The 136,156-nt window shown below is 38.3% G+C and overlaps 4 protein-coding genes across 10 annotated transcripts; 2 read left to right on the forward strand and 2 right to left on the reverse strand.

Annotated features, from left to right (window-relative positions):
• Positions 1-435: 435 nt before the first annotated feature.
• Positions 436-18,599, reverse strand: mgrn1b (mahogunin, ring finger 1b). Of its 2 annotated transcripts, XM_077213480.1 has the most exons (17): positions 17,986-18,583; positions 17,612-17,730; positions 17,378-17,466; positions 17,084-17,230; positions 13,833-13,950; positions 13,556-13,622; positions 13,237-13,280; positions 13,098-13,145; positions 12,923-12,991; positions 12,651-12,810; positions 10,638-10,747; positions 10,335-10,549; positions 6,882-6,993; positions 6,744-6,789; positions 4,648-4,752; positions 4,370-4,413; positions 436-3,631 (listed from the first exon to the last, which is right to left on the reverse strand). In XM_077213480.1, exons 1-16 carry the CDS (start codon positions 18,071-18,073, stop codon positions 4,373-4,375), a joined length of 1,578 nt encoding a protein of 525 aa, XP_077069595.1. In that variant the 5' UTR covers positions 18,074-18,583; the 3' UTR covers positions 436-3,631; positions 4,370-4,372. The 2 variants fall into 2 exon arrangements, with proteins under 2 accessions (XP_077069595.1, XP_077069594.1); XM_077213479.1 differs by lacking the exon at positions 4,370-4,413 and having other exon boundaries at positions 17,986-18,599.
• ubald1b (UBA-like domain containing 1b) lies at positions 18,463-24,020 on the forward strand. The gene is made up of 3 exons (XM_077213511.1): positions 18,463-19,633; positions 19,946-19,999; positions 22,539-24,020. Exons 1-3 carry the CDS (start codon positions 19,520-19,522, stop codon positions 22,833-22,835), a joined length of 465 nt encoding a protein of 154 aa, XP_077069626.1. The 5' UTR covers positions 18,463-19,519; the 3' UTR covers positions 22,836-24,020.
• Positions 24,021-28,324: 4,304 nt separating this feature from the next.
• LOC143722199 (vascular cell adhesion protein 1-like) lies at positions 28,325-78,597 on the reverse strand. 6 transcript variants are annotated; one of them, XM_077213474.1, is made up of 7 exons: positions 78,374-78,507; positions 76,084-76,350; positions 75,663-75,983; positions 33,285-33,545; positions 32,855-33,184; positions 32,426-32,659; positions 28,325-31,173 (listed from the first exon to the last, which is right to left on the reverse strand). In XM_077213474.1, exons 1-7 carry the CDS (start codon positions 78,465-78,467, stop codon positions 31,055-31,057), a joined length of 1,626 nt encoding a protein of 541 aa, XP_077069589.1. In that variant the 5' UTR covers positions 78,468-78,507; the 3' UTR covers positions 28,325-31,054. The 6 variants fall into 6 exon arrangements, with proteins under 6 accessions (XP_077069589.1, XP_077069590.1, XP_077069591.1 ...); XM_077213473.1 differs by lacking the exons at positions 28,325-31,173; positions 32,426-32,659; positions 32,855-33,184; positions 33,285-33,545 and adding exons at positions 67,175-68,650; positions 69,454-69,696; positions 69,813-70,121; positions 74,758-75,000 and having other exon boundaries at positions 75,654-75,983; positions 78,374-78,597; XM_077213475.1 differs by lacking the exons at positions 75,663-75,983; positions 76,084-76,350 and having other exon boundaries at positions 33,285-33,551.
• Positions 78,598-107,912: 29,315 nt separating this feature from the next.
• On the forward strand, positions 107,913-135,779 carry s1pr2 (sphingosine-1-phosphate receptor 2). The gene is made up of 2 exons (XM_077213497.1): positions 107,913-108,536; positions 132,837-135,779. The coding sequence occupies exon 2, from the start codon at positions 132,988-132,990 to the stop codon at positions 134,053-134,055; it is 1,068 nt and encodes a 355-aa protein (XP_077069612.1). The 5' UTR covers positions 107,913-108,536; positions 132,837-132,987; the 3' UTR covers positions 134,056-135,779.
• The last annotated feature ends 377 nt before the right edge of the window (positions 135,780-136,156 follow it).

Below are 136,156 nucleotides of genomic sequence, written 5' to 3' on the forward strand. Positions count from 1 at the left end.
AGAATAGTTGATTGTATTTTAGCAGTAGCATGCTGCACCACACTAGTAAAGTAGCCTATGTGGACTATTATAGAAAACATTTCCAACGCAGTAGAATAATTGTAACTTAATATATATTGAAGTACATATATTTTTCAGTGCAACTAATAGGTTGCACAAAAGTATCAGAAGTACATGCAACGATGTTAAATGTTTACATTTACAATACAACAGTTCCATAATACATCAAGTACACACAATTGTGTATGAAATATGAAGTCTTAAGTAGGCTATATTACTTTCATAATGCTTTAAATGCACTTCTCACAAGTGAGGAACAAGAAGGCACAGTGGAATATTTCATTGAAATGGCACATTATCTGAGGAAATAAAATAATATGCATAATCCAGAGCAGTGATAAATCTTACATAAATATCATGCAGAGCTTAAAGAAATTAACACCATTATTAATCAGGTTTATTTTTTGTTTGTCTCTTAACATTTGTTTAAAATACATGTACAGAGCAGATTAATCAGTATTAACAGATAAAATATTGATCCTGATATAATGAAAAATCATGTAGGCCTATCCCAGAATTACAAAGTTTTATTTGTATTCATGTTCAATATAAGCAATATGTTACCTACTTAATATCAATTTAAAATCATCTTCTCTTCAAAATGGACTTTACAAATAAGTAGCCACACATGTAATACATAAATGTAAATCAAGGCTAAAGGTTACAGCTTTAAAGATGAACAGCACAGCTATGGGAAAAAGCTTTAGCAACACTTGCTTTGTTTTTTAAAGGCACATAAACCTCTATGCATAATGCTACAAGACACGGCATATCTGCATGTTTGAGGAGAACAATGAGATTTAATGCTTCTTGTGACTTGTTCATTTAGCTGTGCTTTCCTTTCTTAGAAATACAAGGTCCAGCTGTGAGGAAATAAGACCTGTCAAATATTCACAAAGCTGTAGGTGATTAAATAACATTTAAACAGGAATGCCTTCACATGTTGAAGTATTTAAAGATCATATTACAATATTTATAAACCAAATAAAGAGGTAAACAGAGTCCAGCATGGCTTTTTTTTAGTCCTTAAAGTTTTAAAGAGCATAAATAGCTAAACAAGCAAGCACATTTAAAGCACTGTTAGACCACACAATATTTTTGTCATTAAACTGACAAGTTGTCAACCCTTTTTAACATTATTCGATCACTATAAATATTACATTTGGAATCATGAATATATATATTCTGAGGTGCTTTTCTGACTGCTTGTCTTCAGTCAGCACACACAAAAATACGTTCAGGACATTTAAGTACTTACTAAAAACATTTCAACTGCACAGTTATATTTTCTGTATTATTTCCTAGCGAGTTTAATACGATCATTTACAGATATCCTGAAGTGAGTTTTACTGAAATGTGCTTTGTCTATTAACCATAGCAAGCTGCTGTATATGTCAATAGTGTTAAAATATTGTCCAGATCAAAGCTGTATATTAAGCACTGAGATGGCGTTCTTCTCCCTAAACCTCAACTACACTCTTAAATATAATGGTTCCAAAGGAGTGTTTGCAGCGAGGCAATAGAAGAAAGAACCATTTTTGTTTCCTCAAAGAATCTTTCAGTGATCAGTTCTTAAAATAACACTTTTTTTTCCTAACGTGAAGAACATTTTAAAAACCTAAAGAACCTTTTGTGCAATGGAAAGATTTCTGGATGTTAGGGTTTGTTCACACTTGCAGTTCAGTTCTCTTGGTTCGGACCAAAAAAACCATTTAGTCCTGGTCCGCTTAGCATTCACATTGGCATTTTAAAGCAACACCATGGAACTTTTCCTCTTCGGTCACCCTACTGGTTGGAAACGAAATTGTCCATTACCGCTGTCGTAAATAATTTAGCCTACCGTCGCACGAACGCTCGCTGTTTATCCAGCACCGGCTTTAGAATGAACGATGTCCACAGACAAGGTAGAGTATGTTACATGAGTTCATGAAAGGATGATTATTGCGACAACAGAAACGAAGAAAAACGAAATAATGACTATTGTAGCGCTTGACGTAAAGCAGTCGAATTTTGTAGTTATTTTTGTGGTCGGGTTACTACCCGCACCCCTAAGTTCTGTAGTGCCAGTAAAAGCGATACAGACCCCGTCAGGCTATGGCAGAAGTGCCTTTCACCCTGTTACGACTTGATGAACCACTGATAAGATTTTGGAAACATTATTTTAAGGTAAAAAATGTTACATAGTGTTGCTTTAACACCAAACATAAACACACTCGACCTAAAGGCATAGGGATACGTTCAAAACCTGATTGGTTGGCTTTTATTGCATTTATTTCGCGACGGAACTTACTGAATATCCAAACCAATGTGTGCTAGGCTAAATGCGTTTGTTGTATGTGTGTAGCGTACATATGATGGTATTTTGACCAGCTGAGAACTCGTGAAGAGCTTATTAAATGAGTAAAGGAGTCAGAACAGTGGCTGGAATCGCTCCGTCACACACACAAATGAACATCGGACACTTTCTGTTCCTGTACCGAACTGTGATGGGCAACATCGTGACTATGATGAGCAAAAAAACAGGTATGCTTGATCTGTCCTTTTTTATAATAAACGGACGAATAACGAATAATAAACGAAATAAAGGTTTTGGGTTCGTTTACATGTCTTTGATCCGCTCATTTAATTTAGATGCGGACCGAGACCCATCTTTTCAGGGGTCTCGGTCTACTTGTTTGGTGCGCACCTGGATTCAGTCAGCAGCGTTCACACTCATTCAAATGAATCGTACTAACAGAGCAATCGCACATGACTTTTTTATCGAACCAAACATGCCAAGTGTGAACATACCCTTGAAGGTTCTTAAATAGAACCTTAGATGCCAATAAAGAACACACATCAGCAGGAATTACACCTGTAACCAATATATATACCAAGGATAATTATCATCATTTATTCACCCTCATGTCATTCAGACCCAGTAGTATGTCTTTTGCCATGATAGGATGGATGGTGAAGCTCCAAAAGTTTGATTAGTAGTCCATGGAGGATTATTTTTTTAATTGAAGGGAATATTATTAGATTGTTTAGAGTTTGGTCTCTTTATCACACAAATCATATGGCTTCAGAAGACTTACATATAGCACAGAAGTCATATGGACTACTTGATATGACTAATGATATTTTATTTACCATTGTTTTTTGGAGCTTATCAAGTAGGCATCCCCTTTCAAATTATGGATAAAAGAAGATTGGACATTCTGCCCAACTTCTGGAAGAAAGTAAGGCATAATACATGCAATAACGTGAGGGCGATCACTTTGGGGTGAATTAAGAGCCCTAAAAATCAAGCACAATGAAAAATGACAGATCATCAGAGCAAAAGTCATCCGCCTCAGCCAGTTATATTCAAAAACAAAAGGGCTGAATCTCATTTAAAGTTGGATACTGGAATGGGACATTGAAGTGAAGTTAATGTCGGGCTGTACATAGACTGCAGAGGAGATGGACCTGCATGGTTAAAAATCCAGTTCTTCATCGTCCATGTGAAAATGGCTCGAGGGACCGAGGAGCGGCTGGCTGGAGCAGCAGGTACTCTGAGTGTTCAGACTTTCTGTTGAGCCAGACAATCCTACACAAACGACAGACACCGCAGTTTAAAAAAAACAAAAAGTACTCTACACCAGTGGTTCCCAACCCTGATCCTGGAATACTGAACACCAACACTGCACATTGTGGATGTCTCCCTTATCTGAAACCCATCTGAGGTCTTGCGAGTCTTTACTAATGAGAGATATGATTAGATAGACATGTAAAGGTACATTTACACGTCAAACTAAAAAGGGATCCACGAAAACGACTAAAAACGTTGTATTATGCTGCCAGGCCAGTAGTTGGCGATGTCACTTTGTAAAGAAACACAACACGCCTATAGACTGAACACGTAACACGCATGCACTTGATGTCAACGTTGTCACAAATTCGCGTTTTTGCAGTTTACACGGAGACAATAACAGTATCGTTTTCAAAAACGTGCACTTTTGCACTTTTTCAGGCCCCTAAAATGCCGCTGTCGTGTAAATGAGCGGCCAAAACACATAAGAAGTTTCCGATTTTAGTTGAAAATGCCCCTAAAATCTGCTGTGCTGGTGTACTCCGGGACCAGGGTTGGGAACCACTGTTCTTCACTAATATCTAAACATAAAATAACATTTAACATGTCGAAGTTTATTAAAAATGTAAATTGTAATGAGCAACAATCTGATGATCAATTAAACCAGTAAAACTGAGAAACTTTTTGTGCAGCATAGGTTTGCATGGCACTGAGAACAAGAAGAGAAGAGATTTAAGAACACAGAAGCCTACATACCAGTTACTCTTCCATACCAATAGAGCAGGAATCAGGACCTAGAGCTGCCCAGAGCAAGACCACGAGAGCAGACAGGAAGGCAGGGGAAGGAAGTCGAAGAAATAAATGGCACACAGGTTAGATAAGCTGAATGACTGAGAGCCAGAAACAGAGCGTTTGTCGATTCGCAAAAGAGTAAGAACAAACAGTGTTGTTTGATGAGAGCACGCAAACTCGAGGCTATAGCGTTTCTGTGAACCACACACTCAAAGCAGGCTCTTGTTTCCAGATGCACTCACCAGTGAGGGACAGGTCTCCAGGTGGGTCACTATCAGTTTTGGTAAAGCTGCTGTGCTCGCTGCTACAGTCATTCATGGCCTCTTCCTCCAAATTCAGTCCATCCTCTGCACAGATTCACAAAAAACAGAAACAAAAGCTGTAATTGCACAAAAGCTTCTTCCATTGTTAGTAAAAATGTCTGTCTTTGATATAAATGAATACATGTTCGCCCAGTTGTTTTCAAAATATATGTAATATATACGCAGCCCTTCACAAATTTGAGGTCAGTACGATTTTTTCCTAAAGACATTTTGTGGGAAAACACAATAAATTAATAAAAATGTCTTTACTGTCACTTCGCTGGAACAATCCGTTATCTGCAAAAATCCATATGGGATGCGTCCATTAGAGTCTGCTGATATTATACAGTATGAGAGCGGCCTCTAGAGGCGAAATAAAAACTAACACTGAAGTCTCCTGGTATTTGTTTTGACGCGCTACACTGAGAGGGACACTTCAAAAATGGATTTAAAAGTTTTAAACAGACAAAGAAATGGCAAGTATACAGTACATGTTTTCATCTTATTATAAAGTAATTCATTTGTTGACTAGATGCGGCATTAGTAAAGGCTGAGAGGACGCTAACATTAGTAGTACCTCATGTGGTTAAAACAATGTGTTATTTTATTTTGTTATTTTGATTAGATAATCATCAAATGTTCTAAAATACAAGCTAATAAAATGGGAGAATATACATACAATATACATATGTATGGCCTTTGTGTAGATATTTAAAGATGGCCATCTGTAAGCATGACTGTTTGGAATTACATGAAATGGTAACATTAACTAAGGTTAATAAAAGTAGTGTTTTGTTGTTACATTTGTTAACTTAAACATTTACTAATAATCTTTTTAATTTTAAAGTTGTATCTCTTAAAATTAGTTAATGGTCTATGAACTAACGTGAATGGTTGAGGTATAATTAATATATTAATATTTATTTTAAAAAGTACAGTACATTTTCATGGTTCAGTACTGTTTTTTTAATTAAAAGTTCAGCATGTTGTGTGTTATGTTTGTTTTCATTCTGTATTAATTTTAAAAGCTATCGGTTGATTAATCTGTTATTGGCCAGCGTGGGCCCAACCTAGTTATTTGTAAAATCCACTATCTGTCGACCTCTAATTTTTATGTTCTAAAAGATTTCTATTTTGAAGAATTGCTGTTTTTTTTATTTCTATTCTTCAAATAATCCTGAAAAATGTATTATGGTTTACACAAAAATATTTAGCAGCAAAACAGTTTTGATAATTTTAATGATAAGAAATGTTTCTTGAGCATCAAATCATCACATTAGAGTGATTTCTGAAGGATCATGTGACACTGAAGACTGGAGAAATGCTAAAAGTTCGAAAACAGTTATTTTAAATTGTAATAATATTTCACAATTTTTTGTCAAATAAATGCACCTTTGGTGATCATAAGACTCAATATTTTATTTATGTTTTTATCTTACTGACACAAACCTTTGAACAGTAGTGTAAGTGTATTTGGTATTGTTCCACTGACAGATTATACTTGTTTTAACCATAACCTTAAATCAAGACTAACCCTATTTGGAGATTCCTGGATTAAAGTATAAAAAGTAAAATAAAAAAAAGTTAGTCCTGGTAATGTTGCAAAATGTACAATAAAACAGCAAAATGTAATAACTTGATCTTCCTCTGACACTATCCTGCCTTTCATTTTCAGCTGATTTCAGTTTCAATCACCTGACATTAAATCTGCTGTAATGTTGAGGGGAAAATAATCAGACTGGATCTTTTTTAATCTTTCTTTTTTTCAAAATATGTAGCCACAGTGGCAAACAACATGACTGAACATGCCTCTATCATGAGTCCCAACAGGTTCAATACTTTGTGCTGTCAATAGATTTAAATCTATAAAAAATTGAATTATATGTTAAGCTCTCAAATAAATTCCAATTAATCACATTTTCATCAATATTTACTGACATTATTGTGATAAAAAGCCCTACATAATATGATAGACATGAGGCAATAAAGCATTTCTATGATTTCCAATCAGACAGTGATCTCCATCTGTTACTCACCATCTTCAGGAGACAATGAATCTGGGACGTCCTCCCCAGCCGTACCCTGAGAAAACAAAGACAGTGCAGAACATTAGAGTCTCATACCCATCATCAGGCAGGCCGTGTAGATGATGTCATACGGGCTGTGCTGCTGACCTCAGTGGGGGCGGGACTGCTGGACAGAAGCATGTGAGCTTGTGCATCAGACATCTCAGACAGTTTTTCTTCATCCTCCTCCTGAATCGGTGATGACGGAGAGCGTAGAGTGCTGCAAACACACAAACTGTCAAAACTACTGATGTGCACAGGTAACATGCCAACTACTATAAGTACAAATAATATTTGCTATTTTTACCTTGGCGTAGGGAACCATGAAACATCTTTCCCATTTCTCACCTAAACGCATTACTGAATGCACTGGGTGGCGCTGTGGATACGTGAAGCTGGTGTGTTTTAAGTACGGAAATGTTTATAACGTTATTGGTATATTTGGTTCTGGTTAGTCAAGTGTCACACATCCCACAGGATGAGTATCTGCTTTTATGGTGGAAAGTAGCAGCTCATGTTCTCAGAAAATGTGGACACTTACCAGAGCGGTGTCTGTGTCTCTGTAATCTCTGTGTCATCAGAGCACATTGCCTCCACCGCAGACTTATATATATATATATATATATATATATATATATCCACCGATAGCAAACCACAACCATCCAGAAAAGACTATTACAGATTCCGTTTCATGCCAACCTTGATATAATGCTGTAAATGGTGAATATTTAGTGGTAATATAGTGATTTTTCTGTCTATCAATATCAGCTCTCTCTGTTTAAATGAGAGCTGTCAGTTCATATTGCCCTACTAAGTTTATTTTGCACGTTAATTCTCACAATAAGTAAGAATTTTATTAGTTAAAAACATTTGATATCAACATTTGCATGATCACATGTTGTGATCGCAAACCAAAGAATGCCAAGAAGGGAAAACAAACAAATGCTGTTGTCAAGTAATCAAGGTTCTCAGTTTTATTTGTGTTAGAAGTCTCAACTAGGGCTGGGCGGTATATCGAGTTTGTACGATATATATTTTTTTTTTTAAATATGGAATAAGGCAGTACCGTTTATATCGATAAAGTAGTTTGATACGAGCACATCTGAAAAATAGCAGAGGATGCAGTGTGAGCTGCTGCAGTGAAAGTACAAAGTACAATTTCTCCTAAACATGACACAAGCTTATATTAAGCGCTTTAAAATAACTGGTAATATATAGTTAACAAGTTTAAAGCAGCTTTCCCAGTCAGATACTCTGACAGAGTTTAATGTGTTTGAGATGTGGTGCTTCTCTCAGTGCTTAACTTACATTTCACAGGAAAATAAATAGAGATTTTCTTTATCCAAATAGAAAAACGTAGAAAGTACCGAGATATATATCATATATCGCCATTTAACCCAAAAATATAGAGATGTTTTGGCCATATCGCCCAGTACTAGTCTCAACAAAATGATCTGAGAGCTGGAATGAGTCAACGCATGCATGCTTCCTGAGATACTAAGAATATTTTCCAAATTGCATTCACAGCAATGTCAACAGGATGTATAGAAAAGGGCAAATGGAGTCATTATTATGAAGTATGGAAAAGAGAAGCTCATGACCTCTCGCTGCGAGACATAGACCGGCCAAAACAGGAAGTTCCACTCTTGACTGGCCATTAGCCAGCCATTATTACACTGTCAGAAATTTAAAATGTCTCCGTGGCGAACAGGACGAGGTCGAGGGACGTGAGAGAACGGCACGAGGCCGGTGACGTGATTAATGATGAACGACACCCGTGAGACGCACCGGTCTCGTATCTCTCACGGAGGAGTAAAAGCGTAAAAGGAGGAGCGACGACTGTGAAGATCGAGAGAGGAACAGGCCTGAACCTGTGTTTTGTTTCTGTTTTGTGTGGCCAGCAGTCGCTGTGAGGGGCTGCTGGCTAATACTTTTATTTTGTCTTTATTTATTTTATTAAAAGTGTTGAATGTCCCCGGCTCCCACTTCCTTCTTCCCATAACATCTGAACCTCGTCCTGCTCGCCACAGTCTCACTTGAGATGAGCCAAAGGTATTATTTTATTCATTGTTAAAGATGCCATGAAATAGTTTGACAAGTGCTGTTTTCCTTCCTGTGTTAATGCGTTTCCTGTGTTAATGAGTTTCCTGTTTCTGAAAAAAACAGGACGTTTGGACATATAGACAGACTCAACAGCAAAGGGATATTCTCTTTCAAAGAAAGAAATCTTGATTAGGCTAAAATCTTTGAAAATGCAAATTTGTAAGTGTAGTGAAACTTGACTTGGATGTTCACATGACAATATGTTGTCAAATATACACTACTATTCAAGTTTTTTTTCTTTCTTTTTTTTAAAAAACGAATACCTTTATTCCGCAAGGGCACATTAAATTGATCAAGGCTTTTACATTAATTTTTTTATTTAAATTGTACATTCATTAAAACAATTTTGCATATTGCAACGGCTTGCAATAACGGGTCATGAACAAAAGACAATGAGAGAATCACTCACTGCTCTTGGCTGAATAACTTTTGTAGCTTTAATAAGAATCAGTATACATTTAATTCATACAGTAAAAACAAAGCAGTGTTTTATTTTTACATTTGATTATTCAGTTTTTATTGTTTAATAATCCTAATGTAGCATAGCCTGAACCTCTGAACCCAGTGGTTTACACTGATGTTAAAATAACAGTTCTTACGCTACAGTAAAACACTGATGATCTTTCAGAAGTTGTAGGGATGTTTTCTTGTCACAAAAAGAATGTGAAACACGTATGTAGGTTATATCATTTTAAATATATTTTAAAGATAATTTAAGTTTATTTTACACACTTTGAGCATTATTGTACCGCATATCGAATATCACATTATTTAATGAGTTATCGCATTTTTTTCAATATCGTGCAGCCCTAATATGTATGTATATATATATATATATATATATATATATACACACACACACATATACACATTTATATATATACACATATATTTGTTCTCTATATCTCTACTGCTGTATATATCGCATTATTTAAATTCTTTCTTCTTGTGTGCGTAAACATACTTGGCAAACAAAAGCTCATTCTGATACTTATTTCCATTTCAAACAAATGCTGTTCTTTTGAACTTTATATTCATTAAAGACTCATGGGAAAAGAATATGAAGAAGCACAACTGTTTTCAACATCGATAATAATAGAAAATGTTTCATGAACAGCAAATCATATTTGAAATGATTTATGAGGGAACATGTGACACTGAAGACTAGAGTAATGATGCTGAAAATTCAGCTTTGATCACAGGAAAAAATTACATTTTAACATATTAAAATAGAAAGTTATTTTAATTTGTAATAACATTTCACAATATTACTGTTTATAATGTATTTTTGAACAAATAAATGCCGCCTTGGTGAATCTTTTGAACTCTAGTGTACATATCCACACAAAGAGAAATAAATAGTATTTTAAGTTAAAGTCTAGCATGTTGTTAGATCCAATTGTTTGCATCCGAAAACAAAGCCTGATATAAACCACAGATGCAGCGGGTCGGATTTACCTGTCTGGTGACTTGCTGACTTTGCTCTTCTGTCCGCCACTATCTCCAGAGTGGTCAGGTGAACTGAGCTGCCGGCTCTCTCCACTCAGGCTCCCAGAGAAGTTGATCTCGTCATACAGAGGCGCAGATGGAATGCCGGGGGACACGCCACCAAGACCATTCAAAGCCTCCAGCAGGGAGATGGGCTCATAGCCAGGGGGAACGGAGTCTGAGCTCTGAGAGACCGGACAAAACAATGAGAATGAGAGAGAGTTACACCATGTTGTCTTGTAAAGAGACAATACAGATACATATGTGACATACCGAGTGCTCATCATGGTCCATGCTCTGCGCCAGCACTGGGCTGAAGGAAACAGGAGAAAGCGCTCCAGGCTTCTTTCTTACAGCTCGGATCTGAAGAAGAGCTCGAAACGCTGGAGAAAGACAAAAAGCTACTTCAGAATCTCAAAATATATGAAAATATATTTACATCTATACAGGTTTTCAGGGCTGTTACTCAAATGATACACAACTGCACTGTAGAAAATTATTTTTTGGTGTGACTTAAAGTAACCTGGTTGCCTTAAATTTTTGAGTTTATTGAAAAAATTGAGTTAATACAAAGAAAGATTTTCTTCTCTCTCTCTCTATTTCTTTGTATTAAAAGGGGACCTCACCGCTGGTAAAATGAGCTTTCACTAAAACACTAAAAATAAATGCAGATTTTTTTTTTTTATTCGTGCTGACTAGAGAAAACAGAGGGGAAAAAAGACTGCTGTGACGGGAAAAAAATGTAAAGAAACTGCCGTTATGACAGTTCCGGCCAATACCCCAAAGCAAAACGCTGTTGCCATAGTAGGGCTGGGCGATATGGCCAAAAAGTCATATCTCGATATTTTTTGGTTAAATGGCGATATACGATATATATCTCGGTACTTTCTACGTTCTTCTATTTGGATAAAGAAAATGTATTTATTTAAAAAAAAAAATGTTATTTCACATCCTGCTCAATGATATCCAAACAATGTTGATATTGAAGGATATGGAAACAAATAGGGAATGTATTGTAGGCTATGCAATATATTATGTGCAAAAAGGTGGTTAAAATCACATTACATTCTAACATTACAAACTAAAAACAAAATAATGCTTTTTTTTTTTTTTAAATGACTAAAGGCTAAACTAAAAATGAAAATAAAAACAAAAGCAGAAACTAATTATATTAGCCTGCATTTGATTACCCCATTATACTGGTCACTTTCATAAAAATATACTTGTAGGTTTGAAATTCCACATATGGCATATTTATTGTCTCCAACAACAACTATTTTAGTAATATGTATTTTAGTCAGAATTATTGGGCTACAATTCTACTATTCTATTGTGCTACATCTGTTTGGCGCGCATATGCGCGGCGGCGCTCATTCACGGAAGATTGAATTTTAGCGGAGATTCATTTGCAGAAGCTCGTCCTCTCCTGACAGTGAAATGGACATTTTTTTTTATTTGTTTGAACATTTACAGATGGAGAATATACCTGTGAAATGTAAGTTAAGCACTGAGGAAAGCACCACATCTCAAACGCATTAAACAGCGCATATATTTATCTGTCAGTCAGCAACTGGATCTGTCAGAGCATCTGACAGGGAAAGCTGCTTTAAACTTGTTAACTATCTTACCAGTTATTTTGAAGCGCTTAATAAGCTTGTGTCATGTTTAGGAAAAATTTTACTATGTACTTTTACTGCAGGAGCTCACACTGCGTACTCCACTATTTTTCAGATGTGTTTGTATCAAACTACTGTATCGATATAAACGGTATTGCCTCATTCCATATCGTGGGAAAAAAAAATATCGATATATTGTACAAACTCGATATACCGCCCAGCCCTATGCCATAGTGTTCCATTTTTACCATAATGCTGTTAAAAACAGTAGACAAAGTATGATAAAATTTTCAGTGATATTACAATACCCTTACAATAACCATTTTCTCTGTCGATCCGACTGTCTGTGGGTGGGGATACAAAAATGCGCAAGTATAATCTGTAGTTTTCACGAAAGCCCTGGCACTGTCAAAAGTCTGGCGGACATTTGCTGCCAAACAAACATGAATTTCTCAGTCCAGGTAACACGAAGAACAAGTAAACATTGAGCATTTATATCCTACCTACTTTGTATCAATACAAAGTGGGTTGAAAATCAGCCAAGTTACAACTTAACTCAAATTTTTAGTTTCAATGAACTAGAAATTTGAAAGCAACCAGATAACTACTTTAAGTTAAACCAACAAATTGATTTTTACAGTGTGTGGGACTGTTAACAGCAGTTACATACGTAGTCGGCAGATCGGGCAATTGTTGGCCTGGTAGCGTAGAGTATCAGCGCAGGAGTTACACAGACACAAGTGCCTACAGGGCAAAATCAGAGTGTCTCGCAAATCCGAAAGACACACCACACACTCATTGCTGTTGTCACTGTTTTCTTCATCAGATGGCTGGGGAGAAAATCATAATGAGATTTTTCAATAATAATAATAATAATAATAATAATACAGACTTATATAAATATATGGAAAATTTAATGAACAGCAACAACCATCTTTTCACCTTTGTCTCTTGATTGTTCTTGTTCTCAATTCCATAAATCTCCTGTAACAAGTAACTAACGCGATCCACCTATAGTGTAAAGGTAAGTATTTAGAAAAAAGCACTATGAACATTACTATCTATATTTTGTACTTAATGTTAAAAACAGGACAAAGTGTACATCTTTAGGACTCACTATTTGTTTCTGCTTCAAAGGTTTCACTGAGAAACTGCCATCAATATGCTGTAAATTAAAAACAAACATCAGAAATACACAACTACTACATATAACCTCTTCAGAGATTATGAATAATATGACATCAAATTCAGCTCACTCTTTCGAATGCTGCCAGCAGTACATGCGCATGTCCCAAACAATCTGAAATAGACAATTACCATTAAAAATGCACATTCGTGACAGCACTAAACAGACACACTGGTTGGTTTTTTTTTTTTTTTTAATATTTGGGGAACACCAAGCTCTATAAGCACAAGAGTAGAGTAATTAAATCACATATCTTCCATGTTCAACTTTTTTGGTCTCAACCAGTCACAAGTATCAGCAGTGTAGTGTCAAAGAGATTTTGATACTAAGAAAAAATCCTTGAATCTTTTACACTCTATACAAACTATATAGAAGTCATGACAACATACCATCTCCTTCATCAACCACAGCCTGAATCACCATGGGAAAAACACCTCTGTCCAAATCAAAGTTGAGCTAAAAAAGAAAAAAAGGAAGAGTAAAGTCAGGTCAAACACTTTACATTCAAGTCAGTCACTTTCATTTTATTGGATTTGCATGGTCGTGTTCTTCATTGCTTGTAAACTAATAATACAAAGAGTTCAAATCAATCTCTTAGAGGCCAGTATGGATTTGACTATCAGAGGAGATTGATTGACAGCACTAAACTAGACTGATGGTACTTACATCTTCTTCCTTCCATTCAGATAAATCAATCTTGAAGGCTGGCAGGGTAAACTGCTGGCTAACCCCTCTTTTGTAATATACAGTTTCAGAGACGAACGCAGGGGTTTTGGGGCTGTATCTTCAGAACAAATATATACTGTTAGTGCACAAATATACCAAAAAAATACTTTTTTCATATAACACCATTTCAGAGAGTTCAAATTCTAATAACTAAAACATTTATAGAAGTTTTTCACATTTTGGGTGTATTCACACCTGCCTTGTTTGGTTCGATTGAATCGAACTCTAGTTCGTTTACCCCCTTGGTGCGGACCTTTTGGGCAGGTGTGAATACAGCAATCGAACTCGGGTGCGGACCAAACAACCGAACCGAGACCCAGCTGAAGAGGTGGTCTCGGTACGGTTCCAAACGAACTCTGGTACGGTTCGTTTCCGGTGTGAACATGAACCGACCCAATTGCAAGAAAGCACTGCGCCTTTGAGTTGACAGGCTTCCGTAGTCGGAGTTGCGTTATGGGAAAGTGATCTGTTGTAGCCTACTACATTCCATTCTGGTGCGCTGTCTGGCCACACGTTACTGTTGCTCATCTTTCTGCGCGTCGTGTGTGCATCATTGGAATGGAATGAATTAATGAATGAGTGACAGGGCTCTAAAGTGTCACGCATTGAGCGTGACAGTCACTCATTTGGGTCTTTTGTCACGCTCTCCCGCCACACATTGTATTTCTCACGCTGAAAAACTATTAGTAATATATTTAATATGCCGCAGCGCCCAAAACTCTGGCCGCGCCGCTCTCACTGTGGAACCGGCAGGAATCAAGCGCGTCTCCTCTGGTGTTGTTAGCCAATCAGAAAATAGCACTATTGTATCTGGATAAGATTTAACGCAACAACCAATGACACCGCGTCGGCACGACACACGTGTGGTTTTGTTTACAAATTTTGGTTCACTTGCAAAAAGAGCAGTGTGAAAGCGAACCGTACCAAAAAAAATATATATAATAATAATTATTTGGTCCGGACCAAAGCAAGTGAACTATCGGACTTTCCTGGTGTGAATACACCCTTAAATGCATTTTCTCTGTAGCTCAATTGGCTCCAATGACTGATTGTTGACTGTAATTTCTTAGCTTTTGGATATACATAGCTTTGAAAAATGAACGTTCAAAATAAAACAAAGACAAGTGTACAAAGCCATAAAAAACAACCATTATTTAAAGGGTTAGTTCACCCAAAAAATGAAAATTCTGTCATCATTTACTCTCCCTCCAAACCAATAAGACTTTCATTCATCTTCAGACAACAAATGAAGATATTTTAATGAAATCTGAGAGATTTCTGTCCCCGAGAGAAATCTTCATAAAAAGATAATTTAAATCAAGCATGTAGAGTCAGGGCCAGCAAGGCCTTTTCTGGTGGCCTAAACACTATCATAATCACTGCCTTTCACTTTAATATATTTTTTCCATGAATGAGTATTAAATATTCCTAATAGTCCATTCTCTTAATTTCATAGCTTTTCTCTTTGTTGCGCTGCTTCCAGTAGTCTATATTTATTTTAGCGCTTTTATCCAATCATATTTCAGTCATCATGTGTTGCCAGGGTCAAAGAAATCTGCCTTGAGGCCTTCAGAATCGATAGTGCGGGCGCCTGTAGCTTAAAATGAATGGCAATGAAACCATGCTTTAAATGCTTAAACCAATCAGAGAATCAGTCAGATTTAATCAGCCAATCAGATTTCGATTTTCCACCCATCTAGCAGGCATTAATAATGGCCTTACTATCGCTGGTAGTCAGAGCTAGCAATCCGCATCTGTAGCGAACTGCATAAGCTAAAATATATTCCTGTAGATTTAAGAGTTTTTCAACCCACAAATGAATGTTTCTTTCCCTCCTCGAGCCCTTAGCAGGTCCAAACCTACTGGAAAAAAATCCCTTATTCAGCCTTATCCAGCTAACGCAGAGTCACTGAACACTGTTCGATCTGTCCGGGTAATAACAGAACTGACTGTAACGTATGCCATGATTGATTTTTTATAGGCAAAAGTCCCGCTGATCTCACTGATTTCATTGAAAAATCTGTGTGAGAGCATGGGGCAGCTGTACAGTCATGTTTTGTAGTGACTGTCCCTGTGTCCACTGCTTCTGTCAAGCAGACACCGAGTCTCAGCCCTAAAGTGAAATAAAACTTATGCCAGAAATACGACGGGGCTGACTCGACTTTCAGCATTTGCCTCGACAGAAATGACTTCTTGTTGGAACTGAAACGCACAGATAACCTGTAGAACAGAGTAATTGAAGTATTTTTCTCTCTACTCTGCTTTTTCTGAACTCACCGCATTAACCCAATAACTGCTGGTGCAAAATAAAAACAGCAATTACACAACAATTATGGAGAGTCTGTGCGCTGCTACACTATTAAAAGTTATCAATTCTGTTAGGAAACCACTGAAGGTCTAGGTGTGAAATGCACGGCCGCCACTGGTTTATATGTTAATAACAGCCTAAATTAAATCAGTTCATCATATAAAATGAAGGTGTCTCTTCAGAAGACTTGGATTAAACCGCTCAATTCATGTGGATTTATTTTATGATCTCTTTATGGACATTTTGAACAGTCACAGTTTTGGGTGAATAGACTTTCAATGGAGGGACAGAAATCTCTAAAGTTTCATTAAAAATATCTTCATTTGTGTTTCGAAGATGAACTTAAGTCTTATGGGTTTGGAATGGCATGAGGGTGAGTAATTAATGAACTGCCCATTTAACACAAATACGTATAAATAATATGAACTTCAATATTGTATAATTACTTGAACACTGATAATAAACTGTAATGGCATTTTTTTTTAGAAACTATATCAAAGAACGGTTGTGAATATACTGTTTACTTAATACGAGAACACTGATTTACATGGATAATGGGAATTCACCCTCTCTATTTTCTAAATGCATGTTATAGATCTTATTGTAAAACATACATCCATGCATTCGTGTCTTCTTTAATAAAAGATTTTGACCTTGTAATGTTTAATCAAACATTAATCTGTTGTTTCCGACTTCTCTCTGGTGATGTATGCAGGACTTCTCCAATCATTTAGTCCGATAAACTCTCGTTCATCTGCCTCCACTTTTGCAAGCAACAGCCAATCGGATATACAGTACGTCACAATACATAAGAAAAGATCTGTCACTACCTCCGTTTTATCGTGACTTTAAACATTTGTAACTGTACAACGGAAGTCCTTACATGGCCATCCCATTGGAAAACTCCTCAAAAGCCTGGCAGTAGATGGTGATGGCCACTCGTGCATCCGAGTCAAAGGTGAACTCCACTCCATATAAGGCCCTTGGTTTTACTCCTTCATCAGTAGGAGTATCAGTATCATCTTTATACCTATAATCACACAAATTCACACAATTACATAAATAATCAAGCACGTAAATCAATAACAGAATAAAAGTCACTACAAAGCAGCACTAACTGAGATCATTTGTTCTCAGGTGGTCAATGATTTGGTCATTCATATTCCTGAAACAGTACCTGACCAATCGTAATGAGTCTTTTCTGATGTTGACAAGACTTCTCAAAGTCTTGACTGGCTCATGGGGTGCTGGAGTAACATAGGGAAACTGTGGCAGGTACCAAAACAATACAGAAAGAAATCATTAATATTTTATTAATATATTTTATAAGATGCTACAGTTACAAAAGAGATCAGAAGCACTGCAAAACAAGACAATATTCAGCTAACAGATGGATGGCTTTTTTTTGTACCTGCACTGGGCGGTTACCAAGAAAGTTGAGATCCATGTTCTCCCCGAAAAGGTAACCCTCTGGATGAGGGGTGTCAAACTTCTCTCCTCCCATGAAAAAGTGGCTGGCAAAATAGTTTCCTTAGGAATGGAAAACAGCAATTAGCCAATCTGACACCTCTAACTAAACAGCATAACACCTTGGCATCATTTGTCATTTTGGAGAGTAGGCTACTTATTTGTCTCATATCATTACGATTTTTGACCTAGTCATTTAAATGGTTTGTCGACAGTAGATTTTATACAGAATATTTTAAGAAAATATGCTTATCAATCCATCAGAGATAAGTGCTTACAAAACATACGCAGATAAATGCCACCTTGTATCACCCTTACCTGATTTTGGAGGATATCTGTAGGCTGAATTAGCCTGGATGTCGATGTCCTCAACACCAGCGATTCTTCGACTAAGAATTGAACCCATTTCTCCAACACAGCCCGATCAGAACAAATAGGCAGTTGTTAAAGTGTAAGTTACACAACACTAGCACGACTGTTAAAGTCAGCTAACGTAACCAGCTAGCTAGCCGCGTAATAACAGCAACCGCTCCGAACCGACCGAAGTGTTTAAATGAACATGACACGAGTTTGATCGACACTTCTTTTCTTCTTTTCTTCTGAGTCGGATCAGACGCGTCTCCTACAGTCGTATTATGTGATGTTCAGTGCAGTCAGCTGGATCAGTTTTGACACTTGGCTAACTGACTAGCAAGACAGCGCCTAGCTAGTTAGTTCGCCTGTCACGAACGGATTCTCAATAAAACAAGGTCTGAACGGGTACATCGAAAAGTAAAGGTAAATTCTGATAGACAAGAAAAAAAGACCGTTTGGTGTTTCCTTGAAATAATAGCAGCTTCTTCGTGAAAATACAACACAAGGAAATCCGAGATCGTTGTTGCGAGGCGATCCCGCGAGGGTTGTAGCGTATCGCCACGTGATTGGCTGAACTCGTCACGAGAAATATATGCTCGTCCAATCCCAAGCTTCGCTGACCATGAGAAGTCTGTTTTCATCTAGTCGAGAGAACACACGCTTTGTTTGTGGATCTCACACTGGCATAGATGATCATATATTTTTGGTAATCGCAATATCTATACAAATCTACAAATATTTATATTATCTGAATTGTTCAGTGGTCAAAATATAATCGAATCTCACTTGTTATTATCTATTTATTAAAAAACGATATATTATTGTATCTTGTTTTATTGTGGGCTCGGTATATTTATTATCATACACTACCGGTCAAAAGTTGGGAAACATTAAGGTTTTTTAATGTTTTTAAAAGAAGTCTTTTAATCTTACTAAGGCTGCATTTATTTGATCAAAAATACATTACATTTTAAAATATATTACAACAGAAACCAGGTCATTTTAAATAATATTTCACACATTCACAGTATTACTTTCTGTACTGTATTGTTGATCAAATAAATGCAGTCTTGTGATTAAGAGGCTACATTCAAAACCATTTTCTTTTTAAAACTTAACGTTTCCAAACTTTTGACCAGTAGTATAATTAATAATTAGTATGATGTTCGCTGACCCTAATTGGTTGTAATACAATTAAGAAAGCTTAATGTAATGTGCGTTTGTAAGAATTTAAAATAAATTTCATATCCATGCTTGTCTTGTTATTATTTATATTGAGTCCATCGAGCTATCATTTGCATACTTGCCTACAAATCCCAGAGTTCATTTTATCTGAGAATCCTGCGCTCACTGCGGTTGTCCGACAGGGGGCGCTAAGTGCGACGCTTCAACTCACAACATTTTCTGTTTCTAGCCGACAAGTTGATGTTCGAGTGGAGCGTTTTTGAAAAACTGCAAGCTGTAACTTTAAACAGACGAAATAACACAGCTTTCTTAAATGGGTATGGACGAACTAAGGCATCAAGTTATGATAAATCAGTTTGTTCTTACAGCCGGATGTGCGGCAGATCAAGCAAAACAGCTTCTACAAGCTTCACACTGGCAGTTTGAGGTATGTTTGTTTGTTGGGGCAAATAACAGAAAATTGAATGTCATGTTGCACAGTAATATCTATACAAATCACTATAATTAACCCTTCATTTATTTGACGTAGTTTGAAACAATGCGAGACAAGCTCACTGCAACAGACAGCAAAACAAGCCAACAAATGGGACAATCAAATACTTTAGAAAGAATTTTAAACGGGATATTTCGCTGGCTTCAGCGAAATAAATAAATAAAATGTATGTTCAAAGCCCTACAATGCTTTGCTTGCTTTCTCACGTGTTTATGAATTACTGATAACTATTTTATCTTGTTGCAGACTGCACTCAGTACTTTTTTCCAAGAGGCTAATATTCCTTACAGCCATCAAATGGTGAGTGTGTGTGTATATATATATATATTTTTTGTTGCTTTTGTTATTGTGTCTGGATAGTTTTTAAAACCTGTTATGATGACTTCCGCCATGTTGAAACCACGAGTCAGACAAAAATAAACACAGGCTGGCATGTTTTCTCGCGAGGGCTACATTTATGTCGTTTAAAACTCACAATTTGATCTTTTTTTGAGCGCGTATAGTCTCTCGTAGGTGGTTAATTAAATATGTAAATATTTAAGATGATAAAATAATCTGGACTCATGGGAGTTGAGATTTTGTAAACGTGTCCAAATTTGTGGGGGAGGGCGTTTCCAGGAAACCGAGAGAGCACGCGCTTGACACGGAGCTGTTTACGCCGTTACTATAACAATACAAATTATAACGGTACGTTAGGAACGCGCGGTGTTCAAACCATCACGGGCTTAAAAACACGTTTTATAAATATTTAGCAGATATCGTAAATTAAAGGAATTTGTTTGGAATTACTCAGAAGTAGACTAGTACTACCGGTCACATGCAAAGCGAATCAAAGTCAGTTAACCCTTGGTAAGCACCTAATTTGCCTCTTACTTTCAAGTGCGCTTAAAATGTTTGCCCTTTAAAATGGTTTACTCTAACATTAGATACAATTAAATAGTATTATGATCCACAGCCACATGAGATGAAGACTTATCAGAAAAGGCTGTTTTATTCTACAGGGAGCGGGTCGCACCCTTATGGGCCCTGCCATGGTGCCGTCACCAGTCTCATACATGCATTTGACGGCCTTTATAATTGCTAACAGCAAAATAATAATGCATTTGCCTCACAAACAGCTCTCAATGTGCTTTACAATATGTAAATGTGAAAGTACATCTAAACAAACAAACCAAAGGATATGACAACAAGAGAAAAAAACCCCAATCAAATCAGATTCTGATTATAGTGAAAGGGAATGTTGTGCAATGTCAGTTTTGGGGGACATGTGCATGTTTCTGTTTGCTTAAAATGTTTTGGGTGCCCAAGGCTGCAAGCAGATAGATGAATTCTGAATGATCTGTGTGTGACAGGAAAGCCGAGATGATTTACATTTTCGGATGACGGTATTGTTTGAGTGAGCAATTCATAGAAATAGCCTTTACATGTATACAGGTTTCAGTTTAAAAGTCCTACTGTACTAGTTGTAATAGCTCAACTGTAAGGGTGTCCCAGTGTGAACAATCTTTGGTCCAGTTGATGGAACTGTCACTTGACTGCTGATATTCACCAGCTGATCTTTTTCACATTCTTTACAAAATGTTTGTCAGACATAGTAACTTTTGAATGACTTTCAATGGAGAAATGTGCTTTTTGACCATATACTGGTGTATATATGCACCATCCACCCACAAGTGCATAAACTAAAACCCAAACCATAGCGAATATTTGTATTTGAAACCCCTATTCTATTTTTTTTGCGTTAATGATCAACTGACTGTGTCATTCCACTACAAACCTACTTACCAAATAAATGCTATTAATTTGCATTGAAATTATGATGTTAGAATAAAGATATTGTGGTGTGATGTGAGAAACTAGCATTATTTAGAAAATCAGTTATACTTGGTTGGTAAAAAAAAAAATGTTATTTGAAAAGTCTCATACTCTCCCAGGCTTCATTTATTTGATTTAAAAAAAATAGTAATATTGTGAAATATTATTAACATTTAAAATAAATGATTTCTATTGTAATATATTTTAAAATGTAATGTATTTTTGTGATTTCAAAACTGAGTTTTTAGTATCATTTCTCCAGTCACATGATCCTTCAAAAATCACTCTAATATGATGATTTGATGCTCAAGAAACATTTATTATTATTATCAATGTTGAAAACAGTTGTGCTGCTTAATAATTTTGTGGAAGCTGTGATGCCTTTTTTTCAACTGTCTTTGATGAGAATAGAAAGTTTTAAAGAACAGCTTTTATTTAAAAAATACTGTCACTTTTGAATGGTAGTCTATAGGCCTAAAGTTTAACACTCATTACAAAACAATATTTGATTTTGAACCGTGTTGGGATTGACCAACCAGAGTAAGGTATTCCTGAGAGCCATATTATACACAGAAGTAATTTCAAAAGAATTTAAAACATAGAGAATATAGTTTGTATATTGTTAATAAAATATGCAAATGTGTCAGAAGCCCCAAAAAAGGCTTTAATTCTTTAAATTCTAGTGTGTTTTAAACAGCAGCACAACATGGAGCACTTCATAGGATATGTCTGGTGTTTATTTAGGCATGGTGGCCAATCATTATTAAATCAACTCCAAAGGTCTACAACCTCGGTCACTCACCACAACATTTCCGAGACTTCCTACTTCCTTAATTCTAAGAAAATGATTTCCATTCAGTGGACAAAGCTGTAAAAATGTACTTTATGTAACTGACTCTTGTGTGTCGAATGCTGCATTAACTCTACCAGTTTTAAAGTCAGCATGATATCAAAATGTACAATTCTTACAGAATGTTGCAGTGTTCATTATAAATGATTAAGTTGGTTCTGTCTTTGTTTCCAGATGTGCACTCCAGCCAACACACCAGCAACTCCCCCCAACTTCCCAGATGCCCTAGCTATGTTTTCTCATCTTAAAGCATCAGAGAGCTTCGGCAACAGCAGTCCCATCTCTCCTATGGCTACATCACCAGCTCCTCACACCAACTGGGCCATGAGCCCTCCGGCGACCCCTGGCCTGCAGGGCCGATGGACTCCGGGTCAGCTCGTGCCGCAGACGGTCTCTCCAGGCTGGCCCGTAGCTGTGACTCAGCAAGCCTCCGCTGAGCATAATATTATTGTCATGGAGGCCGAGAGATAGACTGCTTGAACTAGCCATCACATCTTACAGGAAGAGGAGGATGGACCTTCCTCTGGATGGTTTCAGCAGTTGTGGATGTAAAACTGAATTGAAGTGAACATTATGGGAGATCGGCGGTGGTGGAACAGCATATGTCCTCTCCTCTGATGTCACTGGAGATCTGGGACTCTTTTACAAAAGCTTTATTTTTTTTGCCAAAAAGATGGACAGAAAGAGCAATTATGTAGCATATTCACAGATAACCTCAGACAAATGAATGTGTTACTAAATATTGTTGATTTCATCAGTTCTCAAGTTATACTGAATACTCTGTTTTGCACTGTTTATTCAACCTGCAGTGGATCTATGGTTCAAGTTACTCACTGCCATGTCATTCCAAACCTGTATGACTTTGTTAAATTAGACACTATTGACTTGTTTTTTATGGACAAAAACAGTTTAAATGTTCTTCCAAATATCTTTTATGTTCTACAGATGAAAGTCATACGGGTTTAAGATAACTATAACAAAGATATAGTTTTAAAAATTCACACTATAACAGCACAGAGAAACAACGTCGTTGGAATCACTTTCAGAATGATTTTTCCAGTGGATGAATGATAAAAACAATGACAGCCAATCAGAGTCCAGATCTTGAGCATTTAAAGCAGCAGATAACAAAACTGCAGCGCACTCTTAGAATAAACAGAACAAAATCATTGGCTGGTGTGGATGCTAATATAGCTTATCTTTATAGTTATCGTTCTTAATGTAAACGAGCCTTTAGAATGAAAAGAGTTAATGATTACAGAATTCATTTTTGAGGGAACTGTCCCTTTAATTGACAGGTTTACTGAAGCAATCATATTATATTTTGGACTGGTCTGTAATTATTGACTGACTTATGACTCTTTGATGAATTGAATTGGTATTTTGTATTAAAAAAAATAATGCAATAGGAAGTGTTTCATACCCAGAATGTTAAATTCTCTGGTTCTACTCACCACTTACAGCACAATTGTCTTTTTTATCATGAACCCCTATTTTAATATATAAAACGAGATTATATTCCTCCTCTTTCTTTTGACAGATCTTCCCCCTGCAACTGTGTTCACACTGCCTCCACAATATTTGTGGACTGTGATGGTTGTCATGTCCTGTTTTTGTGTGTGTGTGTTTTAAATAAATATTGTATATATTGCAAAACACGTGGTGTTTATGTTAGCGTTGTAAAATATTTACGTCTGTTTTTCTGGTCTGTTTTCCTTATAGTGTAATTGGGGTCACTTCATGTATGACCTTTTATACCATGGTAAATTATTACACAGACCCAGAGGTAACTTTAATTCAGCAAACAATCAATCGGACTCAAGTTCCATATATCCATTTATAGGTTTTGAGGGCCAACAAAACCGCCAGCGTTTCTAGGCAGTTGATATGCAACCGTCCCTTTATACTCATCCAAGAGCCAGAGGCCGGTTTGCCCTCGCACAGAGCACTCCAACCTGTGTTGGAGGCATCTGTCATGACCACCATCCTTCTTGAGACTATCCCCAAGCTTACCCCTGACTCGAAGAGGCTGGGTTTTATCCAACTGGCCAGGGCCGTGGTGCAACCGTGGTCCACCCTGATATGAAGATGGCCTGAGTGCCATGCCTGGGGAGGAACCTGTGGTTTCAGCCAGTACTGCAGAGGGCGCATTTGAAGCATACCCAGTGGAAGTACTGATGACGCAGAGGCCATGAGGCCTAGCATCCTCTGAAAGGTTCTGATGGGGCGCTTGGTTCCCACAACTGAACGAGCTCGCGAGTCGCTGAATAGCCGAAATGCGCTCGTCTGACACCCACGCCCTCATTTGAGCCAGGTCTATAACTGCACCCAGGAAGGAGATCCTCTGACTGGGAAGTAGAGAGCTCTTGGCTGTTTATTCTGAGTCCCAGGCATTCTAAATGGCAGAGGAGCACAGATCTGTGAGAGTTCAGTTCCGTCTCTGACTGGGCCAGAATGAGCCAGTCTTCAAAGTAGTTCAAGATGCGCATTCCCTTCTGTCTCAAGGGAGAAAGTGTGTTGGGCCAGAGGCAGCCTGAATGGCAGTACTGTATACTGGTAAGCCACCCCTTCGAATGCGAATCTCAAAAACTGTCTGTGACCGGGGGTTATTTGGATATGAAAGTATGCATCTTTCAGATCCACTGAGAAGAACCAATCCCCAGGGCGAACTAGCGTGAGGATTTGTTTCAGGGTTAACATCTTGAAAGGCCGTTTCATAAGGGCTTTGTTCAGATGTCTGAGATCTAGGATGGGCCTGAGGCCACCATCCTTTTTGGGAACAAGGAAGTAGTGGCTGTAGAAGCCTGACTCGCTTTGGGCTGGAGGCACTGCCTCTATCGCCCCTTTTTCCAGTAAACTCATTACTTCGGTGCGGAAGTTGTGAGAGACGTTGCTCTTCACCGAAGTGTCGACTATGCCCGCGAAGCGTGGTGGATTGCGAGCGAATTGGAGCGAGTAGCCTTGTTCTACCGTGTTCATAATCCATCGTGACACACCAGGGATGGCTTTGTCGCTCAGTAAAACCATCCACAGCAGGGCCGAAGAGACAAGTGGAGGAAATAGATGAGTCAAGGAAGGTGGTTCTATCCGCGTCCTTGATCTCTGTCAAGTTCAACCACAAGTGGCGCTCCAGCACGACTAAACTGGCCATGGCCCTCTCAATGAGTTTGGTGTCCAGTCCAGCTCTGGAATCACTGTGTTGTGTAGACGGCAAGGGGGCGGGGTCTTCCACAGAGCCCAACAAATCCTCAGTGTCCGAAGTTGCCAATGACAGAGAGTCATCGTGAGGATCCTCCTCGGATCCGCCGAATGAGACAAGGCCGCTTGCATCATACGAGGGGCGCTGGTCCGAACGGGAGAACAGCACAGGTGAACTCTCTCCATGTGGAGACTGTGAGGCACGCGGGGTCAGAGCCGACGTGAGCTCACTAGTCTCCATATACTCACCCTTCTGACTACGCCGTTTTTTCCTTCGAGGCTCGAGAGGAAAATGAAATGGGAGAGCATGAGGAGCAAAGACGCGCTCTGAGACGAACGCCATCCGAGAGCAGAGAGATGAGAGCGGCCTATTCTTGCAGAGAGAGCAGCTCAGTCAGAGACTGTGTCTGTCCTTGTCATGCAGAGGGCCTCTGCATTTGTCTCAGCCGTGGTGCGACATTTGAAGCAACGCAGCTGCTCTTTTAGAAAAATACCACCTGAAATCAGCTCGCCGGAGAGCGCTGGTCAAAGCGCTGGATCTGGATACAGTCTGCTTGCTTGCTTGCTGTTCCGCTGCTTGGCCCTGCTCATCACGGCGAGGAAGGCGAAAGCTTGAAGTTGAGCAGTTCTGCGAGGTTCGTAGATTGTTGCCGAAGGAGAAAAATCTAAATCTATGGTGAAATCGAGCATCTTTTATAGGCAGATGCCCTGCCCATTCTGGCGAGCTCTGCGCTCAGTTCGGTGGGCTTTGCACCGATTGGTTCGCGCAGTTACGCCGCTCTGCCATAGGTTTGTGCAGTTACCACTGACCAGCTGATAGTGTGCAAGTAGTCCCTGCACTGTTATGGCTGTGCAGTAGCACTGCATTATTATAAAAAAGTCTTCAGTATTCGGAGAAAAAATAAGTTTTCCCCTATAGCGTATAGCTATGCAATACGACTGACCATTTGAAAGGGAACCGCTGGTGGTGAGGACGCTAAAATAGTTCTCTTTAGTTATTTTTTATTTATCTTGCTTGGTGTGAACCAGCCTTAAATGTAAAAAAATAAAGAAAAAGCCTAATTGAGGATTAGTTTATGAGGTAGGCTAATTTTAACTGTAACTAAAAGTTTGGACAGGTTTTAAAAAAATACAATGGGATTTAATAATGCAACTGGCATGAACGTGATTTGCTACTTGCCAGTCCTACAAAAACGAACTTCGTCAAGATTTCAGAGTCATTGAGTTCACGAGCATATTGGTGACCTCAGTTCATACACACGAACTAAAAGACACAAAACTTAAAGGGATAGATCACACAAAAATGGTAATTTACACATGATTTATTCACCCTCAAGCATCCTAGGCGTATATGAAATTCTTCTTTCAGACGAATACATTCGGAGTTATATTTAAAAATGTCCTGGCTCTTCCAAGCTTTATATAATGGCTGTTTCAGTTTTGAAGTCCATCAAAAGTGCATCCATCCATGATAAAACATGGCTGTACCAGTTTACAACATGGCTCTGGGGGGTTAATAAAGGCCTTCTGAATCGGAGCAATGCATTTGTGTAAGAAAAATATCCATAACTACCCTCCGGTAGACGGCCGTACGCATCGATTTACGGTGCAAGAGTGACCCTTGACCTGACGCATGACGTAATGATAAACGTGGAAGCGCAGAGGATAGAGCAAAACAAAACACCAGTTACTGTCCGTGTAATTTTATGTAAGTGTAATTTATCATACAATTAGCGATATATGAACATGACTCTTTTGGCTTCCAAACAATCGGCCCCCGGGTTTTGAGTTCAAATATTTCTGCAGCTTTGATTTTTGTTGACAAAAATTATGCCTCATTTGACAAATTTCTCCACGGTCAACACACTGCTCCTTTGGCTTAATGGGGTCGCTCACCGGACGAGAAGGTGTGCTGCGATTCGAGTCCGGTAGTCTCAGTACCTGCCCTTATAAAAAGCATGCTTTGAGAAAAAAGCATGCACTTTCTGTAAAGCTGCTTTGAGACAATGTGCATTGTGAAAAGCTCTATACAAATAAATTTGAATTGAATTGAATTGAATAAAACCAAATTTAATGTATTCAGCATTGTATTTACTCACACACTTCGAAGCTTTTACTTGCACAGGTTTGTCTCCCACATCTGCTTTTCTTTTCAGAAAACCATACATATTACAAATAACAGTGACGTAATGTTACTATATCTGATCGAACAAACGTTCAGTCTGACGTTGTGACGTGATTGGTGTTGCGATATTTAAACATGAATTCGCTTTTAGATAATGCATCTTGACTTGAGTGTCTGTGATCATATTCATAAGAATAATTAGAAAATAACAAGATTTGTCAAATAAAAAAATAAATAAAAATTAATTTGGGAGTAGTCTACCACTGCCTACATGGCCCACTATAGGCCCACCGGTTTAGAATCACTGCAGTAATCCGTTTCATTTTCGGAAGGTGCTATGATGGGAATATGCGTGTCATCATCATCAATGCATCCAACCACATTGGAAATCCTAAATAATGTAACTCCCTATGAATTAACACAGCCCCCTCATCTACAGAATCCTGTATAAAAGGACATGCCATTTTGTCACTTTAAAGTTGGCTACATGATGACAATATGAACAATGAATAAATGTACCGTTACTGCAAAAAATGCTTTTCTTACTCAGTATTTTTGTCTTGTTGTTTCCAGTCAAAATATCTAAAAAAAAATCTTAAATCAAGATTAATTTTCTACATAAGGAAATTACAAAGTATTTAGTCTTGTTACACAATTTTATTAACATCATACAAATACAGTTTTTACAGTCATACAGTAATTTATGCACATTTTAATTATCAGGTGTAGTCAGTTTGAAATAGTGAAATAAATTATGAAAGATATTTACACACCAGGAACACGTTTCCCATTATGGGAAGACCCAACAGTCTAAATCACAACATAAATATTAATACATGCTATCAAGGTCCAAGTACTACTAGAGTGGATAAAGTGCATTTTAATGACACTTGAAGTTAAATCAAATTTTACCTTCAGCACATTTCAGTGATACCTAAAATACAATAGAAGCCTGAGTTACAGGTACTTTGTCATTAAAAGTAATTTGAAGTATGTCTTCAGCATACTTTTCCAGCTCTATCCCACTCAAAGTGGTATTTCAAGTCAGTTCACTAGTGTAATAGCGTAAGCTTCTGTTGTTGTACGTCACACGCATCACACACATGACCAGCGTCGGCCAATAGTGAGCCTACGTGTGACGTATCTCTACGCAATCACACTAAGTTAACTGACTAGAGGCACACAGAGAAGGAAATGAATAGTTGTAAAACTCGTTGTTTTTGTTTGTTTTTGCGCACAAAAAGTATTCTCGTCGCTTGTTAAACTTAAGATTGAGCCACTGTAGTCACTTGGACTATTTTAACGATGTCTTTAATTACTTTTCGGGGCAGGCATGTTTCAATCCCTGAAGAAGCCTATGGAGGAGTGATCCAGCTCTCAGATTTCATCAAAAATATCTTAATTCGTGTTCAGAAGATGAACGAAGGTCTCACGAGGTTGGAACAACATGAGGGTGAGTAAATACTGACAGAATTTTCATTTTTGGGTGAACTAACGTTAACCCTTTAAGTCTAGTCCCAGACTAAAGTGCAAGTTTGAGCTGTTGAAAGACACTTGCACTAGAATATCTTAGTATATGTTAGTGCCATCGTTTTGTCTCAAAATGCACACCAGTAATGTTTTTTTATAGGGTATGTTTATAAAAGCTAATTAAATGCCCTAATTAAACTAAGGCCTGGTAGCTATTTCATATGCAAAGCCGTCAGCCAATCACAGCAGTAGGCATTTAAACTGAAGTTCCTAAACAGCCATGCGGGTGTACAAGTTTTAAACAAACAATCCTTTCAATGCACGTTAGGCAAGGCAAGGCAAGGCAAGTTTATTTATATAGCACATTTCATACACAACGGCAATTCAAAGTGCGTTACATAGAAGAAATTAAAATAATCAAAAGAAATCAGAATAATTAAAACCATTTAGAATAAAAGATAAAATACAGAAATAATCAAAAGAAATCAGAATAATTAAAACATAAAATACAGTACAATCAGTCGGACGAACAGTGGTACAGTGCTCATTCAGTAAATGCACAGCTAAACAGAAATGTTTTGAGTCTGGATTTGAATGTGACTACTGTAGGAGCACATCTGATCTCTTCTGGAAGCTAGTTCAGCTGCGGCTGGCATAGTAGCTAAAAGCGGACTCGCCATGCTTAGAGTGAACACTTGGTATTTCTAGCTGACGTGATCCTAATGATCTGAGTGATCTGTTGGGTTTATATTCAATGAGCATATCTGCAATGTATTGAGGACCTAGGCCATTGAATGATTTATATACCAGTAATAATACTTTGAAATCAATCCTATATGTAAATGGCAGCCAGTGTAAAGACCTGAGGACTGGTGTGATGTGTTCATATTTTCTGGTTCTGCTCAGAATCCTAGCAGCAGCGTTCTGTATGAGCTGCAACTATCCCAGAAAGCCCGACCCAGTTTTCCAGCCTGTCGAGAAGTATGTTGTGATCGACAGTGTCAAATGCAGCACTGAGGTCGAGTAGTTCCAGCACTGATAATTTGCTTGTATCAGTATTTAAGCGAATATCGTTTATTATGTTTATGAGCGCTGTCTCTGTGCTGTGGTCGGAAACCAGATTGAAAATTGTCAAAGTATCCATTTGAGCTTAAGAATTTGTTCAGCTGATTGAAGACAACTTTTTCAATGATCTTGCCTATGAAAGGAAGATTTGAGATCGGTCTATAGTTGTTTAATATGGTCTTATCCAGATTGCTCTTTTTCAGGAGGGGCTTGACAACTGCAGTTTTCAGGGAGTTCGGAAAACTCCCAGAGAGAAGTGAGGCATTTACCACTTCTAGGAGATCTGCTTCTAAGCTAAACACATTTTTGAAAAAAAGATGTGGGAAGTGCGTCAAGGGGGCAGGTTGATGTTTTAAGGTGCTGTACAGTTTCTTCCAAATTTTTGCCATCAATTGCTTCGAAATCAGACATGGTGACTACTTTCTCAGGCTGTTGTCTGATCTGTCTGACCCCAGCGCAACTCAAGGATGAGCTGATCACCTGTCTGATATTATTGATTTTCTCAGAGAAGAAAGAAGCAAACTCACTGCACTTTCTCACTGAGAGCATTTCACTGTGAATCTGGCTAGGGGGCTTTGTCAGTCTCTCTAGAGTAGCAAAAAGAGTGCGTGTGTTATTTATATTGCTGTTATATTACATTAGAGGATTAGCTATGCCTTTGTCATTGTTTTGATTTGGTATATTTATTTTTGTATAATTTTTAACGCGTTTGAATGTGTCTTTGTAATGTATGCACCACTGTGGAAAATAATTTCCTCTTTGAGGACAAATAAATAAATGATTATCTTATTAAAAGAATAATCCATAATAATCAAGTTTTTCACAATCTCCATCAAATGACAGCATTCGGGGAATCCCTGCGTTTGAATTTCGCATAAAAGACCAATGCCAATGCCACAGCCACAGCCACCCCCACGATGGATAAAATAATAGCCCAGAGTCTGGTTCTGTCTGTGGGAGAAATGACATGAATGATTTTAGATGAATCCATCAACAGTTTCAACAAAAGAAGCGTGACTCTGGTATTACAGCACACACACACCAGCAGCCGTCCTGGAGCGGCTCGGCAGGAACACAACACCAGTGTACGGGAGACTACAAGACACTATTGTTGCCCTATTCCTCATTTTGTGTTAGATAAAATAGCCTGATGAATGATTAAATGCAAAATGCAAATGCAAATAAAAACCCAAAAAGAATAAAGTTTGGGATAAATAAATACTGAGAATTTAATATAACCAACTTGCTAAAATGTCACAAACGCATTCTTGTTTCCTTCCTCATAGTAAGGGTTTTCCATTTCAAATGGAAAAGATTTTTAATAATATTGTAGTCTGTAAAACCAACAGAAAGCTGTTTAATTTTTTTTCTGGTTGCTCCTCCTCCTAAATAAAACGCTTATATAAATTACACTAGCAGAATTTTAACATACACATAAACCTAGGCTACTCTGTATCAGAAGATCTCATTGTTACTGTGATACACTTTTACAAGTGCCCCCCTCGTCCTCCCTACATGCTTTTTCATATATTTAGCTGTTTGTGAATTTAAAAGGTCTGCAAAGATCAAAGTGCAAGAAAATTATGTTAATGTAAATGAAAGAATCGATTTTGAACTGCCAAAACGAGTCGTCAGTAATTTCAGTCTCACTTCCTGCTCAAACCTATGTTTGTAACACATTTGCATAAATCCAGCCTATGGTCTTCATTTGCTGCCTGCAAACATCTACTTTGACCAACCCTCAAACACTGTAGTCTGGAAGGTTTTTGAAATGGGTTGTTGGTTAAATGTCTGAAATAAGGTCTACTTTTCATCAGAACTTCAATAATTTAGCTCAATATAATTTCAATAAAAAATAGAAGTTATAAACCCTTGTCATTTTTTTTAATCTTTTGCTTTTTTCGAAAAAATGCAGTTGCTAACAAGTGGTAAAACGGGACTACAGACGTTGTCATCGGGACATTAAACAATTACACCAAACTACTTAAACTCATCTACTCACTATAGTCTGCTTGTCATCCTACCTGTGTCACAAACAAAGATTTGTTGAAAGCTGTGACTGTGGTGTAGTTTATTTATAGCGTTTATGTTTAGCTTTTTACTTCTGGTGATTGTATTGAGGCTTCAAAATTCATAAAATTTTGTTTATTTGTGAAGATTTTCATGCTTCATGATTATTCATTAGTGTTTATTCAGAACTGACCTGTAGATTTGAGGATGAACACTTTGCTGTCTTTTCCCTGAGAGTTTGTGGCGGTGCACGTGTAGTTTCCTGAACTGAGCGTGGAGGACAGAAGCACTGGGGAGTCGATCGTCTCTTTCTGATGTTTTGAGCTCCATGAGTATGTAGGAGCCGGGTTTGCCTTCACTGTACAGTTTAGTGTGACCTCATTGGTTTTACTGATGGTCTCTGTTGAACTGGAGTGTTTTGGTTTATCTGAGGAGGACAGAGGAACATTTCTCAGCACAACAACACCATTATGAGCAGCTCTTATTAATAGATCAGTAAAATCCTTGTATCTATGTTAATTCACTTCATAATATAAAAATCCTTCACACTAGTAGGCCCTTCAGAAAATATTAACTTAATTAAACTAAATCAAATTACAAGCTTAGGAACACTTAAACCTACGGTAAACTTCAACATTGAGATGATCTGATGTGACATTAGGAGGAGGTCGAGGTCCTTCTTCTCCCAGTTCCAGCTTTGCTTCACACCAGTACTGAGCTCCATCATCAGCTCTGTCTGGACGGATCTGGAGTTTAGATGTTTTACTGACTGGAGTTATGATGGTGTCAGTGAAGAAGGTTTGATTCACCAGAGTCTGTCCTTTGTACCAGTTGACAGTGAGATTCTGAACAGGAGCCACTTTGAGAACGTCACACTGGAGCTCATACTGGTTTCCCTCCATCATCGGTCCGTTGTGATTCACAGTGCTGATGGACACACTGTCTGGAGTCTCTGTGGAGGAAGATTTACACACTGATATCTGCAGTCTTGAATGTATAGTAGACATTTCTGAGAATGAAAATATAAAAATATCAATAGCAGAGAAACTCACTGTAAATAGTCACTGGGAGAGTCACTGTACACTGTGTCTTATTATAGTTTAGGTAGCAGAATGGCTCCATATCCCATTCTGTCAGTTCTGACACTCTCCATGTGATCAGACCGTTTTTGCTCATGGGCATTGCTCCCTCACTGGCTTCCCATCCCATTCCTGTATGCAGAACAGAAGTGCTGCAGTTGACTGAGACAGGACCGCCGTACTTCACAATAACTCTCTGTGGGTTGAGCTGAACTGGACATTCATCATCAGCATGTGTACCTGTTTAAACACATTGAAGAATTCAGAATAATAGCATACATAATGGCAGGTATTATATACTTGACAGACTGAACATTGATAAGCAACTATCACATTTTGACTGGTTGATAAAATTACTGGTCTGGATTATTGGTCAGGATCTGGTATTTTATTGTGTTTATTGACCAACTATGCAAGACAAAGCTATTGTAGAAGACAATCAGTCTATAACTGTTTATGACTGTTTAAAAACAAAGAAGCAAATCAATTATTTTCATCTTGGCATTAAAGGCACAGTATGGAAATTTCGCCCCTAGAGGTCACTTATTCAAAACAATAACAGAGGTGTGGCTTGACGACACGCGTAAACACACGTGGAATCATGGGAGTGTCGTCTTCAACTCCATAGCTGATGGAAAGCAATACATGACTCAGGCAGAAATCGTGTTCATGGGTGAGCTAATGTATTCAAGTTTTTTTAACATTACTGTGGTATGAAGCAGGGTGAGGCCGAGAGCCTAGGACATTTTACGTCGTTGTTTTTATTATGCTGCACTCGGCCGCGCCTCCTTCATTTTGTAGTTTGTTTATTTTACAATAAACTTTATTTGACAAATTAAGATTGTGGGGTAACGCAGGACTATAAACAATCCTAATAAAAATACATTGAGTGTGTTAAAAGTTATGTTATAACATTACTCTGTGCGTTCACTCGGTGGCTGGTATTGGACACTTGTTGCACACTGCAGTAAACTGCAGTAAATATTAGAATATTAATAAAACTGGATGACTTGTGTTGCTAAATGCTATGTAATTAATTTTTATAATTGTAATTAATATTGTATGGTAGAGAAAATGCTGTATTACTGTTGCTACAAAAAAAAGCTCTTTCTGATAATGCTATGTTAGCCACTTTACAAAATAGTGTTGTCTCCATGAGGCATGGTACAAATATGTTACTTGTGGTAAATCAAGAACAAAAGACATTCAAATAATAAGCTATATGAGCTTATGTTGAGCTATATAACAATTAGTTTTCTGTTGTTAAAGGTGTCCAAACAGTTGCTCACCTGTCCAATAAAACACATATTATAATAAAGTGTCTTTGGTGTTTCCATGGTTTCTATGGAAGTAAAACCGGAAAACGAGGATAATTCAGATATGACGTCATTGACAGGTGTCCCAAAGACATGGGCCGTTACACTCCTATTGTTACACTGGTTAAAATTGCTGATTTCTCTGGATGTAAACATTTGGAATAATGTATGTACACAAGTCAAAAAATATAACACTGTGCTAGTGGTTTTGGGGTATTTTAATTTTATACTATGCCTTTAAACTAAGAAACTTCTTAAACTAAGAATCTTTTTTGACCTGTGGCCTACTCTATGGACGCAATAATATATATTTTTAAACTGTGTAGCCTACAATGGGATTACATTATTCTACTCATTCTTCAACCATTGAACCTTAAAAGTACATTTAAAAGTGTAAATGCATCAACAAGGTATGGCTAATTTCAACAGACTATGAATAACCCCAAAAGCGTGAATCTTTCCACAGCAAAATCGGACGGTTAAATATCACTGTGGTATAGTTTTGAATGAGGGATCTGAGGTTTTCAGACATAAATGAACGGTTCCAGATCGGATCTAGTCTGGATCCGCACTCCTTATCTGTTCCGGATCCGTTGCGCTGTGCAAGTGGACTCCGTTCCGGAACTTGATACCTCCGTGGCAGATCCGTTCTGGAGTCAGTTTGCTATCTTGGCTATTTATCTGGCGGATCAGCTTTATTTTGTAAGGCATCCTTATTGAAATGATTCGTTTCAGCAGAGAATGTCTAATAAGGAAATTCAAAGGTAATATTCTAAAGATGGCTGCGCGTTTGTTTCTCTGGTTAGCCTATCCAAATTTGCCAGATAATTCTCAAGCACAGGTCATACATCACGCTCACTGGTATAGCGTCTGTACAGTAATGTATCGGTAGAATAAAAAAGGGAGTCAATACAAACCTGTGAAAATCATAAACAATAAAACTGCAAAGAGATAAACAAGTCCAACGAAATATTGCAGCATATTAAAAGTGTTCAAGAAAAACGTCGACCGGACAAATGGCGCGCGGTTAAAAGGCCGCTGCATAAATAAAGAAAAAGCCTATCGCCCGACACTCTACTCAGATGAGTGACTGTCCAGTGGTTCCTCAAGCAAAACTCCACAAACCCCACCCAAATCACGGATATGTTTTTTTCACAGAAGCCATTCACGGTCACGCAGATCACACGGAAGGTTCCTCTCTCAGAACACAGTGGCTATCGCGAAAGAAGAATCTCATCATGCGCTGTTCTTTCTCGTGTAATGCCGTATGGGATTTGCCCCTAGGTTACTTTCGCTTTCGAACTCTTCTTCTTCACGTCTTTTTGGTGGTTCGCGCATTACTGCCACGTACGCCACCTACTGACTCGACCCAGAGACTCTAACCACTTCCCCACTTCCCATCTTCCCCCGCTCAATAAAAATCTATGCTTCAGCCAGCGCTGTGTGTTCAGCTCCTCTGGCTTGAAAAAAAACAACAACAATCTCCAATCCTATTAATTAAACCTGTGTTCTCCAAATATTTAAATAAAGCTTCTCTGTTATTACGTCTTTGTTCCGGGTTTAAAAAGAAGGCTACCTCAAATTAATATCAATCTCCTCTTCCTCTGAACCTCTTCTAATAACTTTTCTGTCATCTTTATACTTTTCCACAATACATGATGTCATGTTCTACCGTTTCGTTTTCTCCACACCATTCACATCGTCCTGTCGGATGCTTCCAGTTGGCATCCATAATGTTGCAATAATGCCACCTGCTGTTTCACTTAATTGTTTTCTCCTCCTGGCATTCATCATATAGTCCTGTCTGATGTTTTCCACATGAAGAGTTTTGTTTAGCTTGCAAGGTCCAATCCTCAGTCAATTTATTATGACTTGTTACTTCCTTTTATTTCCCTCTTCATGTACCATACCTGCTTTATTTTGGATCATATACAGATGTATCCCTTTAATTTCATAATCCCATTGCTGCTGTCATTTTTGCATTATCTTTTTCTCTTCTGCTTTTGGTTATTTAATTTGTTCGTCAACATGTTCTTTTGCCAGTCTACTTTATCATTCCCAGTATGCCCACACGCGCTGGTACCCACATGAATGTGATGTTTCTCCCTTGCTTATTCTTGAATTTCTAAATAAAATCTCATCAAGTAATTGATGGTTTCTATTTATATCAGACTTTATACTCATAAGGGCAGATACATAATCACTACATTAAAACTACATTAAAAAATTAGAACAAAATTATCCGCTGGTGTGGACGCTATATAGCTTATCTTTATAGTTATCATATAATGTAAACAAGCCATTAGAATGTAAAGAGTTAATGATGACAGAATTCATTTTTGAGTGAACTGTCCCTTTAATTGACAGGTTTGCTGCAGCAATCATATTATATTTTGCCCTGGTCTGTAATTATTGTATGATTGTGATGAATTGAATTGGTATTTTGTATAAAAAATAATGCAATAGGAAGTGTTTCATACCCCGAATGTATGTAATATATTCCTACTATTTCTTCTGATAGATAATCTGCCTCCACAATATTTGTGGAATGTTATTGTTATAATTTCCTAATTATTTTGTGTGTGTGTTTGTGTGTTTGTGTGTGTGTGTGTGTGTGTGTGTGTGTGTGTGTGTGTGTGTGTGTGTGTGTGTGTGTGTGTGTGTGTGTGTGTGTGTGTGTGTGTGTGTATGTGTGTGTGTGTGTGTGTGTGTGTGTGTGGGTGTGTGTTTGTGTGTGTGCGTTTAATATTTTATTAAACACTATTTAAACGTGTTTTTATTAAACATGATTAATATTTTAATAATATTTATTAAATAATAAATACATATTGTATATGTTGCAAAACACTTTGTGGTGGTGTTCATGTTGGCATGGTAAAATAGTTTACATCTGTTTTTCTGGTCTGTTTTCCTTATAGTGTAATTGGGGTCACTTCATGTAAGACCTTTGTATCCTTTTATACCATGGTAAATTACACAGACCCAGAGGTAACTTTAATTCAGCAAACAATCAATCCGACTCAAGTTCCATATATTGACCATAATTACATAGATTTTAAGCTCACATATTTTTATCCTTATGTCATTTCATAAGTCTAAATTGTGCCTTAAATTATGTACCTATTATATACTTAAAGTTGGTCATAAAAAATACGTAATATCAAAAATTATCTAAATTAATTCACAGAGATCCCACAGTGATTTACAGACCTGTAAAACATGGAAATTAATATCGGCTTAAAAATGTGTGGAAGTTTCTGTTCTGAATATCAGCTTTTCTAGTTTTTATCAGCTCTAAGTAATTTCAAATGTGCCTCCTTGTGATTGCAATCTCTATAAAAATTTATTAAAACTTTTTTTTTTTTTTAAAGGGGTGGTAAAACACAATTTCACTTTTCTAATTTTAGCTAGTGTGTAATGTTGCTGTTTGAGCATAAACAACATCTGCAAAGTTACAGCACTCAAAGTTCAAAGCAAAGGAAGATATTTGCTTTTAAAGAAATCAATTTCTAAGGACTACAGCAAACGGCCTGTTTTGGACTACACGACATTCCTCCAAGGTTGCTGACATCACTAACCCCACTAAACCCCTCCGAGAATACAAAATAAGGGGGCGAGGCCATTTTATATTGCGTTGGAGAAGAGTTGTTGTGGTATAGTAGGCTGTTGTTGCCGCGATGCCGTCGAAACGCTGGATTTCATCCGGACTGCAGGTCCACTTTGTTCAGCCTTCCTAGGGTCCCGGGAGTTAGGGATCAATGGTTAATTATTACCCAAATCTCGCTCTCTGTGCTGCACATTTTACGGAGGAAAGCTTCCACAATCTTGGCGAGTTCAATGCAGGATTCGCACAACGGCTGGTGCTGAAAGATGGAGCAGTTCCAACTTTAAGAACAGAAGCTGTTGTTTACGGGCCACAACCTGTAAGTATGATTTATTTTTCGTCGGTGTGTTTTCCTGTAATAGTTTGTATTGTTAATTGTACGTTTTAGCAAGGAAGTAAACAAATGACAACACTGTTTGGCTCTTCAAACCAGCTTGTTAAATGCTCATTCATACTTAACGTTATCCGACAAACACCTAACGTTACAAACTTTTTTTAAATCTCAACAGCGATCTTGGAATTAGTGTAATTATTCTTTGATTAGAGTTTTTATGTATTGTATCTACAGGCATGCTAAACATGGTTATGTGTTTGATTTGGCTACTGTAGTAAAGCCAATGTTTAGTGTTCGTTTTGGGTTAATAGTTCTGGCGAAAGATATTTGTCTACAATCGTTCTAAAAATACAAAAGTAACGGTGCCATACAGTCAGTAACGATCACTATAGATCCGCAGTCTTTACTAAAAAAAAATCCCTTTGAGGACTGTAGTATAATTTGTTAGACCGATTATATGAAATTCTTGTTTATGAAGCTTATTTTTCGTAATACTATAATAATTAGTACAATTATATTTAATTATCTAAAAATAATGAGACAACAAAAAACAAACCTTTCTGAAACGTCGTTTAACAGCCGTTCTTGAACCGGTTCTGCTCGATCATCTTCACTAACATTCTCTGGGTCCGATTTGGGCTCAAATTTGTATGGTTTTATTGATGGCATCGTTTATAATACAATATAATACAATATAATACCGGTAAAGGAATGGGGCGTGAAGTTTCCGGAAAACGTGCACTGGACGGTTAGCGAATCACAATACACTGGGCCAGCTAACCAATCTGAGCCCATTGTGTATTTTTGAGGGACTGGCTTCATAGAACCCGGAAACCATCAGACCGTTTTTACAAGGAGGGACAGAGCAGTGTAGAATAAAGGTAAAATACATCGACTGTAAAAAAAAGATGGACGACGCCCCTTCGCTCTCTTCCATTGGCGAGAAGTGAAGCCGCCATTGTCCCGATATGGCGCTGACATCTTGGGACTTGAGTCTGCGCAGTTGTGATTTCAGGACCAGACATGCGCAGTAGTGTGCAGGAAGCTAAAGCCGTGAAATCAACGCCCTGCCCTCACTCTCGCTGAATCAGTCGCAAGCACACGCCTCTGCTGCAGAACAACCCATTATGTCTGTGTGTGAAATAATTAATTATAGAAATTTAGATATTAAATTTAAAGCTCCAATCTCCTCAGTCCTCCAAAGATCCCGAAAAAAAGTCTGTTGTTGCCTCAGTGACTACTTTGCTCAGAGAACCTGTCAATCACAGCTGTCAATCATGACGCCACAGTGCCGTTTTTATAACATCAAATAACTAACTAAAAACAAACTTTTTAAAAAAACAAACACTCGAAATTACATCAGTTAAAACTACAGTAAATTACAGAAAGTATCTTTGTTAAAAAGATACGTGAAGTGTAATTTAATTGTTGTCTCACATCCCGTTGAATAACATGGGGAGGTGGGGTTTATGAGCTATACTAGGACAGGTCACCGGGGGGTGATCGAGACGCTTTGGCTTCACTTTTCAGGGCTTGTGCGGCACGCTTGGTAAAATATATGAAAAATAATGCAATTTTTTTAACAACGAAGCATGGACGTCTCTGGTTACTGGTGTAACCTATGTTCTCTGAATAGGGAACGTGACGCTGCGTAGCTTAAGACGCAGTGGGAACGTCCTCTAGGTGTGCCGATTGTCTGAAGCCCTTATAGAATCACGCCAATTCATTGGCTGATGGCGCGGGCGCTGCCCCGATGCTCTTGTGTCGCCATATTATATTAGCGCACGCACCATCTGCTCCTCAGATTTCTCTCCCGAAAAAGGAAGCTTGTCGGTAGCGCAAGGAGCTTGGCAGCGAACGCAGCGTCTTGTTCCCTATTCAGAGAACATAGGTTACACCAGCAACCAGAGACGTTCTCTTTCATAGGTTCACTCAATGCTGCGTAGCTTAACCTGGAGTCATGTCAAGATCCAAACTGTAGAATCTGACAAAAGTGTGCGGAGAGGACCAGCCTGCCGCTACACAAATGTCTTCCAGGAGGGCACCTCTAAAAAGTGCTTGAGAGGAAGCCATGCCTCTGTCGCCTCTGGTGGAATGTGCCCTGATGCTAAGAGGTGATGCCAGGCCGCGCACACCTCATATGCCAGTGAAATAGCCTCTGTAACCCAGTGGGAAATTCTCTGCTTTGATGCGGCAAGCCCGCGGCGGCCAGCACCAAACCATACCAAGAGCTGGTTAGATTTTCTCCAATCGCCAGAGCGATCCACATAAAACTTCAATGCTCGGACAGGGCAGAGCAAGTTAAGCTTCCTGTCCTCCTCAGAAACAAAAGGAGGAGGATGGAAAGAGTGAAGGTTAATAACCTGAGAGCGGAATGCTGTGGACAATACTTTGGGCACATATCCCGGTTTCGGTCTCAAAATCACCCTGACCAGACCAGGAGCGAAGTCTATACATGTCTTGCTAACAGAAAGAGCTTGCAAATCCCCCACCCGCTTCAATGAAGTCAAAGCTAACAAAAGAGTAACCTTGAGAGTCAGAATCCGCTCTGGAGCTGACTCTAAGGGCTCAAAGGGAGCCTCCGTTAAGTCCTCCAGGACGACAGACAGGTCCCAAGAGGAAATTCCAGGGGAGCGTACTGGTTTCAGGCGCCTAACCCCACGCATAAATGCTGAGAGTAACCTCAATTTACCCAGGGGGATCTCATCCGACTATCTATGAGCGGCAATAGCAGCAACATACACTCTCAGAGTAGTGGGGGCCGCTCCAGAAGCAAACTTCTCCTGTAGGAATTCCAGCACTGAACCAACTGGGCAGCTGACTGGGTCCGTAGCGTGTGTCGAGCACCACGATTCAAAAACCCTCCACTTGGAGGAATACAACCTCCTCGTGGAAGGGGCTCTCGCACTCGCAATGGTCTCCTGGACGTCAGCGGGAAGACCAAAGCTCAGAGCTAGCGGCCTCTGATGGGCCATACGCATAGCTTCCAAATGTCGGGACGAGGATGCCATATCCTGCCCTGAAGCTGGGACAGCAGATCCTCCCTGACCGGAATCTCCCAGGGGAGGAGCTCCAGAAGAGAAACCAGCTCCGAGAACCACGGCTGGGACGGCCAGAATGGGGCTATAAGTAGGAGACGGGCTCCGCTCTCCCTCACTCTGGACAGAACTGCCTGGATCAAATTGACAGGCAGGAATGCATAAAGTTTCCGCACCGGCCATGGGTGGGCGAATACATCTATCCCCAATGGCGCTGGGGGGCTCAGGGAGAACCAAAGTGGGCATTGGGACGACTCCTGTGATGCAAAGAGGTCCACTTCTGCTTTTCCAAACACTTCCCAAATCAGTGCTACTGTTTGGCGGTTCAACATCCATTCCCCCGACCTGAGCTTCTGCCTCGACAGAAAATCTGCTTTGAGGTTCAGGATCCCAGGGAACATGGACTGCTCTCAGTGAAAGGATCTTGCCCTGAGACCACAGGAGAAGGTGGCGCGCATGCCTGTCCAGGGTGCGCGACCGTGAACCCCCTTGCCGGTTTATGAGACACTACCGCCATGTTGTCTGTTCTGACAATGACATGGTGTCCTTCGAGAAAGGGAAGAAAGTGAAGAAGAGCCAGGGAAACAGCTCTCAGCTCCAAGCTGTTTATGTGCCAAGAGAGAGTCTCTCCAGTCCAGATCGCACATGCTGGCCTGCCCTCGAAAACCTGGCCCGTCTGCTCGTACTCCGTATCCTCGAGCTCTACATCCGAACCCCAGGTCGCGGATTCCAACGAGGCCTCAGCAGCCTTGGGAGCGCGACCGGGGGAAACGAATGACTCCTTCTCAAAAACTGCGAGCCGAGAGTGGAGGGTTTTGAGAAACAGGTTATCACAAAATTTGCATTTAGACAAGCCTAAAACAGCCTCGCACGCAAGCGAAAAACCCATACATTTCACACACTTACAGTTTTAGGGTCGTCGTTCGCAATAAAGCGAACTCTGAAATAAACAGAACGATAACGTGCACTGATGTGGATGGTAACATAGTTTATTTTTAGTTATGTATAGTTTCGTTCTTGGTGTGGACAGGCCTTAATTGTAAACAACTGTTAAATGACACACAACTGTGACCTCGGGTGAAACATCTTAAGTGAGACCAGCTGCTTCATCTCAGACTCACAGCAGCAGTGTGGAGTCCGTCTGCTATTTCTGTCACTTGACTGTGTGTGTGTGTGTGCGTGCGTGCGTGCGTGCGTGCGTGCGTGTGTGTGTGTGTGTTTGTACCCACTGGTACCAGTGGAGGGCTGCTGCAGGCTTGTCCAGACTTGAATGTCAACTCAAGCTTTTAACAGCAAATAAGGGCCATTCTGATATGCCACATTGTGATTTTATAAACTGCAAACCTCAGCAACACACATTCATTATATCTGTTATTATATCTGTTTCACATTCATAATCAGTGGATCCCTGTGTCCATTTAGTTACTCTCATAAGAAAGCAATATTTCACTATGTAGCCTACTGAATCTGATTAACCAGTAAGATATCTGCCCTCTGCGGTCACGTTTACTGAGAGGGAATGTGTGTGTGTGTGTGTGTGTGTGTGTGTGTGTGTGTGTGTGTGTGTGTGTGTGTGTGTGTGTGTGTGTGTGTGTGTGTGTGTGTGTGTGTGGAAGACACTCAATGCACAGCAGAAACATGCATTATAAAATAGAATATACAGTAGCCTATAATATGAATATAATGAAGTGTATGTCATATGTCATAACAAGGCAAAATAACTTATAATCAAGATTTGTGAATATATAATTTAGCCTATCTGCTGTTAACTGTTAATTTGTTTTGGCTCCAAAAACATTTGATTAATAGAAATATATTTTTTTATTCATCTGGTGCAGCTCAAAATATTTATTTAACACATTTTCTTGCTTCTTAAATGTTTTCACACCGTTTCTCTTGTCTGCAAGCAATGTTTATCAGCTTCACTATATCAGATTATAAGTGCACTCTTATAAGTGCTCTCTTCTCTTTCCATAAAATCAGGGGAATAGAGAGAAAACAGGATATTACTAGCAAATGTTCAACCGATTCAAATATGAGTCAAGGTCATCCATTTAGCAGAAGCTTAAAACATGCGTTTAAACTAGGGCTGTCAGTTAAACGCGTTATTAACGGCGTTAACGCAAACCCATTTTAACGGCGTTAATTTTTTTATCGCGCGATTAACGGTCTTTTTGGCCTAGCAAACTTTGTAGTTTTTTTTCACATGCTTTTGCAATAGGACGCGGCATGGACGTTTTGAAAGCGCAAGCGGATCTAGCTAGACCGGAAACAAAATAACAGGCACGCCGCACACACTTGTTTGGGCTTGCGAGCCGGATGCGCGAGCGCGAATCTCTCTGCTCGCGCGTGGAATATAAATGTGCCGAGCACGAATCTCTCTGCTCGAGTCGCGCGCTCTCAGATACACGCTGCTCTTGTTAGAATTTTCTCTGGGCTCGGTCAGACAATATGTGCCTGCACTTAAAACGTGTTCAGTGCAATCGCGAATCTCTCCTCTTCCCCAGCTAACAATTTTAGGTTATAAGAACGTTTTCATAACGTTCCCATTAAGTTATAAAAACGTTATTTCTGAATGTTATAGGAACGTTCAAAACGTCCAGTTTTGAGTGGATGACGAGCGCGAGACACCGAAATGGATGCCAATAAGATTCTGAATGGAACGTTTACTTTTAAAAAGTTGCCAAATGGTTCCATTGACGAGACCAAAGTGATCTGTGTGTTTTGTCGTTGTGAACTGAGCTATCATCATCGCAGCACGTCCAGTCTGAAATACCACTTGATGATGGCCAAACACACACACACACACACACACACAGCTGATGCGAATTCTCCGCCCCCTCGTCAATATCAGGACCTCGTCAGTATTTCTTTCACACTTTTATTGATGGACAGTGTTACATTGTGTGAGAGATTATTTGCTCCAAGTAAGAATGTTTTAGTGTGAATTGAACACAATATATGCCAATGTTGTTTTCAATAAAAAACATTTGCACAAAGCAAGCCGGTCCACTTTTCCATGTTGATAAGAGCATTAAAATGAGAAAAAATAATGGGACAAAAAGAAATCAAGAGACATTTAGAATAGATAAAAATGTGCGATTAAATGCGATTAATCGCGAGTTAACTATGACATTAATGCGATTAATCGCGATTAAATATTTTAATCGTTTGACAGCACTAGTTTAAACAAATAAAAACAACTCAATATTTAATACAAATGAAAATGTATATAAAAATGACTTTTAAAACAAAGATGAAGTTTTTGAAGATACTGGTTTGGGCTGAATGAAATCTATATCTCCTGACTGGGATCAAATCCACAGGGAAAGGTTTAACCAGAAATATAAATGAGGTAGGCTACACAAACATATTTTGTTGAATTATTCAAATATATCAATATAGACGCATGCTACCATTTAATAAATAAATAACAAATAGAACATAATAAAACTATGTTACGTTTGTTTATGCAGTTCTGTGGGCGATTGTTGTTTTCATATTAGCATTGAAGCAATGCATTTCCATTCGTGACCAGTGGAGGTCGCAAAGTGTTGGTTTTGCGTTGTCTCTGTTCTTTATTCTTGAATGGCACACGAAACTCCCTTCCACTCTAGCCTGGTAAAACCCAGACGAACTTCCGGCAAATTTAGATTTGCTCTGCAAGTTACGACTGAGAAGGGTCTGGTTTTAACCAGGCTACCCTTCCACAACACCCATTAGCAAACTTACTTTATGAAATTAAGCTATTAATACTATTAATGAAGTATGCTACTTTCAACTGTAACTTAAAGTCTGGGCAGATTTTAAAAAATACAAAAAGAAATAAAAATGATTAATGCAGCTGCCATGAATATGATTGCTAGTCCGACAAAAACGAACTTCATCGAGATTTAGGTTTACACACACACAGACTAAAAGACAGAAAACTTTAGTTTGGATGGATTTCATGAGGTATTTTGTTGTAGCCTAAAGTATGTGATTCTGGGTGGTTTCCGTCACGTGACTCTTTTAGAGAAATGAGGTCATTTAATCGTTTGTCTCTTCTTTACTGAGACTGAATTAAACACTAAAAACATTTTACTTGCCACAGCAGTTACATTATTGTTCAGTTACATTATCAAAATAATATTCCAACTGAAAATCAAATGTCTTTGGCCTAATGCTGTGAAGAGTGGACAGAACGAGGACTGGCCTAAGTTCGAAAGTGTCTTGCTCATGGTTTCAAGTTTTCACATATTAGCTAATCATTGCATCATTATTATAGTGTATGTTAAGGTAGTGCAAGGTCTTATTATTATAAACATGTGCAGTCTTGAATGTGCAATAGCAGATGCTGAATGGTTTATGATTCATTGTGATTTTTGCTGAGTCACATTTATCTTCTGGGTTTTGTATTTTTGTTTATTTTGGAATGGTGCTTGAATGGTGCTTAAATTCATCAAGATCACTCCTACAGGCATTTTAAACTGCTTAATCCCATGTTTACTTTTTCCCGAAATGTGTTGCTGTGTGTGTCTCTGGTTGAGGAAACTCATTTGACTCCTGGCAAGCGGCTTTAGACCTCTTCCCTGTAGAGCAGTTGCTATAGAAACACTTTGTACTGCACACATTTTTGGCAATAAAGCCTTTCAGGTCTCTGTTAAACGGGCCTACACAAAAGACTGATAAATTGAGTTTTTGATAAACTGAGTCATAGTTCCAGTATTCCCATGAATGCAGTGCAAGAGCCATGAATAAAATTTGAGCAATAGACTACGGATGATGCCATTATATTGGAAATTGAGCAAATTGTGCTTGTACAAAAATGAATAACACATAACTAAATCTTTTTCCTGACAAGGAATTTTAATGAACAAGTTTTGCCTTGGGGTCTACCAGCAGCAATGTATTACTGTATTAGCAATTTCAGAAACTTAATCCCAGTTTCTGTAGTCACAACAAAATATACACTGCTAAAAACAAAGGTTTTAACAGGGTTTTCACAGAGAGGCCATAGAAGAAAACGTTTTGGTTCCCCAAAGATTTTTAAAAGAACCATTTTCTTCTTTATTGTGAAAAAAACTCCTGTGCTTTGAGCGGTGAGTGAACTTAATAATAAATAAACAATAATATCATTCCCAATAATAAACACCTCTGATTGGCCATTCCGTTCAAGAAATCAACAGGCATGCCTGTGATTGGCTACCTTGATCAACGCTACAAAACATGGTGTATAGAGTGTTTGCACCTACGTCACAATTTGGTCAGTTACCCGGATGTGCGGCCATATTGGAGATACTCGGATGTAAAGAACAGCATGGATTGCACTGTTTATGTACTATTGAACACATTGTTACACTAATTTATGATGTCTAATATACGGGGAAAAAACACATGGAATCTGCAAAATCATATAGAGAAGGACTTATTTAGTACATAGCCTACTTAGTTAATATGTGGTAAAGATCCGAACGAGCTAGCTTCTCCAGCCCTTATCGCTATTCTTCCTTTTATTTCTTATCCCGACATAGGCTAAGTTACGTTCAGATGGTCAGTCCAAAAAAAGCACATGAAATCCGTTTCAAGCTACATCCATATGTGGTTTGAAATCCTATTCAAATCACATATCAGGAAATCCGCTTCAGTCTGAACGCTCTGATCAGATTTCGCGTGGTATGTGACTTTCTCACGCCACATAAAATGTAAACGTCAGACGTTATTATAGGGAACATGCTGAAAGTCGCTGCCGAAACAATGCTGTGTTGTTGCAAAGTGCCGGACAAGCAGAAAATTATTATTTTTGATTATATTTTGAAACCGGCGCAGTTAAGAGCGGGGAAAAAAGTTGTGCATATCAGCCTCTTCAGTTCTGCAGCTCAAGACGCAGAATACAACACATTTCCATGTTGTAAAATTTAAATAAGACAACATCTCTATTGCAAATCCAACACCCTCCATCAAGTTCAAGTTCAAGTTCAAGTTGAGGTTTATTGTCATTCCACTACATGTGGGAACATACAGTGGGACGAAATGTCGTGCCTCACAGGACCACGGTGCTACATAAGTACAAACATACAAAAATGTAACAGACATAAACATTGTTTGTCAAGCAACTAGTTGGGGAACAGTACAGTAGTGCATGAAAAAGTATATAAATATAATAATAGCTGAGTCTATTTTTATACACGCAGCAGTGTGTGTAAAGTGTCTAGTGCATAGTTTGTAAAGTGTCTTAGTATGTTTCAGGAGGTAGGGGTTTGCATAGGGTTTCAGAGGGTGTAGTTTGAGTTCAGGGCCCTCACGGCCTGGGGGAAAAAGCTGTTGAGCAATCTGGCGGAGCGGGCTCTGATGCTCCGAAACCGTCTTCCTGATGGTAGGAGCTGGAAGAGACTGTGGGAGGGATGGGTGGAGTCCTTAACGATACTGTTGGTTTTGCTGGAGCATCGTGTAAGGAAAATGTCCAGGATGGAAGGGAGAGGGGCACCGATGATCTTTGCAGCCGTGTTCACTGTCCGCTGGAGGGTCTTATGGTCAGCAGCACTGCAGTTTCCGTACCAAACAGTGATGCAGCTAGTCAGCACACTCTCAATGGTGCCCCTGTAGAATGTGGTGAGAATAGGTGGAGGGAGGCTTGCTCTTTTCAGCCGGCGGAGAAAGTGTAGGCGCTGTTGTGCCTTTTTGGAGAGTGACATGGTGTTGGTGGTCCAGGTGAGATCCTCTGTGATATGCACCCCCAGAAATTTAGTGCTGCTGACTCTCTCCACAGTCGAGCTGTCGATGGTCAATGGGGGGTGGTCAACCGAGTTTCTCCTGAAGTCTATCACGACCTCCTTTGTCTTTCCTGTATTGAGGGACAGATTGTTAGTGCCACACCATTCAGCCAGCTGTGCCACTTCCTCTCTGTAGGGCGTTTCATCATTGTTGCTGATGAGACCTACCACTGTTGTGTCATCAGCAAACTTGATGATGTGGTTTGAGCTGAACTTGGCAGTACAGTCGTGGGTCAGCAGTATGAAGAGCAGCGGGCTGAGCACACAGCCTTGTGGGGCACCTGTGCTAAGTGTGGTTGTGCTCGAGGTGTTGTGGCCGACACGGACTGACTGAGGTCTTCCGGTAAGAAACGCAACGCAACATTATTGCTATATTGCCAAAGAGCTGCATGAACCCACAAATCGGATCTGAACAGTTGCGATACACAGTGTAAACATCATTTTAGATCAGTGATCATTTTTTACCAATCGGATACAAAGATAATCGGATTAGGACTGACAGTGTGAATGTAGCCATAGTTAACTACTTTACGTCAACATTTTAGCCAGTACAAGCTTAATTTACACTTGTGGCTGATGCTGAGCCTCTCTCAACCAATGACGCCTTCTTTCATCCGTTTTTGCACTCTTCTCTTTAACTTTTGGCAGTCTATCCACCTTATTCTGCTCTAAACAATGGGCGCCGCCATGACGACGACTCCGGTTGCCTACTTCCGGTTCGTATTGTATTAGCAGTGAGAGAATGAGTTCAGGCTCTACATGTGCTGTTGTTGGTTGTTTTAACAATTCAAAAGAGATAAAAAAATTTTTTTAGAAACTGGGTGCTTTGAGCATAAGATAAAAAGGAGAGAATGTCTATGTCCGGTTCGTATCAGCTACATTCAATACCAGAGAGTAGACGATTTTGGTTAGCTGCGCTAAAACTGAAGCATCCAACGAAAAAGGTGTAATACGTTACCAGTAGGGATCAAGCAAAAATAATATTCGAAGATCGCTGGGTATTATGCAATTTATATTCGAGAATCGCACCCCTCCATCACATCACGCACACATGCATGTAAAGGCTATAGACTACACACCAGAGCACATGAGCAAAGCGGAGCAGTGTGACGCTTAAAACTAAGTTAAATAAAAAAAACCTAAACATACGTTTTATATTTAAAGCTACACTGTGTGATTTTTACCCCCATCTAGCGGTGAAAATGTATATGACCATCCAGTGAATATTAGTTTCTGTTCCTCTCAATTCCGATTTCGTTTTAACTCCTACGGTGGCCAATGTAGTCCAAGATTAGCATGGCTTCCAGTTCGACCTCGTCCATGAGTGAAAGGTGAAGCTTGAATTAGCCGTATGTCCCTCTTTGGCTAATGTACTTTCAAGATGGAGGGGCAACATGGCGACCGACATTAGAACCCCCCACCCGTATGTATTTTCAATGGCATATTATACACTTTATTATTAATACTTTATTACTTGAACGAAGTAAATATACATTAATGAGCACATATATTTTTGAAAGAACTTAGTGTTTTTAGCTAAGAATAAACTAAAAAAGTTACACAGTGTAGCTTTAAGTTTCACAATATAATGTTTTTAAAAAAAAATATTTCATCAATGTTGATTATATGAAAAGGGAACAGCATAAGATGAGTCAGATATGATCATAAGATGCCCAATATATCGGAAAACATTTGGAATGGCTCAGACATGATTTTGACCACTTATCAAGTTTGGTTTTGTAGAAAGCCTTTCTTTAAAGTGAATTTCGTTTAGTATAAATTGTATCTTCATTTTTATCAACAAATTGCCTGGAAAAATAAATAAGAAGCACAAATAGTAGATATACAGGACACGGAGGCGCGGGCGCGTGAACTGGAGCGCGTCTTATTAATCAACGAAACTCAGCGTATAAGTTACAAGCCTCACATACATGATAAGTTTTTTTTTTTTTTTTTTTGTTACTGATGTGCAAATTTAATTACATTATTTTGGTCTTTTCAGTAATATTTTTTTTTTATTTATTTTTTTATTTTTATTATATTTAAATTCCTTTTACAAAGACGATACAAAGCACTGCATTACATTAACAACAACAAAAAAAGACAAAAAAAAATTATTAAGAAAGAAACAAATAAAACAAACAAAAAAAGAGGTTCATCAACAAGTAAGAAAAAAACGTACATAGTTCTTAAGAAACGTATTGTTCTTGCTGTTATCAATGAGTTTAAGAGATTTAACTATAATGGAAATCTCAGCAACATATACATCAAATCTAGGCAAAGTCTTGAGAAATTTGTTTTTGTGAATAAAAAATTTACAATGCAACACAAAGAAATTAACAACATTATCAATGGCATAGTCACTCCCAGAAAAATAAAAAAATATATCTTTCAATGAAAAGTTTAAATCACATTTGATAAAATAAGAAAGATAACAACCCAAGCGCTCCCAAAGAGGCTTAATCACATTGCAGTGGTAGAATAAATGAAGCAAAGTTTCTTTCTCAACCTTACAAAATACACACAGGTCAGAGATATCAACAAAAGAGGCAATTTGTGAGTTGGTTGGGTAAACATTATGAAGAATCTTAAAGTGAACCTCTCTAATTTTATTAGACATACAATATTTCTCTGGGAGTAACCACGGCCTTTTCCATTGAATACTGTCAAACAAATTATTCCAGAAAAATTTACATCGAGGGGATGTGTAAACTTTGTAATGTAACAATAGTTTTATAAGTTTACCATTACATTTTTTATCAATAAAACTAACTCCATCCAATAAAAGCTTGGGCATAATTGTTTTTCTCTCATTAAAGAAAAGGTGTGTTTTAAATAAATGCACATAACTCGGAGACAAAGCTTTGATGACAGAGTTGAAAGTTCTAGCAGGGAGAGGAAAATTATACAAAGTCATAAATTCTTCATATTCCAGTATACTGCCATCATTTTTAAATAAATCCAAAACAAAAACAATACCTCTATCATACCACTTATCAATAAAAAATGATTTGTTTCAGATTAAAATGTTCAAATTATTCCACAGAATTTCCTTATGGGGAGAAAAGTTGTGCACATAACACAATTTCCAAGCAAGTAAAGCCTGTTGGTGAAATTTGGAGAGAGAAACGGGTAATTTAGAAGGGGCGAAATTACATTTCAACAGAAATTCTAGACCACCTGATCTACGAAATATGGCATTGGGGATATAGTACCAAATCGAGCCATTACTGCAAAGACATTTTTTCAACCAACTAATTCTAAAAGAGCTGACTAATTCTTTAAAGTTTAAAACTTCCAGTCCACCCTCAGAACGTCTATTAGACAAGACAGATTTCCTAACTTTGTGAAGTCTGTTCTTCCAAATAAAATTCAATAAGATTTTGTCAATATCATCACAGATTTTGACACTAACAAATAAAGATAAAGAAGGGTAAACACAACGAGACAAACCCTCTGCTTTAGAAATAAGTACTCTCCCATAGATTGACAGATCTCGTTGCAGCCAACAATTAAATATGGTTCTAGTTTTCTGTATTTTATGTGAGAAATTAAGTTGTTGGCGGAGCAATCTATCTTTAGTTAGGAAAATCCCCAGGTACTTGACACAGTCTTTTACCGGAATATCATGCATCAATGGTTGTTGAGTGTCGTAAAGACAGAATAATTCACACTTTGAAACATTTAAATATAAGCCTGAGGCAGCAGAAAAAGAATTAATAATATTGATACACAAGGGAATTTGACTTTGATCTTTAAGAAATATGGTTGTATCATCAGCACATACATGATAAGTATATCTATAGAGATTGCTAATGTGACGTCATCGTGACGTTTTACCAGTGGTGAACGCAAAGCATTTTGGGAATCCGCGGCACAAACAGGAGGCGCCAGACTTGATTGCATGGAGGGAAGAACGCAGTGTTCAGGTTGCCGTCTACCTGCTGTGTTATAAACTGCAATAGTCCTTCTTGCACAGTTTTGAAAACGAACGTTAAGGGTTGTTTTAAGGACATGTTTGTGTATGCTCGTAGACACTCACTCTGAAGCGGTCAGAGGCGATTCTAAAAGATTCAAAAAGTCGAGACAGGACCTATCGTCAAAATTCTACCCACCACTCTAACTTAGTTCATCCAAAACAAACTAGAAAATAGACTCAAAATGCTAAATACCTGAATTATCCTTTAAGAACGAATCAATATATTTGTTTTCCTTAATTTTAATGAACCCTAACTTTATTCTCATCTGAATGGTAAATAATTGATTTTCGTATAAAATAATACTACCATTAAAAACACATTTGATTTTCTTTTTTAATCAATGTAGAATATGTAACTGCTCTGAAGAAAAGAAATGAAAACCAATGCAATATGATTAATGTCCAAAAGATGACAAACTTTTTTGAAATGGGGTTGGATAAATATGTTGCTTTTAAAACTGTATGTGTTTGGTTGGGTGACAGTTGTAGGTTACAGCTTGAGTTGTGTGACAAAAGCGCAGTGTTGTGTTTTATTGCGAGTGTAAGTTACACAGATATAAGTAAACACTTTGCAGTTTTAATGATAACCTCTATGAACAAAATAACGGAGTATGTTTTTATGTTTCCACTGTTCGATCGCGCGATTCGCGCCCGCGCCTCTCTCTCTCTCACACACACACACACACACACACACAGTTCGATCGCGTCTCTCTCTCTCTCTCTCTCTCTCTCTCTCTCTCTCTCTCTCTCTCTCTCTCACACACACACACACACACAGTTCGATCGCGTCTCTCTCTCTCTCTCTCACACACACACACACACACACACACAGTTCGATCGCGCCTCTCTCTCTCTCTCTCTCTCTCTCTCTCACACACACACACACGCACACAGTTCGATCGCGTCTCTCTCTCTCTCTTTAACACACGCACACAGTTCGATCGCATCTCTCTCTCACACACACACAAACTCGCAAACACACAGTTCGATCGCGTCTCTCTCTCTCTCTCTCTCTCTCTCTCTCTCTCTCTCTCTCTCTCTCTCTCTCTCTCTCTCTCTCTCTCTCTCTCTCACACACACACACACACACACTCCAGTATGCATTGCAATCTTGACATGAATTCTGACTGCATGCAGATAGATGAGAGAGAGCGAGGAGTGTGGTGCTTAAAACATTAGCATACTTTTGAACGGACGACAGTTTTCTGGTATGGTCCGACAATGTTTTCTTTAGCCCGCTGCATTTTGTAGGATTATATTCTGTTTTCACGCTATTTTTTTTTTTCATGCCAGAACCATAGAACGTAAAAAATAGGCCAGAACACTAGCCTGCTATGCCAGCCCATGTAAACGGGCCAAACATACCCATAATTATTCTTTGCGTTCTGATGACGTTGCCGCCCAGTTGGTCACATGTCTTAGCGATGATAAGCGATCTCTATAGAAAGCTTGAAATGTGTACTTTTAAACACAATAATTAAAAACAAGCAGAAATGGGCTGCTCTCTGCTTATGTATAGGTTAATTCGTATGAAGTGTGCATTTCTCTCTATAGGCGCGTTCACTACTGCGAAGATGTCGAGTCAGCATCATCAAATTTATCTTTGCAGTCGACACTTACAGAAAACACTAGTTATTAATAAACAATTCAAATGTTTAATGCATAATCATTAAATCATTACTTTTGCCGGGGTTTTTTTGTGGCAAGCTTATGCGTGCGTTGAGATGCAGAATAGGCAATATATTACGAAAACGCTCATTATGGATAGCATTCTCTCCCATATAGTATACATAACTTCCAAACCAACTTCAGTCGTGCACGGGCAGGGGCAGCCCAAATTATTTCACATATTTTCTAACCAGCACATCACTGCGGGCGTTCTGAGCAAGCGGCGCTTAATCTTCATAAAGCTTCGAACCGGAAAAGGACAACCGGCTTCCGGTTCAAACCCGCTATGAATCATGGGTAAATTCGCTAACCAGGAAAAAGGTGGATAGAACTCAAAATGTTTTTTTCCCGGTGCAACTGATTAGTACAGACCAAAACATGACCATTTTTCAGCAGCAATAATCAGCCAAATATCATATGCAAGGCAGTTCAGTTCAGTGGCATTGTTTACATTCAGTGCCTCCAAATTGTCCGACTTCCTGATTGATGACGTCACATGTAGTGAAAACACTCTATATAGAAATCTTTGACGCTATCCAAGCCGCTATATAAAGAGTTACAATAGTCCAATCTGGATGTTATAATTGCATGGGTGCCAGTTTCAGCATCTCCAAAGATAAGAGAGGGGCGTATACGAACAATATTCCACAAGTGGAAGAAGCATGACTTAATAGTCTGACCAATGCGTGGGTGAAAAAATAACGAGGAGTCAAACAAAACTCCCAGATTCTGCCGTTTTTGAAGGCCTAAGCTGGAGACCATCAATTTCAATTAAAATGTCATGCCAGGGGAAACTGGCCAATAGACAGGATTTCCGTTTTCCCAGCATTAAGCTGTAAGGAGTATTCAGACATCCATGTTTCAAGTTTCATGAAGGCAAGAGATAACAGAAGCGGGTGCAAACTGAGTTGGGTTTAACCATGAAATAAATTTAAATTTATCATCAGCGTAACTATGAAAGTTGAGACCATGCCATCTGATGATCTGTTCTAGTGGCAGCAGGTACCCAGTGGGCAATTGATGTTGAAAAGACATCAAATTGATGTCAAAATCAACGTCAAGGAACAGGTCAAATATGCAAATCAAATTGACGTCAAAACCAATCCATGACATTGATTTGATGTAAACTGAATGTCAAACATATTGACCTGCATATACATACATAAACCAATTTCAGTGTGGGTATTAACTTTCTCTTTTAATCTAATTACCACTGGAAGACATTTTCTTTCAAACTGACCTTAAAATGATATACAATATCTTGATCAAGTCTTGACCAACTTTTGACGTCAAATTGATATCATGGTGCCCGCTGGGTAAATCAGAAATCGGTACGGGATCGATTTTCACCTGTCCTAACAAACTGCTGTTTATCCGACAGATATGAAGTTAACCACTGAAGAGCAGCACCAGTGATACCTATTTCAGAGAGTCGAGAAAGAAGTGTAGAGTGACCCTCGGCACAACTTCGATCCCCTAAATGACATATCTTAAAGATTTCTTTTTGAAAAGGAAATCGTTATGCCTTAAAATACCTTGAATATAACTCTACACACTTGCCTCATTTGGTACGCAGTTATATTAATATGTAAATTAGCCCCGCCTCCACTCTTTGTTGAGTATTTGTTTAGTCTCACTGAAGGGACAGATTAGGAGTTTACAATCTTGTGTAAATTAGTGTATGCTAACGTTATATATTTATTTTAGTATTCAGATATCATTTAATCCTTACCGTTAGGAAAAGTGTTGAACATCTTCTGGTCAGGTATGACAAAAATTTTAACTTTATGCCAAAAGTTATAAGCCACAATGAAGCCAAAATTACTTTAATGATGAGTAATTGACATTTCAGCACTCATTGAACAGACAGCGACTTTAGCGAGTACTTGATGCACGTTAATGTTTTTGTTTTTTTCTTCCTCTTTTGGAAACGCTCAGAGAAAAAAGTGTTTGTAATTGCTGGCACACCAGTTTAGATTTTCGTTTGATTTGTCTGCTATATGTTTCTTTGCTCCTCTGGATTTGTTTCCTGGACTGATTCCGGTTACCGACCTTTATCACCCGGCTTTCGACTACGCTTGATCCCCTGTCTGCCATGTAGAACCTTATGGTTTTGTTCATTAAATGTTCTGATCTGCCTTTGCTTTTTATGTTTTATTTAATATGCTTAAAAGAAATTTGAATATTTGTTTAATTTCTTTTTTCTTTTTTCACAAAATTATTACTTTTGGAAGTGCAATTTGATTACCATGCAGTTTTAAAAAAAGTTGAATTAACGTAACCTTCTGTCATTTTTACTCTTCAAAGTGTACACTTGTAAGTGTTGATTATAATTAGGCTAATTTACTGATAGGCCCGTTAAATAATAATAATAAGGATAAACAATATTTAAAAAGTAGGCTATATAATTATCTAACAAATATCCAACTAATTAAAAATTAACATCAACACATAAACATGCTAAATGGGGGATATCTATATATAGCATAAAAAATGTAATTGTCAGAACGTCGTCTCTGAGTTGCTGAATGTCGCGCAATGAAGTTGCTACAGCCATAGACATCATATAGATAGACGCCCTATCGACCGCTAATGCCTATCATCTTAAACCGGTCACCTTCTCCGCTCAGTGTAATCTGTTTGGCAGGTGCAATGAGCTGTCAGCGCATTTAATTAATCACATCTCACTGAATACCGAACTGATTTTCACGCGGGTTTTTCGCTGCAAAGGTCATATACGTAGCTAAGAGGACACATTGAATATTTTGTTCACAAAATACAACCAATAGTAAGGTAATGTTAATCAGTGTTGGGAGTAACGCGTTACAAAAGTAATGCATTACAGTAACATATTACTTTTTGCTGTAACGCAGTAGTGTAAGGCATTACTTATCAATTTTCAGTAATATTTTACTCGGTACATGTTCAGTAAGGCTTGCGTTACAACAGACTTTTAGTTTTAATTGTAAAACAAACAACAACAAAAAACAGCAAGACCGCGAGACATTAACGAATGAAAAATGCAAGTATGCTAAATTACCTGTTCGTGGTCAGTCAATAGCCGCGTGTGGTGTCCAAGTCTGTAAATAAAGACTAAATGGCAGCGTCTGATATATTTGTATAGCGATTTATTTTTTACAGAAGTGCCGTGAGGTATGATTTCGGCTTCTGTGCTCGCCAGTGGAAAAGCGGCTAATGGTAAAGATGGCATGAAGAAGACTATACATTCGCGAGATGGACGTATGAGCATTAGGCTAATCGTTCTGTGTTTTCTTTCTAAACATTTAGGCTATGTTTATGTGGTATTTTTCATGTTTTCGTCACGCAATCATGTTTTTGATGCGGTGGTGACGCGTTCATGTAAGGGCGGCGGCGCTGCCGATAAAGCACCTAAAAGCTGTCACAAAGAACCGGCAAAAGCAATGATTATGAATATGTCAAATATAGCAAGGAGACATTTTAATTGTCTATTAATAAAGTCAAGATGAAGTTGACGATGCTGACTCGCGATCTTCGCAGTAGCCTAGTGAATGCACCAGAGAGAAATGCACATTTCATTTCATAAGCAGAGAGCAGTCTGTTTTCTTTCGTTTTGAATTGTTCTGTTTACAAGTAGACATTTCAATATAGATATATTTTTCAAGTCCGTGAATAGGCTATAGCCTACTTATACGCTGAGTTTCGGTTCATTTATGAGACGCGCTCCAGTTCACGCGCTTAAATCCAGGCAATTGGTTGACGAAACATTGGTTAAAATTAAGATACAATTAATACAAAACGAAATTCACTTTAAAGAAAGGCTTTGTGTGTGTAAGGTCTCTGTGAAAGTTTTAAAGCAGTCTTTTAGTGCCGCTTCAGAGCGGTCGCGTCCGTAACGGAGAACTGTCACGTCTGTAACATTGTTTTTTCCTCATAAATGGGAACACGGAAAATAAAATAACATGAATATTTTATGTTCTGTGGAGAGCCAACCCTTCTTCATCCGATTTGCGCAGTGTAATTCACAGAATAAAAAAATAAAAAAAATAATCGTTGCCTCCTAAAAGTTAAAGATTTTTTTGTCACGCATGACTGTCTATTTCCATAATATTAAATATAAAACGCATGTGTAGACTGATATTTTTCTAATGTCTGGACTCCTTTCAGGGAGGAGCCTATGGATAAACAGACGTTTCAATATTTTGGTATTAATGCATTTTCTGAGAATTTATATTTCAAGTTTTGACTGCAAATGTCATGTCCATAACGCTGGAATTCCCAAATTTTAAATAATTTATCCTCAACTAGTTTTGTGGTGTAGGTCTACGTATTTTATAATGTTAAGTTAACTTCAGATAATACTAATAGTAATTTAAAGATGTGGTAGCATTGGATCTGGACGGTATGGATAACGCTGGGAGTTGGAAGGGGTGTGTCGCCATTCTGCAGGTTCGTGGATCTGAGTGTCGCGTTTCGGTTTCATAGGATATGGCATATCCTTACAGCCTTATTTTAGAATGTTAAGTTCTACTCCTGTATTGTTATTTTGGTGAAACTAACTCAAAAGTAATACAGGAGTAATGTAACGCATTACAATTCTGAGACAGTAATATTGTAAGGTAATGAATTACTTTTAAATAACAGTAACAAGTAATATATAATGTATTACAGTTTGGAAGTAACTTGCACAACACTGATACTAATAGTAATTTAAAGATGTGGTAGCATTGGATCTGGACGGTATGGATAACGCTGGGAGTTGGAAGGGGTGTGTCGCCATTCTGCAGGTTCGTGGATCTGAGTGTCGCGTTTCGGTTTCATAGGATATGGCATATCCTTACAGCCTTATTTTAGAATGTTAAGTTCTACTCCTGTATTGTTATTTTGGTGAAACTAACTCAAAAGTAATACAGGAGTAATGTAACGCATTACAATTCTGAGACAGTAATATTGTAAGGTAATGAATTACTTTTAAATAACAGTAACAAGTAATATATAATGTATTACAGTTTGGAAGTAACTTGCACAACACTGATGTTAATGTTAAATCTTACTTGTGAAAAGTAATCCCCGAGTGATGGTCCGCCGATTTGAGCAGGGATATGCTGAACAGTGCTCTGGCATCTACTGCTGCTATGCAACGCAAATAGGAGTATGACCGGTTTAAGATGGCGGCCGCATTTCTTGCGCCACAGCGGCCAATAGGGCATCTAGTCTTTATATGATGTCTATGGCTACAGCCCTGCGTCTTACAATTCTACATTGTGAGGTACAGTTACAATGTTCCGATCACGTAGACCGCGACGTTGCCATAGTAGAAATGCAACTGCCATTGACGTTGCCACAACGTAAATTGTGTTTGCTGGGAAGGTAGTTTGTGACGTCAGAAACAACAGTAATTTCAAACCGTGTTTTTTAGACTGTCTTTGGTTCACTGCCATTTTAAAGGCCTCCTATTATGGATTTTTGAAAATGACCTTTCATGTAGTGTGTAACATAGCTCTAAGTGAATGAAAACATCCTGCAAAGTTTAAATCTGAAAGTGCACCGTATATAAAGTTATCGTCTTTCAAAAGTAAGAGTCGACTCTGAGTCAATTAAATGAATCGTTTTTCAAACGAGTCATAAGCCGTTTCGTCGTGACCTCAAGACGAAACATTAGTATATTGCCCGCCCACTTATTGCGCGCGCAGACAACAGGGAAACTTGAAACCCCCTCAAACCTGCAGCTAATTCCTTTGGATACTTGATAGCATCTTGTCGAGAAGAGGGCGCTGTAAATAATGTGAAGGTAAAGCTAGTCTTTTTTCACTCCCCAATGATGAGCATGTGTAGAATCAGTGGTAAAATTCATCTTTACCACGATATCACAGCAGTATAATACTAAACTTTTGCTGTGTTCCCTTTATTTTACTGACGACTGCTTCTCAAATCTCGTAGTTCAATGCAGGATTCGCAAACCGCTTAATTACTCTTGAAAGATGGTGTTCAAAAAAATGTAAAAGTTTTATATTGTGTAGGTCTCCTGCTAACTGGTTAACTCACATTATTACTGTCTTACTGAAATACTTCTGCTGATCAGCTGTGGGGCATTATTACCTAAAACTGTCTATTAATGCAGATTATCTGTCGTTCTTGCTACTTTGAGGAAATATTTGTTTTACCAGCGTTTATGTTACATCAGATCATTCACTCTAGAGCTCGGCTAATGTACATGTACTGTTATTGATTCAGTTTCCACGTATTCAAATATTAGAAAAATACTCGGTAAATAAATTAGTACAAGTAAAAAACATGCACTTTTAATGCTGATGGTGAGGAATTACAGTTGCAACATCTCATAATGTACCTCTAACTGAGTAGTGTATCACTGTGAAACGTCCTGCTCAAGTCGTCCATGCGATGGAGGTTCGGGTTGAATAACAGTGTTTTATCTTCGGACTCGCACTTACAATAATATGGTCAAATCAACGTCATTGTTCGTAACTGTGTTTAGTTTACAGGAAGCCTGTGTAGTAGCTGAGTTAAGGTTGTTTCTGTTTTCAGCGCGCTGTACACTGTAGGCCAATCACAACAGACTGAGCTGTCTGGCCAATCAGAACAGAGTAGCTCGCGGAAAGGAGGAATTTAGAGAGATTGATTCATTTGACAAGTAGCTCGAGAATCATTGAACATGTGATGATGTGCAAATGTATATTATGGGGAAATTAAACAGTTTTTTTACCTTTGATGCGTGTAAACATTTTGTAGGAGACTCCAAAACAACATTAGGAAACTTTAAAATAGCACAAAAGGGGCCCTTTAAGGAGAAAATACTCAGCAATAATGTTGACTTGTGTTTGCACGTGGTTTGTCTTAAAGCATATTATAAACACCAAACAAAGACATTTGAGGCAACAAATTACAAAAAACATTTCTGTATTCTGTATTCATAAAAAAATCCACAAAAGCACAAAAATAAAACTAACATGGAAAGTAACGCTATACATTCAGAAGAAGCAAAATAGATGTTTACAACAACATATGTCCTACAACATTTTTGAACACATTTAGACATGATAAAGTAGTCAGGATGTGAAACACCCTTGATTAGTACTTGATGATATTTAGTTCAGTTAACATCCTTTTTCTGTTGCAATCTTTGTGATTGAAGTTGTTGGTTTCTGACATAATTTTTTTAGTTCATTGATCTTTGCTTCATTCCCAAAAAGTAGATTCTTGTTAATATTTCTATTACTAGCAAGCAGTTAACTTAGTTCATAAAGTTAACGATCAGTTCTCAGTTAGTTAAGGTTGGGTTACAGTTAGGGTTAGTTGAAATAAATATAGCATATTTAAATGATTTATAACAGCGTCTGGATCACTTATGCACCACAAGATAATATTGTTCTATCAATACTTCTTATGTTTTATAAAAAATATAGAAAAAAGGCATACTGGTCATTTATTGTAACAAGCCTGATGAAAAATGATGAAAAAGCCTGTATAGAAAACAAATTCACTTTAGCTATGAATAAAACAGTCAATTAATAAAAATGTAAGTGATGTCTTACAATTAGGACTAAAGTGAAAAAACAGACTAATTAAACATTATTATTAGTATTGTTATTATTACATGTGTGGCATGTAATATGACATCCACTACTTGCGTTATAAATATTTTACAGTACATACTCAGCACCTAATTCACATAGACACTAAAAATGTGACCATAGCAAAGGAAATTATTACAATAATTAAAATATGACAATTTATGTAAAGACAAAAACCATAGTGTTGTACAGTAATGGGATTTCCACAAAAGTGGTTATATTTAATAAGTGGTTATATAAAATTATTAAGTCATAATTATGTCCTATATGGACCGGAATAATCAGTTATCACACATAAAAATAAATCTAACTTTATTTTTTTTATTTTTTTTTAAAGTGCTGTATCGTAACAGTTTCTGGTTTACCGCAACACCCCAAGCCATGCATAATCAAGTCAGTTATTTAAAGAATAATCCATAATAATCAAGTTTTTCACAATCTCCCTGAGGAGAGGGTCCTGTTTTGAGGTCATCTCTTGCAAGTCCATCAAATGACAGAATTCGGGGAGGCATTGCATTTGAATATCACATATGAGATGATTAACACTACAGCCAATGCCACGCCGGATAAAATAATAGCCCAGAATGTGGTTCTGCCTGTGGGAGAAATGACATGAATGATTTTAGAAACAGACGAATCCATCAACAGTTTCAGCAAAAGAAGCGTGACTGCTGGTATTACAGCACACACACACCAGCAGCCGTCCTGGAGCGGCTCGGCAGGAACACAACACCAGTGTAAAGGAGACTACAAGACACTTTTGTTGCACTATTCCTCATTTTGTGTTAGATAAAATAGCCTGATGAATGATTAAATGCAAATGTGAAGCTTATTCAAGAATGCAAAAAAAAAAAACAGATAAAGGATGAACTTTGGGACAAATCAATACTGAGAGTTTAAGATAAACAACTTGCTAAAATGTAGGCTACGCTGTATCTGAAGATCACATTGTGATATATTTGTTAATACACATTGTTATGTATTATGCTTTTTCAGATAGTACATTTCATGTAGTGCCTAATATACTGAAGCTGTTCATGAATGCAAAAGGTCTGCAAAGTTTCAAAGATCAAAGTGCACGAAAAATGACTTTATTGTCTCCTAAATGAAAGAACTGAACCGTCTGAAATTTGTATACTGTCCGCTATGGTCCTCATTGGCTGCCCACGAACAGCGTCTACTTTGACCCACCCTGAACACTGTAGTTGTAGCCGAGGTCTGGAAGAGTTTGGTTCGTGTTGTCGACATGTCTTGTCGAGAAGAAGCTGTTTTCTGTGCTGCCAAAGCAAATACACTTTGCTGCACTTCCAAAGGATGAGGACTCGAGTTGATAAAGTTAAACCGACTCTATGTGTATATCAAGAAATTCAGATATGCTAATGGGCATTTCGCTTTGCGCTCTGTAAGCAGTCGACCAATAACAACAGACTGGGCCGTCTGACCAATCAGAGCAGGGGAAGCTCTCGGAAAAGCGGGGTTTAGAGAGACTGAATTCTTTATTGAGTCGTTTCAGACATTCTGGGTAATGTACATTATGAGAACAATAAAGGTATATTTTGTAGGTGACCTCAAAACAAAATTAGGGACCTTTAAAATAGCATAATAACATTTTTCTTTCAGTGTGAAGAACATTTTAAAAATCTGAAGATCTTTTTCCACTGTAAAGAATGGAATGGAAAGGTTCCATGGATGTTAAAGGTTCTTCATGCAAACATAAAGAGCCTTTATTTTTAGTATTGTATGATGTATTTTTACAGGCCAAACACGGAAAAGAGTTAGCACTTTAACACTTCTGGTTCCATCGTCCCAAAGTCAATGGGTTTTTGAAATGGTTAAATGCCTGAAATAAGGTCTGTTTATCAGAACCTCAAGATTATTTGGTAACGCTTCCTTTTACAGTAAGTTAACTTACGTGTACTTACAGTGTACTTACCAAAGAAAGTACTGGGTAATAGTGCTTAATTTTACAGTGCGTTAACTTGCGTGTACTTACAGTGTACTTACCTAAGAAAGTACTGGGTAATATAAGGTAACTACATGGGTTAAGGTTAGGTTTAGGGGTAGGTTCAGGGTTAGTACCTAGTTATTACCCAGTTATTGTAATTACTATAATAAGTACATAGTATGTACATGGGGAACAGGACTGTAAAAGGAAGCGTTACCTATTATTTCACATTTTCTTTCTATATCAGTTATACCCCCTTGTGATTTTTTTAAAGATATTTGCTTTTTACTTCTGGTCATTGTATTTTTAGGCTTCAAAATTCATGAAATTGTGTTAATTTGTCAAGATCACCATGATGAATAAGGCATGTAAGAATCCTATTTTGTTCCTCACAGAACATTCTTTCTCTAATGCCAATGGAAAAATCCGGTTACGTTTTTATTGAGGGAACGTCATGCTAACTTTCGAGTTGCCCTACAAAAATACATCATCACTGCAGTGCTTTATTGAACAGTAAGAATGCAGAAATCAGTAACTGTAACTTTAAACTGAGAGGCAAATTAGTGTTTATTCAGAACTGACCTGTAGATGTGAGGATGAACACTTTGCTGTCTTTTCCCTGAGAGTTTGTGGCGGTGCACGTGTAGTTTCCTGAACTGAGTGTGGAGGACAGAAGCACTGGGGAGTCGATCGTCTCTTTCAGATGTTTTGAGCTCCATGAGTATGTAGGAGCCGGGTTTGCCTTCACTGTACAGTTTAGTGAGATCTCACTGGTTTTACTGATGGTCTCTGTTGAACTGGAGTGTTTTGGTTTATCTGAGGAGGACAGAGGAACATTTCTCAGCATAACAACACCATGATGAGCAGCTCTTATTAATAGATCAGTAAAATCCTTGTATCTATGTTAATTCACTTCATAATATAAAAATCCTTCACACTAGTAGGCCCTTCAGAAAATATTAACTTAATTAAACTAAATCAAATTACAAGCTTAGCAATACTTAAACCTACAGTAAACTTCAACATTGAGATGTTCTGATGTGACATTAGGAGGAGGTCGAGGTCCTTCTTCTCCCAGTTCCAGCTTTGCTTCACACCAGTACTGAGCTCCATCATCAGCTCTGTCTGGACGGATCTGGAGTTTAGATGTTTTACTGACTGGAGTTATGATGGTGTCAGTGAAGAAGGTTTGATTCACCAGAGTCTGTCCTTTGTACCAGTTGACAGTGAGATTCTGAACAGGAGCCACATTGAGAACGTCACACTGGAGCTCATACTGGTTTCTCTCCATCATTGGTCCGTTGTGATTCACAGTGCTGATGGACACACTGTCTGGAGTCTCTGTGGAGGAAGATTTACACACTGATATCTGCAGTCATGAATGTATAGTAGATATTTCTGAGAATGAAAATATAAAAATATCAATAGCAGAGAAACTCACTGTAAATAGTCACTGGGAGAGTCACTTCACACTGTGTCTTATTATAGTTTATGTAGCAGAATGGCTTTATGTCCCATTCTCTCAGTTCTGACACTCTCCATGTGATCAGACTGTCTTTGCTCATGGGCACTGCTCCCTCACTGGCTTCCCATCCCATTCCTGTATGTGGGACATAAGTTTTGCAGTCGGCTGAAACAGGACCGCCGTACTTCACAATAACTCTCTGTGGGTTGAGCTGAACTGGACATTCATCATCAGCATGTGTACCTGTTAAACACATTGAAGAATTCAGAATAATAGCATACAGGTATTGTTTACTTGATAGACTAATAATGACAGCAAATATCACATGTTAAGAAAAAGTATTGTTCTAGATCCTTGGTCAGGATCTGGTCTTGTAAAAGACCATCAGTCTTTAACAGTTTATGACTACACAAAGACGCTCATCTATTATCTTCATATTGCCATTAAACTAATGAACTTCACTGACACTGCAGGGGTATTCCACAAAAGCATGTTCGTCATTAACATATTTGTAAGCCATTTACAATGACAAGCAGGCAGTCGGGCAACCGTCTTTTACTGTGCTAAAGCATTTTACTTAAAATAGTCAAAGAAAGCAGTTTTTATTTTACCTGATTATTTTTTCGCCATTAATATGCATATTGTCCTGTCTCAGCCCTCTTTTAGTAATTAAGCACGAGTTGTTGCAGGAAATAAACATTTTATTTATATTTTAGAAGTTGTGCGTTGGAGTTTTTTTTTTTTTACACAAAAAAAGCACTTGCGTCGCTTCATAAAATTGAGGTTAAACCGGTTGAGTCATATGGACTACTTTAATGATGTCTTTACAATCTTTCTAGGGCTTGAAAGTGGTAGTTGCGTAGGCTGTCAACGGAGGGACAGAAAGCTCTCAGATTTAATCAAAAAGATCTTCATTCGTGTTTTCAAGATGAACAAAAGTATTGCAGGTTTGGAACGACATAAGGGTGAGTAATTAATGACAGAATTTTAATTTTGGAAAATTACCCTCACAACTCACCCTTATTAATATTATATATAATTCTTATAAAAAATGTCATAATGACATAATTATCAGTAACAGTATCTGAACTCTTCAAGGACAAGTGTTTATTTTTTTATTGCTTCATATTGTATTTTGCTGCTTGTCCATACACAAAAAGTGGATATTTGTAGAAATATCAGCATTATAAAAAGGCTTGCACTGTCATAACTCATCATGACTGTATTACTTTTTAAAGGTCGTATCTATACAAATCCAAAGATTACATGCTGAAGAGTTTGCCAGCACTAAAAATACTGTGTACTCAAGCACAAGTCATATCTACAGTATATCACATTACAAGCGCTCACTGGTACAGTAGGCTATAGCCTATACTGTACCATTGAGCGCTTGCAGCCTATGGGCAATAGCGAATAATGAATTAGCTTTCAAACTCAAACATATTAACAAAACACAGAGAAAATATAGGTCAACGTTCGGAAACAAGTAATATTTTAAATGACATTTAAACTCGTAGGCTATAGCCTACCAGCCAATTCAAGTTTTCGCTTCATGTATCGGTAGAATGAAAAGGGAACTAAGTCAATACATACCTGTGATAGTCACAAACAGTAAAACCGCAAAGAGATACATAAGTCCAAAGAAATATGGCAGCATATTAAAAGTGTTAAAGGAAAGCGTCGACCGGACAAAACGCGCGGTTAAAATGCTGGTGAATAAGTAAATACGTCGCGCGAGTCTGTAATCAGATGAGTGACTGTCCAGTTGTTCCTCAAGCAAAGCTCCACAAACCCCACCCAGATCCTAACTGGATATGTTTTTCCAAAGCTACTATAGAAATGAAACCATTCACGCAGTTCACATGGGAGGATCCTCACTCAAACACAGTAGCTACTAGCTAGGGCGAGATAATCTCATGCGCGGTTCTCGTGTAGATTACTTTCACCTCTTATTAAAGTTGTTTTAATGTATTTTATATAAGTTATATATTGTTAGGATTTATAACAGCAGAAACTAATTATAGTGATTGGTTTGTTTTCTTCATCTTACACATTTCATGTCTCATCAAATGTCATAGTTGGCCACAATGAAATAAATCTGTAAATAATAAGGAGCAAACAATCAGAAACGGCCAAATAGAGCAGACATCTGAGGTACAAAATAAGATGTTCAATTATTTAGCAAGATGAGTAAAAAGCACAAATATTTTTATTTTAGATTTTTTAAAACAAATTATGTTTTCTTAAAATGATCTCAACAAATGCATGTACAAATTCAAATCACATATGGCATGTGCTTATAAGGACAGACTGTAAATTCCATTAATATCATTGAAATCCCATACAGGTGGAGATTACATTCGACGTGAAACACAGTTCAAACAACAATGAAAAATCTGTCATCATTTACTTTGCCCTCATGTCATTCCAATGTTTTGTGGAACACAAAACGTGAAACTTCGAAAGATCTTTACAGTTTTTTTCCATACAACCACAGTTAAAAGGCTGCAAAAATAAATTGTTAATACATTTCTACTTTTATGCTCTGAAACAACAACAAAAAACACAACACAACATACAGATTTAGACATGATGAGGGTGAGGTAATGATGACAGACTTGTCATTTTTTTTAGTTAACTGTGCTTTTAACATCATTAAACAGATTGAGCCATAAAACTGGCACACTTATTTTATGTCCAGCTTTGTTGTTGTTTTTCACAGACTATGAGGCCTGAGTGAATTTTCAGAAATGCATCAAGATACTTTCCCACAGGTTCAACATGAGACAGAGACCTCATACCAAAACTTTCACTTCTTCACAGTCAACCACTTCTAAAGTGCGGATTTCTGAAAAATGAACTGAAACTTTAAAGCAATAACAGAGTAAAATACTCAGCAATGGTGTCTTTCTCAATGTATAGCATTTGACAAAACATAATCTGATCAACGTGGCTGGGACATATACAAAAGAAAAGTCTTGTTACAGAATCTAACAAGAGCTTAAAAGTGTGTTATTCCCTTAAACGAGTGTGCAAAGCAAATATTAATCAACCAAGTAATATCCCTTTGTAGTCGAAGAATATCGTAGAGAATCATTAAGATCCTGAAAACGTCCAATGCAGGCATCAGGTCCTTTAACTTAAAATTCATTCAGCATGTCTTTGTCATCACCTCAACATTTGTTCTGTCAGATATTTTCCGTTGGGCATTTAAACAGCAGATTGCGGGAAACTGAAAAGTTTATTTCGTGATGCAATTAGCAGTTGAAGAACACTGGATCTAAGAGAGAAGCGAATGCACCAATGCTCCATAAAATAAATATAATGAAGCCATGAAGAGACTAGGCCCAGAACAGAGGCCTAGAGACTTCCAGTGTAAAAAACAAAACCTTGCCCAATGTGGACAGTGGGGCTCGGCAGATGCTTGAAACCCAGGAATTCATAACCTAAGCAAGGCTATTGGACTGAGAGAGTTTCTTCATAGGTATACTATTGTCTTTGCCATTCTGTGCTATGTCTCCATTTTGTGGACTAAGCTTGGCATCCTTCAGGTTATAACGGCCCATCTTGGCTTTTTTGTAGTATATAGAGTAGATGAAGATGAAGATGACAGAGATGAACGCCACTATGATGGCAACTAGTCCAGCTATTAAGGGCAGGTAATCCTCTGTGTCAAGAGAAATAAAGCACATCAAAAATCAGTCACAATCCAAGCAAACGAATAACACAGTTGCAAGTGTTGAATATCAAAGTGACCTGAGGAAAACAATATTTGCCATATCAGAAACAAACAAGCAAAATGAAAAGGCTGATTATAAGTAAAGTTCCAGATATCTGGTACTTTACTTATAATCAGCCTTTTCATTTGCTTGTTTGCTTCTGATATGGCAAATAAAGCACACAAAATGATGTATAACATTTAAACCATGTTTGTTTATCACCCTCTAACAGTAAAACTACAAGTGAAGCTGTATAAAGGATCAAAACTGAGTTTTTCATAGCAGCCTATGAGTCTGTGTGCCTTAAAAACGTAAGCATGCATCTGTGCTGTACTTCATTTAAGTTGTATCTTTATCTCTGTATTTTTACCCATTTGGTCTTCATGAGTTAGAGATAAAAGGGAATGCCTCTTTCTCAAGGTTTCTAGCATTGTGAAACGGTAAATTTCCATTGCCTTTGCTTTGGTATAATAACATCTGTTGAATCAAATTATTTAAATGCATGCTAATTCACATAATTTAAAAAAATATATATCTTACAATTTGGTTCATTTTATTTCATTATGATTTGCTACTATAATGTCATATTTTACCTAGTGTGAACTGAACATCATAAACGTTATTTTTAAAAAGTGTTTGGCCTGATTCTTCTTTAGTTCCCAATATTCCCATATTTTGAAGTAATACTGCAAGAAAGCGGACGCAGCTGTTGGAAATGTACACCAAAAAATACACAAACTTGCATAGTTACCTTTTAAAACCACTTTTACACGTCTGATGGTGCTGCCAACAGAATTACTTGCAATGCAGTGCAGATCTTTAGGTGTTAATTCTGTTATATTAAGAGTTTCACCTAAAACTATATTAGTTGCACTGAGATTCCAACTGATTGTTGGTGTTGGTTTTCCCTCGGCTTCACAAACAATCACCATTTCATAGCCTCGAAACACAGGCACTTTAGAAAGCAGTTTGGTCTCATTGATGATCGGCTTATCTGCAGGAAGGAACAAAAAACAGGTTTCACATGTTAATAATTAAGACCAATATAATACCTGCTAAATAAACTTGAATGTTTGAAAACATGAGAAGTGGACAAATAATTATACTTACAATATACAGTAATGTTGAGAGGATCTGATGTGACTTTAGGAGGAGGTTGATGTCCTTCTCCCAGTTCCAGCTCTGCTTCACACCAGTACAGAGCTCCATCATCAGTTTTTTTTGGATGGATCTGAAGTTTAGATGTATTTCTGTCTGAAGTATTGAAGGTGTCATTGAAGATTGTTTCATTCACTATTTGCTGTCTTCTGTAGAATCTCACAACAACACTCTTAGCCACAGTGCGAACGTCACACTGGAGCTCATACTCCTTGCCCATTGTCATTGGTCCGGTGTGATTCCCAGTGCTGAGTGAAATATCTGGAAGACACATTAAGCAATAATAATAGAGTAACTAAAATGCATCACACAACTGCATCCCACATACTTTAAAAAAAAGGTGCAAAAAAATTGTTTTCCATTTATTGAAAAAAAAAAAAACATTGCAGAAATGCGTTTTAAAAAACATGTCCCTGCTTCAGCTGAGTGCTGTTAAGACACAAGGTAGCTACTTTGTATGTAGTTACTATGTTGCAACTATTGCTCTTTGACCAATAATGACCATCAGCCATGCTTCAAAGCACAGTCACCATCTTAAAGGCACACTATGCAAGAATTGTACCTTTATATAACAGCTTCAAAGTAATTTCTGTGCTAAACAAACTCATAGTAGGGCGTCCTGGTAGTAAAGCTAATCTAGTAAGTAATCATCCTGGTAGTAAAGCTTGGGGGGGACGGCGCTGGAAAAACCAGCAATGCAAGTTTGAGAGGAGCGCCCCACGACAAATCTTGAAGAATCACAACATGCTTTACGGCAACGACGTCACACACATCAACAACAACAAAAGAAGCACGAAGACACTTGCACTTGATAATTTGAGACGTGATACTCGATGATGGAAAAAGCAAAGAAAACACGGTCGGAAGAGACTACGAAAAGGAAAAGAGAATCTGACTGCGTGAGGAACCGGACAAGAGTCCCACTCGGTCAGGCTTTCACTGTTAAAGTTGATTCCTGCGATTATCATGAGAACAGTTGTCAATATCTCACATAATTATCAGGACACAAATAAGCCTACACGTTGTAAATATTGTAAATGAGCGCAATTTGCAAACTATTATGATACATTGCAATAATCATGTCTAACGACATCATAACAAACATTGTCACGAAATAATGCGACATAACTTACATGTATATTCTTTATTGATGTCATCTGGCATTTTGTAATGTTTACATAACACTCAAAAACACAAATGAAATTATACAGTAGGCTATAGGCTATTTAGGCTACTTGTAATTTAGCTGCAATCATGTAAAAACGTTATAAGCCATCAAACGCGGTAGGCTACTTTATTATTATAAAGTGCAGAGACTCTGACAGTAACTTGTTAAATACAAGTACTCTACAGCGACTCTAGGCGTCGCTGTTTGACAAAAACGGAATTCCTGCATAGTGTGCCTTTAAGATGTATTTTCCAACACACTAGCCATTGCTTCCATTCTGTGAAATGGTTAACTTCCGATTCTGTATTGTGAGCAGTGTGGTATTTCCAGTGTGATGTTCTGGACTTCATGGAGACGTTTTCTATATATCCCTGCTTAAAATGCGTTAAAAAAAGCATTTACAGGTCTTGGTTTACACTGGGCAGCCTGGCTAAGCTAGTGTTTAGATGTACAGACCCAAACCCCTCTAAACTAGCCACACATGGGAAACCATCTAATCGCAGTAAACCAGTTTAGGTTTAAGATTTTTTTTTAACCAGCAATCCAAACTCCGTTGTATGCAAGTTGTTGCTGAAGCAAGACTATCATCAGCAAGTTGGGTGATACTTTTGCAAGTCAAAACTAACATGGGAAATCAAGTTAACATTTGAAAGACTAAAGAAACCACCCTAAAACAAAAACTGTGATGTTTCCTGGTGAATAACTTCAGGAGCCCTTTCCCTTTTCTACCATACAAGACTTGTTACATAGCCTATACTGAAAGACTAACTGCAATTGCTAATTGACTACTTTTATGGTTGGCTGTTACTTACACAATGATAACAAAACCATTGTATTTATCTCGTTTGACAACGTTCTATCGCTATTTAAACAGTGCTACACAAAAGTCTTATCAGAAGCGACTATTTTATCACCATTGACGTATTTAAGACAGCTTTATCAAGTTTAACACCGAAAACTGTTCTGAATAAATAGTCTATATTTACTTATTTTCCCCGTCAGGATTGGATAGATACAAGAGTCGTCATATAAATGTCCTACCATCCAACGCATACCACCTCGACAGCATATCCAAAATTAGACACGTGAAGAGTATCCGATCGCTCCGCGCCGTCATTCTAGCAGTGTTTGCGCTGTATCGACACGGTTTTTAACCAGCTAACAGTATTTTATTGTTCAGGCGATAACACAACACACGGACTCGGACCCCTCATTTATCGCAGGAAACCACTGCCCAGTCTGCCCTCGCATAGCTGCCTGCTTTAGTTAATGTTAACCCTCCCCCACACATCTCTCTAAAGCGCACGTATTGCAACTTTATTCATTTGCATCGTCACTTCAAATCGTTTTTTTTTTGTTTTTTTTGAAAAAGAGAGCACATTCATCTATTAAAAAAGGCAATGTAACGTTTTGAACATTAAAGACCACAGTTGAAAAGCCACAACTCTTTACTTCTCCCCATTTCCCTCGATTGTCAACATATCCTCGAGCTCAGACGAGGGTTGGTCTGTATAAAAACACAGCTTTGTATGCTGTTTGATATCTCTTATGAGTCATAATAAGTGATGATAGATCTTCTCAGGCATTGGTCATGAATCGTGAGTGAGCCACAGCATGATGGACGCACCCAGCAAACACATTTACGTTGTGGCAACGTCAGTGGCACGTTGCATTTCTGCTATGGAAACGTCGCTGTCTACGTGATCGCAACATTGTAACGCGACAGCTCTGTAGCAACTTTATTGCGCGACATTCAGCAACTCAGAGACGACGTTCAGACAATTTATTTTTTATTCTGGATAGATAATCCCTCATTAACCATTTGTTTTGAGGTTAATTTTTAATTAGTCAGATGTTAAATAATTATATACTTTTTAAATATGGTGTATCCTTATTATTTATGGGGCTTTCAGTAAATTAATTAGACTAATTATAATCAACACCTACAAGTGTACACTTTGAAGAGTTAAAATTTACAGAAGGTTCCGTTAATCAACTATATGGTAATCAAACTGCACTTCCAAAAGTCATAAATCTGTGAATTAATAAAAGAAAACTCCAAGTTCTTTACGTATAATAAATAAAACATAAAAAGCAAAATTAGAACATTTAATAAACAAAACCGGGTTCTGTAACATTGCATGGCAGACAGGGGAGCATAGTCGAAAGCCGGCCGATAATGGTCGGTAACCGGATTCCAGAATCAGTCCAATAAACATCCACAAATCCACAGGTGCAAAGAAACGAATGAGACTAAATAGCAGAAAAATCATATGGAAAACCAAAAAAAAATGCGAGCGGCCACATTAGTCACATTAGAAAATGAAGTTGTATGTTGGGTTTGAATAATTACGTATCTCATTAAGCTGAGGTAAATTAAACGCAATACATATATCCTTGCTGGATTAAGAATGAGACAACACAATGACCTCAAAGGGCGGTTGAAATTAAGGCCTCATTATACTTCTGCGTCAACTCCACGGCGTAGCTACGTCGCCACTCCTACGGCGTCTTGGCCGTTTTAATGGTTCTGCGTCAGGTTGAGTTGCATCGCGGTGCATCTGACCAATCACAGCCCTTACGGTCTGCGTCGCCTCGAAACAGGCTTTAAGGCTGATTTTCGCGCTTCAGGGCAGTGACGAGTACCTACTTATGTAATCCAGTGGTTGTTAAGACACCATATAGGCACAACCTTAAGCAGGATTCTACTCAAACGTTTTTAATTAATCAACATCCTTGGACAACAATGTGAGGATGTGATTGGCAGGGTGAAGTGAGCAGAACACCGATCGTGACCGTCTGCTCCGACTGATCTGACAGCAGATTGAGTCGTGACAAAAGCAGAGATATTGATATATATACAGAGTTCCTTCATGCAGGGGACTGTGCTAAGAGTCCATTTGTGTGCTCTGGGCTTTCCAAATTATAATGGCCCATCTTGTTTAGGTGTAGTAGATGTAGATGAGGATCACTGAGAAGACCAGCACTATACTGCAACAATAATGCCTACAATTATGGGCACATAATTCTCTGTGTCAAAAGAAACAAATATGAGTAAATCAGCAATTTAGGGAATTAAATCCAAGCAAGCAAAACTGCGGATAGGTATCAAGCCTGCATAAAGCCTCCAACAAATCAAAAGTCAGCAGCTAATCTAAATAAAAATCCACGCAAGGCAACTATAGTGAACCGATCCATAAGCCACGTTACTTAAAGTGCGTTCCTATAACACATACTCTGACATTCTGACTGCAAGCAGAGCGTTACAAGAACAACAAACCAAACAGCTTCTAACAAAAGAGCAAATACTTTGTGAAAGGCCAAAACATTAACCACAAGAGAAGCCATGCTAAAATCTGAAAGCTGTGTGTAAATTGTTTAAGAAGGATGAACGAAATTTGCATTAATCAAAGGTAAAAGACTAAAATAATCAATCACATGCATCTGTGTGATTTTTAACAGAGAAACTTCAAACGACCTTGCATAAAATATATCCTGACAACATCATTTAGACTACTAAATTGTGTTGTTGTTTTTTTACTGTCAATAATTTGCACATTTAATACAACTAAATAAATATTATGTTTAATATCAGACAAACAAATACCAAAAAAATTATTTTAAAAAACAACCACAGTTCCTTTCTGTAGTGTAGTACTAAAGCAAACTGAAATTTGCAATTAAACTAAGTCACTTAGAATTGAAAATTATACAAAAATACATAGTTACCTTGTATTGACACTTTTACACGTCTGGTGGTGCTGCCAACAGAATTGTTTGCAATGCAGTGCAGATCCTCAGGTGTTGAATCGTTTATAGTAAGATTTTCTCCATAAACTATATCAGTTGTGCTGAGATTCCAGCTGATTGTTGGTTTTGGGTTTCCCTCGGCTTCACAAACAATCTCCAATGGATATCCTCGAAACGCAGGCACTATGGAGGGCAGTTTGGTCTCATTGATGATCGGTTTAACTGCAGGAAGGAGTGGAAGAAAAACAGTTTAAGACGTGTTTCTTCTACATATACATGATACGTGTCTTATGTTAAAGTCCCTGTGAACCGGAAGTCGCAAACGACTTTTCTTCAGTGTGGTAATGTGTTTCCAAGTGAAACGGAATATTGAATAGAGTGTGGGGTTTTACTATAGCGCACCTCCTCTCCATCCCTCGCTCATTGAAAACTGATGGTTGGAGGAGAGTGGTTAAAGGATATTCAAGCCAAGCCTTCAAAATCAGAGAAGGAACACCATTCCAGAGCCGAAGCAAATGTTCAGAATTTGATTAAAGATTACCACGACAAACAATTTTTTTTTCTGTGTATTAATTTGCACGGATTATTTGTTCACCACAAGACTAGTAATGTGCGCTGAAAAAGTAAATGGGGTACATTTTGATTTCATGACGACTTTAATCCATATTAATTTTAGTCTTGTAGCTTTCAACAAAACTACTCAAATCTAGAAATTTGACAAGAAAAAGTTACATACTGCATCCGATCCCTATCATCACATAACTTGACACTGTGTCACATGGTACGTGCTACAACCACTAAAAGTCTGCTTGATTTGGACTTTACAACAGATGTTCTTAAAAGATGAACAATAGAAACTGATGGATCTTACTTACAATATACAGTAATGTTGAGATGTTCTGATGTGACATTAGGAGGAGGTCGAGGTCCTTCTTCTCCCAGTTCCAGCTTTGCTTCACACCAGTACTGAGCTCCATCATCAGCTCTGTCTGGACGGATCTGGAGTTTAGATGTTTTACTGACTGGAGTTATGATGGTGTCAGTGAAGAAGGTTTGATTCACCAGAGTCTGTCCTTTGTACCAGTTGACAGTGAGATTCTGAACAGGAGCCACATTGAGAACGTCACACTGGAGCTCATACTGGTTTCCCTCCATCATTGGTCCGTTGTGATTCACAGTGCTGATGGACACACTGTCTGGAGTCTCTGTGGAGGAAGATTTACACACTGATATCTGCAGTCATGAATGTATAGTAGATATTTCTGAGAATGAAAATATAAAAATATCAATAGCAGAGAAACTCACTGTAAATAGTCACTGGGAGAGTCACTGTACACTGTGTCTTATTATAGTTTATGTAGCAGTATGGCTCTATGTCCCATTCTCTCAGTTCTGACACTCTCCATGTGATCAGACTGTGATTGATCATGGGCACTGCTCCCTCACTGGCTTCCCATCCCATTCCTGTATGCGGAACAGAAGTGCTGCAGTTGACCAAGACACTACCGCCATACTCCACAACAACTCTCTGTGAGTTGAGCTGAAGAGGACATTCATCATCAGCATGTGTACCTGTTAAACACATTGTAGAGAAGGCTGTGATTTTCAGTATTTTAAACACTTGTTTAAACACTGTTGTAACAAGCAGGTGGTGAATCAAAAGCACAGTAACCTGCCCACAGAACAGCAAAAATGCAGGATTTTTTCAATTGACTAGACAAACTGCACAAAATCACAAAGTACCTTTTTTTTAATCACCTAATAATTATTTATTCATCTATGCACAGTGCTAAAATTCCAAAATCTGGAAAAGTCAATTGTCTAGTAGGCCTATTCAGTCACACTGTAAGAATATTTTGTACAAACAAATCCACTGAGAGTACATATTGTTTATTACACAAGCATTCAGTAAATGAAGTATTAAAGGCCCGTTCACACCAAGAACGATAACAATAAAGATAACTTTATTAGCGTCCACAGTCCACACCAGCAGTGTTTATTCTAAGCGCGTGCTTGTCTGTCGCTTTAAATGCTCGCGCTCGTTACAGCAGGATGGATTCTGATTGGCTGTGATATTTTTTTTATATCGTTCATCAGCTGGACAAAAAGAGAACTTTTTCTAAAGAAAACTTTTTTATAAAACCGTTATTACGCCCTCATCTGGTAGGCTTACATATGATGACGAGCCGGTGCCAAATTCAGATGAATCCAACGACTTTTACTTGGGGTGTAAAGCCAAAAAAAGTAGGCTTGGTCAGGTTTTAAATGCATATGATTTTTTTTCTTTTACAAGTCTTTAAAGGTTCAAAGCTTCAAACAGACAAGCTCCAAACACCAAGCTCTCGTTTTCACCTGACGATATACGCGTTTGACTGATGTAAATAGACTAAAAAAAGTTATTTTGAAAAAGCTGAATGCCTGAAAGTCTTTATTGTTAATTCGTTCACTCACAATACGGAACAGTGCAAGTTACTGGACTGGATGTGTTAACAGTTTAATCGTAGGCTAGCCTATATATGGTAGCCTAATACAATTTATTAAGATGAATTAAGGCCTACATGAAAATACAATGGCAGTCTCTGAGGCATTTGTCAATGAATATTGCAGTATAGGCTAAAGCACTTGGGTTGAACCTATGGGGTTGCCAACTTAAGAAAAGAAAAATGCGGCACAATCGTGGTTCTTTACAGGAAAATAAGGGACACTCAAAATATTTGTAGAAACTGTATCACACAGTAGGCTAGCTAATATGTCATTTCAGGGTTCGTATGTATTTAAAAGGTTCTCAGACACATTTGTTTTGCTTATGTAGGCTACAATTTAATTCTGAAACGAATTTTAAGGTCACACAAAAAAGTCACATTAAACAAACCATATAGTTCAAAATAATACCATTCATCTGAAATAGAAAGTGTTTGTAACATTAGCTATAGGCTACACTTCATTTTAAAGAAAGTAATAGCCTACTTTTATTCAGCAAGGACGCATTAAAATAGGCTAATCAAAAGTGACAGTAAAGACATTTATAATGTTACAAATGCTTTTGTCCCCGGAAAAATCTAGTTTGAACCTTCTATTCATCAAAGAATCCTGACTTAAAAACAAAACAAAACAAACACAAAACATTCATAATGGCCTAATCAGAAATGTTTCTTTGGCAGCAAATCACATCAGTTTATTATTCCCTCGGGAAGATTTCATGTTTTCTTGCGTGGCTGGATGTTGGACTCATGAACAATAATCATTGTTTGAATCCGCCTAAACTAATTTGCCGAAATAATAGGCCTAACCCGGCTGGACAGTGAAAGGGATTTGCCGTTAGCGCGAGTCCGGATCAAACCGGGAGCGACCAGACAGCAGAGGATTCTGTTCGCAAATCAAACAATGATTTGTACCAAAAGAATAATTAGGCTAATTCTCAATTTAGAGTTTGTTATTCGTATGGTCTGATGCGCGTGAGTGTGGACTGTGATGACCGGTGTCGTGTTGCTGTTGTATCAGTCGGTGGTTAGATCAGCGTTGTCTGCCGGTGACAGCCAACAAAACATCCAAACTAATAAGCGCCACAGTTATTCCCGAAAACAATTACACTTACCTGCAACTAGTGAGAAGTACAGAAAACAAAATCCGATTAGCCGCATATAGAAAATCCGAAAAGATGTGGCGAGAAAAAACGACCCTTTCTTCATTTTAAAACAATGTTAAACTTTAGTCCCGGGCAGTTCAGTTCTGTCCCTGTGCAGATCTGCGTTACTCTAAGCTCAGTGGGTGCCTAAAAATGAGAGTAACTGACCACGTGTTCAGCGGAACAGAACTGCCCTTCTCCTGTGACTGATGTGGGAAGATTACTGGAATGCCCCGTGCTATTAAGGGAATAGTTTCTTACTAATTTACAGCTGAGTACAACTTATCTATATCTCCTTCACATTTCACTTCTACTTTGTAGCCTACTGCAGTGTAAACACACACACACACACACACACACACACACACACACACACACATTCACCATGACCGGAATTTACCGAGTTCCCATGCAGTCTTTATTTTTTGAGAAGTGGCTATAGTCGCTTAAGTAGCCTACTTGTTTCAGTATGTTGGCATCCTACAAGAAGTACAGAACTCTATTAAATTAGGATAATATTTGTTAATTTTATCCTGCATTTTAAATTCCCAAATAATATTATTGTAAAAGCTCTCTGGTAAACAAATGAACAAAAACACACTGACATGCATTCAGCTCATGATGTGACAACATGTCCCACCAATACCTTGCCTATAGAAAATGACTTTCAAGAAAGAAAAAAAATCCCTGAAAATTACTTATTGGAGTAAAAAAGCATGATAACTACCCATGGTCTCCCTGTTTATTAGGAATTTGAAAGGAAACTGGGAAGAGAGATCCATTTAATGACAATACTGAGCTGGCAATATTGTTCAAGTGTTAATAAATGTTGAGATTTAGATAATATGTTTGCGCATACATGTTCTTTAAATCAGTGTTGGCCAGACATACGGTTGCTGCATTGTTTGTTGATCCATTAGCCACCTGTTTTGATTTATCTAAATAAAAAAATGAAAGCACACAAGAACTAACAAACAGGTTTCCATAAGTTCTGGTTCATTTCAATGGGTATATGATAAAAAAAATTTAAATTGTGGCCCAAAAGCATCCGGAAAGGGAAAAAAAACTCGTTTGGATCTTGATAAGAAGTCAGGAAGCACTAAAGAATCTGAGATTGTGCGAGAGTTTGGGGTATCGGGTTCTCGCTGAAGAACAGAGATCCCTGTCTTCTCAGTGGACTGGGGCACTTCACATTTAGGTAAATGCACTGTATCTTTTATCTTTTTTTCATTAACATTTTTATGATAATAATGTCAATATGACATTTTTCTTTAGATTAAAATGTGTGGGTGAAAACAAGCTCATACTAATGAGTCTTCTGTTCTGAAGAGACTTGCAGCATAACATTGTTTATTTATTTGATGTCAGGGAGGGCTTTATGGGGGGGAGAGAATGGAATGTGTTGAAACCGCAGGATTGATAGCAGATATCAAGAGAGAATTCCTCTCAGTTTCTAAGCAATAGCACACTATAGCGAGAGAGGAGGAATTCTTAACAAAGGCAACTAGGCTATATACATATATATATATATATATATATATATATATATATATATATATATATATATATTCAGTGGTGTGACTTATATTTAGATGTATTACAGATATTTAGTCTATTTCTGCTCTGTCAATGTAAATAGTTCAAAAACAGAATAAATGTTCCATCTCCTAGCAAAACACTAGTCACATAAGCTGCTTCCCAATTTAGACGCTGCATCCTACAGAGCCTGTATCCGAAGGCCGGTTGCGTCACATTGGTGCGATGAAGGTTGTCCCAATTCGAAGGTTCCTTCAAATGCGTCCTTTGTTCCTCGAGCATAGAAGTATAGTAGTATAGAACGAGAGGATCCTTCGCAGCCTTGCCTATCCCAAAATTCCTTGCACCGGTGATTAGGGGCGATTCCAGGATTTTATAAATGGGGGGGGGGCACAGGGGGGACCAAGATCCAGTCAGGGGGGGCCCATGGGAAATCAGAAAATTCCAATGGAAATAAATACGTGTTTAGAAAATATTAAGCACGATTTAAAAAAATCTTTGCAATGCTCAGTGACCTAATATAGATGGTATTAAATGTGGCTGAACAAGAGCCTGAAAATCATTTTGTATTATACATGGATTGGACCACACAGTTTTGTTCTAATAAACAAAAAACATCACCTAGGCATTATTTAGTCATTTAACATGCTTTATTCTCAACACAAACACTGAATGTGTGTGTGTGTGTGTGTGTGTGTGTGTGTGTGTGTGTGTGTGTGTGTGTGTGTGTGTGTGTGTGTGTGTGTGTGTGTGTGTGTGTGTGTGTGTGTGTGTGTCTTCTTAAAGAAACCTTGGATGTCCTGTTGCGGTGTAAAAATAAACAAAAACCCATTCAGTATAAATTACACAGAGTTGTAATTTTAGTGCCTTTAGTCTTTAAAACAAAAGATAAAGTAATATGTGGGTCATTCCTGGTAAGCGGTGACAGTTTGGCTTCATAAATGTTGGGAAAAAAGGGCATGATTTTCATGTTTTTAGCATTCTATCAAAATAGTGACATGTTTAACATATAGGTTTGATGTTTGACATATAGGTCAAGCTCAGGGACTCTATAAAAATAATTATTGGTAGATTGTTCAGACACTGTCCATAAAAATATTCCACCCTTTTAGGGACATATACGTATATCACAACATGTTAATAATGTAAATGTTAAACAATAATGAGCTTTTCTTGCATAGTATATATCCCTTATGCCATCTTAGATTTTTTCTTCTTCTTGAAACAAGCAAAACTATTTTTGATGAATCGAATATGTTTAGCATTCCACCCTGTTAGGTTTATAGATCTAACAGGGTGGAAAATTCTGAGCTAAGTTAGCCATAGCTCTTTGAGTGATCAACATTTTTAGCTAGCTAACCTTCTACAGATGAACAGAACTTTTATAACTATGTCAGATTTGTTTTTACATTTTTTTGATAAGACAAACATTCTCCATAACATAGCCTAACAGGGTGGAACTTTAAGGGTGGGACAAGCAGGATAACATTTCAAAAACTAAAAAAAAAGTTAGGAGTGAGAGCTTAAGCATACCTCAGTTTGTACAGTTGAATTCCAGCAGATAAAAGAAAAGAAATTTCAGTTCTTGAAAATGGTCTCAAGGAAATTGCAAATGGATTTGGAAGGCAAAAAAGTACCACTAACAGGGTGGAAGATGACTTCAGGTACGCAGTAATTGAAGAAAATTTTAAGAAAAAGACCTATATTTCCACATGATTTATATGTATGATTAGAGGCAATTTAGCCTAGTCTATAACATAATTTAAAAATATTTTGAGGTTTTTGTCATTTCATGGTTTATATGTCTTGCAGATGTTGATTACTGTGCACTGAGGACATGATATAATTAAAATTGTGTAAAATACAAAATAGTATTTTTAATGTATATTATCTCTGATTAAATGGTAAAGAATACTTAAATCAACAATTTAAGCCATTTATTATAAATATGTGACTCATTTGAGAGAAAATATGAGTAAATAAATCATTGGGACAGGAAAGTCACCGCATACCAGGAATGACCCATGTATCTATTTTGTAGACACACTGCCGCGGAATAACACTGACAAGTCATCTGCCGAAATTACGTTAGCTAATCTAACGTTACTGGCTTGATCAGTCATATGAAAGTAATCAGACCAACATATGGTGCGATATTTCAAAATATATACTGTAATTGAATGTGTATATACCATAAACAGTGACGTGTCGAGGTGTCTCTCTCTCTCTCCTAGGCTACTGTTACCCCTTTTCCACCAAAAAAGAACGGGTTCGGAACTGGTGCTGGTTCAAAGTTGGTTCGGAGTTGGTTCAACTTGCGAACCTCCTCAGAACCTGTTTGTTTTTCCACTTCTAGAGCGCCCAGCGAACGACGTCGTTACGTCACTGTGTACGTCGCTTTACGTCTCAGCTAGAAACGCTTGCAAGTACAACATTACTTTGGGATAATCTCTAACTCGTGAACCAAGAAGGCTTTAAAAACAATTGAAATATGTAAGTCTTTTAATCTTTTCCTTTGATATGTAATCTTTTCTGATTAGTTATGTACACCTGTCTTGTCTTTTTTTTCTCTCAGTTTATTTGTTCTATTTTGTGACTGTTTTCTTCTTTGCTTACATAATGTTTTCAATAATTTTTTTTTTTAAAAAGCTAGAAACGCTTGCGCCAACTTCAAGCATAACAATTACAATGGCGGACTACATCGTGTTTCTGCTAATGTTTCTCCTGGCTTTGCGGTCAAAAGATGTTTAGGACACATCTAAACCCGCCCCCAGCCCCCGACGTAAGTAAACGTGACGTAAACATGACGTGGCAAAAGAACGGTTCTCTGGTTCTAGTCCAGCAAAGAGTTGGTGCCGCTTTGGAACCAGTTTTCCTGGCCGAGAACCGGTTCTTTGGCTGTCGAAACACAAAGAACTGGTTCGCGCGCAGGCACCGGCTCCGAACCGGCTCTCAAAACGCTTTGGTGGAAAAGGGGTATGTTTGAAAAACGCGGCCATGTGATTCCGCTTTGCGAATCGCAAATCAAGCAGTGATTGACAGCGCTCTGATCCAATGGCGTTGGGCATTGTCAGGTTGACAGTAAATCTAGCCCAATGATGTTGGGGGGGGCACCAGGGGGGCCAATCATATTACAGGGGGGGCCAGTACCACCCCGTGCCCCCCTTCTAGACACGCCCCTGCCGGTGATGACAGGATTTGTTTTGAGAGACATTAAATTACACTTTTAAATGTAAGTATTGGGTTTCAACTTTGTTTTCAGAAAGTGAAATATAACCGCATCTTTTAAAGCCTCTGAATTGAGACACAGTTATAGTTCCCTAATGAATCAGCGTTTTGAATGAATCGGTTGAATGAATGATTCAATGACTTACTCATAAACACTTTTTTAATTACAATCAATAAACGTGACTAGAATCACTTGTTTATCAAGATATATGTGTAACACATTGTTTAACAATGAAGAAAAACAAACTTTACTCATAAAGAACACCTAATGTGTCATCTCTTGGAGACTCACTGAAAAATCCCCGACATACAGAGTGAAAAAAGAAAACACAGACAAGCAGTGAAAACAGTGAGAATCCAGCAATGTTGGATCAAATTTGAGGATTGGAACTAACTGTTGTATAAATCGTTAATCTACAAGCCTGCATATCAAAAGCTTGCTGACTTTGTAAATAGTTACAGAGAAAAACTGGGCAGCACACACTACCAGACCTAAATGTAACTGGTCCTACTCGGCCCGCTCTGAGTGGGATACCAACCCGTGTCTCTGGCGTGGGAGGTCGCTAACAAAGACCGCAACAACAAACATGAAAACAACATGTGTTCTATTCATCTGCATGGAATCATATAATGAAGGTAAAAAATCAGAGACTCTGCTTAACATAGCCTACATTACGCATTTTCTGTTATATCTGTCAACTTCGACTGCCCAAAATCTGCAGACTAACTGACTCTGACTTATATGTCAACTAGCACCGACTCCAAGCAAAACAAAAGTCATGTAGTGTATTCTAGCCATGACAAATATGTCCCTTTAAGCCATTTGAAGGCCATTTGATGAGGCCACAGCAGTGATAAAGCGCATACTTCTCATGCGCAAACAACCACCAGTGTCAGCAATTTTGTTTCCCATAGCTTTCTATGCTTACTTCCTCTTGTTTGTTTTTAATTAGTTTGTGTAACATTTTTAAAGACCTGCATTTATACACCGTAACAAAACTTGACAATAATAAAACATAACAATAAAATTGATGATCCTTTATATTTAATTAAAAATAAATATTACTTTTCTAAGCAATCAAACTCTGACAATTTTTACATAGCTAAATGTAAAATGATCTAGCTAATTGATCAAATGCCTTGGGGGGAATCCCTCAGGCTTAGCCTACATCATTAAGTCAGTGTAATATATCTCTTCCAGGAAAAGCCCTATTTCCACAAACACACTCCAGTGTGGCTGTCCTGTGAGTATCCCAGCTTGCTATTCCTGCCTCCACGCATAGTTTCGGATAGGATGTAAACAGGAATGTCATGTTACAATATTCTATGGAAAGACTTTGTGGAAAGCACTTAGAGGTATAGATGTGCTGTACTAGACTTTGTGCAGTAGCCTATAATATTATTTATTTTAAGATCACAAACTTTTTCCATACTACATTAATGGAATTTATAGAGGAAACAAGGAATGGTTATGGACCGGACACATATTTAACAAAAGGTCTGAGGTGATAGGATGTTTCAATGTTTCCCTAAGATGAATGTCAAAAAGTCCTTGAATTTGATAAGAAATATAAACAATGTCATCCGCTTTGTAAACCTGCCTTTCCTTTACATTTTTAGAGCATGCCTTTGATTTACGAGCTTTAACCCTTTCCGATTTTTCTCCTTCTTGGAAGCGTTGAAGAGAATCTTGTCCGCGAAGGGTTTGCTGAGAGATCACATGACTTCTGGTATAGCTCAAGCTCTGAAGCAATAGGCCTACTCAACCCCTTCCCCACATCCTGCCAAAAAATCCCCCTTCATAATTACGTCGTAGACTTCTCCTTATATGAGGACACAAATAATTGTCATGATGTTTCATTTTTTCTATTTCACTCTATAAGCCGAAACTTGTTTGACTTCCCCCAAAGAAAGGAAACGATTTTCAGCCATCCAACAAAAACAATGTAGCTAATGATTTACAGCTGTGCAGGAATGCATGCGACTCTAAAAGACCGTTTGGAGAGGATCTCATGTTAATTTATTATAGTTTTACATATTTATTTGTTATATGATATTAAGTGCAAACTGTGGTTAACAAATTCCATTTTTTCGTAAGGGAACGTTTTTATAAAAAATAAATTTCAGGTTAAAATCACTTTCACATTCACTGTAAAAAGAATAAAAAAGAAATAAAAAAAATCCCCAAAGTAGTAAATAAAACAAGGATTAAATCTAAAGCAAGGTCCTGTATAGAACCCAAGGCTCTATTTTATAGAACTCTATTTTAAAGAACCCAAAAAAAGTTAGGCTATATATAAGGACATAGGCTATGTCGTAAACAATTGCACGATAATCTAGTGATAAAGTATGTTTAGACGCAGTTTAATTCATACAATTTAATTAAAATTAAAAATGAATTAAAGCAAAACTAATTAACTTAAACTAAACCCATAAATGATCACAAGAGGGTATCCCATAAAAGGTTTGAAGCGCCTGGCAGAAACCTTTAAAGTTCAAAATAGGTCAAGAACATTTTCTAAGAGTGACGCTATCTAAAAAGTTCACCATTTCTATGCTCTAGAGCATTTCCCATAAGTGACAAGAATACAAGAATTGTTCATGAAAACCTTTAGTAGGCTATTTTAAGCACATTCAGAAAAAGGTTGCCATCTAGTGGTTACAGTTAAACATTTATATTTGTAAGCTTTATAGACTAGACTACGTCCTGCCTAATTCATGAACGTTTACACTTATCCCCGACAATGTCTTATTTTTCTATAGTTTTTCTTTCTTACATCTGACGGGAATTTCTACACCTGCTAAGTGAGAGCAAAAAAATCTTCGTAGGCTATGTGGAACTAAACGTTTTTTTGCCATCATCATTAAGCTATTTTAATGCCTGTTATGTTGGCTTGTTTAGATGTTATTGTCTTACAAAGACGTTAGACTATAACACAAGTTACTGTTCTTCGTTTTTCAGAATTAACCCTATACAAATGGGGAAATATTATTTAGGCTAAATGTGTGTATTAGGTTATGTGTAACTTAAACCAAAAATAAGTTATATTGCTTTGGATGTGGTATACGGCCTTTAACAAAACAGTAACTATAGCTAAATTATAGTTTTTAAAAATATATATTTGATCACATTTTATTTCAAGCAAATCCATATCGTTACATTCAGCAGGTTGTAAACTCGAATGATGACAATAAACGCCTACTTTTTGTTTGCAATTTAGCAATATAAAAATGAAAGCTGACGTTTGTTGCTATAAAATTTTCACAACACAAGATGGCGCCAGTATAACTCTAACACCCAAAACGTTATGTTACTGATCCGTGGAGCAGATTTGGGTGACTTTTTATCCACAGAAAAAAAAGAACTTTCTGTGATTTGGTACATTGGTGGTTGCTAACAGACGGTTTGCACAATACTAAAGTGATCCAAACGTCCAACAGTTTCATGTTTCTCCAGGATTTAGGAAACATCAGCAATGGCAACCACAAGAACCTCAGACAACCATACTGGTTGTGAAAGTGTGGTTAGGCTCATGAGGACATGATTAAGTATGTCAAACAGACTAGTCCAGGTCTTTACTGTGGAGTTTTTCTGTCTTTAATCTTTTTTGGTCTACCTCAGCGATGAGTTACCAGAGAGACACTGTTCAAAAGCATTTTCTGTCATCTTTAGTGATTCATCAACAAACGTTCTCAGGTTTTACATGTAAATGCTTTACATTAATTGATAATCATTCTATAAAACAGACTTATGACTAACTTATTAAAGTATTCTGAGATTAAGTTCTGGGGTTTTAGCTGTATCCAGTTACAAAGGTAGTATTCAGGCACAAAGTTTTATCCAAAACAGCAATTAGATGCCTTATTATTGAGGAGGACTTTGTCCAGGATGCTAAAAATGGTGAACTGTTTTTTTTTCTTCTTAAAAACTCAGAGAGAAAGTGAGTGTCTTTAACTTTTGTTCGTTTGTTTTGGGTGGGCTCCACAGTGTATGTGTTGCAGATGGACATACTCTCACAGAGTTGCTCCATCCTGTTCCTCAACTGAGCCTGAGTTTTACTCACAGTTCTTATTCTGTATGTTCTGTGTACCCTGTTTTGTTGAATCTTAATTTGAAAAGGCCCACCTCAATTCGATTTTAAGACAAATGCTCATTGATATGTCTTCCTACAACCAATTCCAAGTTATATATAAAGACTCGGTAATGAAAAGTGCAGGTTTTATCAGAAGGACTGGTAGGCCAACAGACTAAAGGTTTTGCCTCTCTGGTTGTTCCCCAGTGGCCCTTTCAGCCCTGCTCTGAGGCAGAGATTAAAGCCATCGGACTTGTTTTTCTCAGACTAAATCCCACCCTCTCTTCTTCCTGTGAGAACAGTCTGTCTCAGACAGATCTCGCGCTCTCTCCAAGGGAGAAAGTTAGGTCAAGCGAACCTGCACTTGAGAGTTGCTGTGGATTCTCCCTTGGGGAACATGTAGTACTTGTTTCTGGTGATACAGCCCTCAGATTCAGAGGGGCCTTGAAAACGGGTCCAGGAGAAAAGCCAGAGCAGCATCACAAAAAGATCAACTTGGGGCCCTTCTACAAGAGCTTGCATAAAGTACTCGACTTTGGAATTGGAGGAATTTGAGGCAAATGGACACCATTTGAGCCCTGAAACATGAGAGGATGCTTTGCACAGCTCAGATACCCGTGCCTTGCCTCCCAGCCTCTCATCGCCCTCCCCGCTGCCTTAATAAAACAAACAGGTCGCGTGGTCAGGTCACATTCCCATGAGTTTATCTGGCAATTAGAGATCTGGTCTGTTGAAAAGCTAAGCAATTAATAAGTGAGAGTCACATCTTTTTAAAAATCACATCTACACCTCTTTTAGTTCACTTTGTGGTGTAAATGGCATGGGAATCGGAATACAAGTTGAACCGGATTGAGAAAAGAATTTCGCTCTCTGTCCCTTTGACCTCCAGCTGTGCAGATCATGGATCAGCAGCTTGTGATTGCGGTGGGAGACGAGTATGTAAAAAGGGAAAGGCTTTGGGAGGGGAGACTACAGACTCAAACCTTTCCCTCTCAAAGGCCCCCAAGGCGTCGTTAGGACTCCCGCAAGAGGGGCACTTCTACTGTTGGGTACGGCCATTGAAGACCGCATCTGGAAAGCATTAGTCTATTATTGCCCATGCATGGCTGAGAGAAAAGCCTATCTCATGGGGAGAGTGTGACTCTCTCCCGTCATTATTCCACTGCAGTGAAATAGTGTGAGGTTAAACATGCATGCATGAGAGGCAGCTAGTGTACGAAACAGATGAAGAGATATGAAAGCGTCTGTGTATGAGTCTTTGTTCAAAGGACTGGCCTTTTCATTTTGGTGCAGCAAGTGGAAAGCGGCATCCTTGGCAAAAGAGCTGTTCCATCTGGACCACAAGATCGAACAAGATGGCTTTGTGAGTGCGACTCACCCCCACCTAAAATGAGCCGGCCTCTGGTGTGGCGTACCAGGTGCTCGGCCTTCATCATCTGCGACATCAGCCCAGCTGCGACGGGACGCCCCATACAAAGTCTGTAACTGGGCTTATTTCATTGAATGTTGCACAGACAGTACATTCATATGAGGGATTTCGGCCTTTTTCTGGTTTGGATTTGTCAAAAGGCTTATTCTCTCATTTCTTTTCCCTCCAAGCGTTCAGCACCATCTGCAACAAAAGCCCAGTGCCTAATGGGGAGACAGCAAAAAATAGGTTATTTCAGCATATCCATCAGAAATATGGATTCTCCCTCCTGTAAAGCATCACTCAAGGACCCATCTGCGATAGTGGACGCACACAACTTGATCTAACACTCACTGTTACTCAAGAATTCCCCCATGGCACCCCCATAAACGTGCCATAATCTGAAATCACACTGTGTTTGGGCTGAGTTCCCAGACCCTGGACGTTACAGTCCTCCTCATCATCACCTCCAGTCCCCCCTGCCGTGCCCAGTTCCGTCACTCCTCCACCGCCCCCCTCCTTCATCTGCTTCCAAAGCTTCTCTGACTGCACCAGCCCCCGCTCTTCTTTGGCCTTGGCTAGGCTGTTATTGAGCGGGAGGCATTTCGCAGACACTCCCTCAGAGACTAGTGACCTCATCAGCGGGCAGGAAGTCAAGGGGTTCAAGTTCTCCTTGTGAAAGTAATCCCACACTTCCCTGAATATTTCAGCTGGTAGTGGTGGGAGGGAGTAGAGCACTGGAAGATGGATTTGGGGGTGTTAGAAAGCCCCAACTCTGTTGTTTCTCACTTTTGCCACATCGTCAGTGTTGGATGCTAATTCCTTTTTTCTTCACCTCATAAAGAAAATGATTTCAACACTGGGCCCATAGCATATGGAAACGTGGCAGTAGATGTGGTGAGAGTAAGAGAGGCCTGTAAAAGAGAAGAATCACAAAGGAAGGCCAGAAGACATGGTGTAATGAAGTTGTATCCTCCACGGACGCGTTTCTGAACAAATCATACTGTGTATTCACGCTGCATTGATGGAGCACGTCTAGTCTAATAATACCCTGATGAGAGAAACAGAACGTCTAGAGCTTCATTCCCTATTGCTGATGGTGATCAAGACTGTTTGTTTTTGTTTCGTTTGTTTCTGCCAGGCGTCCATGACTCAAAAATGTCATTGGGGGAGCATTACACTCATTCAAAATGGACCAAGCGGCATCAGTTTAAGCTAAAATGCATCAAAGTCTAATGGGTATAAGACATGTCATTCTTTTTTGTATGCCATACAGAAGCCCGTACAGCTGCAAATGCAGAAAGAAAATAATGGATAAAGAGAAAAACACACATGCTAACTATTTACCAAAGCACATTTATATGCAATGCTTGTATGAATCCTTTTCTTGGCAGATTTGTTGGAACTCAATTTGGAAAAAGATTGAAAACACCCCCAAATTAAACTTTCATTAAACACTCCCTTTAGCTGAATTTCACTTTAAAGCATCCACATTTTTAGTTAAAATCTTTATATTGAAGATATATTGAAGAAAACGGTTTGTAAAAAAAAAAAGAGTGAAGCAAAAATGATGCATAATAGCAAACAGGAAAGAGACAAAGGAGTTGTTCACACTTACAAATAACCAGACCAGAGTAAAGTAGTATGCGTATTTGACGTGCTGTCCAAGGAGAGGCCTCCTAGCTTGGAATTTGGCCCGAACCCAGAGTGACGTGATGATTGGATAGATCATTTGAACGTGTTCCTCCTGAACTTTGTCAGTAAAATATAATTTATTGATCTGAAATGAGTTTCCAGACGCTTTAAGGAGATTATTATAATACTTTCGAGACAAATCAATAAGGCAACTAGAATCCGAAGCCTCAGGTTACACCTCACATTCTTAAAGAAGCAGCTCAGATGAACGCACATCAGTCTTTTTACAGACACCTGCCCTTCATTCGATAATACACCACAGCTGCGTTGTAGCAATTACATGCAGGCAGGTTCCTATAAGCCTTTCTGCTAATGCTGCAGAAACCATAGACGCAGATATACACATTCACACTTCCCCAGAAGGGCAAGTCTGGTGTAGGCCACTCCTACCATGCTTAAAACACAACAACAACAAAAAAAAACTGCCAGAAAACACACTAATCTGAGCATGTCAAGACTAGTCTGTGCTCAGATACAGAGGAAACAATGAAAAGACATAATCTCCCAGTTTTGTTGACATTAAAATATGACTTTATACCTCAAAACCTCAATATGTTTTAGATATTATCCACTGCTTACACACTGTTCGAACTGAATACACATACACGACATGACATACCACACCAAAACTCACGCTTAGTATGAGTAAAACATTTAAAGAAAAGAAAAAAAGAGATAAAGAAAGAGAGTGGGCTGTTGACCAAAAATCTGTGAAAGCATTCTGATAGAATGGCAGGCTTGATCGACTGAAAGATTTTTTTTTAGGTGGAAAAACTGCATAAAATACTTTCTGTTTATAAGACAGGGAAAAACCCTCTGTCTGCATAGCGGCGGATCTTATGTGGGGGCTTATTGCATGTTGGAGGACTTTCCGCATTAATTTCTTTTGTCCTGTGATTCAGTCTGTTGTGAAATGGGCCATTCGAATAAAAAGTTGTGCAAAAACTGGCTGAACATTCTGATATAACCCATAAACTCCACAATGAGATCATTCAGCTCGTATCATCCAACAGTGAACAATCTAGAATCATGATGGACTGTGCTGCCTTGTGCCCTGGGCGTCTGGAGCAGGAAATGAGTGAATTGTATTACACATTAGATTACTGCTCAACTCATTACTCTGCAGCTGCTAAAGAAAGTCACTATCACAAGGTCTCCTCCACAAACTCATGATCTTACTAGGAAAGTAACAGCAGCACTAGGCCAAGGACAAACACAATAGTGCACATTATGGAAGAGTGACAAAAACTGAAACTGATTTTTTGTAACATGGGGGCGGGCAATGGAAAAAAACGGGCGAGGGAGATGAAGGAGACGAGAAAGATGTGGGGGGTGGAAAAGAAAGAAAGTGAGATGGAAAAAGAGACGGCTGAATAAGGAGAAAGTACGAAAACTGGAACTGGAGAGATGAATCATTAGAGAAGAAAGGAGGGATGGAGGAAAGAACATTGTGCTTGAATGACTGGAGATGGGAAGTCTGATAAGTTTAGGACGACTGACTGACTAAAAGAGATTGACGGCTCTGTGCAGGGACATCATGCACCTTTGATTTATTCAGGTGGCTTGACTCATGTGTTGCCATATGTTATGTTAGATAAGATATGACCAAAGTAAAAATATGCAATTGCTTATGCTAAAACATTTGTAGTACTATATGTAGGTAATAAAATTGAACAAACATGATCAATTGAATTTAAAATATTTGTAAAAATAATATAAATTATAAAGACAGACAGATAGATAGATAGATAGATAGATAGATAGATAGATAGATAGATAGATAGATAGATAGATAGATAGATATTTGTATTTATAAAATATAGATAGATAGATAGATAGATAGATAGATAGATAGATAGATAGATAGATAGATAGATAGATAGATAGATAGATAGATAGATAGATAGATAGATAGATAGATAGATAGATAGACTAATTTTATAAGTTTGGGAACCAGCACCCTGCACTTTCTTTGTCTGGTGGGGAAACCATAGAGGTTTAGAGCAACATGAGAGTAAGTAATGATGACAGATTCTTTTTTGTATTGAGTAAACTAAGCCTTTAAAGCAAATGGCGTGTGGAAGCCACAACTTGACTGGACAAACCAAATGTAGACTAAAAATCTTTATGCTATACTTTCAAAACTTACAGCAATTATCAATGTCCCAAGTTGTGCAAACAGACTTGGCTCAGATCTGAGGGTACATATGCCCCCTGAATGGCCATGATGCCTTTGTACATACTGTACATGCATTTTATTTTTGAGGAGTCACACGGTTGAGTGGCTTTATAAGGTGGAACATCATGGTGCTCTGCTATGTGGAGAACGAGAGAGGGAATAGTTTCAGGTCTGTTAGGGATAATTGGACTGCATCCCTCAGCTGGAACCCATGATGACTGTGTGTGCAAAAAGAGGGGAGTTTGCTGAGCCTTGGTGCTGGGGTAAGTCTGGTTCCCATTAGACTAGAGGCCCGGGGGTCGGTTTGTTTGCACAGGCAGAATGTCCCACAGGAGAGAGGGGGCAGGCCACAGCGGCTCCTTAACACTGGACTACGGAACAGAGAATATCAGCTACAAAGTCTTTCTGTACCACAACCTATCTACCCTGTCCTGTTAAGAAAAGAACTTCAAAATCCCCTCAGAACTGTTTAAGGGTGTTCACTGTTTTTGGTAATTTGTGTAAGTTTAGCCATGTGTTATTGAGTGCACATGTTTTGACTGATGTGTCATTCACTGTTGAATCTTGCCCATTACTAATCGCCTTCTCGAAGTTTAATCTGCATGTGAGAACAAGTTATGGTTCACAAGGGCTTGGCTTCTACAATGCGTCAGTTGAAGTTTCTTCTATTATCCCTGTGGAAACAAATACACCTTACGTAGGCCTAAATCTGAATCACGCAAAAACCTTCCATTAAAATCAACCTCAGCCTTCCTGGACGTCCAGACGCATCTAATCATCTATCCCTCTTTCATCCTTTGTGTCTGGAGCTGCTGTCATCACCTTTTTTGTCCCATTGATGAGGCATGCCAGAGCTGGTAAAGGGGAGCAGGAGCTCTGCTGATTACAGGCAGTTAAGTGGACACGGCACCATGGTCATGGACCGACACTAATGGCTAAAAGAATATGGTCTGTTTTTGAAGGGGTTTGACATTGACACCTCTGTGGCAGTATGGCTAGGGCTATAAAAAGCTTTACAGACCGTAACACTGAAGATACTAGACACACTAGAGTTTGAGGGGGCAATTTCACACAGGGAGCATGTAAAGGCGTCCCGTTCCCCTCTCAGAAGAGGGGTGGAGGGCTCTCGGCCTCCCCCCCAGTTCCTCTGTCAAAGGGGGAGGCTGATTTATAGAGTCGAGAGCTCCACTTCAACTTTTCCTGGAATCTGGACTCTTTTTGGAGACGCGTGGGGACGCTCAGTGTGAGCACACACTGGAGGAAGAGGGAGGCCCTATTTCTTTTTGGCCTTTAAATCAATTGATTCCCAGATGTGTGAGAGTTTATTGAGGCCTACTGACTGCACAACAGCCTCCTCCACACTGTTTTCAGTTACATACCCCCTGTTTCCTGATGGATCCATTTTCCTCGCCGAGTTAAGTCTAGAAGAGTCAAAGGGATTGTTATTTGAGATAGGAGATCCTAAATGTAAACTCTGACATGCCTAAGGCAGTGACCCATAGTAGTGCAGAAAGCCAGAAAGGGCGAGGTAAAGGTCTTTGCAGTGAAAGGTTTGCTTGTTTAAAGAGTGACCATTATATTCTCCTGAGTTGGAGTCATTTGTTTTAAGGACATAAGGAGTCAGCCACCCTTGAGACAGAAAAGCAGGATGAGTCGGATGTTTTTGTAGGACAATGATACTTGTTTTTGGGATCACTTTGCAGTTGTGTGATAGTGACACTACACTTACAAAATAGTACACCTGGACATTCCTATTAGCTTTTGAACATGGTATCATGGTAATACCATCAAAGAACCACCATGGTACTTTTTTCTAATGTTAATACAGTACGAACAACTGCTTTGTGTTATGCTTTGTGCTTCTCGGGCAAAAGAAGAAGAAAATATTATTGTCAGCATCCACGCCAATGCATGACGCAACAAAAAACAATCCCCCATTTTTAATCACCCACAGTCAGTAATCTAAGGCGTTCCTCTGTTTCAACATGGACTCTCAGGCCATTTGCAACAATCTGCTTTCATTTAGCACCAGCACAGACAACCCTGTCAGGATTCCTATGCGAGATGATTAACAGCAGTCTTCTGCAGGGCTATCAAGGAATGGTGTTCCTCAATTTATGAACCATTCTTCTCAGCAGCTGCAACATGCCAAACTCAAGCTTTTAGATAAACTTTAATTATCTTTAACTTCAGCATAACTCGTCAGTAGATGGTCACAAAGAAGCTTGTGTTATGACATAAACACAAGACACATGCAGACACATAAACACAAGAGATTTAGCCAACAGACAAAGAACGTCAAGACTGAAATAAATAAAAAAAAACTTGAGAAGACTGGGCTGATTTAGGTGTTACCCCTTGTTTTTCAATTGACCCTTCCTAAAACCTGCCAGATGTGGAAACTCCCATTAGTCTACAGGGATTAGTGCTCTGCCTCTTTTCCCTGTACACTTTGAGTCATCAACAATGATCATCATTTATCCCAGTCCTGGATTTGGTGCATAAAGATTCTGTCAAGGTCATTTATTTCACTTTAGATTGTGTAGCACATCCGTGCATTTTGACTAGTAGATTCAAATCTACTAAGAAGGATATGTTTATGTCTTCCGAATGAAGAAGCTAGTGTGTTAGAGAGATAACTATGGTTGCAACGTTGTTGCATAGTATTGCATGTCAAGTCAAGTCTTCTTTATAGCACTTCCTACAATACAAATTGTTTCAAAGCAGCTTTACAGTAAAACAATAGTGTCAGAAAAACAATAGTGTCAATGTTCAGCTTAAGTCAGTTGAGTGTTGATTCAATTCAGTTCAATAACTGTGTAAAATTATGAATCAATTATGAAATACATTAAATTCAGCTATAAGAAGCTGTACAGCAGATAATAGTGTCGTTATTCACTATTATCAGTTCAATAAGAGAGTAGATGTAGCAAAATTAGTAAATTATGAAACCAAGTCGAATCAGCTCTGCAGAAAAAAGTGGTGTCATCTTACAGCTCAATTCAGTTCATATGTTTTGCTCTCATCCAATAGTGTCAGTGCAGTCAAATCAATAATATTACTGAGTGTTAAGTGTTCCAAACCAAGCAAACCAAAGGAGACAGTGGCAAGAAACTCTAGGCCTTGCTATGGTTGATAAAAATGAACTGCGCAGTTATAACTTGGTTTAACAGTTATGGTTTTAATTATGGTTTGCTAGGACATTGATTGTATTGTGGTTGATGACATGTTTGTAGGTAATTACTACAGTGTTGTGAGTGATTGTTACTTACTTTCCCAGTTCTATGGATTTTTTACCCCAAAGCAATAGTAATCAAGATGGCCTTAGCAAGCACCACTAACTAAAGTTTGGTATAGCATGCAAATCATCATGACATCTTGGTCATAGACTATAGCAATCAGGAAAGACATCTCTAGTTGACACTATGGTCCTTTCAAATATTTAACTGTACAAACAAATGGCTGCACGTTTAGCTCATCTGTCATAATCTCCTCAAACGTGAGGAATGTTGCCACAATCTAAATGTTAGTGGGGAAAAGGGCTTTGGTGAAAGCTGATGTTGTCCACTCTTCCTTAATGTGGCTCCATATGACGAAACAGAGCAGTTTTATGTGGAACCTTGCTACCAAATGTTCAGATATTAAACTTTCCCCCAAACACTGGCAATCATTTTGACTTCAATAGCTGGTGTTATTGCTCTGTTGATTGAATCTGGCCAATGAGTTCTTTTAGTTTTGATTGGCTGTGGTCTGTGAAGTCATACTCTAGTTAGGGTACAGCTGTAACAACATCAGAAAACTTTTCCAAAGTTGTGTCCACTCCCTGCTACACATAATTCAGCGTTCACACAGAAAGTATTTTCGAAACAAAGTGCAATCAAAGATCTTTTCACAATCACCCTGACTATATTTTTAGATATTCTAAACCCCTAAAAGAAGAAGTATGATACCACTGACTAAATGCTGAATAGTACAAAATAAAGATGTCTTTACCGAATTGTGAGCTTATCTGGAAATGCATTTGCCCTTAGGAAATACTTCATGACTTAATTTTTTTCCTTCAATCACACTTATTGCATAAAAACAAATGCATGCTGTACACAAACCCACTATGGTGCAATAGAGCTTTCTTCAAGTGTCTGCACTAAAACACCACAGGGAATTTAGTCGGCAGAATTAGTCACATCTCTGTCTGACTGTCTGGACCCTGGAGGTCTTCAGAGAGTAGAGAGAGTTGTTGGAAGCTCTGTCAGGATAGTGTGACATTTTGAGCCCAGACATCACGTTGTCTCCTTTCGGTGCCTTTGTTATTTTATGATACTTACATTAGTCTACATTGCAAGACTCAAACAAGTTTTATTGGTATGCTAAACAGGGGGTTTGCACTTGCAAAGTATTACTAAACATTTTATACACTAGCACACACACATTATTAAGGGAAACGTTTAAAATCACAATCACATTATTAAAGGAAAAGTTTAAAATCACAATCATGTTCTCACTCTCATGATGTTTCAAACCAGCTTGTCGTTCTTTCTTCTTTGTAACACAAAAGGAGGAATTCCAAAGAATGTGCTGGTCACTCTTTCTGTAAAATTAAAAGGAAGTGGGACTGAAGCTTTCAAGCTTCAAAAAAAGAAAAAGTAGTTTTGTTTTATGGTCCTGTTGGATAATTTTTTAAGATGGAAAGCTCCAGTTCCCATTAATTGTAGCTGTAGGGTTTCTGTAAGTTATTTGATGAGTAGCCTTGTCAATTTATTTATGTATTTAAATTATTTTGCCTACTTTGACATCTGTTTCTAATGTCAAAACTGACCACACTTTAGATTGTGGTAGATTATAAATTTGTCTAGTTTGAGGGGAAGAAATGCTAAGCAGACAGTATTGGTTTTTTGCAACCCAGGCTTATTGAAAAGACGTAGGCCTACCCGTGGTTACAATTCTGTAAAATATTAGGCTACTTTGCCTCTTGGTTGTGTTGGGACGCTTTCAAAGTGAAAAGTCCAGTGAGTGGCACTAAAAGCACGATTAGTTTTATTCTAAACAGATTAACGTGAATCTGGCAATGTCTTTTTTTTACATTGGTTGTACGACGTAGCCTACTAGCTGTGTATCGCGGCAGTTCTGAATTGCAATGATTGACGATGAGTGGTGCTATGTTTAAAACTCTATCACATTTGAAATAACGTACCACCTACACTAAACCGTAACCTGACATTGTTAACAAAAGCAAACATGACAGATTTGCTGAAGCAACCATGGCATTTCAGCTTGCTTCTACAAGTCATTGAGCTTTTTTTGTCGTGTCTCACATTTCACAGGTCTTGTTGTTGCTGTAGTGAGCAATGTAGGAACATTTTCTATCAGAAAAGCAACATATATATGGATCTGGTAATGTGCTGCAAATGTCAAAATGTATTAGGTTGCAAATCATGGTAAAGGTGTTTAATGGTCATAACAGTATTTTCATGAGCACATGAAAATAAGTCTTTATTAATCGATAATCTGCCTCGGTAATCATAAATTTGTGTGAAAATGAATAAAAGTTGTTGCTGTTTAAATGCCTCCGGTTTTCATTTCAGCTGGAAACTGATGTATTTATTGGTAGATTTTTTGAATTTTGTAGAAAGAGGCATGTTTTTTCAATGAGCCTGTGTTGTGTTTTCGCCTGTTCTTAGTTCGGTATGACATTATCACAATGTAGGTCCTTCAACAGGGAGAATTGTGCTGACAAGTAAAATTCATCTCACTTTAGTGAGATTGCATCAATTTCATTTGAACTATTTTGTGAGTAATAATCCACTCTTGTTCATCAAGTCAAGTCACCTTTGTTTATATAGTGCTTTATGCAATACAGATTATTTCAAAGCATATTTACAGTGATAATGAAAATAATGCATTTAATAATGCAGTTGTTCAGCTGAAGTCAGTTCAGTAAATGCAATGCATAGGAGAGGCAAGTAAGAAAAGAAATGATATTATTGCTATTGAGTGAAGCAACACACCATACTCACCATGTAGCCACCCACAAGCATAAGCATAATCTCCACTTATCAGCACAAAGGTAACCACAAACACAACAGAGACTCTTCCAAATCTTAATGCAACTGAGCAGGAAACAATAACAAGTCTTTCCCTTTACTCAAAAACGTAACATTTCCCCTCCTGTTTCAAGGACATTACAAGTCCACTGTCCAGTTACAGTTGATGCCACAAGATATTGTGTTTATAAAAAGATATGTGACCCTGGACCACAAAACCATGGGTCACATGGGTCAATGTTTTGCGATTTTATAATAAATAATTAGCTTTTTTCTGAATAAATAAGCTTTCCATTAATGTATGGTCTGTTAGGATAGGACGATATTTGGCAGAGATACAACTATTTGAAAATCTGGTATCTGAGGGTGCATAAATTCGAAACATTGAGAAAATCGCCTTTAAAGCAACACCAAGTAACTTTTCCTCTGCGGTCGCGCTACAGGTTGGTAGCGGAATTGTCCATTACCGGGTGGTGATGTGGATAAGACACATTCCTTTGGTGTGAGAGACCCGGGTTCGAATCCACTGTGAGACACCAATGTTTCCCTGAGCAAGACACTTAACCCCTAATTGCTCCAGAGGCGTTCGACCTCTGACATATAACAATTGTAAGTCGCTTTGGATAAAAAGCTTCAGATAAATGTAAATGTTAATGAACCGCTGTATGTTTAGCGGTTAATAATTTAGCCTACCGCAGCCTACTGTCGCACGCACATGCTCTCTGTTTATCCAGCACAGGCTTTGGAATCAACAATGGCCACAGACAAGGTAGAGTATGATTTTATGAAAGTATGATGTATTGCGACGTCACAAACGAGCAATTGTAGCAATTGTAACGCTTGCCGTAAAGCAAGTCAAATTAGTAGTTTTCTTATGTCTCATTAGAACTACAGAAATGTGACCAGATCTGGCAATCTTACATAGCGTGGATATATCAGATAAAGGACCGCAAAACTGTGGCATAAGTGCATTTCACCATGTCACGACTTGATGAACCACTGAAACGATTTTGGAAACATTATTTTAAGGTAAAAAATCTTACTTAGTGTTGCTTTAAAGTTGCTTAAAAGCCCCCGCCCGTTGCTTTTTTATTTATTTATTTACAGTAGGAAATTTACAAAATATTTTAATGGAACATGATCTTTACTTAATATCCTAATGATTTTTGGCATGAAAGAAAAATCGATAACTTTGACCCATACATATTGTTGGCTATTGCTACAAATATACCCGTGCTACTTGTGACTAGTTTTGTGATCCAGGGTCACATATAATTTTACAAATGCACACAGACTGATTGTAATGAAATAAATTCTGACAATTTACAAGAACTGTGTTGCTGCAGTGAATTTTTATATATTAAGTATATGTCATGTTTTGAGTGCGTATTCCACAAGATATTCCAAAACTATACTTAATTCAGGAACTGAACAATTTGCACAGTATGTCAAGTGTATATTTTCTGTACTGATTTGCCAATTGGGCTATAATTTCTTAACAACAGCCTTCGGTCATAATGGTGCCATTTAACATCAGGCTTGTTTGACATAATTGCAGGTGTGTGTGTGTCTCTGTGTGTGTGTGTGTGTGTGTGTGTGTGTGTGTGTGTCTCTGTGTGTGTGTGTGTGTGTGTGGTGTGGGGGGGGGGGGGGGGGGGACGGGTTGGCACAGAGTGAAGATGGTTAACATCAACAGACACAGAATAAAGCTTTTGTACTGAGTCATATCCCCCGCTATCAGATGACCCCTGACATTGACCTCTGACTTTGAGCTCTGCCCTCAGGGCAGCATGAGTGAAGGACAGTGCAGCAATTCAGCAAAAGGTAGAATGTGAACTTCTGCTTTTCTACACAGAATGTTTTATATTTCAAGAGTTGAATTTTTAAAAAACGCATCTCTGTGATGTTCGTGTCTGGCAGTTCTGGATCCCGCTGTTATATGCATGACCTGCTCGAAAGCCTGTTTCACCCTCTACTGATCCACCTTACTGCATTTCCTCCTCTCCCGTCTCCTCCTGCACGCGCACAACTTTGTGTCCAGCTGTTCCCTCATTTCCTTCCCCAACCTTCTTTGATTCTTTCCTCCATCACTTCTTTTACTTTCTCTGACCTTTCTGGAATTCTGGGTCAAATTGCACGACTGCTTTACAGTTATGCTTCAGTTTGCATGCTGCCATGCTTCATTAAAACAGCTAAACATTGGATGCGTGCGTGGTGCATCTGGGTTCAGTTTGATCAAATTTGCCACTCAAAGAACCTTTAGATTCTCAGAATCCTCATTTGACAATTTTAGAAAAATGTTTCCCACTGGGAGCATGTTGGATTACCTCTGTTGAGGCTGAAGTGATTCCTAATGGTAATCCATGTAGAGAGGCCACATGAGGATCTCCATTATAGATCATTTGTTTGGAAGATCAAAGGGGTCAAGAGTGCTCCATATGTTAGGTACATGCTGTGAACATGATCTTGCTTGAAGTGCAATCGCCCTTGGGCACCTTTGCTCATGGATAGTGGGTGTAGTGCAAATTCATACGAACAGAATGGAAATTTGCATGAGATATTTTGATTTCTCTAATACCTAAACACCCTGCTGAATAAAAACAGTTTCGAGCAGCATCTGTGTTGTTGCTGGTCCCAGCTGGTTTCTGCTTTTTTGTTATGGTTGGTACGTGACTATAATTTAGCAATATCTTGTGTTCTTTCTGACAAAAGTCCCAACTTTAACATCTTAAGGTTGTGTAAACATGTTAGCATGTCAGAATGTTGACTAACCACAGACCAACATTATGTTCCACTCATAATGGAATTGAGAAAGTTTTTTGGAACTTAATTGAGATTGAGGAATTGAACTAAGGAAGTAATATGAACTGCAATTTAAAGACATTTAAAGAAAGGTTGCCAAGAAAAACTTTGATGGCTTGATGTTCAATTCAACTCAAATTCCAACACTTTAAAACGAGCCATGTCTTACAGCAACAGAAAAATGTTTCTCTCTCTCTCTCTGGATTTATATATATATATAATATGTATATCTGTTTATGTTAAACTTTTTTGCCCATTTTTCTGTTGCTTTAGTATATAAGATGTGGTTCGTTTTGATTCAACAGTTAGAATTTGAGTTGAATTGAACATCAAGTTTGTCTATATATATATATATGTGTGTGTGTGTGTGTGTGTGTGTGTGTGTGTGTGTGTGTGTGTGTGTGTGTGTGTGTGTGTGTGTGTGTGTGTGTGTGTGTGTGTGTGTGTGTGTGTGTGTGTATTGCGAGTATGCTTTAAATTGATTTTAAAAAAGACTTACAATTTTACAAAAAAATAAATGCTGTTCTTTGGAACTTTTCATTTTATTAAAAAATCCTGTTACTGTTTCCACATAGTTAGGATGCAGCATAATTGTTTAAACATTGCTAATAATCAGAAATGTTTCTTGAGCATCAAATCATCACATTAAAATGATTTAAGGGTTACGTGACACTGAAAACTGATGCTGAAAATTCAGCTTTACCATCACAGGAATAAATTCCATTTTCAAATATATTCTATTAGAAAACCTGTTATTTAAATTGCAATAATATTTCACAATATTAATGTATTTTTTAAATCCTTTTTGATCAAATAAATGCTGCCTTGATGAGCATAAGAGACTTCTTTCAAAAGCTTTGGGACGGTAGCATATTTATTTTGAACAAAAGATGATTGAAATCAGACATGGCTATGGTTTTCCAATATAATGAATAAAAGGTAAAAATCATTTAACTAATACAGGTGGCTAAAGAAGCTTTATAACACATTTAAAATAAAAAGGCTAGTTTTCAACTGCTAATTGTAATGTGGAGTGCTTCATCAGGAGCTTGCAGTGCATTATATTAATTATAATGGGAGCGATTAAGTATAACCTTAACCATTAACTATCCCTAGAATAGGAATGTTCTTCCAGATCAATCAAAGATGATGATCCAGGAACACGTCCTACTTTTTCAAAATTGCAGTCACTGAAAACTTGGCAGCATGGTGAAGTGAGTTGTCAAAGGAAGTCTTGCTAGATATGTTAGTTAAGAAGCCTGTTGGGAAAACCAGCACCCATGCTGGGAACCAGCATCCAAAACACAACATATGCTGGTGAGCAGCTATGCAGGTCTTTTCACAGGAACTAGACTCAAGTACCTTCTTCTGATCCAGCACAAGTCAGATCACCAATGTGATAGTGAATGTCTGTCAGTGTTATGTTTCCAAGCCAAAGGGGCCACAGTACTGATGGCTGCCATATGGTTACAGGTCAAAACAACAGATTTTGCCTTCAGAGTTTGTGAAGATAAAGTATCAGCAAAAAAGATGGTGTCCCTTTTCCCATCCCATATTTCTTTTATTGAATTACTTATTCCTCAAACTGGTACAAACCGGCCTTGTTGTACTTTTCACACGTTTTAAATCCCAGATACGATCAACAGCAAGTCCTGACTGGCTGGGACTTCAAAATCCTTTCTAAATCACATTATTGGACTCGTATTACCATACAAATGACCGGCCCTCTTAGGGAAAACATAGCCTTCTCAGCAATGTAGTTAATAAAGAAAAGCGTAAAAATGGACTTGTGGATTAGTATTGTGTTGTGTTAAGGACACTTGAGCACCCCTCTGTAAATAAAGGCCTAATCTCCAGGAAACCAGAAAACCCACTCCCTATTCCTCTTGACGCCCCCCCTGGTGGAGCACTTTTTGGGTCTTACATGCCATTAGGGTTGTCTATATATCTGCCCTGAGTTACAAACAAGTATGATCACATAATTAAACCCAATGTAAACATTATACTGGTGCACACATACTCAATCAGCACACAGTTTGGAGCATGGGAACTGACTTCTGTGCTCCGCTAATAATAAATCAACTACATCCCTATGAGGAAAGATTGAAGTAATGATTGTCTTATACAGTGGTTTAGATGCAGTCACTGAAATAAGAAAGAAAACAGCATTGTGAACTGTTGATAAAGAAGAGGTATCACCTGCTTATGAGTTTGTTCATTCTCCCATGGACAAACAATCTGGAAAACGTCATGAATGCAGCTGTGCAAGACCATTAAATGGTGTAAGCACCGTTCCACAAAAAACAAAGCTGGTCTTATAAAAAGGAAAATGAGCAGGTGATAAAAGGTATGAGCGAAGGGGGGCGTGAGGGATTTCAACCTGTGAGCGTCTGTTAGACATGTGGCGCGACTGACACTTAAGCCACTAATGGATGATTAGGAGGAAGAAGAGATCAGCCATCTTGACTCCAGGTGCCATTATTTACTTTTTCAATAATGGCTGAAGGGGAAGAAGTGGAAGAACAGACACCTCACCATAGTGAGTGTTTCTGTGAAAAAAAAACTTACAATTTAAAATGGTGTCTAATTGTCCAGTCCGTTGGTAAGATAAAGCCATGATAGATTTGGTGGCTTTGCGAGGCAAGTGCTTGCTTAAGCATTTCCTTACTAGGATTTACTCCATTTTAGCTAAACAATGTATAGTAGGATATAGTTTATTAGCCTTTTATGATTATTTTGATTAAAGGGATACTTCCCCCAAAAATTTAAATTTTGTTGTTCCAAACTTGTAAGACTTTCATTCAACTTCAGGACATGAAAATCTTTTTGATGAAATCTGAGAGCTTTCTGTCCCTCCATTGACAGCCTAAACAACTACCACTTTCAAGACTGAACTGATTGTCAAGACATTACGGTAATCCATGTGACTCCAGTGGTTTAACCTCAATTTTATGAAGCGACGTAAATGCTTTGTTTGTGAAAATAAAACATAATTTACCACTTTATTTACAAAATATTAATCTCAAACGTGCGTTCACGAGAACACCACAACGCATGTTGCGTTAACAAGAGAGCGGACATTGTTATGTGAATGTGATTCTGAGATTAATATTTCTGAATGAGGGTTTTTGATGGATGAGTAATTAATGACAGAATTTTAGTTTTTGGGTAAACTATCCCTTTAAGGATCCTATTTCATTTAAATACGTTAATTATTTTAATTGAATTATGTTGATCAGTTTATCAAAATTATCAGTTTAATGTAAAGAGACAACTATAAGGTCAATGCTTTGATAAGACTACATTGCAAAAGTTTAGACTTGGTACCAAATGTCACTTCTGATACTTTGACAGTAATATTCCCTCAAACAAACAATGCAATGCCGTGCTGCAAATTGGACAAATCAATGAGCGTGACAGTAGACTTATCATAAGACCTCAGACTCACTGGATCACAGGACTGCAGACCACATGACAGAAAGAGAATCTACTGATGTTCTAAAAATATAAATGGTCTGTGATGATGACGTAAAAAGAGGAAGGGTATATGCCAATACGCAAATGCTGGAGGTGTTCCCGCTTTAATAAGGAGAGGAAATGAAATATAAGCACAGTTCTGTATTTTATGCCTAGATTATTTTTCTTTTAAAGGTCTCTGACTAGTACACACACACACACACACACACACACACACACACACACATATATATATACGTGTGTGTGTGTGTGTGTGTGTGTGTGTGTGTGTGTGTGTGTGTGTGTCTGTGTGTGTCTGTGTCTGTGTGTGTGTGTATACTAGTCAGAGACCTTTAAAAGAAAAATAATATATATATATATATATATATATATATATACAGTTTACCAGTGTATACAGAGAGCTTTAAAAGAAAAATAATGTAGGTGTGAAATACAGAACTGTTTCAGTGATAACTGTTAGCACATACCGATACCAGATGTGTAAAGGTTAAAGTACATTCAGCTGATCATTATAATCACACTGCATCAATGTCCTGATCACTCTGTCTGGGTTTATTTTACAAAAATGAATGGCCGGATGGCTGTACATTATCAATATATTTACAACAACAATACAGTAGTAACATAACTGAACTTGAAATATTGATATGGGTTTGAATTATTTTGGCAAGAGACCGCATATGAGATACAAGATACTAACACAGCAAAGCTAATTATTTGGAATAATGGTCAATTATAAAGTACAGCGGCTATTATACAAAAATATTTGACTTCAATGTTGCAATGTTGCAATTGACCAATCAGAATCAAGTATTGGGGGCAAATTTTGTAGTGTGTGTATGTGTGAGTGTGTGTGTGTGTGTGTGTGTGTGTGTGTGTGTGTGTGTGTGTGTGTGTGTGTGTGTGTGTGTGTGTGTGTGTGTGTGTGTGTGTGTGTACTGTATATATTAGTATTTTTAACAATCTGCTGTTGTACAATGACAATAAAAAAGCAAATTATGTATCTTTGGAACCAAAATGTTGTCTTATTACACTTACACTCAGTATAGACACTTCATATTTTTAATAGATGGATTCTTTGAATTGAAATTCTTTACAAAATAATCATATTCTACATCTTAATATTAAGAATCGCATAGTGAGGATTCATACCTGCTTCGAAACTATTAAATTACCTATTAAAATATGAAATAATTCAAATTTGTTCTAAATTAAACATCTTTTAATGCAGAATGACAGAGGATATGAGCTTTTCATGTTCAAACTTCAAACAGGAAGCAATGATTTTGCCTGCATTAGAAACAATCTAAATTTAGCAGCATCCTCTCAGAGTACCTATAGCGCGACCACACGCATCAAGCCCCTGTGAGGAAGACAGTGACACAGATGTGGCATTTCACAAAAATGTTTGATGTCCCTAAATAATGCTTGAAGCATTGAAGGGAAAATAGCAATGAAAATGATTCTGAATAATTAAGTTGTTCTCCTTTAGCTAGAGGAACTCATAATGACCGCTAACGTCTGTCCTATGAAGGGTGAGGCACTTGCAAAAGACGTTGGCATAAACCACATCAAAACGGAACTTCTTCGAGTAAAACCTGATGGTGGAAACCAGAGTGTGGCAAACCAAAATACAGAGCATGTGAGAGATACATAATAGCTTGGAAAGGAAGTTAGCTATATTTTGGGGGGTTCCTGAGGTGAGTACCAGGAACATTCATAGATTTTCCTGGTGGTGGTGGTGGAAAGGGCTTGGGGTGGTCAAAACAGCTGCCAGATGTGGAGGAGTCCCAGGAGCCCTGTCACATTCTCACACACAATGCACGGCTTGTGAAGTCACCACAGGAAGTGAGGTCAGGGTTCCTGACCCCTCCTCTCAGCTGACAGAAATGTAGAGTTCAAACCGGAGTCTCTTGGACTTTTGTAAAATGCATCAATCTGTTTGTCAAAGTATATGGCAGCGAAACCTCTGAATCCATTCAAAATGTTCTAGATGGGTGTGATTTTATCATTTGAGTATTTACATCTCAAAACAGTGAAATCAGCTCACACAATGCTGCTTAAAATGAGACAGGAACGACTTGGATGTGGATGTGTCATTATTCAGGATGACTCACTGATTTCCATTCATGCTCGAGGGGCTTATCTACTCAACAGGATGAAATCAAGCACATGGTCCTTATTAATGTTTTTTTTTTATTACTGGGTTATTGATGCCAGAAAGCTTGAATTTAAAAGTAGTGTTCAATGAAGCAAATTTCTTATGATTCATACCTGCCTTCCCTGTGTGAACACGATACAACATAACCCCAATGACAAACAAGCCTAGACCAAACGGCACACACCTGAGGCGAAACGTGTTCATCAAGACAAAAAAAAAAAACTATCCTGGCAGATATCAACGCATACATCAATGATGAAAGGAAAAGGAGAAGAAAAAATAAACCGTTGAGCCGAGCGTATTCTATTGAATCAGCAAAGGTGGTTAACACATGTAGGAGCAGATGTCATACGAGACGTATAATTTTCCCCTGACCACATGAAGTCTTGATATTAGGGTGGTATAGGTCACAGAAACAAGATGATTTTAATGTTGATTGTAAACTCATCAGCTGAAGGGCAATGAGGATAACGGTAAGAAACCATGTGTAATTTCCTGCCCCAAAACATTTCCGTGAGGTGCCAAGTGCACACGCATCAGGTTGTTCAGGCCACATACATATTCATCAGCATTCAGAAGTTTGGGAATCCCACATTCTACAATTATGGAAGTGAAAAATGACAAAGGACATTCCCTAACAGATAGCAGTCCAATCAATATCAATCCAAAGTAACTTGATTCTTCACCACCAGATCTCACCATATAATTGGAAGCATTCATATTTATTGTTGCCTTTGTTATAAAACGTCTAATTAAGCCATATGAAATATAGTGGGAAAATCAATAGGTCTCTGCCAATTAGATACACGTCAATCTATGTGTAAAAAAGAGGCAAAACAAAGTAAACCCAGAGTGCAGAGGAAGTGAGGAGGTGGAACAAAAAAAAAAAGAAAAGCCAAAAAAACATCTGGACCTCATTTGTACCCTGGGGAGAGAGAAACTAAAATACTACCATAAATGTGACTTTTTTTAATCCTCGAGTGGAGAAAACATCTTTGCGACCGTCTGCAATAATATATGTTTTTGTAATACATTTATTTTCGTTAACAGGCAATTTAGGGGTGAAAAAAATCATCACCCAGGCGTCCTAAGTTCTCCCACGCTAAGTTGCTGAGCGCGTGCGAGTGCGTGCGTGCGCGCGTCTGTGTGTGTGTGTGTGTATTACGTCGCCGCGCACAGATCGCGAGGCTGTTGTTCTGGCGACCAGCTCGTGGAATTAACGATTTTTTTATTAAACGGAAAATACCGCAGTAACAGACGCGTTCTAGAGACGTTAGACAAACTCAGAGTATTTATCTAGCTTTTTGACGTTTATCTTAACCATGGCCGCAATAATGATTATATTATCGGAAGAAATGACTCCGCAAAAGTTTTGACTTTTATTAAATCATTTGCATTGTTGGGAATCTCCCAAACGAATCCTTGAAGACTCGATCAAGCGATTAGGAATTACGGAATTTTATGTAAACTTTGTAAATGAAGATTAAAAACATCGGCACGCGCTTCTTCTCTCTGCCGGACATCGCACATGGGGTGAGTTTCACAGAACTACACCTAACAATATCTCACTGTATACATGGGCTAGTCAAATGTTACTTGGTGTTTCAATAGCTTTATGTCTTCATGTTCGTACCAGTGCGATAGAGCTGTGACCTCCACCCTTATGCAAATGTTTGAGACAGATGTGTGAGTCCTTCTCAAAATTCACTCTTCAACAGTAAATTGTGATGTGTTTAATTCGTCAACACTGACACGTTTCTATCACCATCAGCTCAGTCATTGATCTTTCTTGCATGCACCGATCAGATAATGAAATGTGTGAGATAGTCTTATCAAAGCTTTCGACTCATGCATATTCCAGTAGTGTCAGTTTAAAAGAAGTGTGACATGCACCAGCGTTTTGCATAATTTACGAGAAAGTAAACCGTAAATGTTTAATCACAGATGTAATGTGTAACATGCATGTAGTTAAACATTGAACTGCATCATCCAGACCTGCTGGACTTCATGTGTATTCCAGCAGCTCTTCATTTGTCAACCGGGACGGGCTCTTGCTGGGCTCATTGCACGCAAAGAGCTTTGCAATATTTGTAGCCGTTGCAAAACCCGCCGTGGGGATTCGTCCATCCGTCTCTGAAAGGATGGCATTGTTCTTAAAAGGTCGTATTAATAAGACAAAAGACACTATTATGTCATTCTGCTGCTGTACTGAGTTCTCTGAGTCTAGTGTCTGTTTCTCAAAGGGATAGTCCACCCTAAAATGACAATTCTGTCATAATTTACTCTTCCCGTCTTGAAACGCAAAAAAATAAATGTTTTAGGGGATTTTTTATGCAAAACATAAGATTTAGGCCTATTGTTGTCTGACAGGATTTAAGTTATAGCTCACGCAAAAATGCAGATTTCATTTTGTCATAATTTACTCATCCTCATGTTGTTGTAAACTTGTGTGATTTCCTTTCTTCTACACAAAAGCTTGTGGCACTTTTTTCTATGTAATGAAATTCAATGGTAGCTGAGGCTGTCCTTCTGCCTTACATTACCCGAAACCTGGTTCTTGATAACATTTTTCATTTTCAAAGTTTGTTGAAAGTCTTCGTTGATTTCAACATCATTCATGGTTAAACGCATATACAAAAATAGTTGCAAGACGTACAAGAATCTGTTGCGTTTTTATGAAGCTTGATAGTAAAAATCAGTGCCATATATCCTCTTAGATGTATGTTTTTGTTGTTCTATGGAAGAACCAAAAAGATTTCAGATTTTGACAAACTTAACCAAATTATCAATTGTGGGTAGGCTACCCCTTTAAGTTTTTTTTTTTTTTGGCGTTGACTGTTTTATTATGAAACTAGACAATTGTACAGATGTAGGTCAGCTCTATTGTACAGATTTTTGTCTCCTCTGGAATCCAAGGCTACATTGAAAAGCCATTGCGCTGGTTTCTGAATTTAGGTCATAGTATGAAATGCACCCGTCCCTTAAGTCCAGAATAATCATTCACTAACAACACCTCTCTGAGATACTGATTCAGAATCACACCTGTACATTCTCTCCAGGACTAGAAAAGGGGATGGGGTCGAGATGTTTTTGTAATCCGCTTTTGTGGTACACAATGCCTCCCTCTACAAGATAAGCTGATATGTGAGAGGAAACGCTAATTATCACATTGAGAGTTGTCCATCTATCATTGTCATGTGTGGGTGTGAAATGTGTGCTTGGCCACGTTATTCTTCTAAAAGCTTCAAATGGAATGATTGCATTATCTTGTCTGTTCTGGGACTGCATGCAGAGTGCTTGCAGATGCGCATGGGGATTTCTGCATGCTTTTTAAACTGCTTATTAGATGGAAACCGCATTACTAAAGTGGGAAAATTACGATGAGCAGGAATATCAGGTGTTGGATCTGTTTGATGGTTGTGGAGATTCTTGTCTAGGGTCTTGTGTTGAGGTGGCTGCTTTTCATCACGCTGCGATCCGATCTGTAGACAGAGCTGATATGGGCAGCATGTAGTACGCGTTGGCATCATGTGATGCCACGCTTCATTAAACCAGAACAAAACCAGCCACGCTGTCTCAGCTGACCACCACCGGCGTTCTTCACTCACGGTCACACTTCCGCCCATGTCTATGTGAGAGAGATTTCAGCTGTGGTCTTAATTTAATATATTACCCACTGTGACTCTATCACCAGGTCCACATGGACACTCCAGACTTTTATTGTATTTTCTGTTCTTTTTTTCACCCTGGAACTCTGCGGAATGCATTTAAACCGCATGACAATTCTCTCATCATTTATTGGGGACAAACTTGAAGTTTGTTAGCTGGCAGCGTAAACTTATCAGATTAGCCTAAATGTAGGCTATGTGAAGAGCTTTGTTAATGACAGACATTCCAATTCCAAGGAAGTCTCCTGAGCTTTCCACAGAGTTCTGCGTGCCTGGATTTAGTGTAGGCATAACTATGACTCATCATGCCACTCAGAATTTTCTCCAAGTATTCACTTTCAAAGTTTCATGATGAAGCAAAGGCTTTGCCTTCAGATATGAGTGGTACTATTCGTTATGATGGCGTCGCACAGGTCGACTGTCTGATTGTTACTTGCTGGCGCTTTCTCCTGAATTCCCCTGACCTTCATTTCAACTCTGTCCCATAAACACATGTTTCAGAATGAGGTTCGTTCCCCATGACTTGGCTCTGCGTGCCCAAAGGTCGCATATGTGCATGCAGATGTCAATGAGGAGGGATTGTGCATGAGAGGCGAAGTTACATAAAAAAAGTGAATAAATAAACGGAAATCTAAGCAAACGGAAAGATAAATAAATGTTGCAGGCGGTGGTGGGAACTGGAAGTGTGGGATTTTTGGGCTTGGTCACATGAGGGGTTACGGGTGGTTCAGGTCACTGTGTGGGCGGAGCGATTCCTCAAGGACTTTTGCGTTTAGCATTTTGGCAACAGGCACAGAGCGCTTGCAGAACGTCCTTAGAGAACCTTCTCTGAGGAAGACTGAATCCCTCAAGTCAGGCAGAGCATTTAAAACAAGTCCACCCAAAAATGACTTAAAATCACTTAACTGCTCATATCAATCTCTCTTTTCCCATATCAGGACTAGATGTTAGTCTGGACTAACATTTAAGAGCAGTAGCACTGGTGCCACTAGATGGTGGCTGCAGCACCGAATTTGGTAGTGCTACTGCTTTATGATTTTTAATCATAAAGATAATTTAATCGTAAATTTCACTTCCTTGAATTTGACTCTCAAAAGGTAGTATGAACCCTGAAATAATTCATATAAGAACATTCGACATTCTGCCACAATACAATGGTTACAGTTAATGTTACTTACTGGTGTCACGATTTCGATTTTAAATCGAAATCGATCGAAATTAATTCACAAACTCAAAAATCGAAATAAAAAATGGAATCGTCGATACTGCCACGCCCCCATGTCGTGCCCGTGATGGAAAGTTCGGATCTTTTTACTGAATCTATTGTTCAATCTCGTTCATCAAAATTAACTAATCTTAGTCATTTCAGGGGCTTTAAATGTTATACTTTTAACAGGCAAATTCCCTGAACACATCCAACGCAATCTTGATCATATTCTGAATTAAGAAATCATTATAATGCAGTCAAAAGTAATTTACAGGGAACATTAATACTTGACCTTCCGAGTCTTTTGTTAATTTGTCGCGTGACAGAGGCAATGAACGGATCGTTCATCAACGACTCATCGCGGCGCGGGAAAAAAACACACGTGTTGAAAGGCTGCGAGTCCTCTAACTTGGATTCTATGCCCGAGCCCAAACTTGGCCGATATTTCCCGTCACGATCCTCGGGCCGGGCTCTTGATCTATAGACATAGTGCGGCGTGGGACTAGATTTGATGGCCGAGTGCGAGCGGTAATGCACTCACTCTGTCTGTGCGGGAGAACAAAAAGATTTGCGGGACTCCCGCAAACTAGAAATATCTATGAATAAAACATATAAAAACTAATACATTTTTTTTCATCTGTTGCAGAAAAGCAACAAGAACAACTAAAACAAAATAGAAACGATTTACAGGCCAGAGTTTCTATTTATATCATGTTTGCAGCGTTGAGCGATTTAGCCAATCACAGACATATGTGTTGATTTCTTGAACGCAATGGCCAATCAGAAGCATTTAAGATAGACTCTCCTCACCGCTCAAAACGGACTTTTTGTTCAGCGCTGAATTCTGTAAGCTGGCAAATCCTCTAATTATAACAAACAAAGTGTAGGCTATATATTATGAAAGATTCATTGTGCAGTCAGCTTCACTGATAATAACAGAGATGTGTGAGATTGCGATGAACTGATGTCAGCTTTTTAGGAGCAACAGCAACCTGTGCTTAAAAAAAAAATCGAGAATCGAATCTAACCGTGACCTTAGAATCGAAAATGTAATCGAATCGAGGATTTGGAGAATCGTGACACCCCTACTTACAACATTAAATATATGGTGAATGTTGGTGATTTGTGGACTGAAAAGCCTTTTATAACTTGTTCGTTAATGGCACAATGTTTCTCCTTGTTTCCACATAAGCGTTGTTTGATCTGATATCTGTGGTTTATAACAGAGAATTTTGCAGCTAAATTTAATGCTTTTCACTAGATCTCGCAGCGATGTTATTAATACTGCGGCGAATTCAAAATGCTTTCTCACTGGATCTCCCAGCGCTATGTAGTAACCTGTTCTGACCTCGCGCTGCGCTGTCTAATATCGGTCCGAGCTGAAGAACGAGAAGCGCGGTTTCGTTCCGTTTTCATTTCATTTGCTGTTTGATGTTTTTCATATGAAACAGAAATGGCAGCTCTTATCGCAGTCTGGACCCCTGCCATATAATGGAAGTAAATGAGGACTGGGGAAAAAGTAGCACTACAAAAGTGGTCTAAACGATTTCTGCACTCTTTTAAGTCAGTGAACTTGAGAATATGTAAATTCATGAATGAAACATTTGGGATTTGTGAACCGCATTCATTGAAAACACTTCAAATAAATGATTAATACACAAAACGGTGCATGGTTCATATCAAGATTTTCAGTCAATAACTACGTAAATTTCTGTATTTTATGGCACTTTTTGTCATTTTGGAGCTTGACCTTTTTCATTCACTTTCAATATTTTGAAAAGAGTGTCTAGGATAATTACCAAAACATTAAGCTTCAATGTTCTATGTTTGAAACAAAATGCGGTTAATAAAATTGTCACAATCAATTTTGGGTGTACTCCTTTAAGAACAAAATACATTTTGAATAGGAAGGTATTATGGAAGACGGTCATCTTTGACGAACCAATATGTTTTGTTGTTCAGGGTGAAAGAATTGTTGGCGCTCCGGGATCAATGCATGTGTGGTCAACCAGTTCAGTATTTTTTCCAATAATGCTAATCAATATCTTTGGTGATATTAATAGAGACTGGTGTTTCCAGCGCTTTAGGCCTTGCACTGTTATAAGCCAGCATGCCATCTTGCCTCAGCCGAAAAACACTTTTGCTGGGTGTGGCAGCTGGAACAAAATAAACGCCTTCTGTTTTGGAGGCTGCTGCTGAGCAAGTTACAACTCACAGCCGGCAATATTGAGCTTGCAGTATTTGTGCCAAGAACTGGGAGTGTCGCTGTAATGACTTGCCTTTGCTCGGGCTGCTAACCTTCTTCAATACACACACAATCACTTTCTTACACACAAAGAGTTTCTTACTCTATGTACAAACAGTAGCATGCATATTTAGTATTAAGACAAATCACAAACACAATCCCATAAATGTATGTTTTATACACCACAGTTACTTAGCCCAATCTGTCTGTCTCACACAGACACATGCAGACAAGGCTCAGGGGAAGCTTTCTAAATATTTACTGAGCAGCATTTCACTTTGTCCATTTTAGGACAGTTTTGGAGCCATGGAAGAACTTCTAAAGGTCTCGCTTTCTATTCATGTCTAGCATGTGCAAAATTACTATTTATGGGTTTATTTTGCAAAACATCGCCTAACTGACATAAATCTGCCATATACAGTAGAACGGCAAATCTGGCTTAACATTGATGCAGGTGTACACAGATCTTAACTTCAGAAAAGCAACACAAAGGTGTATTTTGGGCAATATAGCCTAATGTCTATGTCTCCGTGGTTCTTAACACAAAATTGGTCACAAATTAGTTCCTGAAAGTGTTTGCTAATGAAAAAAAAAAAAAAAATGCAACTAGTTGTATAATTGTTGGTAGTTGGAATAGCAAAATAAATAGCATTTTTTAGAGGTTGAGATGATGAAAAAATCAATGATGTAAAAGGCTGTGTATCCAATCAAACTTTACTGCATTAAAAAAAATGATGACCTACACCAAAATGAATACTGGTTAACTTGCAACGAGGACAAACATGTTTGTGTCAACCACAATGTGTTCTTTGCAGTGAAACTGGCTGCTGAGAGCATGAAATAATTCAAATTCATGAGACATTTAGCCTATGTAATGTTCATTTTGCATATTGATGAGCTTATGCATGTTAATATTAATACATTTTAATGTTTGATTTTAAAGTAATGGTACACCCAAAAAATGTCATGATTTATACACCCTCATGGCGTTTCAAACCTGTATAACTTACTTTCTTCTGAGAAGGACAAAAGAAGATATAAAAAAATAATTAAAAAAACAGCGAAAAAAAAAAACCTTAGCAAAATATCTTTTGTGTTTCACACAAGAAACACAGTCGTACAGGTTTGGAAAGACAGGAGGGTGAGTAAATGATGATAGAATTTTCATTTTAAGCTTTTTAGTACATTTTTGTATTGTGTAAATTGTATATTTTACAATTACAGTACAGTGTACAGTGGTACAGTGTTGCTGAATGTAAAACCACTTTGTGTGCTGAATGATGTCGCAGCTTTCAAAAGTAAAGAAATCTTGCAACGGCATAATTTCCTCTGTAAATCCGACACTCTCTTGTGCAATGATAATGTTAACCGTTTTACTGGCCACAAAGAGGTTTGGAGATCGTTTTTGTGTTAGTGAGCCGTAAAACATTTCTGAACGATTTGTGGCTTGAAGTACTCCATAAAGCGCTGGATATAGTGATGTGGTCACAGTGAGGTTTTCAAGCGTCTACCGGGCATCAGTGCGTCCAACTGCATTAAGTTTGCAGCAGGTACTGAAAGAGATAATGCCCCCCCCCCTGATAGGCAGCGTATTGTTACCCTGACTGCTTTTGTTTGTGCACCTGGAAGAAGCCCACCGAGGAAGCCCTGTTGGAATGAAGAGCCGGATTCCTCGCTAGAGCTCGGCACTGTGGAGGGGGGCTTTGTCCATCAAACCCGTTCTTTCAGTTGTGGCATCTGTGATAGGATCAGGCCCATCCTCATGCTAACGCAAAGTCATGAATGTCCATGAGTGGCAGAAAGACATGGATCCTGCCCACATGGGGGATTTTAGCATGAGAATAGCCTGGCTCCGTGCTCTTTGGTGGGACATTACTGCTTTTACTTGTTTTTTTTTTGTTTTTTTTAAATCATTTGACGAAACAGATCTTGCACAACTTCATCTTGTCTTTTTACTGAACTAAATGAAACCGTTGACTTTCTTGCACAACTTGCGGTAACGGTTTAGACTAAAATATAGATGATTTCAGAGATTTTGTTTGCTGGGGAAAAATGCTCTCACTTCTCAGTTAAATAAATCGTTTATATTGTGTAATCGGTTGGTCTGGTCTGGTCTGGTCTCCCTCGACGATGAGAAGTCTCTTTGCGAAATGTCTTCTGAAGTGACCCGTGGCGAACGCACGGGTCACTGATAAGACTTATATGTGGGGATGCAAAACAAAACACAAATGAGCAGACATGCCAAAGCCTGGTCCCTGAAACTCAATATTACAGAAAAAACATATACGTCAGACAATGTTGTGTATTAGATTTACAGCTTGCTGTGCCAGTAATACAGTTAAAGGCCCACATGATATGATTTCTGACTTCCCCCTGTAACATATCCAGTACTGATTAGCCTGTTGAATTTGATCTGCTTTGGATCGATATCTAAACCACACCCTGGGAAATGAAACGACAAAGGGCATTATGCATCAGTTGTTTTTGAGGGCACTAGTGGCAGTCCAGACTCACAAGGCGCCCTAAGCAAGAAAATACATAACTAAAAGTATGTAAAAAAAAAAAGCAAACAAACACTTTTGAACTACTTATTAGTGCCTAATGTAAATGCAAGATTTTGCAGAGCGTTTCTAGCTTTTTGATGCCATAGAAAGACCAGCAAATATGATAATCCCTGCTGCTTAAAACATGAAGACAGCTGTATATATTTATGTAAAAAGGCCATCATACTCTGTAAGTATGATATTATAAATACTACATGCTGTTTGCATGTTTGGTGTTTTTTTAGCATGAAGGTTTAGGTTTGTTTTGGGACTGGACATTATAAATGTGTACATTTCTTTTATTTTGTGTAGTATTATATTTAATATCTCATAATTTATATATTATATAATTAAATAGAAAATCATAGTTTTTTGAAGTTGCGTTCAAAATCTTGGTTAAAAATCAAAGACGGAAATGCTCTTTCGGTTTGAGTGATGCTTCTGACAAAGAGCAGAGGATGCCATTGAGTCTTTGACTATAGTAGGAGGTTATAAGAGGCAGAAGGGGGAAGTAAAACTTTCATTTTTACTACGCCAGACACTCTGCGTGTGTCTAGGAGGAAATCTAGTCTTTATTCTAGTCGCTAGTCTATATGTCAGGAGGGTCTGGGGAAAAATGGAAGATCATTGTGCATTTTGGAGACATAGCCAATTCTTGTTTATCGTCATTTAATACAAAGAATATTTGAATCTTAACACGCCCACAAACACAAATATGGAGTCTTTCTTAGTGCATCTGTAATAGCTTGGGAACTTTTTTTGAACATGCCCACTTTCAGTTCTCCCCCATTCTGTTTCTTATCCCATCTGTCATTGTTGGATGAAAGGTACCAGACCATAATACAGCATCGTATCACAAAAGGCACTCAAGAAGACTGCTTTGTTCGTCCTTGTGGGTGCCTGTTTCCTTTGTGGAATCTCCCCCTCTTTAATTCACACCAACAACCCCCAAACGCACCCACCCTTACACACACACGCCATCATCACCCCCTCGACTGTCCCATGCACAACTGATGCATATGAGAAACACATGCGGGTCACATTTGCACAGTGGTACAGTGTTGTCATGAAGATCTGGCAGCGTTTCGTCGGTCGCGAACATGAGCACTCACACGGGACACACACATCCCATGATAAAGCAGAAGAATATGAGCATGGGTGGGGTTTGCATTATGGGGGAACAGGAGCAGGGCTCTAGAACAAAGCAAGTGCAATTTCTGTTCTAGGACCTTTCATTAAAGGATACTTCCTATGTGGAGACAACAGCAGAAAACTGTGAGAAAAGCCGTACGTGTGAAACTCGATCTTCTGTGGTTTAGATTTAACTTGCAGATTGTCACGTTTATAACGGGGATGTGCTGCAGAGTTAAAATGATCAGTGCTCTTAGTTTGACAGTTCTGTCGTTATGTGTTTTATGGTTGACATTTGATAATTCAGCCAACATTAGTTATTATTTACTTAGTCCATTATGTGGCCTTTCTGTGTATAATTATGTGGCCTTTCTCATCCTTGACGTCGAAGGTCTAGACATGCCTATACCAGCTGTAGGCTCTTTGGTAGATTAAATAATGAAGTAAGATTGCATTAGCTCTTTATCTAATGAGCAGTAGAGACGGCGTGACCATGGCTGTGGTACTAAATTAATCCTTCCTGATGTTTTTAATCACCCTCTTGTGGGCCATTCCTTTGATCTGTGTAGCAGACATTAAACCGTAGGGGGTTGGCGAGGCGGCAAAGAGTCCGTCAAGAATCTGAATCAGAAGTGAAGTGTCTGTGGCTGACATGAATAACAGTGAACCTGTAAGTAGCTCAGAGTACTAGGCTACCTCAACACACTTCAACATCCTTACCATACCACTAAAAACTGATATATACAGTTTGGGGTCAATAAGATTTTTTTTTTTAAGAAATTACTAAATTTAAGTAGTAATATAGATTAAATTGATCATCAGTTACAGTAAATACATTTAGCTATAGATGTTACAAAAGATTTTAAATATTAAACAAGTATATAAGAAATAATAAATATTTCTTAATGTGGAAATCATCATATTAGAATGATTTCGGAAGGATCATGTGACACTGAAGACTGGAGTAATGATGCTGAAAATTCAGCTTTGCCTCACCGGAATGAATTACAATTTAAAATATTTTAAAATAGAAAACAGTTGGTCAACCAGTTCAGTATTTTTTCCAATAATGCTAATCAATATCTTTGGTGATTATTAATAGAGACTGGTGAAAACAGTAAATTGTAATAATATTTCACACAAATATACATAGTCCAGCACTACCCCCAATGTCCAGAATGTGAGGCAGAGGGTTTCTCCACTCCACTGTTTCTTTTTACACAGCTCTTCGTCTCCTGTCGCGTTTCTTTCGCTCACATGCTAAGAAATGCATCTGCAAATAAACAGAGATGACAAATGTAAACCATGAGTCATGAGTTCTCATTGGCTTTTTTTTATGGATGTCTCGCAGGGGAGGAAAAGACACTGACAAGTGAAGAGTAGACTTAAGCCACACAATATTGACTAATGTTCTGAGAGGAAAAAATGCGGCTAAATGTAAGCTGAGTGGAATGGCATTTCTCGCTTTCTTGCCTGTTTTCTCCCCCCCCCTCCGAGGGCAAAACGTCTGTGTGACACCCCGCCACTGCCTCCTAGCCGTGAAAGTGTGCCCGGGCTTTAGTCAAATCAAAGGCTTAATTAGTGGAATTAATAGAGAGAAGTAAAGATAAGTAGATTATTATCAGGTTTTCTTCATTGAAATGAGGGACTAATTAATAGTGCATACTAATCATCCAAGTATCACTTTTACAAAGGAAGATTAGTGATGATATTAAATTTCAGTGTAACTATGAAAATGAATGATACCGTGAATTATGCAGCTTATTGAGGAGAGGTGGGTTTTTTTTTGCCTAGTGGATAATAAAATGGGCGAAAGAATAATGGACTTAACCCCAAAGTATACTTTAGTTTTTACGTGTATGCTCAGGTATGCATAGTGCGCGTGACAAATTTCATCATCAGCATAGTATATGCGTTGTGTTTGCACACAGCCGTTTTTTTTATTGTACAAACTCGCTACGCTCATCTCGCACAGGCACTTTAAATTGTTTTGCACTAATTTGTTTTTTAACAAGGTTGCAGCACTGCCTCCGTTAGTTGTTTCTCAGTCGGAAAATAAGCGGATCAGACAGAAGAACAACAACAATAGCAGACTTCTAGAGACGGCAACAACAATAGATGCACAAGCACTTGTATGAGCGAGTTAAAAGGTTCCTTCAATTTCTGGCACAAAATAGCGACGACAGGGATGAAACTTTCTAGCGTGCATGTGTTGAGCGCTTGTGTTCGTGCACATCATCAAATGGAGTATACTTGAAAAGGCAATGCGGTTGGTTGTACGCATACACTAAGCATTTGCGTCAAAACTGAAGTAAATGGGCCAACACATCTATAGACCAGAATATCCAACACACTCTCATGAAAGGGTGAAATTGTAACATATTGTACCAAATGGTTATTGATTATGATTTGTAAAAGTTTTTTTTTTACCCTTAAAAAATAGATACCCTTAAATAGCATGTTTAGGGATTGGGTAATGGATTTTATGGTTAGGTTTAGATTAAAGGCATACTATTTATTACGAATTCACCATCTAGTACGAATTATTATGACAGGAGATTTTTGACTTGGGGCCAGCTAACTTAAAAAAAACCCACTCAGAACACTCTAGCAAACAAACAAGAAACGTACCTCAGCTACCGCATAGTAACTACCCACATGACCTCAGCATTGTGCATGCACACATACTATACTCACATTTTTTTTTCAGCAAACCAAAAATGTACTTAAATTATCTTCTGTTAGAAAGTGGCCCTTGTCTGCCACGTTAACCAGTGATGCTAATGCAAGACGTGACTTACACAATCCCTTTTCTATAATCGTTTCCTATCTTGTCTTTCGTTATACACATCTAAAAAAAGGATGTTTATCCTTAGGATGCTATTCCAGCTGTGGATGGTGAAATCACAACAGCTCAGTACTTGCATCATAGCTTGTACAAAAGTGTGCTGGGATTTATTAGGTATTTTGCATGCTTAAGCAACTTAAGTATGTTCTGTTGTTTTTTTGTTTTTTTTGCTTGCTTTTTCATTAAAGGTCTGTTGAGTTCTTCTCAGAGGTCTTGTACGTGATCTATTGCAGACCATATCAAATCACCCGTATCCGCTCTATTGCAAAGCACTGCACTTAGGAGCTGTTCAAAGATTTTTTTGCCACTTTCCTAATGACTTTTAAGTGTGTATTGCAGCTGAAGTTAGCATCCTATCTGTGATTTAATCTGTGTTGTTTTTTCCCCTAGCATGCCACTATAGCTTCTGCTTCTCGATATAACTGGTAAATATTGATGAACAGGGGTGAAAGTCTTGAGACATAGCCTAGCTTTGTGTACATGTATCTATCTATACTGAAGTGTTGTGTCTATGTTTGTGTGTACAGATGAGAAACAGATAATCATTTGTTGTGTTATTCTGATATGTTTGAGATCTGCCCTCTAGCTTTGTATTATCTAAATGTCTGGTGCTCATCCACGTCCTGGAGATAAGAGTGGAAATGATTTCAAGGGAGGCTGCTGTCTAATATTTTGTGCTGTAGTGTATTCAGATGAGTCAGAAGAGGAAAATCTCTCCAGATAGAGGATGGACTCCCTAAAACTTTCCCAAAACTTGCTCATACACAAATCCTTTACTTTCTTTTATTTGATTATTCTACTAGGTGGCCAGGGTTCTCCCTAAATTTCAGGAGGGGAAAAAAGTGTAAAAAATATATTCATTTAAAAAAGAAAATGACATTGTTCAGTCTGTTTTCTAAAGGCTGGTCAGAAACCAGTTTACCCTCTTGATGTCTTTTTTTAACAGAAATATTCATGTTGTTACATATTTGACTGTTTTCATTTTTTCCCTCGTAGAACTGTAGATTTCTGCTTACAATGTATCTTATCTGTGTAAAAAAAAAAGTCTTTGGAAAGATATTGTGAAAAATGGTATGCAATTATTTTTTTCTCTAAATGCATGCTTTTAACAGTACTGTAAAAGTAATGGTAAAATCAAGATACTTGGTTGTTCTAAAATATCTCTCAACTAATGTATAGTAAATATTTTCAAAATAGTATTTGAATACTTTGGTAGTCACAATATAAATCCAATAAATATTATTATGCAAGCAACATAAAAAACATGATCACTTTACTTTATGAAAACTATAATTTGGATGAAAATATATCTATTGCTTATACAAGTTCCTTTAAAAGGGGATCATCATTATGTGGAAGTGGTTCAACTCATCACAAAACTCATGGTTCGGATCATAGTACAGTTTTTGAGTCATGGATCAGATAATTTTTCAGATCAGCAAGAAAAAATTAGTAACCAGTTTGGGGGTACCAAATGTAACTTTGCTTTCCGTTTATTAAAACGCACACTTTAAGAACTTCGATACCACAGCTAAAACTACTAGCCTAACTAATAAAGTTCAAACATTATTAAAGGCAAGTGAACAGTCAGTAAAAAAATAACAAATACACTAATTACAACCATAGATAAAGTTCCATAAAGTTACAAATAAGGTGAGGTCTAACTGTAGTGTATTCAGGTACCGAAATGTAATAATTAGGCCTAAATGTAAAATAACACTAGTGTTCACTGTATAAATTAAATAGATTAATCTTGTTGTTTGGTTACCATTAATGACATAAACAGCAACATGAATTCATAGGCTGCTGTCACTTTAAGAGCTAATGCATGGATCCAATATAATGATACACATCTGATGTATGTATTACTGTTTACGTTCACTTCAACCGACTGTGTTTGAGAGAATACTTGCCGATTTGACATCAATTTGTGTGTACATTTATCCTTTCAAGCGCAAGGAAATGCAAAAGAGGAATAAATTCTGTGTTTGTGCGCTATATATCTGAAACTCGTCTCTCTGTGTATGCGCATGTGTGCACAGATAACCGCGTGCGCGGACCAAATTCAGTTCTCTTTCGCCTCTTCTTTCGCTGGAATGGTTTAAAACTGCTGGAAGGCGTAAACTGGCAAGACAAAACACGTGCAAGTGATAAACTTTCACTCTATGCAAACTTTGCAAATTATCTGCGAATCACATGCGTGCCGATCCTTGGAGCCTGGATCACAGATCAACTATGATCTGTTTAACCACTAATCTGTGGTATTAAAAACGTACCACTTCTTTAGAAAGACTCTGATGTATTATGTAATTACTAACATCTGCGCTCTGGTTTCTTAGGTCAATCTGTTATACCACAGTCTATCTGTCAGCATTGTAGGAGCACTGCCTCGGTTTCCAGAACTCTGACGCTAATAACTTTAAAAATACACTTCATTTCTAGGAATGTTGCCGTTTCCGCCCGGCCGATCGATGCATGGTTATGATGGAGAGACGCTCTGTGAAACAGTTAGAGGAGGCCCCAGGCCTTGTTACAGAGAATCGGTGCGCTAGGATGGTCGGTGTGCATTGGTGTTAAGGCTTGCTTCAGCTTGCCCACATGCTCTTGATTCGTGAGAATGAGGCTACATGCAGCATCAGATGCAGCTTGGCTAGTTGCGGTGGTATTATTGTAGGACAGCATAAGATCTGAAGACATTAAAACTTAGTGGTTTTCTCTGACAGAAGTGTATATCACACATCACCTTTATTCTAAAAGCAGACAATGCACTACAAACACATTTGTGTTGGTGTATAAAGGAATGTTCTTGTAAATGCAAGCCAGGTTACCACATTACATCATTTTTTACTTGTGCAACTCTGTTTGTAAGTTTGGAGTTTGTAAAGCTTCAACATGCATTGACAGCTGTGCAATTATATGTTGACATGTACCTACATTTCTGTGCACTACAGTTCAAACGTTTAGGGGTCAGTAAGATTTTAAAGATGGTAAAAACAGTTTAATGTCACAAAAGATGTCCATCTCAAATAAATGCTACTCTTTTAAATTTCTGTTCATCAAGAATCCTGAAAAAAGTGTATCCTGAAAAAAGAGATATGATGCTGAAAATTCAGCTTTGATCACAGGAATAAATTACATTTAAAAAAAATTACAATAGAAAACGGTTATTTTAAATGATTTTCTCACAGTTTTTACGTTTAAAAAATTCATACCAACTCCAAACTTTTGAACAGTAGTTTACCTGTTTTTTTTTTTTTTTAACAAACTAAGAATTATTTTCGGTGGTAATCAGCAGCATGCAAAAGATACTTTCAAAAGAGGTTGACTTTAATTTAACCTGCAACATTCCTTTCAATGGAACTTCTTAAACACTGCATTTGTTTTGTTGTATAGACAATTAAATATCAAGTATAGGTTAAACGTAACCAATATCAGTAATAAAAAAACCTTGAATTTCAGCAAAAAACAATATGGTACCAATTATATTGTGCATGGCTAGTTCTAAAAACATCACAGACTCAAATTTTTAACATGCAACAAAAATAACGATTCTATGGGAGCAGTGCAGTGATAATGTGAACAGGCATGAGTCTATTATTGATTATAGCACGCTAGGGATGTGAGAATATTTTTACGCCATAAACTTGTGACAAAACTGGTATTAGTGATATTTTGGATGCATACCGGTATGCTCGAATTCGTGCTCTCGGATGCTCTCTGTATAGGAATATAATTTGCGGGTATCGGGGAGCCGCTATCTATCAACAGGGTATTGAAATCGCTTTTGAATGCGCGCTCGCTTTTCACTTTCGCCTTCGAATTCGCAATCACGCCTACTCTGTGCATAGGGAGAGGTGGTACTGACCGCACATTTTACAAGATAAGATATTTGTCAATGATGCTCATGATCTGCAGCGACTCTATGGAGCAGAGCAGACGCTCTCAATTTGTAATTGCCCATTGTCCAACTGAACTAAATGTTTTTTATTTCTATAAAAAAGCAAAACGACAGTGGTGTTGACGCCACGGTGGGCAAGTAATGTAATTAGTGTATGGCCGAACACCACGTAAAACCGGTAACACACCCTACCGCAGCAATCCTGTAGCATGCTTGAAATTATGTGTTAACCAATCAGAATCCTCAACCAGGACTATTTGTTTCATAAACTGGCATACTTTTAAAATACATATTTCTCCAGTCGTGGAAGTACGTGTGAGACCTGGGTCATTAGCATGGTGGAATGAGAGTGTGTTGAATAGTGCTTTGTGGACTTGGGACTCTCTGTGTTCTATCACCTTCGTTGCATTGACTGGCTTTGAATCATAACTCTTTTGGCTTAGTGAAACAGATGGAATTTTCCTCCCCCATTCCCTCCCCACCCGTCTGTAAGTGCTCTGCTTCCCCCTTTTACATCTGATTTTATGGAACCGGCTAGCATATCAATACAATTATGTATGACGTAATTGTACAGCTCTCCAGGGCAAGGGATTATCAGTTTAATGATCATGTGCTATGAACTGATTGCATTTTGGTATTATTTGTATTACAGTCCCTCTACAATGCATTCAAACCTGCAACAACATTTTTGCGTACAGTGTGCGTGATGTTCTGGTAAAGGTTTCCTCCAACTGCTCTTTAGCACATTTGTGGGATTTGCAGTTGAATGTGCTGTGTTTGCATCAACCTGATGTGTTATAAAATTTCCCAAGAATAAGCTCTAGGTAATGGTGCAGTTGTGGTGGAGCTGAAAAAATGCGGTTATGTGGATGGTTATACTTATCACGATGGGTACAGGATGTAGTATCAGTAGCTTTGGTGCCTGAAGCTCTTCATAGAGCACAACAACAACATTAGCGCAGAAAGGGAACTTTGCTCATCTATTTACTGCAGACCGCAGACAGGCTTACACTCAAGCTGGACTAAAATAAGTGGCATAAAGTAGGGATGGGCATTTTTCAAAAAATATTGTATTCAAATATTTGGACTCCTAAAATTGAATATTCTAATTTTAGTTTATTTAAATGACGTTTCACAAGAAAGAAGCGTATGTCTCGCAATCATTTTGCTGTCTGATAAGGTATCATCTCGGCTCATTCTGGTTATTTAACATGTACGTGATCGCAAACATGAGAACCAGCCATAATAAGCTGAAGTGAAACATCTGCCAGATAGAGGTTTTGTTTTTTCCAACTGTGTGTGGTTGCTGACAGTTTGTGCAAGCTGCAAAAGTGTAAGATCTCTCTGGAGAAAGAGGCAACTGGTGTCCAACTGATGCTAGGTAACAGGTGCGTTGTGGGAAACACGGTTGCATAGACGCCACTAACTAATTGGGGCTTATCAGGTATTGCTGGGAAGCACAAACAACACCTGGGGCCTTTGTAGACTTGTCTCAAAGATGTGGGCGGGGTCCTGCCCAAGTCTGGGGTCATCAGTTCAGGTTTCACTGACTGTGGAACGAGAGATGGTAAATACATGGTTGCCTTGTTGTGAACTCTAACAGTGACCTTTATGATGATTCATTTCTGATCAAATCAACATAGGTTTCTTGAAGTTATGTCAGTCTGTCGCACACATTTGACACAAATTGAGCGGCTTTTTGCCGTACCTCAGCTCATTTCCTGCCGCACGTATTACACCTGTAAGAATCCGAATAAACTTCCTCTGCTCTGCTTTTGTGTCTCTCACTTCCACTGAACCTTTCCCACATTAACTGTCTAGCTCGCCACCAGTCAGCTATCAAGTCTGAACAGGATGTTAGTCTTCTGACACCACAAACACTTCCTCTGGCCGCAGCATAGTTGTGTACAGGAAGACTGCTCTTCTTAGCCAGCTGGACTGAGGAGTCCTGCTACTGGCGATGCATTTACAGTTTTGTCTGTGTGCGCTATACATGGACGTTTTGTTTATCTTTCAGTATGATGAATATAGTTTTCTGTAGAGGAAGAGACAAAAGATTTATTTCAGAAAGGACGATCTGGCGTCCCTTCCAGTCTGCAGTTGCAGGACAGGGCGGGGATACTTGTAAAGTGGGGCAGGCCGGAGACGGCACTGCCGACAAACCAGCCCATCAGGTTTCACAAGCTGTCAAATCCCATGATGAAAGTCGGCAAGGTCTCCAAGGTAACACGGAGGACCAGAGTGCATGTGAGCGAGAGCTTGCAGATGACACCGTGAAATTACAAACATAAGTTGTCAGTAGCGAAACTACCTACTTAAACTTGTTCTGAGAGTGAAATTTCAGTGGGTGGACGTAGAGCTGTTTTGAAACACATCCTTCGGTTTCTGAGAAGACAGCTTAAGCGTTATGATGGGTAATTTAAGTTTTAGTCGGATGCTATAAGCTGTTGATTGTTTAATGAAAATAGTTTGAATTATAGAGCTTGCATTTGGTAGTTGATGCATGATGTAATTTTGGAGCACAGTGTGTCTTTAGAGAGTATCAAGTGAAACATAACCTGGACAAGGAGACCATTGTTCTTCGCTGCTGCTCAAGGAAATGGCCTTGCTGGATATTATTGGCATTTGGCAGCAGGTTTGTGGCACTGTCTGCGCAGCTGTACCTTATTGTGTGTTTGTAGGTGACTTAGACACGTTTCGCGGTATGTTTACATAAGTCCGCATCTGTGAGTCTGTATGTGAGGGGTTTTAAACTGTGTGCAGCGAACAGAGATGTCAAAGTGAGGTGTGTGCGTTACACAGATGTCTTAGATTCCTGCCTTTGTCTCCAGATGCCATTCCACATGGTTGCGTAGTCTCTACAGTGACTCTGACGGGGGATTTGCGTCTTTCAGTGTTGAGGCTTTGGAAGCTTTGCTCTGGCCGTGCTGATGATGTGTCTTGAGCAGTGAAGAACAGCTATGTTTGACCCCACTTGTGAATGGTGTAGTCTTTTGTAACCACCTCCCTAGAGATATTCTAACCAAATATCTTGATTTGCCTACTATATTTAATCACACAAGTATGCAAGTATACACCAAAGCACATCCCATTGCATTCAGACTTCACTCTAAGTACTATGGGATGTACTTATTGGGGTCTTTTGTCATTTGTGACAGTAGGTGGCAGACAGGAAATTAGAGATCTGGACATGATACAATACTGGGGGTTCAACGTATTGAGCATGTGTGCCAAACCACAAGGCCACAGCTCAAAGACACCTTGTGGCTAAATACTTTATCTCCTGGAGCTCTCTTGTTTGCCCTTCTGAATTGAAACAAAAGGCCTGTTTGCATGTGATTTGACACTTCTTTTCTCTCATGTTTTTAATGTAAATGTAATATTTAAATCTGTAGTTTAAAGTCGCAATGAAATAGAAGTTATTTCCCGTATTGTGACATACATCAGAGTGAAATGGATTATCAAAAACCATGTAACTCATGCACTTGGTTCTATCCATAGTTCGTTGATTGGATGGAGGCAGATCTGAATGCGAGCTTGCAATTAATAGCAAGAAAGGGACCAAGTTTAAGTGAGAAGATAGAGCTATGAAATTAAAAATTGTTTAATTAAAAATTAAAACATGAAACGTATGTTTAGAAGAATTGTACACAGTAAGATCGTTAAGATACATTTAGAAAATAGCCAATTTTAAGTTTAAAAAAAAAATTAAATCTATCTATATTTGTATATCAATAGTGCTTGGACAAATTATTTGCAGGCGTGTAGAACCATTCTGAAAAGTGGGAAAACACATGGATATTATCTTGGATATTACATTTTCCACAACTTCTTGGCTATAAAGTAGTTCCAGTCTTGATGGCAGGTGCATGTTACTTGACACATTATAAAAGGCACTGGACAAGCAAATTGTATGACAAACTATTTAAATTTCAAAATTGCGCAATTTTAGCAGCTAGCCAAAAGCTGAATGGGGTTACTGTCCAGGTTAAAATCTAAAATACTGTAATTATGTGTAATAACGTGACTGTAAGTCTGAGGCCGGGGCAGACGCAGGTAATCACACTTGTTTGCTCACATTCTCTGTCTCTGACAAACATAGAACCTTGTTACTCAAATCTGAGCATTATTTTTTATGCATTCAGCATTCCGGCGTCATCAATTACTAAACATTCTAGAATGTCAATCTCAGCATTTCCCCTTTGTACATAATCATCAGCAGTTGAAAGGGGGTTTTAGATTAGGGGAAAGTTTATAGCCTTTGTTGCCTTGTGGAAATGACACTCTAGTCATTTATGTTGGAGATCTTGGTGATTCTTGTAAAATGTGATAGACATTCAGATGACAAGGTGACGGTTTCTGTGACGTTGTTTTATGCATCTCGTGAGGTTACAATACGCAGTCTGAGAGTAGTAAGACTAAGCATCCAGTCCTTCATACAGTGCAGTTAAGTGTAGGTGTAGAAGACTGTCTGTCACATACACTTTTATCTTACTTCATGGGGCAAGAACAGATTGTAGTTGAAGGACAGTTCTGGCATGGCGCCTTTACTCAGAAGGGAAATTCCAGAACACTACTTGAGCTATTTTTGGTTTCCAACATGTGTCTGATCAGTGCAGGAGTACTGCTTGATCCTTAGATAAAGCCTAGCGCACACTATGAGGATGAAGCTTGTTAGTGAGCAATTGTAGAGTCCGGAGCAGAGTAACCTTGTGTCTGTAATTGTGTATAACATAACAAAAATGTTTCAACCTGGTATTAGGATGTGTAAATGGGTTCTTGAATGTTTTATGTATTCTGGGAGATGTTTGTGAGAAAACCAAAACAAGCGATTCCAACTTCACTTTGTTGTACCAAACGCAAAAATCATAGCTCCCCTCCTTATCTTTTTCATTCACTTCCTTTCCTGCTCACTCGTAAGATGTGTAACATGAGTTTGTGCATATATGTGTGCAGCACAGACTGATCCCATAAAAGTGATGTAGAGTGTGATGAACTTAGAGGGTAGGGTCTAGACGAAATCTGAACACAAGTGATCACAGGAGATTAGAAATGCATGATAATACCAGGTAGAAATGGTAATGCAGCTAGGCTGACGACTTCTTAAACGGATCACTGAAAACACATCCTAATACCAGGGGGAAACAGGACCTAATGTGCACAGGCTGACAAGATTTCACCTTAAGGTTTAAGTCAGACTTTGCATAGCATTATGTGGGCAATATATCGTTTAGACGATAATATCCAATTGTTGTCTGGACGATATGCAAAATTGGGATATCGAATATTTCATAATTTGTACAATCCGACCCCCCAAACATGAAAAGAGCTGAAGGAAGTTAAAGAGAAAACAAATAACGCACACTATAACCTTCTAAACAATTATATGTAGCGATTTTAATACCGTAGGGGTTTGTTTGACTGTATTTTATTTTTTGTACAAAATCACGATCGTTCCTCAATTGCACGAGAGTAAGCTGCTTAAGTTACTAATTTGCAATATACAACTACGAAGTTCTTACCTGTGTGTTATGACGTTTAGGTTGAAGCAACAATCCAAAATCGTAAAGAGAAGGCAAAATATGCGTTGTTTGTGGAAAAATGATCTTAAGTTAAAAAGTTTTTCTTAAATGTCTGTGGCGTCCTCGAGTGGTGAGCTTCGTGATTGCATCATTAGAAAATTGCGTTGTATGAGTCCAAAACATGGAATACATTTTCCCAAGAGATCGGTTCCGTACGCATTACAAACCGAACCATTCCGGTGGTTGGACCATTTTTCCTGCCGACCAAAATCCACGCTGGAGCGAACACCACAATGTTGCGCAACATCAACTGGCAAATGTAAAGAAAGCGGAACGAAACTCATTATTTTGTGCTTTACGGACCATTTATCATTTCGGACAAATATCAGTGCAGCGCGATCCGATCTTGAAGCAACACCGTTGCTACATAAGAGATCCAGTAAACAAAGCATTTGAATTCGCCACTTAAGTAATAACATCGCTACGAGATCTAGTGAGAAGCATTACAATTTCTCCATTATTAACTGATCAAACAGCGCTGATGTGGAAACCAGGAGAAAGATTGTTCCATGAATGAACTAGTTATAGGTTTTAAGTCCACAGATCATTCACCATGGATTTAATGTAGTAACACTAACTTGTAAGCATGGAAGTTTGGCAGAAATATTAAAATGCTTTCTAGTTTGTCACACATCTTTTTCGAGCACTTCAAAACTCAAATGTTATATGTTATTTAAATTTTATTTTTAATGTGATGACCAAAACATTATTTGTTCATCCTTCAAAGATTACCCCCATTTATAAAACTAAAAGTTTCAAGATGTAGGAAAACTCACAATTATTTAAAAATAAATAGGAAATTTCTATGGCATTTCTTTATTTTTGCTGTATAGAAAACTTACTGAACCGTGAAACCACTGTATCGTATCAAAACAAACCGTGAATTTTGTGAACCGTTACACCCCTATTAAAAATATAAAAGAACAATAAAGACTTTGAATAATAAATGACTATTGAATAATATTTTATTATTTTAAAAAGTTTAGGAGTCTTTAAATCAATAATGTCTCATATCTTTATGTACTAGTATTTCTATACAATAATAGGTCATATGCAGAAGTCAAAAGACCAACTGGACCTTCTTTACCAGTTTGCACACATTTCTTTGAAGGATTGCAAAAATATCGTCTGAATATCGATATCGAGATATTGAAAAAAATATCGAGACATTCATTTTTGTCAATATCTCCCACCCCTAGAAGCATATCATTAGAGCTGACATTAAAATGGGTTTGAAAGATTTTTACCTGCAACAAAATTGCCCAAAAAAACCAAAACTTACCCATCTTCCATTGTTTAGACACACAAGCCAAATGCGGGTAGATTTTCCGTTTGGCGAGTAAATCTAAAAAGGCTATCCGCCACACTGGCGGGTGAATGTTCCAGACATCACAAGTCTCCCGCATATTGATAGCGGCTCCCTGATGCCCGCAAATTAGTTCAAATCTCCTGGAATCTAGAGTGAGCGAGAAAGAGCGCGCACATACTGAGTTCCAAACCGTGTAGCGCGCGCACGCCTGAGAGGGAGAAAGCGAGAGACCTTGTGTGTGTGCCTCAAGAAGCGTGTGTGAACCTTCTTCACACCTAAAATAGACGTACACTAAATATATTTCTTTAACTTAAATAATTAACAAATTAAGATGACAAAAATAAAACACTGAATCAGTTTGAAGCTTTGAAAAAACTGCTTTTTTTCATCAGACTACGTTTTTTTCGTCAAATAAAAATAGCAGACCTACCTCAATCCACAGCTTGTCTAGTTTTTACTTAAAAAAGTAACATGTCTGCATGATGTGGGGTTAGTCTGGGTCTCCGATGGTACAGATGTCCCAGGAATACAGAGATAACGTCTCGCTAGAGTGGCCAACTTCGGAAAGCGCCTTTCATTTGCTTGTGGATGTTTGCATCGCAAGTGATATTGCATTGTAGCCTACTTGCACTAGGCCTACTGCTATTTTAATACCGCGTAGCATATTTTCCAAGTATTCGTCGATCTTTCTGTCGAAATGGTGCCACAGTAGCTACTTCTTTTCGCTTGGTTCATTTTGCTTGCTTAGCTTGCTTTGCTTGCTTGCGAAATATGTCTTTAGGCGCGTGTTGTTGCGCGTGTCGACGGACGCGCCCCGTGATTTAACAAATATAGGCTACATACTGTTTTTTTTTAACCATGCAGCAAATAAACAAAAAAGCTATATATATATATATATTTACAGTAATATTATTAATAATATATTATAATATTATATAGTAAATATATACTTTTAACCGTTTAACTGATAGTATTAATCTGTAATTTTTTTTACTTTCGGTAAAGTATCTGATAGTTTTACAAAACCTTCAAATGTTCTGTTATGAGCACTAGTTCGATGCTCACATCTTTCATGTCTTATATTTGTTGCTCTGTTTTGACTTCTACTCTAGTCATTCAACATAATACCTTATCTCAATTAAATGTTCTAAAATGAATGTACATGTGACACAAAAAGGCTGTTTATTATTTTGGCCGGTAAAAAATATGCTTGGCTGGTGGATTTTTTCATCTACCAGTCCCTGTGGCAGGTGACCCAAAAAGTTAATTTCGGACCCTGGTTGCCCAATCAAACAGATTGTTTGGTGCTGTTAGAGGTGCAGAAATTACAACTTTTAATTATTTGGTCTATTTTTTAACATTTGGCCTGCCAGTAATTGTTCTTTTTTGTACTTGTTTCCAGGTGACACCGAAGAGCTTCCTGGGCCACTGAGACGTGCCTTCGGGCTGGGCGTCTCGTTTCCTGTGGCCCTGCTGGCCGAGTCAAGCTCTGACAACCTGCCCTCTGAGTGATTACTGGCTGTCCAGTTGCAGGGCTTTGCCAAGCTGTCACCATGAGCAAATACTCCCAGTACTTCAACAAGTCCCTCATTCAGGTCCACTATCAGTTTGCCAAGAAGATGAACGCAGCAGATTTTAAAGAACGCATGGAGAGTAAACAAAGCCTGGACACCCTGAAAATTTTATTTGTCATTATCTGCAGTATCATCATTTTGGAAAACCTCCTGGTGCTTATTGCAGTGTTTCGCAACAAGAAGTTCCACTCGGCAATGTTCTTCTTCATCGGAAACCTGGCCTTCTCTGACTTACTGGCTGGCTCTGCTTATATCGCCAACATCTTTCTGTCAGGCCCTAGGACATTTCATTTGGTGCCTGTCCAGTGGTTCATACGAGAGGGGACTGCTTTCATCGCACTGTCCGCCTCAGTTTTCAGCCTGCTGGCTATCGCTATCGAGCGCTACATTGCCATCACCAAGGTCAAGGTTTATGGCTCCAACAAAACTTGCCGCATGTTCCTTCTGATCGGAGCGTGCTGGGTGATGTCCATCCTTCTGGGAGGTCTTCCCATTATCGGCTGGAACTGTATTAACAACCTGGAGGATTGCTCCACTGTTCTGCCTCTCAACACCCGATACTACGTCCTGTTTGTCGTCACCATCTTTACCATCATCTTGTTGTCCATTGTGATCCTTTACGTTCGCATCTACCTTATTGTGCGCACCAGCCAACAAGAGGCCACCAATTCTCCAGCTTACGCTCTCCTGAAGACCGTCACGATCGTGCTGGGTGTCTTTATCATTTGTTGGCTGCCTGCCTTCACCATCCTTCTCTTGGACGCTTCCTGTCCGATCACGCAATGCCCTATCCTCAATAAAGCTGACATCTTCTTCAGCATTGCCACGCTGAATTCTGCGTTGAACCCGTTGATCTACACGTTGCGGAGTAAGGACATGAGGAAGGAGTTCCTCAGGGTTTTGTGCTGCTGGGGGCTGCTCTACTGCGGCAGACCTCCTCACCGCTGCATGGTGCCACTCAAGAGCTCAAGCTCAATGGAGCACTGCACCAACAAACACGAAAATCAGTCGACTCCCATCATGCAGGACTGCACTACCTGCGTCTGATTTCGTCTCCACAGTTCCCAGGTGGTTAAAGATAAGGGGAGACTCCATCTTGGAGACAAGCCACAGAAGACAGAAGCGTTCAGAGACCTCGTGGATGAAATGAGAATCACAATCAACGTCTTTGGACTCTTGCATTTAGAGCAGATATCACAGGTGTGGTACTGGACTCGCTTGTGTCCTTTGTTGCTTCTATCCTTGCAAAGGTTTCTGACCATCACAGAATAAGACAATCACATATTTTACATTTTCAGGCAAATTAAAGAAAGGCAATTTCAAATGGGAATATGTATTTTAGCTCTTTGACAGAACACGAAAAACCAAAATGTAAAATATTGCACTTTGTAGACTTCTAGGCAGTTTGGGATTGTTTATTTCTCCTGTGCTGACTAACCTACCAGAAGTCAAATACAAGATGTATCCTATCCTCAAGTTCGACTGCCACTGTCATGGTTCAGAGATATGAGAGGACATAATGAAATGTAAGGATCGACAATGCACTCCACATGAGCCAAACCACCACGCATGCTTGCAGAACCTTTTCTATGTATTTATCGAATTACTTGGTATACATAACACCCTTTGATTACCGACAATAAAAGTATTCCGCTTCATTGTATTGCATGAAAGTCTAACCTGTGTAAAAATTAATATGTATGGCAAACCTATGTACAATTGTCAATGTTACTTCTAATTGTCCATCTAAACTCACTTTCCCTTTCTGTTTTATTTTTGTTTAACATTCCTAATGTTTCCTAAGAGGAAAGCACAATCGGTATATGATTACTGAATTCCTGAAATGAGTATCTCACAGCAGCCGGTGTAAATTCTGGATCTGTTGGCATGACAATGTTGTAGCGTTGCTGCGGCAGCGTGTGCTTCGTTTTGTGCCCTCTTGACGGATGGAACTCAATAGAAGAATGAAGTGTTACAAGCGAACATTTTCGCTGATCGACAGTATTAATGAACTTTATTGTTCTCCTGTTGATTATTGAGCTTGCAGCAACAACAAGGCTCACATACTGTGAAGTATTAACGACATTTAACGTTAATTTGAAATTGATAGGCCATTGATGGGACAAATTGAGTATGACTTTCTCTCTTTTGAAGGCATATTCATTCTGAAATTTGGGGGGATGTTAGGTGTTACCCTGTCTTTTAATGGATCAAAAGTCTTCTGAAGAAATTAAACTTCCTTCAACCACAGGAAGGCTGGTGTTTCCTATGCTTCCTCCTGTTGTTATGAATTGACCTTAATGTTGTCATACGTTAATGTCATCAGCCCAACACTTTCACTCACACAATAATACCCATTCACAGTTTGATCCCAACATATTTTAGTTTCCTCTGTTGATCGGTTTAGTTCAGCAGAGAAAGCACTTTGGCAGCTCGTCCAATGCCGGTCTAATGTATTTTGGTTTTTCTTTTTTTTAATGCATGAAGAGTTTAAGCCTGTGTGAGCATCAATATCACTCCGTTCAATGTACAACATTGCCTACCCTGTGGAACAATGCTAGTTTTTTTATGATAAATATATTAATGTATGTATGTATGTATCTATGTACAGAATGTATGTAACGTGTATACGTGTAGAATGTCTTGTGTGCAATAGCCTTGTGTTTAGTAGCAAGCTACCTGTGCTAAATCGGTACAATCCCAAACACTAATGTAGGTACATACACATTAGTTCATTCCCTTTTTTTTAAATAAAAAAAGTCATTGCTTGATTGTCATTCTCTAATTTATATTTTTTAAGGGTGTTGTTGAAAATTATTATTGCTTATTGATTGATATCTAGATGGACTGACTGCGTCATGATTGCATTTATGCATTTAGCAAAACGTATTTTGTGTTCGAAAGAAACTTATACAGGTTTGGAACAACATAAGGGTGAGTAAATGATGACAGAAGTTTCATTTTGGGTGAACTGTCCCTTTAAGTGTAACTTCTTGTCCTTGTATTGTGTCCTTGGTTGTGTGTGTTAAAGAAATGATTAATGCCACTACGCAATTTGCTTTGAATTTCAGTCCTACACAGTATTCGGTTAACAATCTGAACTCAAGAGCTTATCCCACGTATTACAGAAATCTATAGAGACAATATA

Source organism: Siphateles boraxobius, unplaced genomic scaffold, assembly GCF_051911475.1.
Source record: "Siphateles boraxobius isolate OS27281-9 unplaced genomic scaffold, OSU_SipBor_1 66, whole genome shotgun sequence".
In the NCBI taxonomy this organism is placed as follows: domain Eukaryota; kingdom Metazoa; phylum Chordata; class Actinopteri; order Cypriniformes; family Leuciscidae; genus Siphateles; species Siphateles boraxobius.

Bases quoted from the DNA above. Each gene is read 5' to 3' on its own strand.
- LOC143722199 (XM_077213473.1), bottom strand. From the start codon at position 78,467: ATGAAGAAAGGGTCGTTTTTTCTCGCCACATCTTTTCGGATTTTCTAT. The intron at 70,122-74,757 runs GTAACTATGTAT...TGTGTCTTCCAG, and splicing joins TGTAAAAGTGTCAATACAAG to ATATTTCACTCAGCACTGGG. The intron at 68,651-69,453 runs GTAACTATGCAA...CTCTTGACACAG, and splicing joins TGTAAAAGTGGTTTTAAAAG to AGGATTACCTGCCCTTAATA.
- ubald1b (XM_077213511.1), top strand. From the start codon at position 19,520: ATGGGTATGGACGAACTAAGGCATCAAGTTATGATAAATCAGTTTGTT. The intron at 19,634-19,945 runs GTATGTTTGTTT...ATCTTGTTGCAG, and splicing joins CTTCACACTGGCAGTTTGAG to ACTGCACTCAGTACTTTTTT. The intron at 20,000-22,538 runs GTGAGTGTGTGT...CTTTGTTTCCAG, and splicing joins TTCCTTACAGCCATCAAATG to ATGTGCACTCCAGCCAACAC.
- s1pr2 (XM_077213497.1), top strand. From the start codon at position 132,988: ATGAGCAAATACTCCCAGTACTTCAACAAGTCCCTCATTCAGGTCCAC.
- mgrn1b (XM_077213479.1), bottom strand. From the start codon at position 18,073: ATGGGTTCAATTCTTAGTCGAAGAATCGCTGGTGTTGAGGACATCGAC. The intron at 17,231-17,377 runs GTACTGTTTCAG...GTGTGATTATAG, and splicing joins GACTCATTACGATTGGTCAG to GTATAAAGATGATACTGATA. The intron at 6,790-6,881 runs GTCAGCAGCACA...TTGTTTTCTCAG, and splicing joins GCAGTCCCGCCCCCACTGAG to GGTACGGCTGGGGAGGACGT.